Source organism: Cucumis sativus, chromosome 1, assembly GCF_000004075.3.
Source record: "Cucumis sativus cultivar 9930 chromosome 1, Cucumber_9930_V3, whole genome shotgun sequence".
NCBI lineage: Eukaryota > Viridiplantae > Streptophyta > Magnoliopsida > Cucurbitales > Cucurbitaceae > Cucumis > Cucumis sativus.
This window is the reverse complement of record NC_026655.2, coordinates 25,641,906-25,745,191: the sequence shown is the minus strand read 5'-3', so window position 1 is coordinate 25,745,191 and position 103,286 is coordinate 25,641,906. Positions and strand designations below refer to the sequence as shown.

The window sequence follows — 103,286 nt, the reverse complement described above, 5'->3', positions numbered from 1 at the left end:
AATTAAAGACTTAATAATGTAGTTGAAGATTGTGGATTAAATTTAGCAATGAAAACAAAAATATTTGTTGATGGGAGAGTGTACCCATCAAAAAGAGAAAAATAATTAATAATTAGAGTTTGTCTCCATTCTATTTTTTGTTTTTTTAAGTTATTTATTGTACTTTCAATATCCATTTAACAATTTAATCCAAACCCATATAGGAAATCTAATTAATTAATCACAATATAATGTGTGATTCTTTATTATTAACTATACTTTTTAAATTTAATTTACAAATACACACTTGCTTGTAATAAGTTTAGTGGAAAGTTGGATGTTAGGTCTTCTTTTGGTTCGTCATGGTCAAAATGCGTTGACTCACTATGTTGCAATAAAATTTTCGAGAAATCGAGAGACTTTAATTATTCTTTCTACTCCATTTTTTGAGTAGTTCACGTTGATTATGTCTCATGATACTACGGTGTAGTGTTAGGTTTTGATTGTTTTGTACTTTGTTCTACGAAAAAAATGTATATTGAGAAGTATTATTTGCTAAAGTTTAAAGACTAAATTATCGTTGCTCGAATATTGAAAGTTTAGAAATATAAATTTTAATCCTTAAATTATTTTCGATACAAGTTAAACTCACAATTTTTTTTGTAAGGAGTAAAATCTTCATCTTTTTCTAGAAAAATAAGCCAAAATTAGTTTATATATATATATATATATAACTTCTATAGTACTTACATAAAACGGGGTATGACGAAAGATTCTTTACAATTTCATTTTGCCTTTACTTGTTTTGATAATTCCTTATTTTACTCTTTGTTACAACTATTCGGGTCGAGATGGTCACATGTGCAGAGTGATGTAACTTTTTTGCGCATGGAAGTGATTTAAAGTATAGGGATGAACTATGAAACATCACGATCTAATGATAAAAACATATTTGAGCAAACAATCATGTATTTTACCCTATATCACAACTATTGAGATTATATGGAGTGGCTACATGATGAAGTGATATATCAACATATGTGATTGAGAACATTCAAATGATTTAATTGTGTACAAATATTTAAATCGATAATTACATGTCTCATAATTACCACCACTCTCGAACTAAAGTGGTTACACAATTAAGTAATGTATATTATCATTTCAATATATGGATGCGTGATTAGATAATATAGATAATGAAACGTTAGGTTTAATGTAAACATATATATTTAAATATATGACATTATTTAAATTAATTCCTATTTTATCTTTATAACAATGATTTAAATTTCTTTTCACACCATCTTTATTGAGGGAAAAAAATTAGGGTTTTTCAATCCTACCCTAAATTTGTAGGGAAATTGCCCTATTGTCAAAAAGTTGCATGAAAAACGTTTTGTGAGTTGACCCCATTTACTTCAAAAGAGAAAATTCCAAACCAAATATATATACATATGTAAAATTAGTAGAATAATATTTAAGGCATATTATTTCAAAATATTTGCATATACATTATTATGCCATATGTAACATATTTTTCAGGCAATTTATGGTCATATGTATATCATTTATTAAGCTCCCATTTTATAATTATTTTGTTTTTAGTTTTTAGTTTCTATTTTTAAAAAAATAATGACAGATTTTATCGATTAAATCAATTTTTTAAAAAAAGAGAGTTTGCATAAATAAAAAAAGAAAAAATAATAGAACCAATATCACCTCTATTTTCTAAATTGTAAATTACAAATTTAAAAGCAAATTACCATCAATTATCAGTCATATTTGTCAAATTTGCAATATAAAAAAAAAAAAAGGTGTTATGAGATGTTCTTTTCTAAATTTTTTTGTCATCTAATGTAATTTTCCTTTAAAAAATAAAATTCAAACGGTTTAGATCACATCTTTGTTCAGTTTAAAGTTTGAAAACATAGAATAAAATTCATACTGTCTACCAATCATGTCGTTAGCTAAGGCAACCTAATTAAAGGTTTATAGAAGCAACCATGTAATTTTCAAAGATAGAAAATCAAAACACAAATATTATCAGACAAAGACTAAAACCATCATTGTTAAACTCAAAAGAAATTATTGAATTAGGATTTTTTATAAAAAAAAAAATCTTGAAAGAAAGAAAAATAATTAATGAAGAAGAAAAAGAAAATCTTGGAATAATGATATGATCTCATATCTTGATTTGAATGTATCTACCATATCTATATATCTAATTACATGAATCAAAACATAAATCTTCCTTCAATATTATTCTTAAATGCCAAACCCTCTCTTTCCTTTTCATTTACAACAAAACCAAATCCAACCCCAAAGATTTTCCATTGTTTTATTCATCTCTTTTCACATTTATAATCAAACTTAATCACATCTCTAATGTCAATTTTTGGGTGAATTTTAATATTATAAGATTGAGAACTTAAACCTTCTCCTACGTCAAGAGAGATAATGCTTGTTTATTTTATATATATCTCAAAACAAAAATGAATATTCGATCGTCAGCTTCATTTTCAATTTCCATGAGTTTCATTTTTTTTAAGACAGACAAATTGGGTATTGACTTATAAACTAATGATACTAACTTACATTAATTGGAATCCTATTAGTTTAATATAATGCATGAGATCAGAATGAATGCAGTTAGCTAGTTTTGAAAATTAGCTTATACCTAATTAACCCTACTTTTGAAAATAGATTCCCAAATTAATTATTGTAGTGTATGAATGTTTCACTAAAAAGAGAATAATGTGATTTGTCTTCATGTACAATTATCCTAATAATCCATACATTAATTAACAACTATTCCCCTTAAATTAATGAAATTGGTGTTGATTTTCCAAAGTTTTATCCTAAAAGTGATCTAATTTTTTATTCTATCAAACCCCTCTCAACTACTTGATATTAAATGAGTTCACCCACCCCCATAAAATTATACCTTTTTGGACCAATATATGGGGAAGTTACAAATTAATTAGATTTGTCATATTGACTCAATTGCTCCCTAGCTATCAAAGGACTTCATTGGGGATAGCCAAACTCAAAGTCAAAGTCATCCTTAGGTATCAATTGTTTGTTTAAAAGATAATATTAATAACAATGAAAACATGATCTTTGAAAGAAAAAAAAAGCCTTGACATATATAATTAGGGTTTTGCAAAATCTTGGGAGGAAATCTAGAATGAAAGTGATCAAAGACCCATCAAATTAAAAGTGGTCCAAATTAAATCTTCAAGATGGGGTTTAGATTACATAGTTGAATTGTAAAACAAAATCCCAAGTCTTGTCTTTGTCTTTGTGTTTTTTAAAAACAAAGATATGCCATATTTCTTCTATATCACCTCTAGTCTACCTTTTTTTTTTTTTGTTAGGCAAAAGATTTTGATGCCAAATGTGACATGTGTTTTAAGCAAATTGGCAAACACAAAAGATTTTGTGTATGACTTAACCAGATATCTTTCTCCTCTCTTCTTTCCTAAGTAGAATAGAAAGATCGAGGAAATTGTGAAAATAATCTTCCATATGAAATAATAGATTTGTATGCATGAAATTGGTTTTCGATTTTATGTAACACATAGTATACAAATGGGGTAACAAAATCTAATCTAAAGATCTTGTCTCTTATTTTAGGTATCTTTCAAAATGTCACTACTTCCTCTATTATACTTAGTTCCATCTCTCCGTATCTATGCTATCTCTCTCATGGGATATTCATTTACAATTACTTGACACATTTCGTCTTCGGATATCATTATTGTTACCTCTCGATCGAACTTGATAACAAAACTTGTTCCTTATCTCTATACTCTCTCGTATATGTGATATTGTTTTTATATATTTTTAAGTTCTTAAGTTAGCTTGATACATCATTCATTTGAATTTGATTGTGATCTTGTTTTGATTACGATATGTTTAACTTTTTAGGTTTAGAAAAAGTTGATTTTCTTTGATATGTATGTAAGTCAAGGTAAACTCGAATTTTCTAAATCCGTGACCTAAATTGAGAAGAGGAAGTTAGATGTATGTCATGAGTTACCTATGGAAAAAGGGGTTGAAATGAAATTTGGGACCTATGGTTTCACTTTGACAGATAGGAAAAGTGATTGGTTTGTCCACACAAAACATATACTTTTATGGACACTTATGATCCATCTCTCGAACTTATTTCATTTTTCATGCATCTTATCATATATCATATCATGTATAGTAGCGTGTGAAAATGTTGTTTGGTAACCATTTTGATCCTGTTTAATAATCATTTTTTTTTTATTTTCTCATATAAAATTAAGTTTGTTTTTTCTTAATTTTTTTCTTAATATTTTTTTTAAAAAAATAGTACTTAAATGCTTAAATTTTAAAAACTAAAGGAAAATAGACTTAATTTTAATGGGTATAAATATTTAACTTCACTCATTATTGATTTAATTTATCGATTTGCAATTTTACTCAAACTACAAACATTCCCTTATTATAAACCTTACATTTCACTATTTCAAAAATTAAAGTCATTGCTAACAAAAAGTAGAATGAAAAACATTGTTATATAACTAAAAAAAAAACTTCTATAATCAACCTATATATGTTCGATCAAAATGTCAAAGATTTTTCAAATCTTTACCGGTCGACTTTCGAATATAATTTAATATTAGAAAATAATAATAATAATAATAAATCATATATGTAACATAGCTATATAGTACATTCTATAACTATGCATGATAAATTGTTTTATTTATCTTCCATTTTGACCCGTACAATAATATCCAAAAAAAAGATTCTCAATGTCCTTTTTGCTACACCAATTCAAGTAGGACTCATTGAAAACAAATATGATTTCTAAGTACTTTGGAGTAGTTGAAATGTTGACAAAAACAAACAAAATCTTTCCCTTGGAAATAATGTTATAAATGAAAATTGTAAGTGATTCAACCAATATAGAAACAAATAGTCCTATCCCTATTAATGACAATATATCAAAGTGGGTCTAAACAAAATAAGTGATAGACTTTTCTTTAACTTCAAACTAACACTCCTATCTAATTTCTTCCTCCTTCTACACAATGTATTTCTTTTTCTTTTTTTCCCAATTCGAATATTGTCTTAAACAGAGAAGTGAATATATATCTACTTGATAAAAGTCTAAAAGATTTGCATTAATATGAGTCACAACCTTTCTTCATCCATATTAATTATATTGATGTGTAAAAACGGTACTAAGGTAAATATGATATATAAACCGTTAATAATGGAAATGGTATAATAATGTAAACCCTAATTATACGGAGTTATTTAGAAGTTATCTTCAACGTGAATTATTGACATCAATGACTTAGGAAACGTTTTGAGATGTAGAGTAGATTATTGTAGTTCGTCATTGTTAATAACATGTGAGTTATAATAAACTATGTATTGTTATAATTTATGTTTGGTGTGCATGCAAGGTATTAAAGATTGTGTTAGAAACATAATATAATTTTTAGAAAGTATAATTATAATTGTTGGTTCTATCTATTTATGCAAATGATATGTTAGTGATAATTTAGAATATAAAAACAAAAAATATATTTTTATCATTTTATACAAAGTCTCATTCAAAGTTTAAATATTGATATCGACAAAAGTGGTGAAGATAAAAGTTTTAGAATTATTTTTAAATACGTACTTTTACAACGTGAGAAGAAGTTGGAGAATTAGACCATTATTGACATCAAGAAGTTGATAATACAAGTTTATGTCGGTAATTGACGTGTCACATTTTGTTGTGTTTTGTAGTCCTTTTTTTAATGTAATGAAAATATCAATTTAACCATTGTTGATGTTAAACTATTAGAAATGCGAAGAAGCGGATAATTCATTACATAAAAGGCAATATTATAGTTGTAACAATGAATAGATAACTTACAAAAATGGTAAAACATTGAAGATAGGTATATTGATGGTGAGACTAACAGTATTTATGACTATATAATATCAAATCAAAGATTGATTATATTAAGATTTTGTCAGTATATAATATCTACACACCTCTGATGGACAAGAAAATCCTACACAGAATCTCTTTGAGAATGTGTCAAATATACCTTCTAATGCTAAAAAACAAATAGAAATATTTACCAATGGATATTCTTTTCTTTTTCATTTTGGAAAATAAAAATTCTTATCTTTTTAGCTAGACATAATATTGTTTTTTAACAAGTGCTTTTCTACAAAACCAATCCATATTTTGGACTTTTATCCCAAAGGGGAAAAAAAAAGCATATTTTGGACCAATTTGTGTAGATATTATTCCTACCTCATGGAATCAAAATAATTACTCTTTTCAACTTGACTAATTAATGCACATTTTAATATTGTTTTTCTCTAATTAAAGCCACCATAATCCACTTCCACTTGGCGAAAACAGTTGATTTGAAATACAAGATTTTCTCTTTCTAAATCAATCAAAATCGTTTAGTTTGTTCTATTCGACGTTCAACATCAAACTTGGAATAGTATATTAATTTGGTCTTGTTAAGCAAAGCAAAGAAACTGTTAGTTCAAATTAATATTCTAGTACATAGTAGAATCATCTTACAGTTAATAGTATTTTTCCAATTGGAAGTATTGCCAAACTTTTTGAACTTAAAATGGAATCAATAAAAAAAAAATCATTAACTAAATAAATTAACAACTATATAAAATTTTCCTTTTAAGTGTATTCCCCTTCATATCTTCAAAAGCAAAAAAATAAAACCATATTGTTCCAACAATGAAATGGGCCGGCCTTTATCTATGATTGGGCTTCTTCTAGTGTTGGGGAGTCCATTAAATAATAGCCCACATTCATTTGACTTAATTGGGCCAACTAACCATTTGGTCTTTGTGTTGATGTAGTTGAGAAATGGGTGAACACAAAAATATCTCATACGATACAATTTAATATTATAGTAAAAATGCTATTCATCATAATTTCGTTACTTAAAATGGGAGGGTTCATTTACGTTGGGCCTAGGCCCAAATTCGGCTTTAAATGGGCCGGTCCGGCCCGGTCATCCATTTTTATCGTTCTTCTTTTGCACTCAGCTCCGTCTTCTCTGCTACCGTTCCGGTACCGGTGTTCATCATGTCTCCGCCAAGAATTCTTCTCTGCGGCGACGTTTTCGGCCGTCTCAACCAGCTTTACAAGCGTGTCGTCTCGGTGTTTCTTCTTCTTCTTCTCTCTCTTAGCAACGCGTGATCTGTTTTCTTATTCTGGTTCATTTTGTTTGCTAACCGGAGTGAGCTCATTTCTGCTACTGTAGGTTAACAAATCAGCCGGTCCGTTCGACGTGCTTCTTTGTGTTGGACAGTTTTTTCCGGACTCAACCGACCAGCTCGATGAGTTCATGGATTACGTTGAAGGTCGATCAGTAATCCCTCTTTCTACGTACTTCATTGGCGACTATGGCGTCGGTGCAGCTAAGGTTCTATTGGCTTCTTCTAAAGACTCAGCCAATCAAGGGTTTAAAATGGACGGTTTGAAGATTTGCGCGAATTTGCACTGGTTGAAAGGCAGTGGGAAGTTCACGCTACATGGTATCATTCAAATTTCTCTTACAAGGGTGTTATTTATTTAAGCATTCCACTGCACATTTAGAACAAAGATTTCAAGAACTGATACTGCTCGTTGCTAGTTTATTGATGTCCTTCCACATTTCGGGTTCCTGAATTTCCCTATTCGAGCTGAACTACAGCTCTGATCAGACATTGCACGTTTTTCTGTATCCAGACCGAATGTCCGTAGTTACTAAGAATTTACTAGAGCTCGGATTTATAGGTCCTTTATGTGGCATATTCGTCAATACATCTTGCTAGCGAAGGGAATTCCAAATAGTATCAATGTCTTCCCTTTTGAACAGAAGTTTTTTTTTTTTTTTCAGTAGGTGTTTAACCAATTGAAAGTAGAATGGCAAACGGAAGCTTGGTGCAATTTACAATTTGGATCATCAAAGCACTAAATGCTGTCTACAATCTTAATGATATATGTTGTCTTTGAACAAGTTGTACAGCTTTGATTTTCAATAACCGAACGATGTGCAACTTATTCACTTCTTCATTTGTTGATTGATTTTACATATGTAGGTTTATCTGTGGCATACTTATCTGGTAGATGTTCTTCAGATGGTCTTCCATTTGGAACATATACTCAAGATGATGTTGACGCGTTGCGAGCAATAGCTGAAGAACCTGGAGTTGTTGACTTGTTCCTCTCATATCCTTTTTTTATTATTATTCGTAGGGATTCAAATTTTTGCACAGATACTTGGGTTATACAAATGTTGAGGTACAATTCGGCATCTTCCTGTTGTAATATCATGAAATTTGTTTGTGAATATTTTCCCTATTAAATTTCAATGTCCTTAATTGATCACACAAATGAATGGCCAACTGAGGTTACAAATAGAGTACCAACATCAGATATCCCTCCTGGAGTCTCAGATCTCTCGGGAAGTGATGCTACCATCTCTGAATTAGTTGTGGAAATCAAACCTCGGTAAGTTAGATTGGAGATGACTAGATGTCTTAGCCTTTGTACCTAGTAAATTATCAATTGAATTTCATAACTTAGTCAATATGGGTGTTGAATTGAACTAATATGATATATTTAAAGTACTTCTACTTCAGTTGTCCATGCGCCTTGATAACTTCTTTAGAATACTTTTCTTGTCCACGTTGTCTTCCTATTTTTTCTCAACTGTTGTCCCTTTTTCTTTTTAATTAGGAAATTTTTTTTTTTTCAAAAAAGTTGTCAACCATCTAGGCTTGAGCGAATCATTCTAATAACTAGCACCCCTAAAGCCAGAGCTCGACAATGAGTTCCAAAGGAGAGACAACGGGATGTTCATTCTTGTTGTGAATATCCTTGCAATAACGATATAAAGACAAATGAGTTTAAAATTTGACAGCCTTGTAGTGAGCACGAGCCTTCTCGTTATCTGTCTTATAGATGATACTTAGTTTTCCCTTCTAATTCAATTTTCATAAATTTTGTATGCATCAATGTTATATTGTGCATGTGTGTGATTTTAAAGCCAAGATCTCTTTGTATAAAATGAAAGGATGCATAGGAATACAAAAACATCCCAATTGGAGCTCAACTAAAAGAGGAAGGGGGACTTCAATCGAGCCATCTAGTCATAACTAACGAATTGTTACAAAAATATTTACTCACGAGACCAAAAGAAAAGCATGAAATCTACCCTGGGATCACAGCTCTTCCACAAATTGTTCAACTCTAAAGTTTCTATTGTTTCAACTTTCTATCCCTCCAAATATTCCACTAAGTATCACAAAGTCAAGTAAACCAAGACTTGCTACCGTTTTCCCATGATTAAAAAAGAATTAGATCAAGAGGGCTAACCATTATGGGTCAGCCTAGTGGTAAAAAAGGAGACAGTCCCAATAACTAACTATGAGATCATGAGTTCAATATTGTGGAGTCAGACGGGTTGTAACAATATTGTGGAGCCTAGATAGGTATCTAGGAATTAATTTCTTGCGAGTTTTCTTAACACCCAAGTATTGTGGAGTCAGACGGGTTGTCCCGTGAGATTAGTCGAAGTGTGTGTAAGCTCATAGATAACAGACAAAAAGACCAAGAAAGGCTACAACATTATTAGTTTCCCAGTCAAATAGTTGAGACCATGGAAAATAGTAGAGTTTCTAAAAAAATGGGAGGATATAAGTCATAAAGGAGAATTTTGAGCTGGAGAAATAATAAAGACGAGGAAATAAACCACTAGGAGGGTTATCCCCAACTACTTGTCTTCTAAAAATAAGTACTTGTCCTGTCTCCCACTAGACAATGAAGAAATTGAAAAGGGAGCCCAACCAAAGTAGCTTTCCATGGATCTCTAGTAGTACCTCTCATAAACCCCTTAGGGAACCAAGCAAATGGATGGGTACGTTATTCTTTTGCAGTAACCTTATCCCACAAACTGTCAAACTTGCAAGGAAAGCACCACAATGACTTAACCAACAAGATTTCATTTCATGTCTTAAGATTCCCTATGCCCAAACCTCCAAGCTCCACTGGTTTAACTTTAGCCACATTTTGCACAGGTAGCCATGTGTAAACTCCTCTCGTCACATAAAATAGTACACAAAAGTCCATCTAGAGTTTTGCAAACTTCACAAGGATCTTGATTAATGATGTGAAATATATAGTGATACCACTAAGAACTAACTGGATCAGGGTTAAGTTTCCTCCACATAGTGAAGAAACTTCTCTTTTAAGAGAACGGACTCTTTTGAATCTTTTCGACTTCACAGTCCCACACAGGCTACTCCTGGGATTATTACCATGGGAAGACCCAAATAAGAAAGGAATGACCTCACCTCACAATCCACCCACGAAGCCCATCTCTCCAACTAGGAAGGGTCGCACTGAGGTTCCAATAACTAAGCATACGCCTCGTTAATTGTTAACCTAAGATAGATTCAAGGAAAATGCAGAATTTGGGTAAGATTGACTAAAGGCTCAACATTCTTCAAGAAAAATAAGATGATGTCATCAGCAAATGGGAGACGAGACAAAGATATATTATCTTCTCCCACCTAAAACCTCTCGTTCCACTCCTCTAAAGACAGTCCTACTCAGAATGTCCTTGAGCAAGAGGAAAATAAAATTTCAGTTGCTCGAGGGAGTCTTCTGTTTTAGCCACTGGTAAACATACATGTTGTTTTCTCTCAATTGCAATTTAGAGATCAAAATTTAATGGTTCAATTATTGCCACTATAGGAGTCCTTTTGTTTCAACAGTAGGTAATCTTATATCCAGGTCTTTTCAGTTGCCTAATAGAGTTTTAAGGATTTAAGTTTGTGTCTCAATTGGTGCCTTTGGTATGTTTCATGTTCTTATGAAAACTACAGAGCAGAAGTTTCCCTCTACATGCATAATATTGAATGTAGAACAGGCCTATACGTACAAACATACAATTATTTTGATAAAATATACTTCTTTTCCAGTTATCACATTGCAGGTACAAAAGGAGTGTTTTTTGCTCGAGAACCGTACTCTAATGTTGATGCTGTGCACGTGACTCGCTTTTTAGGTCTTGCTTCGGTAGGAAATAAAGAGAAACAGGTATGTTATGGTCTGGGCTCTCCCTCCCCAAGAGAACATAGTGTTCCATTTCTGATGCTTCACCTGCTTCTCAGAAATTTATTCATGCGATTTCTCCCATCCCATCGTCTACCATGTCTGCTGTTGAAATTAGTATGAAGCCTCCAAATACTACCTTATCTCCATACACACTCACTGAGCGGAAATCTGAAGCCTCAGACTCTGCAAAGAGGTCCAGCAATAGTGTTTCTGAATCACAATATTGGAGATATGAAGTGTCTCAGAAACGACAAAAATATGGAACCTCAGATACTAACAAGCTTTGTTTCAAGTTTACATCTTCTGGATCTTGTCCACGTGGAGAAAAATGCAACTTTCATCATGACATGGATGCAAGAGAGCAAAGCCAGAGAGGTGTTTGTTTTGATTTTCTGAATAAAGGAAAATGCGAAAGGGGTCCAGATTGCAATTTTAAACACAGCTTTCAGAATGAATTTGACAGCCACTCTGGGAAGAGGAGATCTGGAAATGCTGGAACCAATAGGTCTTTAATTCTTCATCTTGATTAATTTATTATCCCAACACACTGATGGATTATATGTTTTAAGCCTACTTATTTTCTATTCTATGATTGAGGTGCAGGTCTAAAGAATGCTGGTTTTGTTTATCAAGTCCCAATATAGAGTCACATCTTATAGTCAGTGTGGGTGAGAGTTTCTACTGTGCACTGGCCAAAGGTCCTCTTGTTCCGGATCACATATTGGTAATACCTGTAGAGCACTTTCCAAACACCCTCTCTCTAGGCCCAGATTATGAAACTGAAATCAACAGACTCCAAAATTGCCTCCGGAAGTATTTCAAGAGTCAAGGAAAGGAAGTTGTTTTCTTTGAGTGGGTTTCAAAGCGTAGCACTCATGCTAATCTTCAGGTAATTCTCTGCTCTATACATGCTATCCTTAGAACTTGAAAGTTGAAAGTTGATAGTATGATGGGTAACTTTTGCTTTTCTAACATATCAATTTTGTTTAAACTTTACCAACAAAAGCTTAGCTCAACCATCATTTGTATGATGAAGACCTAAAGGTCTGTAGTTCAAATCCCCCACCCCCATTACTCAAAAAGAAAAAAAATATATCTATTCCAACTTCAATCATGAATGAAATGAAAGGATAAGATGTTCATTAAATAGCTTTTGTCACTTGAGTACTTTTGATTTGAAAATGAGTAGCCAATTCATGATGGTGAATGAACATCTGGACTTTTGAAAACATAAACCGTTAGAATTAGTGGGCTTGGCCCAAGGAAGTATTTATCCTAATATCCTTTCCTTTTTTATCATAAGCTGTAACATATTTATCTTTCCTCCGGTATCTTTTGTTAATATGAGAAATTAATAAGAAAGTCAATCGTGGTTTTTCTACTGGTACTCGAGTTTCCATGTAACTCGGTGTCTACTTTACTTTACCGCTTTTAACATAAACTATGTATTAAAATCATGTATTCATAACTTCTAAAGAAACAATCAAATAAAATATGGTACTGTTTCCTTTTCCTATATAAATTTTATCATTTAGAGCAGTAATCTGGTCCATGGAGCATATTCTAATGAATAAGTTCTTTAAACTTAATCTTGGTGATTCACCCCAGCTAGTTGTGTTTTGATGTTAGGCTGTTCCTATTCCATCATCTAGAGCTCATGTGGTTCAGAACATATTTGATATGGCTGCTGAAAAGCTGGGCTTTAAGTTCGTGATCTCTAAATGTAAGTTAACATTGTTATTATTTTAATATCAAATTTCCAACTCTTTCTGGATTGGGCTTTATGGTTGATGTTGATGCTGTTCATTGTCTTGAGGTGGATTGCTTCCCTGCAACAAAATAATTCCAATAGTTGATGAATTTTTTGTCTTTCAAGATTCTTAATAAAATCGTTGAATCGCCATGTGAGGCATGTAATATTGATGTTTCTAGCATCTTTTCCTGATTGCAAATTGTTGTGCTGAAGTAACTTTCAATTTTATGTTGCCTCGTTTTATATTGTGATTTGTTTAGTAGAACATAAATTAGAAGATATTTTATGGTTTTCACCTCCCCTTTATTTTTTTGCTGCACTTGATTGCAGCAGCAGATGCGCCTAGTGAAGGAAGAAAATCATTGAGGACACAGTTTGATAGTGATCACAGTTTCTTCTATGCCGAACTTCCTGAATGTGTTACCTTATCGCATGTTATTGAGGAGAATGAGATATTTCCAGCCCAATTTGGACGAGAGGTTAGCTTAAATAAATTTCACAAATTCGTATAGTTTCATCCCTCCAATGTTTACCATAAAAAGAAAAAAAATATATACACTAATAAAATAAAAATGGACTAAATCAAAGATTTGGAAAATCTCATCATCACCAACAGCAACGAGACAGTGTTCCTTCGTCATAAAATGGATAGAACTTCTACAATTAAAATGGCTAAAAGAATGACCGAAAAGCCTTTTGCAGGTTCTAGCAGGCTTGCTTAACATGGCTGATAAAGCTGATTGGAGGAATTGCGCCCATTCTAAAGAAGAAGAAACAAAGATGGCTGAAGATTTCAAGATAAGATTTGAAAATTTTGATCCTAATAAGTGAGTTCTTAGTTGTATTTGGGAAATTCCTGTCATTGCCCTCATGCTTCCTAGCGACTCAAGATGCACCTCCTAAGGCTATTTTATTATCTCAAGGACATCTTGCAGAAGGTACACATTGAGTAAATTATTTGGATATTTGAACCTTTTTCCATCTTTTAGAGCGTAACAAACAGCCAGATGAAGATGATACGATGATGTCCTTTACCTGATAGCCAAGATTCTGTCACGCCAGTTGTTTCTGGATGCATTGGAGTGAAAAAAAAATGTGGTCTGTTACTGTTACATACCAGAGCTCGTAAAAGATGGCCCAGCTATCATAGGCACGTGTGACATGTCGCCAGCTGATCGGTACGAATACCTTTTCCCCATGCCTCTTACTCTTCGTACGATTCTTTTTCTTTAGAAATTTTTGTGTTGCTGTTGGAACTTTTTTCAGCGTAGCTAATTAGTTTACTTCAGCAATACCTCAGTATGTGAGAAGAGTAATATTAGTTGTATTAGATTATCGATGAAACAAGATAAGCCTGTTTAACTAACCTATTCTTTTGTTTTGCATACTATTGTTCTTAAAAACACTTCTATTGCACTTTTTAAACACGACCTGATTTTTTTTCATCATTGTAGAGCGTTTCTTACAATTTCCAAAAATCCAATTGGGGTCCATTCCATGAGGTTCTCAGCAATGGTTCAGGCTCCAACACTCAGTTCACGTCAATGAATTTATGAACCACTTTTGTTAGTCTGTGACTTTAGAGTCTAGATTGAGGTCCATTGAAGTTTGGGTTAGGTGAAGGTCATAGGTGAACGAGTGGACGAAATTGATGTGGCAAATTTTTGTATAAAATGGTATATTTTCAAATTTGAAATTCATGCGCTTTAATGAGGACAGTAACTAGGATGATTGTTATTAGGTAGAGATGTACATGAGTCGGTAGGTTGTTTTCAATTATGGGAAAACCAACATTGAAACTTGGTCGGTTGATCGGTCGGATGATTTTCCAGTCCAACTATTTTTCTAGTGAGATAACCATGAAAATGACAAAATGTTAGATAACAAACTAAAAATAGCAAATCTTCGTAGTAATAAAATTTATAGTAAAGTTAGTTGGAGAATTTTTCTTTGGACTTTCTTTATTCGGTTATACCCCTTTATAGAGGGCAATTTGTTTTTTTATCGATATAGTGTATTTGTATAGTTTGAAGAACAGAGTCGAATGCTACAGGTTCACGGATACAATATATATACAAATAATCTTTCGTTTTGAAAAATCTTAACTAAATATGATATTTTGAGATTTGATAAAATTGCATTATCGTTGTGGCATGGTATTAATTTATATTAGATTTTTGAATTCTTAGAATTTAAATAAATTAGTTAACCGTTTCAATTTTATTTCTTTTCATGGCTAAGATAATTTAGATTTTATAACATTTATTAAAATATCAATTAGAATTCTTTCAAAAGATGATGTTGCAAATATTAATTTAATATTTTTGGACTATTTGTATTCTACAACATTTTTAAAAATTTTAAATTTAAATATCTCCAAAAGTAAGTAACAATTTTAATTTAAAATTTTATTATTTTTTAAATTTGTGTTAATTACGATTATTCACTTATTTTATTAAAAATTTTATCATCTCCTAAACCGTGTTATTTGGTTGATATTCCTAAAATTATGGCAAACATAAATTTAATATTTTTAGATTATTTATATTTCAAAATATTTATAGAAAATTTGAATTTAAATACCTTCGAAATACATATTGTTAATAACAATTTAAATTTAAAATTTTATTATAATTAAAATTCATTTCAATAAGTTCAGTATGTCAAATATAAGTAAATTCTCTAGAATTGAAATACACAATTCTTCGAAGTTTTAAGTTACTTGTGATAACAAACAGATCTAATTTGTTCATAATAAAAATATATACATCTCATTGATAACAACATAATTAACCTATTTCACGTTGAGTTACAAATAGCCTGTAATTGGGATGCATAATTAACCTATTTCACGTTTTTTGGTAGAGGGATGATAGAGATGCTTTTCGGTGAATGAACGTAAATTTGTGTGGAACGGAATAATGCTTATCAGTGGAGCAACGAACGTAAATTAAAAAATTGCTAGGGTTTCAAAGTGGAGATTTGATGGCTTCAACGCTATTTTTAATGTTTGCACCGTTTGAATGTGATGTGAAATTGTTGCAGATATTGAGTGCAAATTTGATGGTGATGGTTTTTCTATTTGTTATGGGAAAAAATTAGAATTTTCATATGGTTTAATTAGTTAGGGAGTTTTTTTTTTTTTTGTTAATTACAATTTATTTGGAGTTTATTTCATTACTGTATTTACCATTAAAGCTTTTTAGTTAAGTAGGGCGAAATATAAGACCATGCACTGACGTTTTTTTAAATTTTTTTTATGTTTTTCTATTTTGTCAATTTAAAAATATTTTGTCATTTATTCAAAGCAAGACTCCTATTTTGTCATTCTTCTTATCAATCCTTTTTTATTTATAAAATATAAAAACTTAACTGACTGACTACAATTCTGCACTGATCTATCAATGCCATTTCATTCGGTCGACCGGTGAGATCGGTGAATTTGTTTACTATCAAAAGTGTAAAAAGAAAAGGAAATGGGACATTGATACTCAATTTTATGAAAGAGGTATTGGTAAAGATATTGAATGACATGCATTTGGTTAATAGCTAAAGTGGTGCACTTATTTCTTGGATGCCTTAGGAGTAAAAATAAAGGACCTCTTCATTGTCAGTCCAACTATTATACACCACGTGCACATGTCACCTTCTTATTCGTATGAATTTCTTTTCTATATCCCTCTTTTCTTTTACTTTTTCTTTTAAAAATTCCATTAATTATTGCTCTCGAACATATATGAAATATATTTTTGCTAGTTGAATTATGTCGTAGTTTTAAGATTAGTTTGATTCATTTATTTTTGCAAATATCTTCGTTCTTATAAAGAAGTTATCAATTGTATTACCTACTTATTATTATTCATGCTTCGGTTAAATTGTAAATTTAATCTTGAATTTTCATTGAATTTAGACTTTGAAAAGCGTTTAATAAGTACTTGTATTTTTAATTTCGTGTCAATTGAGTTTCTAAATTTTTAATTTTGTATCTAATGGATCTTCTCATACATATATGTCACTTATAGGTTTATGTTTTTTTTAATGCATGATAGTTTCTTGAACTTCCACTGTTGTGACTAACGAGTTTTTGAAATTTTTAATTATTTATTAAACATGACGATCGGCCTAATTAACACAAAGTAAAAGGTTTTGAATTCTCACCCTAGATATCGTTGAACCGAAAAGAAAAGAAAAGAAGTTGAGAATGTGTGATTGGAGAAATGAGGTTCCTTGGAGAGTGGATGAAGTTGAAGTTGAAGTTGAAATTATTCATTTGGGTTGCTTTCTTTTCCCTTCTTATGTCCCTTTTCAGCCTTAAGCAAAGTGAAACAATGCCATAGGGGTTAGGACAGCTTGAAACACAATAAAATTAAATAATTTAAAATAAACCCACTTTATAAAAAGGTTAGAATACCATTCTCGTTTCGTACATCATTCAATCTTAGTCCGCATTTTTAATTGTTTAGGTTTACTTTCGATAAATCTTAAAGTTAATTTTCGTCGAAATTGATTAAACAATAACAATAATTCTCATGCAAAGAATATGAATAGGTGGAGACTAAATTTAAGATAGAAAGAGTAATAGGAATGAAAATGAAAAATGAAGATTAAGAAGAGAAAAATATGTGCAGGTGGGTGATATTGAAACTTAGATGATGAATAGCATATTTGCACATGAGATTGGGAAGGAAGAAGGACAATGTGGAAAACGACCTTATGGGTTTCCTCATCAAACTTTATTTCACTTTTTCTATTTTTTTTCTCTTTTCTTTTCTTTTCACTATATAAATCTCTCTTTATTTATTTATATATATAGAGAGAGAGTATATCACTAAACTTTTTGAAAGGCCTAATGTCACAACTAAATTTTTCAATGGTTAAATGATGTTATTAAAAGCCATTAAGGATAATGGCGATTGCCCAAAAGTCATAGCAATGCTCAAGGTGAAGTGGTGAAGTGATAGGAGAGAGCATTAATAAGTTTTTAACGTTTGTTAAGGTCAACATACCTCACCCAAATTTATTTGTCTTTAATTAACTAGAACTTAAACCAAATAAAAAAAAGGTATGGAGGGATGGTTTTCAAGTTAGAATATTTCCAAATATTTGAGACGACGAGCATGGGAAGGTAAGACATGAACAATAAATTTAAATTGACAATTGACAAAAAGAAAGCTTGCATAGAGAATTAACAAAAATTTGAGCATCTAAACTTTCCTTCCAAAACATTTTAGGTAATTATGGAATCGATTTTATCTAATATCGGAGTTTATGTTAACTTAAAGAGCCTTAATTATGTCCTCATACATAGCGATAGTTTCTACATGCTCAACAAGACTAGTAACGAAAAGAAATCAGACTCTCTAATGACCTACATTTTTAACTAAAACGAATGGATGGTTCATGTTAACTCAATCCAACAGATCATATATCTTCCATCCAAATAATATTTGTTGAATTGTTTTTATAAAAAAAGAACTTAAAAAGGAAAAGAGAAGAGAGAAAGAAAAAGGTTGCTTGTAGAAGCCTCCTTGCATTAGAATATTGTGAATTAAAGATTGAATGTTTGAGTTCACATGTGGGCCTTATCTAACTTCTACCCTCTCCACCTAAACCCTAAATTATCAAAAATACCCATTTACTGCTTTATCTTTCCAGAGTAGTTTTGAAACGTTCACAAAAGGTCGAATATAATATTGCAAGTTTTTAAGTTATAAAGAAAAATATCAATTTCTACTCAAACTTTAGAAATGTTATCGATTTATAATTTAAACTAATAATCATGTTGTAGATAGCTCTATTACATTTTTATGTTAAACTTTCACAAGCGAATCAATTTAGATTTTTAGTCATAACTTTTTATCAACATTCTCCGATATTTACTTTAATCGTTCATTTTATAAAATCAACTTTTCAAGAAATGTAAGCACATTTCACTACGTGAATAATTTTCAAAAAGTAATTCGTTAATTGATTGATTAAATTTTCAAAGCTTAATTATTTCACATCATAAGTTTCATATATATATATATATATATATATATATATAGAGGACTCTACTCGTTAGTAGTCTAAATCCAATATTTTATAAGTTACCCTTCAATTTTCTTTGCTTTTTATAAATGTCCCTTTTTTTACTTTTCACAAAACTACTTTGACAATTATTTAATTTCCCCCAAGGGCTTCACTTAGAATGAGTGTTTGCCAAACAACCCTTTTTCTTTTTATTAATTTATTTACTCATCCTTCCACGTTTAGCCAACTAATATTAATTCTAAACCCAAAAACTATCTAATTAAAGATTCATCTAATTTACAATTAGTTAAATTCACTTTTCATTTGCCCATGTGATTACCTCTACTACTTCTCAACCACTCTCTAATTTAAAACTAAAACCCAATATTATATATATATGAATTCAAAATAATTTGAAAGTATCTAGAGACTTTCAAATCATAATATAATCAACTAAGATATTTACAAACAAAAATATAATAAAATTTTAAATTCAACATCATCGATAGACAATATTATTAACTATCAACGATAGGTTTAAAATTTTGCTATATTTTATAAATATTTTTAATTATTTTAACATTTTATAATAACTTTTTGAATTAAATTAAATTAGTAAATACTATTTTTATTGCATGCAACTAATAAAGGAAGTATTAATTAGTTTACACCCTCATGTAGTAAAGTAAAGTGTGGAAATTTTGTACTATATGTTTGACTTTGTGGGCTTAAAGTTTGGGATATTTTATAAGTGTACCTACACAATTTGTCGATGTTATGTTAATGTCTTAACTATTAGTAATCATTTTCTATTTTGATTCGACTATATTCATTTGGTTGGTATACAAATTTATGTTACACTTAAAAGGTCGATGATTTCATCATCTCGATACTATCGAAACATACAAAATGAAAGAAAGAGATTGAAGTGAGATGGGTGTGTTTTGGTTGGGGAGAAGGAATCCAATAATGAGTACTCTCTGTGTAACACAAACAATATAAAACAAACACATAGGGATTCTTAAATGTAAGTCTTAATGTCTCCTTATAACATATCTTCTTCTTTCTTTTTTTGTCCATTTTCCTTTCATTTCTCGCACATAATTGGGGACTTTCTTTTTCTTTTTTAAATATTATTACGTGTTTCTCAATTATCATTTTCATACTCTCTGCCAAAACAATTATCATTTTGTAGTTTTGTCCTTCTTTTATTATTCAACTCTCTCTATATTTTGTCACTCTTCTTGTATATATGTACTCTAATAGGTCCAAAGTTGATAGGTTATGATATGTGTTTCATCAATTTCACTGCATGATACTTTTTACGTGTAACTTATTAATTAGTTTTTGAGTTTTTACGACGTTTTTTTTCTTGGAATGCTTAAATGTTGGTTCGTGAGTTGATTTTAGTCAAATTTAAGTAGTGAGATGTTGAAATTGATGAAGCTCTATCATGCATGGCTATTTAAGCGCAAAATAATAACTCAACAATAATCTTATTAGAATTTTAGTTTAAATACTTTCTAGGTTTATGTATTTGGGTTAACATATGCTTTTAAATTGTCTAATTTTAAAATCTTAAATTTATTCTTTTCAAAAAAAGATTATCGAAACTTGTTAATAATACTTTACTTTTGTACAAGAAAAGGCATATTGCACATATATTTTCGATACTAAATGTTCGTTAATAAAAAAAAAAACAAACTAATTAACTAACCGTCCAACTGTATGGATAAAAGATGAAACAAAATTCGAAAATACAATTGAACTCAAGTAATATTCTAACCTAGATATTTAAAAAAACGAAAAGGATGGATATGGAAGTAAATAGATTTTTTGAAAAGTTGTAACATGTTTGGTTTAAGAAATGAATGAATAGGGTTGAAGAAGTAACCTAACTTTGCTAATATGAGAGAAGTCATAATGTGAATCAACTACTTTAGAAGGCAGTTAAATTAGTGTATAAATGATGATTAATAAATATTGTACTATGAAAAAGGAAAAGAAGAAAAAGGGGAAAAATGAAAATATTTTCTTTCTACATATCTATTTGAGTGAGGATGTTGACAATGAATAAACTTATAAGTCATTCATTTAAATTATTATGATGTTGAACCCTAAGCACCAATTTCTAAGATTCTTAAACAAAAAGTAGACAAAAAATATTCAATTTCATTAAATAATATTTTGGTCACTTTCCTTTGTCTTTTAGTTCACTGTATATAATATAGATATATATGTGTATATATATTTATTGTGGTTTTCTAAAAATAATAATAATAAATAATTTTATCCGTTCGGGTAACAAAAAAATCATTACACTCGATATCTTTACAAAGGTGTAAATATTTTGTCAATTTTTCTATATATATATATTAAAAACCATCGTTTATAAATAATAAAATATTAAAATTATTTATAAATGTGTTATACACGCTTATTTTGATCTATTATTTTAAACTTTGACTATACTTTTGGAACTTTCTTTTTTATATTTGTACTCTTGACAATGGTAACTTTACTTTAGTTCCTTTATTTTCTGTTTTTATATGGCTTCGTTTGATTAAAATTATTTTACCAAACATTTTATTCACGTTTTTTTTAATTTAGTAATAAATTTACATTCAACGGTTCAATTGCATGTTAAAATTGTGTTTAAACTCTTGAACATAGAGATCAAAATGGTCACTTTAAGAAAAAATTCACAGCAAAACTTGACGTTTTACAAGTACGAAAACGTAGATAATATTTTAACCTATTTTAAGAGAAGAAAGATCTTAACTTGTTTAACATAAATTTTGTACTATTGACCTAGTTCTATATGTTTTTAAAAAATAATCAATATAAATTAAAATTATAAGAAGAATGGAAAGTCAAAACGAGCATAGATATGTATTATCAGACTCGAGATTAGATATCTAATCCGTAAAAGTCCAGACTATGTCAAAAGAAAAAGAAAAACAGAACAAAACAAGAATAGTATTCAAACTTGTAAAGAATAAAATTATAGTGTAAGATATGGAAGGTAAAGAGTCAAAAATGAGTTCATAGAGAGTCACCATCTCTAAGAAAAATGGACAACATGAAAAGCACTGAAAACCAGGAAAAATCAGCAATCTTGATTATGAGAAAAACCCACAAATCAAATTAAAAAGAAAAAGAAAACAGTTGGTTCAATTCCCATTAACAAGGCCAGTGTCTTCCTTCTCAGTTGGATCCAAAAAGCTCCCATTATAATATTTCCTTCATTTTTTTCACTCACTGAATGATATATAAAGCGACTGTTACTTCAATCCCCTGTTTTAGATTCAAGATATTGGCTTCAATGTAAATATTTCCAAACAATTTTTTTACGGATTTTGGCTTTTTGGGTCAGTTTCTTTTGTTCATAGCTACTTCAAATCCATTTCGAAACGGATGTTTCGTTTTGTTTTTGGGTTGTTTTCACCAAACACAGCTCTGGGTTTTTTCATTACATTGCTTTCTTTTCACTGTTCTTCGTGGGTTTGTTCTTGCTTCAAGTTATAATTTCCCAATTTCAACTCTTTTTTTTTTTATTTCGTTTTCATCTGTTTCTTCCTCATTTGTCGATGTTGAATAAATAACTTTGTCGTCATTTGAGGAAGTGAGATTGGGTTTTTGAGTTTGTATGGGATGGAGGAGGTTCTGATTCTTCAGCTGGTGATTTTTTGTCTCTTCATTGGTGCTAATGCTTCTGAGCTTGGGGAAATTGCTGGTAAATTTCTTCATTAATTCACATTTGGAATTTTGATATCTGGGTACCTGAGATTTGAATGAACCGCTCAGCCATCTGATTTCATTGACTGATTTAGTGCTGTTGTTGTTGTCTCATGTGTAATTTCCTTAACTGGGTTTGAATGGTTTTGAGTTTTCTTCTATGTTAGTGCCTTGTTTTCAGTTGATATCTCTACTCAACCATTGAGATTCTGAGCTATTTGTTGTTCTTAGTTCATTGATTTGTTCTAAATTTGTGGTGGTATGGTTTGGCTAATTCTTATGTTAACAGGATTCAGAAACTCTCCACCCCCTTCAACTTTTTCTGCATTTCCTCCAGTTTTAGGATTCAGCAACATTAATGGACCAAGCTCAGTGCCTCAGCAAAACGGTAAGTCCATAAACTTGGTTACTTCTAAGCTGCTGTTTCTTGAACTTGCAATATAAACATTTTCATTCTGACAATGTAGAGTCAACTGTGCCACTACCGGTTATGTACCCACCAATTGCTTCAGGTCCTTTGCCTGATACAATCAAAGGGTCTATTCCGTCTGCTTCACCTCATGCTTCGACCGAGTCGCCACCATTTAATAGTATGCCTCAGCCACTTTTACCAGCTCAACCAAATGCTCCATCGATTTCACCAATTACACCAGAGCCAGAAGGTAAAGCGTCGTGAATGAATCTCCTCTGTCAATGGTGTCCTGTATTTTCCATGTGAAGTTGATTCATAATTTGCTTAACTATATTCCACAGGTTCAGCTGTATCATCTTCAAATTCTCCACATTATCCTCCAGCAAGTCCCTCGCCACATGAGCAAACAAATACTTCATCAAATGTAGCTCCAACCCCTGAGCCAATTTCTCCAGGTTCCACTTGCTCCATCTATTTATTCAAAGTTCTTACAACGTCCCCAAAAATTAGCTGATTGTTGGTTTGCCTTCCCTTTTACTATCTGAAATTTATTTTCCTTGTCTCCTCATATTTGAACCATTGCCATACCGACTTGCAATGGCAGCGAGCAAGTTGCCTAAGGACTCACCGGTTAGTCATCCGGTATTTCCTGTAAGACCTCCATCCATATTACCAGGTGAATATCTGTTCGTGCTCTTATCCCAATTTCTAGTTTCTTACAACACAGTAAGAATTTATACTAGGTGAATTCTTTAGTCCTAAAAGCTAGGAAAACAAACAATTTGATACCAGAGCATAGAAAAAGATAATTATCCTTGATAATTTAGTAAACTACTGAAGATTTTCTTCAAACTATGTAAGATAATCTGATTGTGGTCTGGATCTTAGTTAAAAACTTCATTGATCATGGAGTATTTTCATATCTTATATATATATAAACTAATCTACTTTGAAATTCTTTGTTTGGTTGGTCAAATTTGATGTTCCAGAGCCCAATATCTCTCCAGCAATAGCTATTTCCCCGAAAGCTGGTGACAAAAAGAGATTAGAAGCACCAGCAGCCACACCTTATAATACACTTCCCAAGTATATGTCGCCAGTGAATCATTCCTCAGAAGAAGGTACTACGAAAAAGTGTATTCCAGCTAAATTACTCCTGAAGAAAGAAACTTCCTCCATTGTGCTTACTTTCTTGTTCTTTTTTATGAAGCTCCTTCCAGTCACAATCATTCTCGCGACACTCAACCGCCGATCCTTCCACCACAAAAAGCTCCATTTCATAGAGTAAATCTTTCTCCAACTTCTCCTCCTTTGCCCTCCAATTATAAGCATCACAGAAGCAAGAATCATATCAGTCACGCACCTGCACCATCATATCCAATTTCCTCCCACACAACAAAAGCACCAGGTATTGGTTTAACCTGCATTTGGCCCATGTCACAACTATTTTCAGTCTTGGTATACCTGACATTAAAGGCAGTTGAATTTGTTTACTACCCCTTGGCTTAATATCATAGGTCCAGTTATTTCTACAGCACAACATTCACCAGGAAGAAGACACCATTCTCCACCCCCGAAATCAGGTACTTGATGTATAAATATCCTGAAAAAATTGTATAAAATCAAGAATGAGAAAATGACCAATGTGGATGCTACTTTCTTCCTTTGCAGAACCTTCGCCAATATCTCCTTTACATTATGCTCCGCCACCACTTGTGGTGCATGTTTCACCTTCTCCTTCACCACACCAAAAAATATCTGGGCATACTAGAAGTAAGAACATTGTTTAAATCGAATAAGTGTTCTTTCGCATAATTAACAATGTAAAAGACCTGACTTTCTTGTTTTTTCTTTCCATTTTCAGGACATTTTTATCCTCCTAAAGCTTCCCCATCGAAACCTTCGGCAAAAAGCCCGAAGATGTCACCAATTCATACTTTGCCTCCTCCACCTCCCAATGAAGGTATACATCTAAAATTCTTTCTCATCCAGATTACAGACAAAAGAAATTAGTATTCAAAAACACATTTGTTCAATTTTCTTTTGTAGATTGTTTGACTACCCAGTGCATCGAGCCATATACAAATACTCCCCCAGGATCTCCCTGCGGTTGTGTTTGGCCGATGCAAATTGGACTACGCCTTAGTGTTTCGCTATATACCTTCTTCCCTCTGGTCTCAGAGCTGGCAGCGGAAATTGCTGTTGGGGTGTTTGTAAAGCAAAGCCAAGTTCGCATCATTGGAGCCAATGCAGCTAACCAGCAACCGGATAAGACTGTTATTCTTATTGACTTAGTGCCACTCGGCGAAAAATTTGACAATACTACAGCCTTTTTGACTTATCAAAGGTTTTGGCATAAGAAGGTTTCAATCAAAGCTTCCTATTTTGGGAACTATGAAGTATTATATGTTCGATATCCAGGTTTACCTCAATCACCTCCTTCTGGAGACTCAGGAATAGAAAACGAGCCTTATTTCAGTAATAGTAACGACGCGAGGGCAGTAAAACCAATTGGTGTTGATGTGCAGAACAGACAGCACAAAAATAAGCTAAGTGGTGGTATAATTGCCATTGTTGCGCTATCAACTACTGTTGCCGTGGTCTTATGTGTTGCAACTGCTTGGATTTTACTCTTCAAACGAAATGATGGCCTTTGTCAGCCAAAACCAACTCCACATGTTTCATTATCCTCCCTCAATAAGCCATCAGGTAACTTGGATTGCCTATTTATGTTGCCCCTGGAAAAGGCGGATCTTTTGCAACATTATTTTATTGCATTTGTTAGCTTGTTGTTCTCAGTCCTCCTACATTTTCTAAGTTTAAGAATCTTGCAGGTGCTGGTGGATCAGTTATGGCAACCATGCCTAGTTCTGCCTCTTTGTCCATCGGATCTAGCATTGCCCCATATTCAGGATCAGCCAAGACATTCAGTGCCCCTGACATTGAGAGAGCCACCAATAATTTTGATCCTTCAAGAATATTGGGAGAGGGGGGCTTTGGACGTGTTTATAGAGGCATTCTCGAAGATGGTACGGAAGTAGCAGTCAAAGTTCTCAAGAGAGATGATCTTCAGGGTGGTCGAGAATTCTTGGCTGAAGTTGAAATGCTTAGTCGTCTCCACCATAGAAATTTGGTCAAGTTGATTGGAATATGTACCGAGGAACGTAGCCGCTCCCTAGTGTATGAACTTATTCCAAATGGCAGTGTGGAATCTCACTTGCATGGTAAGAAAATGACCTTCATTTGTTTTCTTGGTAGTTTAAGCAGCGTGATTGTATTGTAATGTACCAATGTGAAGCCAATACAATTCTCATATACCTCTGGTACTGTTTTGTTTTTCGTGATCTTTGCTATCAGGTGTTGATAAGGAAACTGCCCCACTTGATTGGGAATCCCGGGTCAAGATAGCACTCGGCGCTGCTAGGGGTTTATCCTATCTACATGAGGATTCAAGTCCTAGAGTCATACATCGAGACTTCAAATCCAGCAATATTTTGTTAGAACATGATTTTACACCAAAAGTTTCTGACTTTGGATTGGCAAGAACTGCAATGGATGAGGAAAGCAGACACATATCGACACGTGTCATGGGAACTTTCGGGTATTAAATTCCTACCATTTTGATGTTATTATAAGTTCTTTTAGATTTAACCCTACCACATACACTTGAGACCTAAGGATCCATGCTTTTCTATTACGCCTACAGGTTTTCTCAGCTTGAGCATATCAAAAAATTACAAATTTGAGTTTGAAATATTTCAATTTACAAAATGCTATTAAATTAAACTAGGCTAAGATTTTGACGTTTACCATAGACTTGAGAAGCAACTTTGGTGTACATAAGGTTGCTAGCATCCTTGGAATCATTAATAGACGTTTGAATATCTGCCTGAATTATGTATACTTGATTATCTTAAAATATTAGAGTAGAAGTTTGTTCTTGAGTTCAACTTGACATATCCTTACCAACATGTGGAAACAAAGAATACTGAGCCCCAATTTTTGTACAATAATAATGAGATTGTTATGCAATTTTTTCTGTTTGTTTTTGTATTTTATCCCTTCTCTTACTCGAGTTATACTCTCCCTGGTATACACAGATACGTAGCGCCAGAATATGCGATGACTGGTCATCTACTTGTGAAGAGTGATGTTTATAGCTATGGAGTTGTTCTTCTTGAGTTACTAACTGGGAGGAAACCAGTAGATATGTCGCAACCGCCTGGTGAAGAAAATCTGGTTTCTTGGGCGCGTCCTCTACTCACAAGCAAAGAAGGCCTAGATGTTATAATTGACAAATCAATAGATTCTAATGTTCCTTTTGAAAATATTGCTAAAGTAGCAGCAATTGCTTCAATGTGTGTGCAACCAGAGGTGTCACATCGACCTTTCATGGGTGAGGTAGTTCAAGCATTGAAACTAGTTTGCAACCAATGCAACACAACTCGAGAAACAAGCTCACATGCTGGTTCGAGCCCAGAGAGTTCAACTATCGATACAAATGATGATGAAGCATCAAGTTCAAGATACATGCTAGACTCTTTCCATAGTGAATATTTAGTACCTAACTCATTTCCAGGTCTAGATAGCATCGATACACATCTCTCAATTTCAGACCTGTTAAATACTTCGATCGGTAATGGGAAACAAGAATCTAGATCACTTGAAAGATGCTTCAGTTCTAGTCCTCATAGAATCGGAAAAGGTAAGAGAAATTTTTGGGAAAGAATGAGAAGATACTCGGGAAATAGCATAAGTGAACATGGTATGCCTACTAAAACATGGTCAGGTTCTACTTAACACATTAACACACACACCCTTCCATACCTTTTGATTTCGAAGCCGACTCCTTTCAATCCAATCCTCCCTAAGATGAACAACACATACTAATCTCGAATTCTCGACTAAACTGGCTTACAAAATAGCTTGGCAGTGCTACTTGCAACAACTTGTTGAGATTGTGGAGCAAAAGTTTAATAATTCGAGTGATGAATTGGGGCGTACATCATTAGAGTGAAGAGTTGTCCTCTTGAGTTCTTTTTTTCTTTTTTTCTTGTTCGAATTTTTCAGAAGTTGGTGTTGCAGAATAAATCATTAGAGTGAAGAGAATACTGTAAATTTCGAAGTTGTTTTTTTTTCTTTCTATTCTTGGCTTTTTCAATCAATCAATCAGTATATAGAACACTTTGCATCAAAGGCAAACTATTAGCATTGCCTCAACCCTGGAATCTAATCTTTTTTTCAAATGTGTAATTTATGATCCTAAATATTACTTTCTTACACATTTCACCTTTCTCGAGTGTTTAATTTAAAAAATAAATTGTTTTTTTTAAAAAAATCATAATATTTAACTAGCTCAAGTATACTTTAACCTATTTAGTATTGAGTTCAAATAAAAACAAGCTTTCTAGAAATCATTTTTTCCTTACATCAATCTAAACAAACACAACGCTTAAAACCTTCGTTTAAATTTTACTTGATGGGTAAGGATTCAAAAACAAAAATGGACCAAATTTTAAAAGTACACCTTAAATTAATATTTTTTAATATATATTTTGATACAAGCTAGTTATTGCTAGCCTGTTGAAAAAATTTAAAGGATAAACATTAGAGAATTCAAAATAAGAAAAAGAGAACATGTTATAATGACCCATTGCATTCCCACAAAGCTTAATTTTGATTATTGAACTTCAAACATGGATATGCAATTAACAATTCCATGCTGAATTCAAAGAATAATAATTAACAGATGGGATATGGTTTCAAATTTTACCTGATAAACTGAATAAGTACCAATGAAGAAGAATGATACAAGTCACACAGACACCTCGTCCTACTCAAATTTATGATAAAATTCAAACAAAATAAATATCAAAATGCAAAAAATGAACAATGAGATGAGAGATTTGGAGATATATATATTATATATTAAGATTCAAATCAATGGAAGCTCAAAATTCGATTTTGTAGCACAACTCGGAATCACAGAATCACAACTCAACTTATGAACTCAAAAGCATATGCAAAGAAAAAATGTTGCTGTAGAGTCGAATTTTCCATTATCGAGTGCTAGTTTTGTAGAAATATAAAGGAGTTGCTAAATAAGTTGGATCAAGCAATAATAAGAAATGCTCGATTCCCAAACAAAAGTTTGAATCCTCTAACCTGATATTATACCCATACATGTTGAACTCAAAAAGGTAATCGAAATGCAGAATAATAAACATGTTTAAGGCCAAATTCCAAGAATTCATGCTACAAGTAATCCAGGGAAAGAGCATTCAATTTGAAGGTGCGACAATGGATCACATTCATTCTACGACTATAAACTCTATAAATGGTAGAGAGAGAGGGTGAGAGGGAGAGAGGGAGAGAGAGAGAGAGAGAGCCTATGCCGAATATTTGTAGTAGTTGCACACAATAAAAAGAAAAGAATGGAGCAAGAAGATAGGACTAGAATTTGAAACCTAATACTACAAACACAACATCTACAATAACTTGTCTGAACAGAAGAAACACATGGGTAGAATACTTTACGAAGCTCTCAAGGCTTTGCAGCACATTCAATTACATGAGATTTGAATTTTTCAAGCTCGGCTAACACCTCTTCTTCTGGCCGATAAATTAGGTCACTCATGCGCCAAATCTGCAATTTCACGAGAAAATTAGCACCCCTCCAACCCCAAAACCTAAAATAAAAACCAATCGCGTGTACTGTAGGCAACCTAGAGAAATAAAGGTGGCTTACTCTCTTTTTTAGTATTCACTTGTATTCTTTCATTTATTCACAATGAAAGTGTTAGGTACTAGATATTCAGTTCGTGTTGTTAGGTACTAGATATTCAATTCACTTGGATAGATATTGAGTTACTAGTAGTTATTGTATAATGATGATTATTACTTGTCATAAATAGAGGGAGAGTAGGTGAGTGAGTGGGAGGTTGTTGTGTGGATTGATCTAGGCTTGGGGGAGAGTACTAGAGGAAGGTTCCAAGTGCCTTATACTTTGGTTTATCTTGTATTTCTTTATAGTTATATTTCATGATATTCAGATCCTGTTCTTGTTAGGAAGTATCCTAACAGAAAGAGTTAATAAGCTCACAACCCTTGTACTTGCTTAAAGGGTGTAAAGTCTTCTGGTTTGCTAACTTATCTCTTCATTTCCCATATTCAGAAACCATACAAATCTATTTATCTTGAGAGAGAGAGAGAGAAAGGGAGAAAGGTAGACCTGCAATGTCCCTCCTCCACCAGTCGTATCACAATCATCAGACACACTCACAACAGTCCATGGATCAGCTGCATTCCAATGGAAGTCAACAACTTTATCCCTGGATGAAGCCAGAAGGTCAGATCAGATGGGAAGGACGATCTAATAAAGATCAAATTTCCATCACACTACAAATACATAATACTAGCCCCAAATGCAAACTTTAAAACCAAAAAGAAAAAAAAAGTCCCAGTCTTTTTTCATTTTCATGCATATCAACTATCAAGAAAGGAAACAAAACAAAACCTGTGCCCAGCATGCTGGAAAAATAAACCGGGAGGAGCAGCAGGCGTTCTTGTAGCTCGCTCTGTCTTTTTACCAACCTGGAATATATATTATATATGTGCTGAGATCACAACGAACATTATGATCTATACTAAAAAAACCAATAAAAATCCGAAGACAAATTAGATAGATGTCGTAAAAGTTACTGGAATCAGACCTCTAAGCTAAAGACGAAAAGAAATTCATAGTTCAATATAGAATTATCCTGACTTCCAGCGTTGAACTGAACCCTAGGTATTCTACAAGCGAGATCATGAAGAATAAAACATGGTTTAAATCTTAAAATACTATACCTTATCATAATCCCAAATATTTAACAGCCCATCTTCTGCTGAACTTCCAAAGACAGATGATTTATCTGGGGACCACTGAACAAAAATACACGAACCATATCGTACAGTCAATACATCTTACAACTAACGCCAAGAGCATTTTCAAATAAAGAGTGGTAATGAGACAAGCAAATATAGTGTAGTGCCCATTTGAACCTCTTTCTAAGTGCTTAAAAAAGTGTTTCTAAGTGAAAGAAGAAAAGTATTTTTAAGCACTTGGAAGGAAATCCAAACAATCCCATAATTAAACTACTTAAAAAACAAAAAGAATACCTGAACACAAAGAACTGCTGCTTTGTGGCCCTCAAATTTATAGATTGGTGAGCCAACTCCATTAGAAGTGAGATTCCGACGATCAAACAAACGAATAGAATTGTCTGCTGACCTGAAGAGAAATTTGTGCCAAATGTAATCATGTATTCCACTGCAATATCTATAAGATGATGAAACTGTAAGACCCCCAATTATCCATACTTATAGGAGGAAGGGTAGAAAAGTAACTGCACAGGGAATTATTATGGAGAAATGATTGGAAGGACGTTCTGAGTGGTAGGGCCCACTGGGCTGAGGAATATGTGAGTCTATAAATAGGATTATTAGGTTGGAGTAGCTAGGGTATTTTTATCTTTTAGGAGGTAGGGCTACAGCAGCCACCAGGGTCTCTTAAAACCAAGAGGCTGGTATGATCTTTTCTGCATTTTTCCTTGTTGTTTCTTGTTATTTCTTTTCATCTTGTGAATCTGGATCATTTGGCTTTATATATAAATAAAGTAAACCAGAGTACCGCCTCTGTTTAAGCCATTTATACAGTCCTTTCGGTCTAAATTATTGTTAGTATCCTAACAGAAACCAAACCAAATACAACACAAAATCTAATCTAATTAAGTAGGAGAAAATATCAGTAAGACCATCGTGCTACTTATTATTTCTTCTCACTCCCCATCTCTGTATATTTTTCTCTTTTTTATATAAATATATAAGACAATTTTCCATAAACATTAGTAAGTGAAAGAAAAAAAAAAGGTACTAAAATTTACCCTGTTATTATAAGATTATCATCATGGGGATTCCAATCAACACAATGAAGATCAGCATTATGTGCCTTTTCGACCTGTCAACCAGAAAGAAGTACTAGAATGAATAAAAGAATTTCCAAAAATATGCGCTCTGATTATAAAAACATCAAAGGCGGAATTAAATTGTTGGATATCCATTTCATCTTGCAGGGTAAATCTCCTACACAATACTTGAAAGTTGAAATGAACAAAACAAAACAATCACTACTACAAACAAACACCATGGAAATCTCAGCCTATTACCATAACAAACAAAAAATATTACTCATAATGGGAGAATGATAAGTTTCAACATCCAAATTATCTGACAAGGATAACCCCTTGTTACAGAGAAAATTAAACAAGAGAAGTACGACCTTGACAGCAGGGCTTGAGCCAGTACGGGCATCCCATAATATTAGGCAAGAATCATCTCCCACACTGCAAAACTCCTGTGCACTAAAGAAGGCAAGACCGGGAAGTTGCTGGTTAAACTTGGCAAAGAAATCACTAAAAATTGAATTCCATCCACTCAAGTGAAATAAAAACAGACGTACATGAACATGAAGACACAAAGTTAAATACTCTTTTCATTTTTCATGATGGGTGTTAAGAAACAACTTCATGGATGGTGCGACTTGAATTAATTCATGGAGGTGCGACTAGAATTTATTCATGGATGGTGCAACATGAATTTATAAAAAGGGGAAGACCTCAATATAAAGATTACAAGAGACCTCTTCATCTAGGTAGAAGGGAACTATACCTAAAGTGAAAAGAGATTCTTTATACCAAGTCACAACCAAATTAAAGCATCAAAAAAAATTATTATGGGTGCGATCTTTAACTTGGAAGATTAAAAAATAAGAAGTTTTATTGAAGTTCTTTTTAAAACTATTTTCAGTGTTGTGAAGAGAGTATACTGTAAACATTATTCTCTAATCAATAGTTTATACATAGCATAATCAAGAGCACTTCTTTTAACTGCAAACCAATCCTCATCCGCCATGCAAAACTCTACCCTTCAAAACCTCTCATCTTGGTCAAACCAAATAAACCAGCCCCAACTAGAAATTAACCGTTCTACTCTACATGCTAATCAAAGTATCTTTTTGAATAAAAACGGTTTTATATTCCATGTCCATACATCCATGTATAGATAATGCACACAATAAAATAGTGAATAACTTGTAATTCAGAACTAAGATATTACTTGGATGGACAGAAGGTCACATCTTCAACGGTATCCTCGTGGCCATGGTAAACTCCTCGTGGCCCAATAGAAGGGCCATCAGAAGCTTTATCATTTGCCTCTCCAGGCTTCTTTATGATAGATCCTCCAGATCCTGGTGATTTTGAAGCACCAGCATCTGTGGCAGAAGTTGTTATGTGGTCCTGGATACTCCATAAAACAACTAATTTGTCCTTCCCTGCCATAAGATTAAATAGCATATAAGAAACAGAACCCCACAAACGAGAATCCAAACCATAAGATAGTCATAAAATCCACTACAGCAAAAAAAGAAGAAGAAGAAGATAGGTTTCGTAAAAGATAACAAAAGTAATTTGACATCTACATCTGAAACAGTGGTAGAGTTGAGCATAACTTTCCAGATTGAATTTAATTAGCAGGACCAATTTAAGGATAGAAAAAGATTGGAAGGCTTTCAACCTCCAGAGAGAACATAAGGTTCAGTGGGGCACATTGCTAGAGCAAACTCGGCATTTTCTTGATGACCAGTAAGGATCTGCAAATTGACAGCAAGTTAACACAAGATTACGAAACAAGCAAGTTTAGAATGTTCATGTTACAAACACCAGAAGAATTTATCTTTTGCCCAGGTTAAAAGCTGTTAAGACATGCCAATTACACCTAAGAAGTCTTGCAGACTTATCAATGACCTGTCACAGTCTAAAAGTATAGAATGTTTGAGTCTCTTCATGTTTCTCTTAAAACCATACATATATATATTTAGAACTTAAATGAGAGTGATAAAACAATGTTGTATAAAGAACATCTTCTATCATAACAGCTATTCTCAAAAAACATCCTAATGATGCAGAGCCAAAAAAATTAGTTTCGTTTTAATGCAAGACATACTCCAACATCAGTGTTATGTATTCCAACAAGGTTGTAATCAGAGGATAGATATAGAAACATCCAACAGATATATACACCAGAGTTTTAAGATATAGCAACAAGAATAGGACAACATAGAACAAGTTGGCAATTTGAGTTTTTAACAGAATTACCAAATCTGGGCGAGAATTTGTGGCCCCAAGGACGGCATGACGGTTAGGTTGTGCCTCAACATCCCAAATGAGGACCTGGATGTTGAATACCAAAGAGACTTAGACCAATATTTGTTGAATGTACCGAAGACATAAATTTTCCAATTGGAATACAGCCAGAGTTAAAATTAACAGCACATACATCTGGACTATCAGTGTGTGTGGCAACAATTCGAGAATTCTGGGGAAGTTCCCTAATTCTGTTAACCTGGGAAAATATACAACAAAGACCATTAGAAAAAGATCAATTCTAAAAGAACACTCTTCATTTTACATCATTTTCAACTTCCAACCAAACGACAACTATCCCGAAAAAATATATAATTTTCGTGATTGAGAAGAAAGACCTTCAAACGGGAAAAAATAATGTAAGAATAACCACATGATAATATAGAGGGAATGCGTGAAGAGATTAACCAGCTTATATGAAGATGAACTTCACTATATCTAATGTTTTCATATGTTTCATACTCCATTGTTTGAGAAGTTGCAAAGACATACCTCACCAGGGTGTATGATAGTCTTGTACTTCTTCACAAATGGTGAGCGTGCTTCTTCGTTGAACTGAAAATATAATAACACATGATACATGAATTGAGTGGCAAAAAAAAAAATGTCCATAGAGCTTTTAAGCTTTGAAATTGACCGAACACCTGAGAAATGTGCTCTGCAGCTGCAACTCTAGGCTTCACAACTTCACAATTTGCAATAACCAGTGTATTTGGAACACTACCATCAGTCTGATAACAAAGAATGAAAAGAAAAAACAAAAAGTAAACAAAATTTTAAAAAACAATCTTCAACGTGATATAGCATAGAGAAATAAACAATCCTCAGCCGCAATTCAGCATATTTACATAGAGAAATAAACAATGCAGCCATTTCAACAAATCACTACGGTACTCACCTGTTCAGAAAGATAAAGTCGCTGTCGATTCTTATACGTCGCTTGCTCAAGCTGAGGACCCCACCTAGACCCAGAAAATCGTCAAACTCAAATCAAAGAAACACCATATACCCAACCCCCATCCCCACCAACTAGCTGTAGAAGAGAATGAAAGATAACATAAAAACCAATAAACACAATGCAACATGATAATTAACAAAAAACAACATAACCCACTCAATTTCACAAGCTCAAATTCACAAAAAACGCGACAAATAGTAAAAACCCTAAAAAAACAAAAGACGACAGATCCAACAATCCAAAGAAAAACAACAAGAGAAGTAAAATAAAGAGCAAAGAGAAAACCCTAGAGGCGAGAAAAGAAGCTACATTACAGTAAAAAGCATAAGAAAGAAAGAAAGAAAGAAAGAAAGAAAGAAAGAGTTGAAGTAAGCAAAGTACCGGCAAGAGAGAGAAGGCCAAACGAGATTATGGTTAGCAAACCAGTCATAGAGAACAGGAACAAGAGACTTCCACTGAGTATAACGCTCATCAACGGAAGGTTGTTGTTGAGCTTTCATCTTCTTAGTTAGTTGTTCGTCCTTTTTCTCGTCCTTGGGCTTGGGTTTTCGGCCTCTGGTTTCCTTCTTCTTGACAACAGGTGTCTGCTGCTGGGGCGGCGGCGGTGGCTGCTGCTGTTGAGGAGGTGGTTGTTGTTGTTGTTGTTGTTGCGGCTGAGAAGAGTCCATGGCTCACTGGAGTGGAGGTTGAGTCAGCGACTTTGGGTCTCTCTCTTCGGCTTAAGGAGACCCCACCGTAGGCTTGAAGAATTGAGGTTTGCAGTGATAAACTTTACGACACCAAAATATATTTTGGAAATGGATGAATGATGATGATGATGGTCGTACCAATATCTACGGTTCATGATGGTGACACATGTCGTAATCTCGTTAACTTGAAGCCATCCGTTTCTTCTCCTTTTTTCGGATCCAATTAATTTGGATACTCATACACAAAAATAAAACACTATTTCTTATCATTGTTTTTCAATCTTGTAATTTAAAATTTTATCTGTTACATTCATAAATAATTGATAAAGTCCATCATCCATTAAAAAAATTATTTTTGTTTTGTTCTATTTAAAGGTTTTAGTGAAACTTTTTTTCGTATATTGAAATGTTTAGAAATATTAAAAATTAATTTTTTAAACTAAATTATGCATTGTGTAAGTTGTTATATAATATAGACTTGTTTTTAAATATTACAAAATTAACCAAGATATTTAAAAGGATGTAATTACCAATATATTACTATCGTATATGAAAATTAATTTTTTTCATTTCTATAATCTTTTTAGTAATTTTATCTTTTAAAAAAATTACTCCAAATTATAAAATAATATTTCGCTAAATAACCTTAATAGATGAATTAAATATTTTATTTTAAAGAACAAAATTTTAAAAATATTAAAATATAGTGGATAAATATTTAATTAGTTTATAAGTGCAGTGTTAAACATATTATTATAATACAATTCCTCAACCCATAATTTAAATGAAAAATTACATCAAATGATAAAAAAAACAAACATTCAGAAAAAAGTATCTCATAGCACTTTTTTTTTCGTATTGCAAATATGACAACACCTCTATTTTGCATATTGCAAATATGACAACATCTTTAATTTGTGTTTTTTATTTTGTTAATAAACTCATAACTCTTTTGACCAATAGATAATCTCAAAAGATCTTTTACAAATTTTGTTTTGTAATCAAGGTGGTCGGGTTTAACCCAACCCGCAAAGAAGATTAGGTTAAACCCGAACTCAATGTGCAGGGTAGATAACTTCTTAAGGAAATAATGGAAGGATGTTAGTGAAAAATTGGAAATGATCACAACACCATTAAGGCCGGTGGTTGTAAACCAAACCAATCACCATTGGCTATTAAGGGAGACCTCAATCAAGAAAGGAAAGAATAAATAAATAAACAAATCCAGTATTCGAAGTATTAGATTACTGATTGATTAAAAAAAACGCATGAAATGTGAATAGAGAATAAAAAGAGAGAACAACAAGAAGAGTTCACCCTGTTTTTTAAAACAATCTTATCTATATATATTGTCATGGAGACTCTGGGTGACATTGAGATCTTCCAAAATATTGAAAAGAGAGGTAAAAAGAGCTTATAAGAGTTGTTTGTTTGAAGGCATCAACTATAATAGTATTGTGTACAATATTTACAACATACAATTAAATATAGCGATAAACAATTAAATATAGCGATTTCTATTTATCGTTCATATTCTCTTTTTATCTTTCTTACCATACTATTTCCTAACCAAACAAAAATAACTTCCACCCTAAATACAAAGTATTAAGACTTAAACTAAGATAATAGTTACATCCTGAATACAAACTATTATAACTTAGACTAAAATAGTTTGCACCCTAAACCCTAACTATTGTAATCCACACGACGATCCAAAAGCAATCATAACGTGGCTACATAAGGGCTTGATCAAATCAAGATTCCCATTTTGATTAAGAAAGATCATAGGTCTTTTGGGAAGGATTTATGAAATACCAAAGCCCACCAAAGGTAAGATGATAATAAGCTGATTTCTACATAATTGTAGAGAGACATGATTCTATTTTTAGCAAAAAGCTGATTTCTCAGCACTACCCATTTCTCAACCCTACAAAATTCCTTCAAACATATTGCATTTTATGAGTATAATGCTCAATAAAAATTAAAAAATGTTCAATCCTCATTGTTAAAAAAGAGCACCGTCTTTAGGAAGTAGTTCTATTCCCAGCATCATACACGTAGAACTGACTCGCTACATAAGAACACATTCTCAAGATGTGCTTTCAATAGGTTAGACATAAACACCAGAAGCAAGCAACAAGAACAAGGATCCAAAACCCTGCAATAGACGACGACAACGTAAAACCCGTAAATATATAACATCAGGCTTCATGATTAAGTCTAGCAATATAACTAACAAGAGATGTACAATAATAGTCAATGTGAAAGTATGGAGTCCATGAAAAAGAATTGCATTGAGGATAAGAAAGATCTGTACCAAGAAAATGGAGGCAATTGTTCCTCGAGTGAGTTCCTTGGCCAGACTACGGTTTTTCCTGGAAGATGTAGCTTCATAGCTGCAAATGATATTCATTGCCGTTAGAACGACCTCAAACCACAAGACTTCCTAAGCAGTGGTTTAAATAGCCAACCCAGGCACACGCTTCGGTTCAACGGGCAAGTCTTAGCGCCTCAAGTAACACAAAGCAAACAATACTCCATATAAAGCATCAGAGATATATACAATAGATTTAACCCTAAATGTGGCAGGATAATCATCAACTTCAAACCCGATTATCGAATTGAATAATTTTTTCTCGACATAGATATCATCTTCAATATAGAGCTAATTTAAGCATTGGTGTAGCAAGAAATTCACCAACTTCAACAACAGGCAATAGCAGCTGAATCATATCATAGTAAAAAGGCCACATCCTCAATGGAAACCATATGGAAAATTATAATCGTAACTCGTAAGAGACTCGCCACTCAACTAAAGGTCTGAAAATTGACTTCCAATTATATGTAAAAATCTGTCACTACAAAATGATCAATGAGGCTCACCGCTCAAAGAGGCTGATAATAACCCTAGCAGTAGTTGCAGATCAAGAGGCAGACGCCCAATGAAATACATTAAGGACAAATTTGAAAACTAAATGGATGAACGTCAACACATTCGAATATAAATTTCACAGCATGAATGGTACAAAAAGATACTTAATTTGATCGAGAAATTTCCGCAATCCCTCACTTCCAAGTCCAAATATTAAAGCAATCCATTGCAATTAAAGTGAATTAAGCAAGCAAAAACTCCCTAATCTACTTGTATAGAGGCAGCAAGAGAGAAAACCTATCATTTGGCGCAGAATAATTAAGATTGGCCAGATTTCATTTCGACAGAACAGATCCGATCAAACTTACATGAAAAACGAAGCGGTAACGATGAGGCCAACAGAGATCATCAAGACGGCAAGGGTTGGGTACCAAGCTTCAGGAACGGGACTGGTAACAGGTTTCGGAGCCTGTAAAAGCATGATCCATGAATTTACAAAATGCAAAATGGTGAAGACAATGAAATTCAAAAAGCAGATTTGGATCGAATTCAAATTCACTCACCATGAAATCCGGTGGAGGCGAAGAAAAATTGATTCCAAAGAGATCTCTCTAGTTGTATCGACACAAGGGGAATTGAAGACTGAAGTCGCGCCCAGACGGAAGAACTTGGGAATGGAGTATTTTAGGGTTATTTTTGCTGAAACGAAAAAAAAGCCCAATTTTACTTTACCCTTTTTTTAGCAATGTTATTTATCCAATTTTATAAAATAATGGAGGATTGCCCTTTGTTATATGCACAACCAACTTTGTTATATGCACAAAGACCATGTTAGTTACGTATATTGTGTATCGTAAATTTAGTGAGCGTGAAAATTAAGAACGTGTGACGTTAGCATTTTCACACACTACGACTCTTCTTTCTTCCTTTGTGTTTGTACACCTCCTTTCCTTGCGCTCAGTGTCATGTTCAACTAGTTCAATACAATAGTGCTCTTACACGCCATAATTTCCACATGTTATTGTTTACGACTTTGAAGCTTTAGTAATAATGTGAGGTAAAGCATGGATAATAGAACTTGTTGTTAGTACATTCTTAGTAATGACGTGAGGATTAGAAAAATCCAAGAAATGGGTGGATGGCAAAGGGAGCAAAGACCAAGAAGAGAAAGAGAGTTGGGCATAGCATACTTTATCATACCCAAGTAAACTATAGTGAACTTTCGAGTTTGTGTTCGTTTGATCTCGATGATTTAAAAAATTATCTAAAACTTGTTGTCAGAGCTTAGTTAAGTGTAGGGGATCGTGATTGTGTATTTACTTGATTTCTACCGTTTGAATTTTGTTTAAATTTAGTCAATACACTTCCACATTTTTAATTTTAGTTCATATACTTTAAATAAATTATAAATTTAGTCACTGTTGCTTGTTTATTGGTCAAATTTCAAAAGCTTTTTATTGTTTATTGACATTTCACTAAAGTTTTGAAAACATATTCACATAATTTATTTTATTCGATGCATGAAATATTTTAAAAGACTAAATTTAAATAAGTTAGTTGCAAACTTAGCCATTAAAGGTAAAATAATTAAGTATATAACAACATTTTTTAAAAATTAAAAATATAACAAAATTTGTCAAATTTTATAAATGATAGAAGTCTATCACCGATAGACCATGTTGTAAATATTGGTCTATCATTGATAGATCATACAAATCTATCAATGATAATTTTGCTATATTTACAATTTTTTTAAATGTTGATATATCCTTAATTATTATTTCTAAAATGATCATCAATTATAATTACCCAATTTAAATTTATTGAACCACAAATACTACCATTAAACATATGAAAGTACACACTAAAATCATACTTCAAAATAAATGTACTAAAATGTTACTTTATTTTTTTTTAGTTCGATGACTTGTGGAGTTTGCGAGATTCAAACTCCTAACTTCGTGATACAATTTGTGATGCTCAAGTTAACACTTATTTTATTGTATTCAAAAATTATATAATCGTATAAAAGATATATTTACATAAAGTCATAGACCTCCAAATTAAACAGATCAAAGCTTTGACCCAAGAATATCATATATTTCTATGTATATTAACAAACTTCATCACTGTGTGTACATTTAGTATAGATTCCATCATTAGTTGCAAGGCAGCCTCTCAATAGAAAGCTTCGTGATAATATCACCATCAGAATGCAGTCCTCTTAACCAAAGAAATCCCTTGAGGATTCCCACCAATTTCTTCCAAAATTATCAATAAGTTGCCATTTGGACTTAACCAATCGCGGGGAATGTGATACCTGAGATTTTGAAATGTTTATCAATGGTGATAGCTAGAGAAAAAACTTTGAGGGCATGCTTAGTTAGGAATGAATTTAAAATGGTAAAAATGATAATTGAATGTAAAACTTTAAAAGTAAACCTTCAATGATTAAGGATATGCTTTTAGAGCGATTTGACTTACCATTTCTGAGAGGGTCCACCACAATTCCACAAGCATTTCTTCTCAGTAAAGAATCCAGTATAACTGCATTTGTTACACTTGCCCCTTGCAATATATCCAGGAAAATAGCGGCCAATGCTCCGACCGTTAACCCATATTTGACCTTTACTCATGCTGCTCATGTCTAAAGCCAATGGTTCATTACCAGCCGGGGTATTGAAAGTGGTCTGCGGATTCCACGGGTGAAGTTTTCACAATAAAAAAAGATGTAGAAATTAAAGGATGCTAGTTTGAAATTCGCTCACCTTGTACCATGTGAGGGGTTGCTTTTGAAATGAGCCTTTCATCCATTGCACAGAATTACTTCCTTTAACAGAATAAAGATTCAAGATTTCTCCTCTCAAACCAACCTGCTCAGGAACATTGTAATTGAGATTCTGTAGCTTCTAAAAGCATTACTACTGTTTTTCAAGAATACAGAAAAGAAAAAACAGAAAGTGAAAGCTCCGGTACATCGATTTGGTAATGTACCTTGTAAGACCATTTATATTTAGACATGTCTCGAGTGCCCTCGTTCAGACCCTTCAACGTGACAGGGCCTAAAACTCCAGCATTCCAAGTATCAAAATGCAGGCCAACATTCTGACATAAAACAAATGAAAAGGTAAGTCGATTACATAATCAATAATAAGAAATATGGTAACATAGAAACTAACCGGAAATCAATAATAAGAAATATAGTAACGAAGAAACTAACCGGAAGACCGACAGTAACACTCAGCATGGAAAGCTTGTTAACTCCTTGCTTTAGATTAACATATTTACTGAAAGTTATTCTGGGATCCTCCAAACTCCCATATACACTTCCTACATTCAGAAAATAATATTGCTACGATCTTAGAATCATTTAGCTAATGCTCGGAAGTTCTTTAAGTTAAAAATGTGTGTGTTTAAATGTACCAGATAGTTGGCCATTTATGAAAACATGCAAAATATGGCCTGCCGAATTGACTGTGAGAAGGGGCCATTGTCCGCTCTTTAGAAAGCCTTCAGTCGAATCAATCCTTATACTAAGAAAGATAAACGTGGGACAGAGTAAGATATAACAACATTTTATGCTCAAAAGATGGTGAAAATTCATTAAGTATAGAGGACTTACTCTGTCATGTACCACAAATAATCTGTTGTGTCCCAGGTGACGCTTACTTGCTCCACTAACCCATCCTTGGTTGTTGTATCCTTAGCATAAGCAGAGGCAGGTTCTTCTTTGTACGAAAGCCACCAAAATGAACTAATTGGCGTCATTTTTGCCTGGTAACTTTTAACCCCAATCTGTAAAGATCCCTTGCATCAAACTTCATCTTTTCAACATAGAAAAGATATTCAAATAACGCCACTTTGGCTTATTAAGAATTTCAAAGGTTTCATAAGCCTATGTTTAATCATTTTGTTTCTTTAACAATCATTTTCAGACGCAACACGTAATTCTCGACAACCATATAACCATAAGAAGATTTGGAATAAATAATTTTGGATCTCGCCTTACTCTTGCAGTGTTGAAAGTTACAGTTTTGCAATCAGGAAGGATGCTGATCGACCATGGTGGTAGATCGTATGGGTGATTCCAAAAGTTGACCCTTACAAAAGCTGATGTATCATAATTTGCTAGGAAAGCAGCACATGCCCCTGAACTTGACTTGAAGACACGAGCCTTCAATAATCATTGAAAAAATCAAATTAGACTGTCTTTCAAAGAAAAATGCAATTGTTCATAGATATTCTTTCAAAACCCACCTCTTGATTTTTCCCAAGCCATGTACTGGTAGGATCTGCTGATACTAAAGCAGGTTCGCACAACTTGATGGCTTTGTGCAAATCTCTTAGATGTCCCCATTTCGGTTCCCTTAATAGGCCTGTCAAAACCACAAAAAATTATCAGAGTAATAGAAGCATCTAATAACCTATTTTTAGAAGCTACTATTTCAGTATTTCTAAAGCATACCATATTCATCTATTGGAGCATCAAAGTCGTAGCTAGTGGTAACGAAAAGACCAGATGTTCGGCCAAAGTTAGTTCCTCCATGGTACTGCCATATGAGAAAATTTTAACAGATTTACAGATGTGAGATAATTCCATTCATCAGTTAACCTTTACTGAACACTCAATAGCTCATTACCATATAATAATTGACGAGAGAACCACCATTCTGTATGAATCTTGCGACTGAAAAGGCCACATCTTCAGGTGGTCTGTAAGGAGTTGGACCACCAAATGCAGTGTACCTTGAATATTACACAAATGAGAAGAATGTCAATTCTAAAGGACCTCTGGTGACATGCAAGTGATCTAATCCCTCAAAAGTCAATTTCTTTTTTCTCGGACTTTAGCCAATACAGAGGATAAATCACATACCAACCGCTCCAGTTTTCTGTCCATATTTTGGGTTTATAAATCTGGTTTGGTTTGAAATTTTCGCAGTAAAACCCATTGCAGGTGTCAATCTGAGAGACATAACCACCATGAAGACAAAAGTTTTAAAAGGGAGAATATAGAAAATGACAAAGAAAGCTTATCTACAAAATCCACAATTCTACTGGTTTAGTTCAATAAAATAAAAATTATACTTAAAAAAGAAGACAAGCATTTATGCTGAAGAAACCATAGAATTTTAACTGATCCAGAGACAAAGTCAAAACTTCAAAGAATTCCCAAAAAGAATAGAAATAGGGGAAAACAGAAGATTGTATTTCATTTTCGCCTTCAAAGGATTTAAGACATTGAGAAATACAGCAAATGACAAATTCACATAGTGATTGAAATAAGCAAGAGAAACATATAAAAAAAGACAAGTATGGGTCCAAGTGTATCAAATTTTTTTTTTCTAGTCTCTTTCATTCCATCAATAGTTTGAACGAGTCAGAAACAACCCCAATACATGTTCCTCAGCAAAGAGACATCCGCAAAAGGAAAATAAATCCACAACAGAAAGAGATTAGAATGGCTTACCAAAGGGTCAGGAGCATCCTCTTGCTTGCACATCACCCATGGGACTCCAGTTTTAAGACCTACCGCCATTTGAGCAGCCCATTTGGTATAAGATTTCCCTGGGGCACCTATTTCCCATTCCACTGGTCCATATTCATTCTCAATCTGTCATGCCAAACATTGAGACAAACAATGTAAAGTGTATCACTGTTAATGTGTTTTTATTGAATGATAAATATGCAGGAAACCCATTCTGAATATGAGCAAAGATTTTTCTTCACATGTTTGGAAGTTACCTGAGACAAAATAATGGGTCCTCCCTGGGTGTGAAATAACTTCTCCCACTTCATCATATCAACAATCTTATAAACGAATTTTTGCATAGCCGCCTTTATTAAAGAAAATTAGATCAGTTTTTTAAGAGTAAATAGGCCATAAAATTATTTGCTTCGGGAGAGTCCATGGACATTTCAGCATTTTCTAACCTTGAAAGGTGCATTGTCTGTCCTAAAGGCAATGCCAGGAACAAACTTTAGCCAAATAGGAAATCCACTGAATTAGTGACATTAAAAATGGGAGGGAAATCAGAACAGAGCCACATGAAAATAATTTATATATAAGATAAGATTCTGGTAGTATCAATTTATTTTACCCATAGTTCCATTCTGCACAGACATACGGACCGATCCGGAGATGAACATATAAGCCTGCTTGCTGCACCAGCTTTATAAACCTCACCAAGTCGTATCTTTCCTCAAAGTAATACTGTACATTTGCACATCAAAATATCAAAAATACTAAAACAAAAGAATTCAGAAAGCAAAGACAAAATGTTTTCCCATGCTACCTTGCCAGGAGAAGGTTCATGGCCATTCCAGAAAACATATGTCTCTATAATATCCAACCCTCCATCTTTAGCCTTCTGTATGAGGTCCGGCCACATCTACAACCACCACAAAAACCCAAGAAAAAGTTTTAGAAAGAGATAATATAAAGCACCAGCGATTCACCGTGGATGTATCTAAACCTGGGGTGTGCTTCTTGGGTAATGAATAGAGCCAGAAATCAAAATTCTTCTCCGACCATTAATGATGATGGCTTTATGGTCATAAGTCACGGAGCCTATTGTAGAACAAACCCATGTAAGCAGACACAAAAACAGCAGCACAGTCTTTGGCATTCTGAAAATTTTGCAAGCCAGCCCCTCTGGTCCTCAACAGCAACTTGTTTTGTAGCTCGCTCTCGTGCAGAGATAATATATGTTTTCAGTGAGAGGCAACAGAAGCGAGCGCATGGATTTCTTATTCTTCTTTCTACCCCTCCCTTGCCCTTGTTTAAAATGGGCAGATAGAGAATGTGAGAGGCAGATGCAAGACCACTGAAGGAATGGTGAGTTCCGCTGCAAGAGCAAGGTGCTTTTTATAAGCATTTAACAAAGAGACAAAAGAAAAGGACAATGTCATCGACTACTTTTAGAAAACTGCCTCTGCCTCTGCCTCTACCTCTACCTCTGTCCTATTTTCAAGCCAAACATTTTGGCATTTTTTAAGGTTTTATTCAACTGCATCTAAATTTTGGATTAGATAACTAAGCCCTGAATTTTAAACGTAATTAGGATTCATACCTATAAACAAATTTGTGTCTTTTTTTAATTATAAGAATAATGGTAAGAGTTTTAATTTTTTTTCTTTTAATTTCTATTATCATACATGCGTACATGTGTGTGCGCGCGTGCCTACATATAACAATGTTGGTTTGTCTTCCAAAAAAAATGCAAGTATGTGAACACACTTATAACTCCTTGTAATAAAACAATATAAATAATCAAGTTTTAATTCAAAGTCTAAAAAGATTAGTTATGTATATAGAGTCAAATTGTGTTCTGTAATATATTAGAAAGATAATTTTGGTTCAGTCTAGCATTGTTCTTCTTCGCTTTCTTTTTTCAACTTCTTTTTATTATATGCCAGATGTACAAGCTTGTATTGGGTTTGACTGAGCTATTTTTAAATTTCATTCTATTTTTTATAATATTTTTGGATAAAAGGATATGATAAGGATGCCAAGGAGATAATTTTAAGAGTGCTATATTTATCTTAGAATATTTCTTATAACAATTTTGTAACTATCTTTTTCTAAAAATAAGAATTTTGAAAGCATATTTCACAAAAAGGATAAGGCAACAACCTAATGTCGAGGAAGAGGATGCCCCCTCCTAAAGAAAGTACTTGCACAACTTTACCAATTATGTAAATTCAACAATCATATACGTAGGGAAGTTAAGCTTGCAAATCATAAAACTTTGTAACTAATTTTTAAAAACTAGGCTTATTTACTGATAACTTTTCTCATGTTGCAACTAATCTACCGTTTTCCTTAAAAAATTTAAAACTTCCTCCTCAAAAGAAATAGACAAGTGAAATTTTAGAAACCAAAAGGTAATCACGAAATCATTATTAAACAAGAAATCAGAAGATTTGGAAATTTTGAAAAGGACATAAATATTTCCGAATGTGAATTTCAAGTAATGAAGGTAATATAAGAGAAAAAGAAAAATTATTTGCTTAAGCAATACAATTACTTGCTTGTAAAGAGAACAATTTTGCGAAAATGACACTTACTTGACGATGCTAAATCAAGAAGCCTTTACATCAAACAAGAGTTAAAACCTAACAACATGAACTATATTCAGTTATTTCAATACCTAACACTATCCTGTCAAATTTGCCCATTAGTTAATTAGTTATGGAACCAAATTAATTCATATCTGTTTTAACATTCATTGCACAGAAGTCAATGGGCAAACACGAACATTTCACCGGTGAGAAAATCTGATATGATAAGATAAATCTACAGAGAGATCCATACCAAGAAGACAAAGGCAGGTGCTCCTCCAGTAAGTCCCTTGGCCAGACTACGGATTTTTCTAGAAGACGTCTCTTCATAGCTGCAAATGATATTCACTGTGGTTAGCATGACCCTTTCCATGAGAAGATGAAAGTTGGATTTTATCTATTGAAATGACACTCACATGACGTCTGAAAACAGCCATTGCATTAGATGATTGCACTAAAATTTGATCTAATCGAACTTCAAACTGAATTTATCAATAGTTTTCCATGATACGAATCATCATCTAAACAGAGACAGATTATAACCATAGCCTACAATCGAAACATCTGTGTTTTCATTGTTGCAATTACATTCGTTCTAGCATCCTGTCACAACCTTTAAGTCAAGGATGACAAAACATAGAAACTTCAGATCTTCAAGCTACCTTTTAAATCTACTACTAGAAAGACCATTGTTGTCCATATTACTGATTACTTTCCTTCAGTCAAAGAAGAAATGATTGTTCACTCATTGTTCCAATCACAGTCCAAGTCAAGTATAGGAGATTCAGAAATGTAGGATATCCAAACCCTTTCAATGGCAGGAGGTCCACCAACTACAATGGTGGAAGCTGATGCATAACATAGTCAAATGGTCTCATTTACAACAAAAGGAGAGAAAAAATTTAACACCACCATTATCAATGACTCCTTACCATTATGCATTTTCCCGAGCATTTCAATACAGGATGAAAAAAAATGAACAGGTGGAATTGGGTAAAAAAATATTTGAAGAAAACTAGAACAAATTTCTTCATTTTTCTTTTCAAATAAAATTTTGAAAAATATTGCGAGAAGAAATTCAGGACAGAGAGCAACTTCACTACTTCTAGACCAAGTAACAGGTGAAAGAAAATATCCTCAACAATGAACAAAGGACCTGTCCAAGAGTCAACCTTCCTATTCCTAGAGTTTTGGATTAACCCCCTTGCTCAATATTAAAGGTGGAATGCTCCTATAACTGGAGGACTTCTATTGAACAAGCGTACAGAGGACTCTTCTTTACTGATGGTCAAGTTGACCCTCTTTTGCTGGAAGGTAGAACACAGATTTGAATTATGAAAACGAGTTCCACCCTAAGTTTCATTAAAAACATGGAGCCTCCTAGAAAAGAGCTTGGGGCTTTGCAACACACTCGTATCCAATCTCTCGTGGCTTTCCATTTTCATCAATGGTAGCACAGTGAAAAGATCTTTCAATACTGCCTCTTAATAACCATTAAATATAGATTTGAATCTTCATGCCCTAATAATATTAATTACATTGTGGCAGTCTTTCCAATGTATCTCTTCATCCATTTTGGGCACAACTCTCGACATGTTTTTTGATTCACCCAAAAGACCTCGTGCCATTGAAAATAGTTCTCTTCACTTACATACCATATATCATCCTTGTTCTAGCCAACGTGGTACTTCGACCACACTCCAACATCTCTTCAATCAATTCTTAATGTAGTAACACAAAACGTGTGAAAAAAACGAAAATGAGGATGATATTTGATCGAATGAATAAAGTTGCATATAATCTCCTCCCAAACCAAACAATGGGTTATCTTCTAATTGGTATCACAGTAATCAAAGGGAATTAAGGCAGAAAAAAACGCCAGAAAGTAAATAGTAAAAGCATACAGACTCTGATCAACTTGAATAAAACGAAAAGGAATGCAAATTCATCATTTGACACTGAAAAACTAACATAACCCAGATTTCATTAAGCTAAAAAGCGAAAATTCCGATCGAACTTACATAGAAGAGGAAGCGGCAACAATGAGGCCATAGAGGCGATCATTGAGACCCCAGTTGGGAAGGAAGAGTTGAGAAGGTGACTGGTAACAGGTTTGGGCGCCTGCAGAAGCCATGGTCAACGAAGTTACAAAATGCGAAATGGGAAAATCATTGAAATCAAAAGAAAAATGTTGGCAAAGAAATTCAATCTGAACTCACCATCAAATGCAGTGAGGAGCAAAGAGATGGTTTCGAGTGGAATTGAAGAATGGAATGGAGAGCTTTGGAGAAGCTTTGGAGACTGTGAAGCTGAGCTGAAATGTGAATGACAATGACTTGGACCGATTTTGACTATGAAGTTGTAGTTTTTTATTTTTGACCTACTCGTTTCTTAAATTTGAAAATTAGACCTTCAATGAACTCTTTAGTAACTATTAATTCAACTTTCAAACTTTGATAAATGTATAATAAATCCAATGGGAGAATTAAAAAAAAATAATAGGATTGTTTTTAAAGAGAATAATTATTGTAAATAGTAACATTGTAAAAAATATTTTCAAAATGTATCATAATTTTATATTATATCAATGATAGATACAGACTTCTATCGATGTCTATAGGGGACATGATAGAAACCAATAGAAGTCTACCTATATTAGTGATAGAATATAAAATTTTGTTATATTTTAAAATTTTTTTTATATTTTAAAAATTTTGTGATTCACCTTGCTACAATTTAAAATTTTTAATTATAGCAAAATGAATCAAAATATTTATAAATTTTTATAATATAATTTTATCAAATTTTGTTATATTTAGTAAAAATTTAGAGCAATTTTGCTCTTTCAAACTATTTCGAAAAAGTATATTTTCTTTTCATAATTAGTTTTTGGACCTTTTCAGGTAAATTGCCAAAATTAAAAAAATTGTGTGTAAATTATTTTTTGAGTTAAAGATATATTTTGTTATTTGTGTAAAGATTTTGTGGTTATTTTATTACTATTGGAAAGTACCTCTTTTTATAATTTAGTCACATAAGTTTTAAATTATTATATTTTTAATCAAGTTTAGATTTTAGTTTAAATTTAGTTTCTAAATTTGAAATGTTGCAATTTATATCATTAATGTTCCAATTTTGTTTTAACCCAATCTTTAATGATTTTCTTTTCTAAATACTCTTTTTTTTTCATGAAAGTGGTAAAAGATACTAATTAATTTAAAAGAATTTTAATTAAACTTCACTATTTTTCTCAAACCTAAACTAACTTTAATATAGATTGATCTTCAAACATATTAACTGAAAAAACATATCATTTAAAAAAAATATAGAAATGATTGATGAAATTTATATCTATAAAAACTAAATCGAAACACCAACATAAATATAGTTCAATCGTAAAATGAAATATATATTAAACCAAAATGTTAAGAGATTTGAATCAACTTGTCCACGCACTAAACTAAAAATAATAATAATAAAGTCGTTGGTCAACATGAGCATAACTTAATAGTTGTGGCATCTAAAAAATCAAATTATGAACAACATTAACATATTTTCATTTAATTAATTAAGACATATATTTTGTCGACAATTTCACACGCATATATATATTAAGTGTGTAGATACATATATATATATATTCACGTGGTTGCAGGGTTTGGGATTGTGGTGGGTGTGAGAAGCTTGGGAGGTGGTTCCGATTCAGGTTAAAAGAAGCTTTCCAAATCATAAGCTTAAAGTGCAGTGAGGATGTAGAACTTCCATAAGAGGAAGTTATCATCGTTGAGCTTCACCAAATGTTTGATTAATAGTGAAGATGCTTCAGAGCTCTTAACACTGAGTAGAAAGATTCTTCATGAAGATGAGGAGTTTCATAGATAGTTTTTTTATTTTTTGGAGAAGATCTGCATAAATAATCGGTAAAAGAAGGTGATATGTAGAAGATATACAAATGAAGACGATCGAGCAAAATAAAAGATAAAGGAAGAAGATAGTCTGCTGATGCCGAAAGGAAATGAAAGAAGTCGGGGTAAGAAGTTGATTAGACTATCATGACTCTAATACCAAAATAAGAAATGAAAAGGGATGATGAAGTTTGACAATACAAAACCTTGGCTTTCATTTATCATATTTTGGTACTCTACAAATCACAAATCACAAATCACAAATATTTAAAGAGAAACAGAGGTAAAAAAAACTCTTGCCTACACTCGCACATAAAATAATTTCTCACATAACCACCTGTTTCTCAAACAAATATTTGAGCCATTGCCAAGAAAAATAGAAAAAAATAAAGCAAACAAATATTAAATGGGCTTGAATCCGTGGGCTATCTTAACAACAGCCTCAAAAGAAAGCCTCACGATGATATCACCATCAAGTCCTCTTAACCAAAGAAATCCCGTCAGGACTCCCACCAATTTCTTCAAAAATTACCAATAAGTTGTCACTTGGACTTAACCAATCGCGGGGAATGTGATACCTGAAATTTTGAAATGTTTATCAATGGTGATAGCCAGAAAATAAAGTTATCTATAATCATTCAAAATCAATTTTGATAAAATGATAATTGTATGTAGAAGTCTAAAAGTAAACCTTCAATTGATTTTGAATTATTAAAGATATGTTTTAGAGTGATTTTACCAGACATGTACTAAATCAGTGTGCAATGGTAATTAATTTTACCATTTCTGAGAGGGTTCACCACAGTTCCCCAAGCATTTCTTCTCAGTAAACAATCCAGCATAACTGCATTTGTCACACTTGCCGTTTGCAATATATCCAGGAAAATAGCGGCCAATGCTCTGACCGTTAATCCATATTTGACCTTTACTCATGCTGCTCATATCTAAACCCAATGGTTCGTTACCAGCTGGAGTCTTGAAAGTGGTCTGCGGATTCGAAAGGTGGAGTTTTTTCACCATATAAAAATATGTAGAAATTAAAGGATGTTAGTTTGAACTTATCTCACCTTGTACCATGTGAGGGGTTGCTTTTGAGTCAATGAGCCTTTCGTCCATTGCACAGAATTACTTCCTTTATCAGAATAAAGATTCAAGCTCTCTCCACTCAAACCAACCTGCTCATGAACACTGTAATTGAGATTCTCTAGCTTCTAAAAGCATTATTACTGTTCTTCAAGCATATAGAGAAAAAAAAACAGAAAGTGAAAGCTGAGGGTACATCGATTTGGTAATGTACCTTGTAAGACCATTTATATTTAGACATGTCTCGAGTGCCCTCATTCAGACCCTCCAACGTGACAGGGCCTAAAACACCAGCATTCCAAGTATCAAAATGCAGGCCAACATTCTGACATAAAACAAATGGAAAGATAAGTCTATTGCATAATCAGCAATAAGAAATATAGAAACGAAGAAACTAACCGGAAGACCGACAGTAACACTCAGCATGGAAAGCTTGTTAACTCCTTGCTTTAGATCAACATTTTTACTGAAAGTTATTGCGGGATCCTCCAAACTCCCATATACACTTCCTACATTCAGAAAATAATATTGCTACGTTCTTAGAATCGTTTAGCTAACGCTTGGAAGTTCTTTAAGTTAAAAATACGTGTGTTTAAAATGTACCAGATAGTTGGCCATTTATGAAAACATGCAAAAGATGGCCTGCCGAATTGACGGAGAGAAGTGGCCATTTTCCGCTCTTCAGAAAGCCTTCAGTGGAATCAATACTTATACTAATAAAGATAAACATGGGACAGAGTAAGATATAACAACATTTTAGGCTCAAAAGATGGTGAAAATTCATTAAGTATGGAGTTCTTACTCTTGCATGTACCACAAATAATCTGTTGTGTCCCAGGTGATGCTTACTTGCTCCACTAACCCAGCCTTGGTTGTTGTATCCTTAGCATAAGCAGAGGCAGGTTCCTCTTTGTACGACAGCCACCCAAATGAACTAATTGGCATCATTTTTGCCTGGTAACTTTTAACCCCAACCTGTAAAGATCCCTTGCATCAAACTTCATCTTTCCAAAATAGAAAAGATATCCAAATAATGCCACCTTGGCTTATCAATAGTTTCAAATGTTTTCCATAAGCTATGTTTTCTCATTTTGTTTCTTTAACAATCTTTTCCAGAGGCAATATGTAATTCTCGACAACCATATAACCATAAGAAGATTTGGAATAAATAATATTGGATCTCGTCTTACTTGTGCAGTGTTGAAAGTAACAGTTTTGCAATCAGGAAGGATGCTGATCGACCATGGCGGTAGATCGTATGGGTTATTCCAAAAGTTGACCTTAACAGAAGCTGATGTATCATAATTTGCAAGGAAAGCAGCACATGCGGAACTTGACTTGAAAACACGAGCCTTCAATAATCATTGAAAAAAATCAAATTAGACAGTCTTTCAAAGAAAAATGCAATTGTTCATAGATATTCTTTCAACAGCTACCTCTTGATTTTTCCCAAGCCATGTAATGGTAGGATCTGCTGAAACTAAAGCAGGTTCGCACGACTTGATGGCTTTGTGCAAATCTCTTAGATGTCCCCATTTCGGTTCCCTTATTAGGCCTGTTAAATCCACAAAGGATTATCAGAGTAACAGAAGCATCTAATAACCTATTTTTAGAAGCTACTATTTTAGTCTTTCTAAAGCATACCGTATTCATCTATTGGAGCATCAAAGTCGTAGCTAGTGGCAATGAAAAGACCAGATGTTCGACCGAAGTTAGTTCCTCCATGGTACTGGCATGTGAAAATTGTAACAGATTTACGGATGTAATATAATTCCCATTGATCAGGCAACCTTTACTGAACATTCAATAAGTCATTACCACATAATAATTGACGAGAGAGCCATTATTCTGTATGAATCTTGCGACTGAAAAAGCCACATCTTCAGGTGGCCTGTAAGGAGTTGGACCACCAAATGCAGTGTACCTTGAATATTACACAAATGAGAAGAATGTCAATTCTAAAGGACCTCTGGTGACATGCAAGTGATCTAATCACTCAAAAGTCAATTTCTTTTTTCTCGGACTTCAGCCAATACAGAGGATAAGTCACTTACCAACCGCTCCAGTTTTCTGTCCATATTTTAGGTTTATAAATCTGGTTTGGTTTGAAATTTTCGCAGTAAAACCCATTGCAGGTGTCAATCTGGGAGACATAACCACCATGAAGACAAAAATTTTAAGAGAGGAGAACATAGAAAATGACAAAAAAAGCTTACCTACAAGATCCAGATTCTACTGGTTTAGTTCATTAAAATAAAAATTGTACTTAAAAAGGAAGACAAGCATTTATGCAGAAGAATCCTTAGGATTTTAAATGATCTAGAGACAGTCAAAACTTCAAAGAATTCTCAGAAAGAATAGATATAGGGGGAAAAGGAAGATTGTATTTCATTTTCACCTTCAAAGGATTTAGGACATTGAGAAATACAGAAAATGACACATTCACATAGTGATTGAAATAAGCAAGTGAAACATATAAAAAAAGACAAGTTTGAGACCAAGTGTATAACGGGAAAATCCACCAATTGAGACGGGCAAAGCAAAGAAGGTAAAGTCGTTAACATTGAAGTACCACAAAGAATGAGGTTCACAGAAACAAAAAACAAACAAACTCGGGAACTCAAAAAAGAACAGCAATTTTTTTTCTAGTCTCTTTCATGCAATCCACAGTTTGAACGAGTCAGAAAACAACCCTAATACATGTTCCTCAGTGAAAAGACATCCGCAAAAGGAAAATAAACCCACAACAGAAAGGGATTAGAATGGCTTACCAAAGGGTCAGGAGCATCCTCTTGCTTGCACATCACCCATGGGACTCCAGTTTTAAGATCTACCGCCATTTGAGCAAACCATTTGGTGTAAGATTTACCTGGGGCACCTATTTGCCATTCCACTGGTCCATATTCATTCTCAATCTGTCACACCAAACATTGAGACAAACAATGTAAAATGTATCACTGTTAATGTGTTTTTATTGAACGATTAATTTGCAGGAAACCCAGTTCTGAATATGAGCAAAGATTTTTGTTCATATCTTTGGAAGTTACCTGAGACAAAATAATGGGTCCTCCCTGGGTGTGATATAACTTCTCCAACTTCATCATATCGACAATCTTAGTAACAAATTTTTGCATGGCCGCCTTTGTTAAAGAAAATTAGATCAGTTTTTTAAGTATAAATAGATCATAAAATTATTTGCTTCGAGAGAGTCCATGGACATTTCAGCATTTTCTAACCTTGAAAGGTTCATTGTCAGTCCTAAAGGCGATGCCAGGAACAAACTTTAGCCAAATAGGAAATCCACTGAATTTTTGAAATTAAAAATAGGGGGGAAATCAGAACAGAGCCACATGAAAACAATTTATATATAAGATAGGATTCAGGTAATATCAATTTATTTTACCCATAGTTCCATTCCGCACAGACATACGGACCGATCCGGAGATGAACATATAAGCCTGCTTTCTGCACCAGCTTTATAAACCCCACCAAATCGTATCTTTCCTCAAAGTAATACTGTACATTTGCACATCAAATTTTAAAAAGTACTAAAACAAAAAATCTCAGAAAGCAAAAACAAAAAGTCTTCCCATGTTACCTTGCCTTCAGAAGGTTCGTGGCCATTCCAGAATACATATGTCTCTATAATATCCAACCCTCCATCTTTTGCCTTCTGTATTAGGTCCGGCCACATCTACAACCACCACAAAAACCCAAGCAAAAGTTTTAGAAAGAGATAAATATAAAGCACCAGTGATTCACCGTGGATGTATCTAAACCTGGGGTGTGCTTCTTGGGTAATGAATAGAGCCAGAAATCAAAATTCTTCTCTGATCATTAATGATGATGGCTTTCTCGTCATAAGTCACGGCGCCTATTGTAGAACCAACCCACGTAAGCAGACTCAAAAACAGCAGCACAGTCTTTGGCATTCTGAAAATTTTGCAAGCTATCCCCTCTGGTCCTCAACAGCAACTTGCTTTGTATCTCAATCTCATGCAGAGATAATATATGTTTTCAGTGAGAGGCAACAGAAGCCAGGGCACGGATTTCTTCTTCTTCTTTCTATTCCTCTCTTGCTCTTGTTTAAAATGGGCAGATAGAGAATGTGAGAAGCAAATGCAAGAACATTGAAGGAATGGTGAGTTCCGCTGCAAGAACAAGGTGCTTTATAAGCATTTAACACAGAGAGAAAGAAGAAGAGGACTATGTCATTGTCTTCTTTTAGAAAACTGCCTCTGTCTCTGCCTCTATCCTACTATTTTCAAGCCAAACCTTTTGGCATTTTTTCAGGATTTGTTCAACTGGATCTAAAATTTGGATTAGATAACTAGGCCCTGAATTTTAAACGTAATTTGGATTCATTCCATCTTCACTTCACAAGAATACATACAAAATTTGTGTTTTTTTTTTAATTATAAGAATACCGGTAAGAGTTTTAATTTTAAATTTTTATTTTAATTTATTTTTTATCATACATGCGTACATGTGTGTGTGTGTGCATGCGCCTAGATATAACAATGTAGGTTTGTCTTTTAAAAAAAATGTAGGTACGTGAACACACTTGTGGCTCCTTAAAATAAAACAATATGCATATTTAAGGAAAATCCCTCTGGACTTACAATTTTAGTACAATGCATAAATAATCAAGTTTTAATTAGAGTCAAGTTGTGTTCGGTAATATATTAGAAAGATAATTTTGGTTCAGTCTAGAATTGTTCCTATTCACTTTCTTTTTTCAACTTCTTTTCGTTATATGCCTTATGCCAAATGTTCAAGCTTGTTTTGGGTTTGACTGAGCTATTTTTAAATTTTATTCTATTTTTTGTAATACTTTTGAATAAATAAATACGGTAAGGATATCAAGGAGATAACTTTAGGAGTGCTATATTTAACTTAGAATATTTCTTGTAGTAATTTTGTAACTATCTTTTTTTAAAATAAGAATTTTGAAAGCATATTTCACAAAAATGATAAGGCGACAATCTAGGGTCGGGGCAGAGGTTGCCCCCTCCTAAAGAAAGTAATTGCATAGATTTACCAATTATGTAAATTCAACAATCATATACGTAGGGTAATTAAGCTTGCAAATCATAAAAAATTGTAACTAATTTTAAAAAAGATAACTTTTCTCATGTTGTAACTAATCTACCCTTTCCCTAAAAATTTTAAGACTTCCTCCTCAAAAGAAATAGACAAGTGAAATTTTAGAAACTAAAAAGTAATCACGAAATCATTATTAAACAAGAAATCAGAAGATTTGGAAATTTTGAAAAGCACAAAATACTTCCGAATGTGAATTTCCAGTAATAAAGGTAATATAAGACAAAAAGAAAATTGTTTGCTTAAGTAATACAATTCCTTGCTTGAGGAGAGAACAAGTTTGCGAAAATTACACATACTTGGCAATACTAAATCAAAAAGCCTTTACATCCAACAAGAGTTAAAACCTAAGAACATGAACTATATTCAGTTATTTCAATACCGAACACTATCCTGTCAAATTTGCCCATTAATTAATTAGTTATGGCATCAAATTAATTCATATCTGTTTTAACATTCATTGCACAGAAGTCAATGGGCAAACAAGAACATTTCACCGGTGAGAAATCTGATATGATAAGAGAAATCTACAGAGAGATCCATACCAAGAAGACAAAGGCAGGTGCTCCTCCAGTAAGTCCCTTGGCCAGACTACGGATTTTTCTAGAATACGCCTCTTCATAACTGCAAATGATATTCACTGTGGTTAGCGTGACCGTTCCCATGAGAAGATGAAAGTTGGATTTTATCTATTGAAATGACACTAACATGAAATCTGAAAACAGCCATTGTATTAGATGATTGCACTGAAATTTGATCTAATCAAACTTCAAACCGAATTTATCAATAGTTTTTCATGACACTAATCATCATCTAAACAGAGACAGATTATAACCGTAGCCTACAATGGAAACATCTTTGTTTTCATTGTTGCAATTACATTCGTTCTAGCATACTGTCACAACCTTTAAGTCAAGGATTACAAAAAATAGAAACTTCAGATCTTCAAGCTACCTTTTAAATCTACTACTAGAAAGAACATTGTTGTCCATATTACTGATTACTTTCCTTCAGTCAAAGAAGAAATGATTGTTCACTCATTGTTCCAATCACAGTCCAAGTCAAGTATAGGAGATTCAGAAATGTAGGATATCCAAACCCTTTCAATGGCAGGAGGTCCACCAACTACAAGGGTGGAAGCTGATGCATGACATAGTCAAATGGTCTCATTTACAACAAAAGGAGAGAAAAAATTTAACACCACCATTATCAGTGACTCCTTACCATTATGCATTTTCCCGAGCATTTCAATACAGGATGAAAAAAAATGAACAGGATGGAATTGGCTAAAAAAATATTTGAAGAAAACTAGAACAAATTTCTTCATTTTTCTTTTCAAATAAAATTTTGAAAAGTATTGCAAGAAGAAATTCAGGACAGAGAGCAACTTCACTATTTCTAGAACAAGTAACAAGTGAAAGAAAATATCCTCAACAATGAACAAATTTCCTGTCCAAGAGTCAACCTTCCTATAGTTTTGGATTAACCCCCTTGCTCAATATTAAAGGTGGAATGCTCCTAAAACTGGAGGACTTCTATTGAACAAGCGTACAGAGCACTCTTCTTTACTGATGGTCAAGTTGACCCTCTTTTGCTGGAAGGTAGAACACAGATTTGAATTATGAAAAGTAGTTCCGCCCTAAGTTTCATTAAAAACATGGAGCCTCCTAGAAAAAAAGCTTGTGGCTTTGCAAGACACTCATATTCAATTTCTCGTGGCTTTCCATTTTCATCATGAATGGTAGCACAGTGAAAAGATTATTCAATCCCGCCTCTTAATAACCATTAAATATAGATTCGATAATCTTCATGCCCTAGTAATATTAATTCCATTGTGGCAGTCTTTCCAATATATCTCTACAATGGTGCAATATTATCCATTTTGGGCATAAATCTCGACATGTTTTTTGTTTCACCCAAAATACCTCTAGTTCTCTTCACTTACATACCATATATCATCCTGGTTCTAGCCAACGTGGTACTTCGATAACACTCCAACATCTCATCAAACAATTCTCAATGTAGTAACTCAAAACGTGTGAAAAAAACAAACATGAGGATGATATTTGATCGTTAATGGATAAAGTTGCATATAATCTCCTCCCAAACCAAACAATGGATTATCTTCTAATGGTTTCACAGTAATTAAAGCGAATTAAGCCAGCAACAAACGCCAGAAAGTAAACAGTGAAAGCATATAGACTCTGATCAACTTGAATAGAACGAAAAGGATGGAAAATCCATCATTTGACAGTGAAAAACTAACATAACCCAGATTTCATTAAGCTACAAAGCGACAATTCCAATCGAACTTACATAGAAGAGGAAGCGGCAACAATGAGGCCATAGAGGCGATCATTGAGACCCCAGTTGGGAAGGAAGATTTGATAAGTTGAATGGTTACAGGTTTGGGCGCCTGCAGAAGCCATGATCAATGAAGTTACAAAATGCGAAATGGGAAAGTCATCGAAATCAAAAGAAAAATGTTGGCAAAGCAATTCAAACTCAACTCACCATCAAATGCAGTGAGGAGCAAAGAGACGGTTTTGAGTGGAATTGAAGAATGGAATGGAGAGCTTGGAGCTTTGGAGAAGCTTTGGAGACTGTGAAGCTGAGCTGAAATGTGAATGTCAATGACATGGACCGATTTTGACTATGAAGTTGTAGTTTTTGACTTTTGACCTACTCTTTTTTTTTAATTTGAAAATTAGACCTTCCATGAACTCTTTGGTTAATATTGAACTTCTCAAACTTTTATATAAACAATTGATACAAAAATGTATAATAAATGGGATGTGAGTTCTCCTACCATGTCAATGCTAGGATAGAAAGTGATATCTATCTATCATTAATTACATCTAAAATATTGCTATATTTTGATTGTTTTAATATAAAAAATGGAACCAAAATATTTATAATATTTAAAAATACAATTTTGTAAGTGTCTCATGAAATTGTGTTATTTGAAATAATTTCAGGAAAGTATCTTTTCTTCTGGTAATTAGCTTTTGGAAGAAAAAATATTTACACACAAAAGTAAATTCTCTCTGCAAATTATTTTTTCACTTGATATTTTGTCATTTGTATAAATATTTTGTGATTTTATTTGGAAAAACCTCTTTCAAAATGTTACCATTTGTATTTTGAGTTTTGTTTCAATTCCGTCTAACTATTTCTTTTAAGATTTATATTTTTAATTTCAATTTTATACTAAATACTTATTATTTCAAGGATCATTTTTAAAAGTATCAAAATAAATTAAAATATTTACCGATTATAGCAAAATTTTAGATTTTATCAATGATAAAAATTGACTTCTATCGTTACTGGTAATTGATAGAAGCATATCAGTAGCTATCAATGTTTATCATTGATAAAATCTAAAATTTTTACTATATGTTATAAATATTTTGTCAAAATTGATATTTTTGATAATTTTCCTTTTTTTTATAGGTGATTAGATAATAATTAATTTAAAAGAACTTTAATTAAGTTTCACTATTTTACTCAAACCTAATATTTAATGTAGATTAGTCTTCTAACATAGTGACTAAAAACGATGATAAAAGCTTCTTTGTAATCTAAGGAAAACATGTCATTTTCAAAAATAAATAAATAAAATAAATGATTTGTGAAATTTTATAAATAAAAATTAAATCCAAACATCAAGTAAAATATAGTTCAATCATAAAAAGAATTATATAATCAACCAAAATGTTAAGAGGTTTGAATCTCCTTCTCTATCGATTGAACTAAAAATAATAATAGTAAAGTCGGTGGTCAATACGAGCATAACTGAATTGTTGAAGCATCTAGAAAAATTAAATTAGAGACAACATGAACATACTTTTATTAAATTGATTAAGACATATATACTTTTCGTTTTTCTGAAGTCGTATACCCCAAGTGGTCTTATAGATCAGAATATTGGTTCTCAAACATTACATACAATTAGGGGATTAAATTGAAATTATGTCTAATAGAATACTTTGAAAAATACCAAAAATGTCGTCGTCAATACACTATTAAGTACAAGATTGTTTTTCTTAAATCGTATACCCAAATCTAAACGATCTTTTTTTATTTTTTTATAAAAATTCTTTATACACGACTGTCTAGAACATTTATAGATGTGGTCTAGAATGTGGTAGCTAATAAGGTCTTGAAGTTAATAGCATGAGTATGATCAAACCTCAAAAAGTAATATGGAATGAAATCACAACTAGATGATTTGAACCTATGGATCACTTTATTAATAAATGAATGATATTATTATTGATAAAAGTTGGAGAATGAAACAAACAGCCCCAACCACAAAAGTATTTAATTCACAAATGGAGATCTGTGTAATAAGTAGCTATGAATAACAGTCGATCCTCCAAAAATCTGAAGCCCGATTGAAAGGTCATCTTCAAATTATGAAATGCACAGATTCAACCTTGAAATACAACATAGATACATGGAATCTGAAAAATTGAACATATCTTCTTCTTTAGGGTGCATCAGCAGCAACCCCATGATGATTTAAAATTCATAACACAACTTAAATAAACACTTCACTCCGAGTCATTCAGAATGGGAACAATAAGTGGCTTCATTTGTGCAAGATATACAATTGCCCACCTAGATTCAAACAAATGCAAAGAAAAAACATCAACAGTCATTACACATTATACATATTTAGTGTTTAGTAATAAAATAATAGATACTGTGGCAAGAGTAGCTCAGTTTATAGATTCAATAACAGGTTTCAAAAAGAGATCGTGGCGTTAAAGATATACTATCCGAAAGGATACTCCATAACAGACATAGAGACTATTCTTCAACAAAATGTCTGGAAAAATCATGGGTGAAAACTGAACCTAGAGGCTTATTGATGCTAGGCTGGATCATTTCACAATGAGAAGCCTATATTCTATAATTGTACATTCTGGTTAGATGGAGATGAAAAAAAACAAAAAATGGTAGCCAGTCAATTTTAGATGGAATCCAGTACAATAACAAGGATTTTGTAAGTTTCTCTGACTGAAACTTCATCAAAGATTTGAACATTTCAGTAAAGAGGCATTTGAAGGTCCATTGTCAATAGAAAATATTGCGCACAACCATATCCAACGCGATCGACCAATAGACATTTCATAAATAAAAAGTTAAGACACAAAAAACTTACATCATCCAGCAGCATATTGTTGCAGTAATGATCAAAGTAAGATGAAACCTGCATTCAAGAATAGCAAATTAGCCAATGCAAAATTATAAAACTACTTCGAAAAATTACGCAAATGCCAAGGGGTTAATGGTTAAAAAATAACATAACCATTCAATTGTTGAATGGCTAAGAGGTCTTCAAATGAGTATCAAGATACCAAGGAAGTCAGATGCATGAACAAAAGTCTTTCCTAATTTTTGTTGTTAACCGTTAAGTGCCTGACGAAGCAAGCAAATATAACCTTTTTAAGGAATTGAACATAATTTAGACCGCTATAAGACTTAATGAGAGGCTTTCATCTCTCATATAACACTGTTCCAAGGGTGAGTATTGATGTGGCTGAAAAGACTAGCAACCAGAGAGAGGCTAGAAAAACAAGCATTAACAATGTTTTAGTAAGTACATTTTAAGTTCTGATCAGTATTCAAACCACAAAAAAACTTTATCATTAAGCTTACCAATGGCATACCCTCAACACCAAGATAGAAAACATTTGTATACTTAAACCAAGAACAACATAGTTCGACAAGATAAATTCCAATCAATCATTTTCCAAAATGACGTTACGTTTCCTCAACTAAAGTAACAACATTTTATAGAAATCCTGACATCCTTCATTGACTACCAAGCGTCTTCAAATTTCACATCTTTTTGTCAATATTGTTCCATCCTACTCAATCTCCCATACATCTTCCCTAATTTTGTACATTCCTATGTTAAATCATAGAATCTCATATTACAATATCAATAGCGCTTGATAATACCAGCTTAGACACAAATACAAGCGCCTAAATCTTCAGTATGAAAAAATGGCAGTCATTGGATAAATACCAAAAAGAAAAAAAGAAGGAATAAATGTCTAAATTCCAACAACACAAGGATTAGGGTACAGTACAACCTAATCAAAATGATTATGGGCAACAGAACTTAACAAAGTTGCATAGAATATGAAAATCGAAAATAGTTATAAGCAAAAACGAATAGTTTGTGACCGAGTTAAATGATGTATCGGATGAACTAATTTCCTCTAGATCCACAACCCAAGACAAGTATGAAATTAGAGAAAGAGAATCGATAAAGAACAAGGGAGTTTACAAATTAGTTGAAGCGCCTCTATTACAGCAAATTAGGGTGCAAAAACAAGCGATGACTCCAATCACGGAGAAAATCAGGGATGTGATCAAGAATCCCATTGTTAATCCCCTCTGTTCGACCTAGACCGCGCAATCGAAAGATCAAAACCTCCGGAATCAAAAGAAGAACAGGCAAATTAAGATGTGGATTGAATTAAGCAAAAAGAAGTAGGGGAAGAGAAGAATCTGAAAAAAGGGGATTCGTTTGATTACCCAGAAACAAGATAAAAATTTCTAATTAACCAAAAAGATAAAGTTTGAATAACCAAAGTAAGAAATTTCATAATCATGTGAAAAGGAAAACACAATATAATTTGTCACTCGACTAATTTATGATTATTACTTTAGTAATTAGACTTCCTGTGATAATTAATTTGGTTTTTCATCTTAATTGTGATTATTGAACATGTTAATTGTGATTATTAAAAAAATTAATTAGATGGAAGGTAAGCTTAGTTCTCAAACATGAAAATCGACAAATTATCAAATGATATATTAGAGAACGTTTGGAAAAATGTTGAATTATGGATGAAGGGTTAGAGTTACGATCAACTTACTATTATGATACTATGTGTTTGAAAAAAGGGTTTTAGGGTTACGATAGAGATGTTTGAGATAAGAGTTACGTACGTTGTGTTAATGAATTTTTTTAAAAAATTCGTATTCTAATTTAAATACACAAATTTTATATATTTAATTTATCAAATTGTCTTATTTTTGTAAAATATTTTTTAGTAATTTTTTTAAATGAGAAGTCCATTTTTATGTAATCCTTGTGTGCCAATAAATTATTTTCTAAAAGAAATTTTGTATTCTAAAATTAATTTTCACCATTAAATTGATTTTTTTTAAAAAAAAATCTTATACATTTAAAGTTCACTTACGTTTTAAAATATTTGTTATATAGTTTGTAGGTTATCTAAGAATTCAAACGTTATTTAATTTGATTTTGTCGTGAATTTTTACAAAATTAATAAAATTTATTTTTCTAGAAATTCATTTAACTCAAATTTATAAGAAATAGTTTAGATATAGATAAATAATTGGTTTTAAAATAAAATATTTGAAAAGATGAAAATCAAATAAAAGACATGAAATAATAAAATTTTAAAAAAGTTAAATACGACCGCTAAATACGTAGACTACTTGCAATTAATATCTAATTAAAATTAATTTCATAAATAAAATAAATTAAAAAACAATATTTTTTTAAAGATTATTAAATTAATTAAAAACAAATGTCGTTTGATAAATAAATGAAATAATAAAACTACGAGTAAGTTTAAAAGGTTTAGGGCTATGAAAAGTTAAAGAGGGATATGATAAGCCTAAAACAACGGTTATGATAACCTTCCTCCAAACAAGAGTTAGATTACTCTAACTCAATCCCACATATATAACCCTTGGGCCAAACAACCCCAAAGTTTTTATATCACATTCATATATTTTAACTATTTAACTTATATTTTAATATATTATGTATTTGAGAAGTTTTTCAAATATAGAAAAATGAATCAAAATAATTACTCGATAGAGCATCATTTTAGATTCTATCAGTAGACAAACACAATAGAAATCTATTTAAATAGTAAGAGAAGCTTGTTGATGTCAATCTTCATAAATTCTAAAATTTAGTTATATTTCATCAATTTCGGAAATATATGTATTAATAAAGGTGCAAATACATTGGAATTGTGCTTTTCTAATTTAGCTGGGTGTTGCAAAATTGGACACTGAAAGGCCATAGCATATTTTCTTTGATTGATAACTTTAATGACTAAGAGGATGCCTTTGCAAAATGCCTAACCTTGATTGAGACATTCACGTTATGATCACTTTTGGATTCACTTTTGCAAAAAGTGTAATCATATTTTGTACTTTTCTTCAACATTTGTATTGTATTCATACATTACAACTTCGACCAATGATCGAATTCATTACATAAGCTCCCAAATAAATAAATTTGGGTCTAAATCCGGGATCAAAGTTTTGAACCCAAGAATGGATTTTCTTTCTATATACATAGCAATCTTTTTTCACTATCTACAGTGGTATAAAAATGGTGTTTGATTTTGGTATTCTTCTCCATTTATTCTCTGGCCAATTCGATCACTATGTGTGTACGTTCAGTCCGAGATGCAGAGTTACTAGCCCGAGTTTGGCGAGTGGTTCAAGCAACTCGAGATGAACTATATAATTTGTGGAATCTATGTGTATATAGTAAAACTAGAAAGAAATACGAGGCATGGCTGAGCTTAGCTGTAGGCAGCCTCAATATGGATTTTTTTTTTTTTTTTTTTGTGTAATCATGATCTCTTAACCAAAGAGATACCATCAGGATTGCCACCCCATTCTTCGAAAATCACTAAGATATTCCCGCTCGGTTTCAACCAAGCTCGAGGAACGTGGTACCTGAAATTTCAAAAGTTTTATCATAAGAAACGAGTACGAATGGCAGATAGACAACTTATAAATTAGTATGTAGGGGTTAAGTCCTTTTACCATCTTTGTGAGGGCTCTCCACAGCTAAAATGACATTTCTTCTCAGTAAAAATTCCACCATAGTAGCATTTGCCACAACTACCTCGTGCAGTATATGCAGGCCAATGACGTCCGATGCTCTCACCGTTAATCCATACTTGACCTTTACCCATGCTGCCCATATCTAAAGCTAACGGTTCGTTGCCTCCCGGAGCATTGAAAGTCGTCTGCATATACAGTTTATAACAGAAGCTTGCATTATATTAGGATCGAAATGGTCTTTGTCAATGGAGAAATGTAGATATTTAAGAACGTTCATTTGAATTTCTCTCACCTTGTACCATGTGAGGGGTTGTTTTTGAGACACCAATGAGCCTGTCATCCATTCAACAGAGCTACTTCCACTAACAGTATGAAGATTCAAGGCTTCTCCTTTCAAGCCAACCTACTCATGAGTAATTAATGTAATTTAGATTCTCTAGCTTCTAAAAACTTTCATATTATTGCCACCACATTGAATGGATACATTGGTGTAGTAATGTACCTTGTAAGACCATTTATATCCAGACATGTCTCTTGTACCCTCGTTTAGACCCTTCAACGTGACAGGACCTAAGATGCCAGCATTCCAAGTCTCAAAATGAACGCCAACATTCTGACATCAAGCAAGCGGGGAAACGTAAATCAAATTTGAATCTATGATAACTTTAAAGAAAAGCCTGAAATAAGAAACCAAAGCAACTAACCGGGAGACCGACAGCAACACTCAACATTGAAAGCTTGTTAACTCCTGGCCTTAAGTTAACATATTTGCTGAATGTTAATTTGGGATTATCCAACCCCCCATATACAGTTCCTATATTCAGAATATAATAACATTATGATGTTAGAATTAGAATCATTTAGTTGATGCTAGAAGGATATGTAAGGAGAAAAAACACGTTTATTGTCATGTACCAGATAGTTGGCCATTTATGAACACATGCAAAGCATGCCCTGCTGAAAAGATGGTGAGAAGAGGCCATTGTCCACTTTTTAAGAAGCCTTCATTCGAGTCGATCCTTATACTGAGCAAGATAAACATGAGGTAGAGTAAGATATAGTTGATTTATTACAATATTTTTTGATAAAATGTTCGACAGAGAGCAGAACTGTGGGGTGGAGAATTTCTTACTCTGTCATATACCACAAATAATCTGTTGCATCCCTGGTGATACTTATTTGCTCTACTAACCCAGCCATGGTGGTTGTATCATCAGCATACGCAGAAGCAGTTTCTTCATTGTATGAATGCCATGAAAATGAACTAATTGGCGTCATCTTAGGCCAATAGGATGGAGCATTGACCTGTAAAGAATTATCTCGTTAAATGTCATTGTTTCAAAGAAAAAAAATAGAACAGCACATTTCGAACATTTTGAAGAGGTTAAAAGTTTCCTATCCATCAGCATATGTATTTTGTCATTCTGTTTCTTTAAACAATTATAATATATAATACTTTATAAACCATTTAAGCATACGTAGGTTAGATCTAAGCAGTTTGAATATTGTCTTACTTTTGCAGTGTTGAAAACGACAGTTTTGCAGTCAGGAAGGATGCTGACGGACCAAGGTGGCAGGTCATATGGATGATTTCCAAAGGTGACTCTTACAGAAGTTGATGGATCATAGTTTGCTAGAAAAGCAGCGCACTCCCCTGATCTTGTGTTGTAGACATGAGCCTTAAATAATCATAAAAACAGTTGAATTTAGACCATCTTGAAAAGAAGAATGCACCTATAGTTGGATAATTTTTCATTAGCTAAATCATGTTACTACCTCTTGCTTGCTTCCTAACGATGACACCGTAGGATCTACCGATACTAAAGCAGGTTCACATAACTTGATGGCTTTGTGCAGATCTCTCAGATGACCCCATTTTGGTTGTCTTATTAGGCCTACCATATCCAAGAAAAATTATGAGAGTAAAGAAGATATCAGAGAATCTAATGGAAATATATGAATCTATGATACCATACTCTGTTCTTTTTTCCTCCTTTTCTTTTAAGGTATTTTGAGAATATACTTTTGGAAGCAACTATAATCACATGCTTACCATATTCATCGATCGGAGCATCATAATCATAGCTTGTAGCAATGAAAGGTCCACCGGCAGTTCGGCCAAAGTTAGTTCCTCCATGGTACTAACATGAGAGAAAATTGTGAAAGAGTTAAGGATATGATATCATTTCCATTGATCAACCAAACTTATGAGACGATCTCGATAGCTCTTTACCATATAATAATTAATGAGAGAACCACGATTCTGAATGAATCTTGCAACAGCATAAGCCAAGTCTTCAACTGGTCTATAAGGAACTGGGCCTCCAAACTCAGTGAACCTTGAATATTTCACGAATGAGAAGCATGTCAATTCTAATATTTTAAAAGTCAGAATTTCTTTGTCAAAATTTGGCGAATTCAAGCTGAATAAGTTACTTACCAACCAGTCCAGGCTTCTGTCCACATTTTGGGTTTATAAGCCTTGTTTGGTTCAAAGTTCTCACAGTAAAATCCATTGCAGGTGTCAATCTGAAGCAGAACCAAGCAAGTAGAAGCTTAGAGAGGAGAATATGGAAGGTGCAAGAAAAGTTTATTTTCAAGAATCTAATGGGTTTTTAATTAAAGTCAATACTTAAAAGAAGACTTCTATAAGAATGGATAGCATTTTAAGTTTTTAACTTGTCTAGAAACAAACAAAACAAAAACTTGAAAAGACTATTCTAGAAAGAGTAAAATATAAGGGGAAAAGAGAAGAATATTTCCTTTTCACCTTCAAAGGGTTTAAGACTGAGAATCAAGAAAAGGACAAATTCACATAGAGATTTAAAAAGAGTCACAAAATAAGAGTTTTCTATCAGAAGGCAAAGCATGGCCTCAAGTCATAAAGGGTAAACCTACAAATTAGGGGGAAAAAACAATCAAGATCAAGAACCGTTAAATGTTGAAATCCCACCAAAAAGAGAGGTTCACACACCACATTAAATATACGACTAATGGACTCATAAAAGAATAGCATCAAAGTTCTGTACTCCCTATTTTTCCATCCACAGTTCGAATAAGTCGCACAAACAACCTAGTACATGCTCCTCAACAACAAGGGAATCCCAAGAAGGGAAAAGAAACCCGTGACAGAAAGGGATCAAAGTAGCTTACCATAGGGTCAGGGGCATCCTCTTGTTTGCACATCACCCATGGTACTCCAGTGTCAAGACCTAACGCCATTTGAGCAGCCCATTTGGTGTAAGATTTACCAGGGGCACCTATTTCCCACTCCACTGGTCCGTATTCATTCTCAATCTAACACCCCAAAACATTACAAAATGAGAAAATTTTGAAAAATAACCTAAATACAAACTGTAAAATTCGTCACTGTAAATTTGTTTTAACTGAATGATCAATTTGCAATAAACCCAGTTTTGAAACCAAGAAAAGCCTCTTGTTTATGTGTTTGTTGGATGTTACCTGAGAAAGAATAATGGGTCCTCCTTGGCTATGATATAACTTCTCCCCCTTCATCATACTGACAATCTTCGCAGTGAATTTTTGCATAGCCGCCTTCATTAAAGACCATTAAATCCATTACTCAAGAGTAAACAGTACACAACTCATAAATTTATTTGTTTCGACATAGAAATAGAGAAGAAGAATAACTGAGAAATGCCCATGGACATTCCAGAACTTTTCCTTACCTTGAAGGGTCCATTGTCAGTCCTAAAGGCAATCCCAGGAACATACTTTAACCAAACAGGAAATCCACTGAATCAATTAAATAAAGTAAAGATAAATTAATCAGAAACAGACCCACATGAAGACAAATTATTAACAAAGATTCCAGTAAATATCCATCATAATAGTTTTTACCCAAAGTTCCATTCTGCACAAACATATGGACCAATCCTTAGATGAACATATAAACCTGCTTGTTGAACCAGCTTCACAAATCTCACCAATTCATATCTATCTTCAAAATAATACTGAAAATTTTCAAAACAAAAGACCAAAAGAATCAGCACAATCCAATCCCAGAAAAACCCAAATGCCAAAAACAAAATTATTCTCCATTTTACCTGTCCAGGAGAAGGTTCATGGCCATTCCAGAACACATATGTCTCAATAACATCCAACCCTCCATCTTTAGCCTTCTGAATAAGGTCTGGCCACATCTATAACAACCAAAAGAAAAAGACCCAAAAACAAAAAAATGATTAGAAAGAGAAATAGAAACAAGCCCGTGATTCACATTGGAAGTATTCGAACCTGAGGAGTGCTTCTTGGGTAATGAATGGAACCAGAAATCAAAATTCTTCTCTTGCCATCGATGACTAAGGCTTTGTGATCATAAGTTACAGAAGCCATTACAGAAGAACAAACCCACAAAACCAAACCCAAAAACACTACCATAATCTTTGACATTTTCAACATATTCCGAGTTCTCAACACAAATTTGTGTTAACATTCAAGAGGGTTAGTCTCTTTTCAGTTTGTTTTGCCTTCTGTGTATTGGAATGATTCTTTTGAGGAAGAAAACAGAGAGAAACAGAATGGGGAATGAAAATGTAAGAAATTTGATGGAATATAGAGTGCCTATGGTGCAAGAGAGAGCTCCTTTTTAAGCATTTGTAGCATAAGAAAGAGAAGGGTGGGGGCCATTTTTACTGTCTTTTTGAGGAAATGCTTCTGCTTCTGCCATTTTCAAACTACCCTTTAGCAAATTGGTTTTTTTTTTTTTTTTCTTAAGAAGTAATTCTACTAGATTTAAATTTTGGATTAAATAAATTATTATTATGGGATCTTGCCTGAAAATTGTATTGGCTTTTTAAATTAATTTATTATACTATCATTTCATATGAATATGGATAGCTAAGTGTGAAGAACAATAGACTTGTGGTGAAGCGCTTGGAATATAATAATTTGTAAATTTGAGGAACAAAAAAAGTGTATGGACTTTGCACTTTATAGTTTTGGCATGTTTCAATTTTTATTCAAAAAAAAAAAAAAAACTTTGGCAACCTTCCTTAATCCGATCATCTTTGTTAAGTTTGATAGTTGAATTATTTGCTCCAAAATTGTACGTTTCTAGATTTGAAAATATTTAAACTTTAATCTTTTGAATAATTGAAGACATATTTGGGATCAACTACAACATAAATGATATCAAACGGATATATTAATTTTGTTTTGTATTGTTCAAATTCAATTTTTGTATGTGCTTCTCGAGAATGTGTAGCCATACTTAATTTTCTAGAGGACAATTTTTCTTCAAAATCTGGAATATGATAAATGCCAAAGTTAAATGGTTCTTAAAACAAATTCCAAAGTAAGTAAGTGAAAAAAATCAAAATCAAACTATATACTCATTAATGATCTTGATCTCTTTTTTTCCCCTAAGAGAGTGAACAACAAAAGTAACTTTGTAATATTTAATTGATATTTTATCCCCTAATGACCATTATAATTTTATTTTAATTCAACACCTTTTTCTTAACAAAGTGAAGTTGTAGCCAATTTTTCAAGGATTTATATATAGATAATAAATATGACAAGGATCTGACTTTATTGTAACAAATATGTGCATTTTCCTCATTTTACTTTTTATAAATATCTATCTATATATATTCAATTTATTTAATTTGTTTTAAAATATAACAAGTTCATTAACTTTTTTTTTTTATCTTCTCATTTGGCTTTAATTAAAAAAAAATTATCTGTTATATTACTTAAAATAAAATTTTCCATTTTTAATTATAATATTTTTTTAGATTTTATGGATGATATTTATTATCTAATAAATTGGCCTATTAGCTCAGTTGGTTAGAGCGTCGTGCTAATAACGCGAAGGTCGCAGGTTCGAAACCTGCATGGGCCATTTTTATTTTTAATTTTTTTAATCTCTCTCCTATTATCTAATATATTTTTTAAAAAAATCTTAACATTAATTTGGGGTAAAAAAACAACTTAATAAAGGAAATGCTTCTTTAATTACTTAAACAATATATTCTCTTTAAAAAATCCCAACATTAATTTCGTGTAAAAAAAGTAATTTAATAAAGGAAATGCTTCTTTAATTAAGTAATCAAATTACTTTATTGGAAGAAAAAAACAATTTAAAGAAAATGACACACAACCACGTCATTAAATCAATTTCCCACTACAAAATCCAACCTTCACAACATTTAATCAAATTATTAATTACTCACTTAATTTCAAATTAATTATCTTTAAATTTTATATCTTCATTGATGTTTTACTCGAGACATTAATTATTAATTAAGAAAAGTTTCAAAAATTCTTATGTTATACCCCATTTCAAATTTATGTTAAACTATATATATATTTGTTTGAATCATTTTGAGTTATAATTTACTTAACTCAACAATCTTTTTCAGGTTGACTAATATTAATTGATTATTACTTACATAAGAAATTATATTATATTGTTAATATAATAAATAACTCATAAAAAGTTAACCAAACAAGAGACGTTGACTCGAAATTTTTTAAAATTATATCGAATTGAAACCACGGTTCAAGATAATTAATTTTTAATTTTTAGAGAAATATCACTTTCTACTATAACATCTTACCTCAATTCTAACTCTAAACTTATAATTTTGGTCGAACTACATGAATTAATATTACAATTTTAACCTTAAACTTTAGAAAATGTTTTGAATCTAACCTTCTATCAATTTATCATTTCAAATTTTGTTATTTTTTTTCTGACATGCTTTCAATTGAGAATAAAAAAAACAACATTAGAGTTAAATTTATAAATTGAAAAAAATAGTCACCCAAATTACATAAACTAAACAAGGTTAAATTCATAACACTTGATCTAAGTTCATACCCAACTCCAATAAAAGTAAAAGTTTAGAATTCAAATAATACAAAATTGAAAAATATGAAATCAATTTTTATAATCTATAAATTAAAATATTATTTTTTTTTCAAATTTAATTTAATTTAATTTTTAAAGTGAACCAAAAATTCAAAATGTATTTGGTATATAAGATAATAAGATAATAAGATAAGGAGTAAAGGGCCATCACTAAAATTCAGCGGATAAGGCAAATTGGTGCTTTGTCAGCATGACCATATGACGTGGCTGCTTTTTTGCTTTGACTTGAAAGGTTATCAAGTTCAATTTAGAGCTTACCAATCACACACGTGGCAATCATGGATTGCTAAAGTTTATAACTAATGCACGAGTGGTTTAGTATGAACAAATTGAATGGCTACAAAATTAAAATACGAAATCTCTAATTTTAAGTTTTGAATAATTAAGGCATGCTAGATGAGTATTAATTACTTGATTATTGACTATTCAATACTATTTAATTAGTACTAAATTGTAGGTTAGTTAAATAACTTAATTTAATATTTTTTATAGCTTCAATTTTAAAAGTTTTCTAAACCAAAAAAATTACTTCTGTAATAATTTGAATTTTGAAAATAAAATATGTTTTGTATCCTTTTTTTTTTAAGTGAAAAAGTTTACGTGAAAACAAAAATAATTTTCTTAAAATGTTTTTTCTTTACAGTTTTAGAAATTAAATAAAGTACTAATAGATAATTTTTTTAAAAAAGTTGAACGACAGTTTTTTTTAAAAAAAATAAAAACAAAATTTAAATATTATCAATTGATAATTAGAACTTATATTTTATTTGATGGAAGCCATTTAAAATTTTTTGTTTTGATTTATTTGTTGCTTGAGCTTATTATAATTCAAAATTTTTACCACTTTATTTTATTTCAATCAAACTTATAATTATATATTTGAATTTTCCCCATATGCAATAATGATTCAGTTATATTTATTTTTTTCATAATTAGTAAGATGGATAGATCTACCAACTCATCAATACGAAGATAATTTATAAGATTTACTAAACCATATATGTGATTGAATTCGAGACCATTTAATTCATAACAACAAAAGTAATATCAACCCTTAAACTATCAGTACAAAATTAACCACCTAATCTAGATTATTCGATTTTATTTTTGATAATAATAAAACTACACAGTGAAAGTATCATTTTAATAACATATATTTTATGTTTTGTTCGATCATTTTAGTGCCTTGTAATTTAATCATAGTTTTTAAACTAAATTATTTGAAATTAATTTTCGATAGTTGAATGTAAATACTTTTTTTTCAAAAAATTAATAATAATAAACTAATAGTATATACTATTTTTAACCTTTAGTGTGAAGGAAGCTAATTTAAAAGGAAAGAAAAATAGAAAATATGGATGAAAATTGAACCTTAACCAAAAATAATGATGAAATGATAAATATATTCCTTGAAGCATAATATAGGAATAATGAGAAGAAGAATAATTAGAATCATAAGAAAGAAAACAATAAAGAAATGAACAAATTATGGTATTGGTGGGAAATTGATTAGTGGTATATGGACAATAATGGATGTGAAAGAAATTAGAATTTAATTTTTGCAATGAATTTGGTGAGGATTTTAATTAATAATATAGTTTCCAGCAAATATTTGTTATGATTTGTCAACATAAAATAAACATAAAGTCAAGTTTATGATACTTTTGATTTTCCATTATGACGGTTGTTAGGCCCTTTTTAAGACCATTTTTATTTGCTTCTTCCCTAGGGGCCGCCCCTATAATAATGTAATCTCAACCATTCTAATTTTACATCAAATCACGTTTTAGCCACCGTATATATATACACCGTACATCAAAATAGACTATTATTTATATCTACATATATCCTAATTTTTCTATGTATGATAAATATTTTCAAAATTTTTGTTATTTAAAATAGTTTATCTTTTTTTTTTTTTTGTAAAAAATTGATAATCATTATACCTTTGATTTTTTAATTATAAAAATTGAGTCAATATTAGATGCCTAAATTGTAACAATTTTAAGTTTGAGAATCTAATTTTAATACATACCTAAATTTGAGGGCCTAATTTTTTAATTGATTAATTGAAGGTGTAATTATAAATTTTTAATTACCACCATATATTAGAATAGTTTTTTGCCATTTGTGAAAAATGTTAATAGATTGCATTTTATATTTTAACAAATTAAAGATAAACAAACGACGTTACTAAATTTAAGATTTATTAAAATTACACAGAGTTAAAATATATAGATTACAAATAAAAATCAAATGCTCGCATTCTCTAACAGAGCATGTGTGTGCACGTACAATAGTCTAATATAATAGCTTTAGGTTGAGTACTTTATATGATTTTAATGACCCAGTAGAACGTAACAAACCAACGTCAACTAAACAAAAATATAAATCATTGTTTAAAAATAGATACGTAACTAAAGTCCACTGAACTTAAGAACAATAATAATTAGATGACAACAACTTATTTTAGAAGCAACACTAAAATAACATATAATTTATCAATTGAGACGTTGCGTCATTAGTAAGTTAACACTATAGAAATAGAATTGAAATATAAGCATCACTCCAATCACTATAATACAAGTAGTAATAGTCAACATATAAACCATAATAATAACATAAAAAGTTTGTACGATGTCATTTTTTTTCGTCGCATAGTTTTTTCTTCAACGTTACAACAAATAACATATAATAAAAGAATGGAGGGCATTGCATCATAGTGATCATTGAAAACAGTGTATCCCTAATTCATTATATGTCAAACTATAAATGTGAAACCCTAGCTACTAAAAGAATATTTAAATGTGAAATTATAGGTTATCTATCAATTTCCCAATTAATGGTGTAATTAAATAGGGAAATGAGAACATATGAATTAGGAATGAGTTAGAAGCATAATGAATTGGGAAAATAATTACATTCTCAAATGTAATAAATGAGACTTAATTAGTCAAAATTAGTTCATCTCTAATTTAATGAGAGTAATTTTTGTTGTTATTATTATATTGTTTAATGTACACATCGGTATCATACACATCACCCACTCACACCTAACACCTTTGCACAAATATCAATACATTTCTCTAAGATGTAGTTTGATTTTTTCTTTTTAAGGTTAAGTTATACCAAATATTCATGAATTAGGTAGATAATTTAAACTTTAGATTATGAAACGAAAAATAAGGGGAAATATTGTTTTGTGATGTATTAATCAAGAGTTTTAGTTACAACTTTTTTTAAAGTCGTCTATCCAATTATTCAGGATTCACTAACGAGATGTATTTAGCCTATATCTACGAGTAGAAAGAGAGTAAATATTATTATAGGAGTGAATGTTTCTAAACATAATATATAGTGTCATTAAGTTAGAGAGTTTATATATTGCTTCTCTAAACCCTAGGGTCAAAATCGTAAATGTCTACAACGGTTTCTTCGTACTAGACTGTTTGTAGTACATAAAAAAATCAAGACATTCCAACGATGATATTTAATTTGAAGAAATCAAATTGATTGACTTATAAAAATTTAAAGGTTTAACTATTGCAAGTTATAAGTTTCATACAATATATATATACAATGATGGAACAAAACTTAGATGAGATGGTAAGTTGATACATCACTAAAGTTCTTTCTTCGAAAAGTTGATATAGTTGTTTAGTCTAAAGTTATAATTAATTAATACAAGTTTGAATGATAGTTACCTAATTTTCTAGCATAACATTAACTTAAAGTTTTATTTTAACATTTAAACTTTGGAAATATTATATTATTAATCAGGGTGTTCATGTGTAGAGTGATTATGAAAATTTAAAGACATGTATTTTGCATAAAATTGTATATAAAAACTTATTAATTAGAAGTGGCATACTTTTTTAAACCAAAATAGATTTTGCTTGATATGTATCAATGGATCCTTAAAGACCCGATGTAAGAGTACGAAAAAGAATGGTAGCAATGATTTTAATGCTAAAACATAAATTGAAATGTTGTCACATCTTCTTGAAAAACTTTGTAAAATATGATAGACGAAATACATCATTGTGGGTTGCTTCTTTCTTTGGCTTCTTACATCAACAATCGGTGTTTGTGAAGAGCAATTAATTGATTCAAACGGGGGATCTCAATCACTATCGTATGAACTTGAAAAGAAATACTAAGAATTCATTGTCATGTTGTCCAAATTTACAAATTAATTAAGAAGTTGCATTAACTTGAAATCAAGCTTCATTTAATTAACGAAGACTTTAAGCTTACTTCAAACGTAATTTCATTTAAGATTGGAGAACAAATAATTTTAGATTCAGTGTGACTTCATTTTTTTAGTTATGAGTGTATTTTTTTTGTTGTTATATTTTACATAAGGGTTGATTATATATATATATATATGGTCATAGAGATGAAATGTTAACTACTCTATAAATGTAACCTCGAATGGAGGGCTTTATTTTGAGGCTTTATAATGTCATTTGTTGAAAAAGAGAGATTTGGAAATATGTAGTAAAAGAGTGTTTGAGCTATAAGTTTTCTATCCAATTTTATGGAGCTTAGATTTCATGTTTAGAGTCAATCAAGCTTGATTTTATTCATTGTACTTGTGGGAGTGATTCAAAGATTAAAGGTTGATGGGAGCCACTGGTTTTGTACGATCCCTAGTTTGTTTGATCATCTAAGTATTATGATATATATCCAATCAATTTTAAGGGGTCAAGAGAACATCTTGATTTGAGTTTTTTTTAGTAATAAATCTAAAGGTTTTGTTCCTCAACAAGGTTGTCCGATCCAATCCTCGAAAGCTACTTATCACTTGGTATCAAAGCTTATGTGTTACTTATCCATAATAAAATATTTTTAAGAAAATCACATCAGAATTGAAAGCGAGCAAAATGATGGGTGATCAAAATTACACATTGGCGTAGACAACTCTAATCGAAATCAACATCAAAAGAGGGTCAATTCTTATGACAAGCCTCTTAAGTCGTTGTAACCTAGTCTCTCTTCGAGTGGAATTCCTTTGACTTTTTTTTTCTCTGAAAAGATACAAAATAACACGTGTTGCCTAAAAGAAAATATTATTAAGGTAAATATACCGTGCTAACAAATAATATATAAAGTACTTAAAGTATTAGTTTGACAAATATTACTCATTTACAAAGTAAAGTTTTAGGGCAAAATGCACTTTGGTCCATCTATTTGGTCCTTCAAGTTTCAAACCAGACACTAATTTAGTTCTAATGTTTGCCTCGAAACACTCACTAAACTATATCATATATCGACATATATATATATATTAATTGGTCCCTTAACAAAACTTTATCAATTTGCAACAATTGGTCAATGAGAAATTATAAGGGACAATAATGTTGAGATGTTAGATGCTATAACTAAGGATGTAAGACGTTATTGGTGATGGGGTTGTCATCAATATCTTCATATCACTAAAGTCAAACTTAGAAGAAGGAGAAGTATTTTGTTTTATTTATTTTGGACAAAACTAAGTCCTACTAGCATTCATACTTGATGAACAAGAATAAAAATTACATTCAAAAATATAAAATTAGATAAACAAAAGTTTATCTAAACATTTAACATAAGTTCTAATTTAATTTTTCTTAATTCGTTTAAATATTTTATTTGAATTAAAACTTATTTTCGAATTTGGGTGAAACTTCAATTAAGTAAACATATATATAGAATTTGAATTTTGGTGGAGAAAGGTTGTTAATTATATAGTTTAGGCTATATAATTAATTAAAAAATGGGTAATTATAGATTGAAAAAAGAGGATGAAGTTAATTAGGGAAGAGAGTGATGATTTAGATAAATATATATGAAGTATTATTAGTTTTATTGTTATTTTGTTATATGATTTATGCATTAATTTTGTACGAAAAGACAAAACCTATTCATCTTCTTCGCCAAGGTACGTACTCGGTTGTCGACTCTCTCTCCTTCGGTTCTTCTTTGTTGTTCTTCAACGTTGCTTTCTTCTTCGTCCAAATCTTCTTGATGACTTCATCTCCCTTTCTCTAGCATATGCAAACCCGATCTATTTATGTATCTCTATGAGTTCCAGCTTAGATGTGACCATAAGTTGCATAAGAACTAGCTAGTACTACAACTTAACATCACAATCCTCTTAACAAACGCTAGATCGATCATCGTATTTGAGAAGATTATTTCTTCTACTTATTCACGTTTGATGAACGTCTTCAAACACAACTAAATAATTCGTTTAATATTACCCATGTTTAAGGTAATTGCGGTCAATATATAGATATATAAAAATCAACTTGCTGTTTGTCGTAATGAATGCACTTAATTAAATAATCCCCTAACAATATTTTTATTACTTTCTTTAGGTTAAAAATCAAATAGTAAAAGGTCAAACCAAAAGCATCACCCTTTATAACACAATTAATTTAGTGTCTTAATATGCATTAATGTAATCCACATTGACTTCTTTTGGATGAGTTGTTTGTTCAAATCTTTCCGATTGTCCTCAACATAACATCCTCTAAAAAAAATCAATAAACCTTTGATAATTATAATTACAATAATGATCATCCCAACGATGCATTGTTATTATTATGATTATGATGTGCAAATTAATATATTGCAATACATTAAAACATTATTGGAAAATCTCCATAATTAAGAAAATCCCGGATTTTCCCTTAATTAAAAAAAAAAAGATTTTCCACCCCCATTTTTTAATTCTCTTTTCTTAATATTAATTTTATGGTTTATTTATTATTTGTGTGTGAACTTAGAGAAATTCTTACATTAGCATCCAGCAAACTAAATGGACCCACCCCATTATCTATATTATAATAATAAAAATAACGGATTTCTCTACGTTCGGTAGATCCACGATACTTCGTTTTAGTTTTAGAAAAAATGTAATATGTTCTATCTTAAAAGACAAGTACTTTAAATATTCGAGGATTGAAATGAGTGAATTCGTTGTGTTCAGATCTACCATACAAATTGTCCGTTTGAATAATTTATGAATTATCTATATAATAATAATAATGATAAAATGATTATTATTATTTCAATTTTAGGTTTACGTAATTTCTTGGAAGGCAACGGTGTTGAGGTTTGAAATGACATATTTTATTTAACAAAATAATAATAAATAATAAAACAGCTAATTTCAAAGAGATTAATCCAAATAATACTTAGCTTGGCTTCACCATTTAATTTAATTTAATAAATTATAATAATAATGATTATGATATGTCACCACCACCAATTATTTAATTTAAGCCTTACAATTTTCAAATTTCCCAAATCAATCATTATTTTATTCACACTTCATTTCATCCAATCATCCCATTAATAAAACTTAATCTTTATCTATCTATCAATCTATCATAGAGTTTTGGCTTAAAATTTAAAACAAGTAATCTCATAATTTATGATACCAAAAAAAAAAAAAAATTGTTAAACGCGAAAGGAAATTGATCGAACCAAGAAAAAAAGATAAAACAATTGTATAAATCCTTATCGATCGGACTAAATAACAAAATACATCATTTCTTATCGAAAAGAAAAGGAATCTAAATTCATAAATATCCAAGTTTATGAATAGGGCTAGGGAAAGGATATATGGATTTTCTTAATCAAAGTAGGCCATATATATTATATTTTTGTTACAACATATTAGTATGATTTATGATATAAAGTTAGGAAGTAAAGGCTAAGGTCCTGTCTTCCATTTCTTGAAGCATCCGTGGATTATTCTTTGTTATCTAGAAGTTTATTTATTTTTTACTTTAAATAATAATAATAATAAATAACTTTGAAAAATGTATTGTTTATAAAAACACATACACAGATAGATATAGTATACATTATTTTTGTCGATGCATGAATCATATGGTCCAAGCTTACCTAATGAAATAAAGTCATAATTACATGCATTAAATAATTGGAATTCCAAATTCGTTTTTACTTGAAATATAAATATAAAATAGTTTTCCAATCACCAAAAAATGGGAAAAAGAAAGAAAGAAAAGAAAAATGGTTTTAGAAAAAGTGGAACACAAAAGGACCACACGGTTACCTTACCTTAGGTTGTAATAATATTATATGATTAACATTTGATACTACACGCAACTTGTTACCTCCATAATTATCCTTCCTTCTAACACACATCTCATTCTTTTTTCTTTTTTCTTTTTTTAAATTCACATCTCATAATTTCTTTATACAAAGAGATTAGTGTATAGTTTTTTTTTAATTGAGAAAAATTATTTCTAATGTTACGTTTATACTAATGATTTTTCAATAAGTCCAATAAACAAAAATATTTATAAAATATAACTAATAGAAGTCAAACAATGTCTATCCGTATCTACCGACAATAATTATGAAATTTCACTATATTTTATAAATATTTATATAATAAATGTCAATAGTTACTTATAGAACTAAAATTTTACTAAAGTATTCTGTAAGTCATTTTTAGATTATTCTTCCTTGCTTTTTTTATCCTTTTTAAGAATTTGATCCAAAATTCAACCCTTTAATTGATGATAATAAATTAAGAGAAAATAGATTAATTTTCAAAAATAAAAAACTAGAAATATATGAAATAGGCTTAAATTATTTAGGAAGGTAACAATAATTGAATGGAAAACAATCTCACATAATTTGAACTAAATCAAACCTTTAAAAGTGTAAAGTAAAAAATAATGGAGTTAGTAATCTAACTTGTGTTATTTTAAATGAATAGAGTAAATTAAAACAAAACCTTAGAGGAAGTGTTAGCATGAATTAATTAATTATTAATGTGGACTCAAATTAGGTAGAAGAAATTGAAGTTATAACAAACCTTCTCTAAGTTTAGTTATAAGGTTTCTTAGTGGACCATTTTTCTTTAAACCAAATTAGTGTCCAAAAACATCTTCCTCACTATCCATTTTTTTTTCAATTTTAAAATATAAGTAAATGAAAATGTATAATAATAATAAGACAAATCACGAGAAATTAAACAACCATATTTACTTTCTAGTGGGCGGATCCATAAATTTTGCTAACGAGACTTTATAATTTAGTAAAAATAACATGAAAACATGTAAAGAGGTTGTGTCGTTGAACAATTTTACCATTAGTATACTAAATTCACCAGTGGTATTACGTTGCAATTATACAATCAAACTTATAAAAGTATTAAAATTTGACCTTTAAACTTGTCAAAGTTATAATTGTTATTATTATTTAGAAATCCAATTTCGACAACTTGTGTAAGTTTGAGAGTCCAATTGAACGCTCGAGTACTATCGACCTATTCTTACAATTGAAAGTTTGCTGATAGATTTTGCAATTTAACCTAACTGTTGATAATGATGTGAATAGAACACCAATGTTTGAAATAGGGAAAGGGGTTGAAGAAATTAGGGTTTACTTTTGGAGACATGAAGTGAAGAGTTAGTTTATCAACTGCCAACTTCTTACCAAACTGTTATAATTATATGATATATATTCCTTCAAGAATAAGTTGTCCCATAACAAAAGCCAAGTCCAATCTGCCCTAAAAATGGAGGTTTTGGTTTCATTGGGTTTGGTTCAACTCCCTCTCTTAAAAGCTATTGTACTCAATTTTCTGTTGAAAAATTGGGTTCTTTAATATAATTTTGACCTAGAGAAAAGAAAAAAATTAAGGCAATTTAAGAGATGCCTTTCAAAACAAAAATAACTTATTTATTAACTCGACTCTTGCTTGCTTAGATTTAGGCTTTCATATTTATATTTGAAATTTGGAAAGATAATAATCTCGATAATTATTTAACATGTTGTTTTTGAAACATTGTTTTCATAATTTTCACTTTATTTAAAAGCTTTATCAATTTAGTAGCTAGACAACGATTCTTATAGTATATTAATGTGAAAACACGGCTTGGAAAAATTACTCTTTAAAAAGATATATTTTTTTTTCTTGAAACAATTATTTTTTAAAACATAAATCAAAATAGAGTTACTCGTCCAAATTCTTGTTTGATTCCAAACTTTTTTTAAATATTTCTTTATATGGGCTTAGTTAATTTTTTAAAAAGAATAATTACCCATCACTATTTTTTTCTAAGAAAAAAGTTACAAGAACATTAATGCATTAAATAGTTAATTAACCTAAATTATTTCTTTAAATATGTTTGATAATTCATCAAGGATGTTCCAACTAACACCACTTAAATCTTATTAATAATATATATATATATTTCTCTTCTCTTTTATGAAATTCAATATTTGATGATACAAAACTTGATTCTTTTTCCATCACCTAGCTTGTTCCAACTTTATATTAACATTTTCTTTTGCATTGTCACATCAAACCTTCTTCCCCCATATACAAAAATGGGTTTTCCTAAAACAAAAAAGGTAAATAATAAAAATAATAAATAAATACACAAATGGAGATTAATTATTAATTATAAGAAGAAGAAAAAAACCCAAGTTGACAAATTGTACAATATCTTTTCTTGAAAAGCCAAAATTATTCTTTTCTTTATTCTTTCTATCGATACAGTGAATCGGTTATACCGTTGAGTTATATTTCAATTTAGTTCTTATTGTCTCATATTTCATTCCATCATACAAATAAGAGAACCTAAATTTTAAAGTATAAAAATAGATATTATTTCAAAGATATATATATATATATATATTAATTTGAAGGGGAATGAGAATTGAATGAGAAGGGACCTACTCGTGTCGTTGTTTTAGTGGAGCCATATGTCAATGGGCAATTGATTACAAAATGAAAGGAGCTATCATGTTGCTTTCCAAAAACATATAAGAAAATTTTGGATACCTTCCTTTTTAATTGATATGTAGTAATGGATAAGAAGGAAAAAAACATTTCTATGTCATTCCAACTCATGCAACTTAAAAAAAATAGGTGAAATTTATTTTCTAAATCAAAGTTTGTGACTACGTTGATGTGATGCTACCAATATATAATAATGTTATGATATATCCTTTAATGATCTTCGTGATTGAGGACACGATTGAGAATATGTTTAGAATCGATTGTGAAGTGAAACGATGAACATCTTTAAAAAGTACAAAAATTATGATTCACATTTATTCGATGATCATATATTAAGTAGGTCAACAAAAATTGGGTGTATTTTTAACTACACTTATCATTCGATGATCACCTTCTCCAACTACACGACAGAAAAAAAAAAACAAAGAGAGCTGTGATTGAACAACTGAACGCGAGTTGCACAAAGATGAGTCCAGCTAAATCTATACATCCACAATTCTTCTTCTTATTATTAAGTATAGAGGCACACCCACAATGATATGACGTCGGTTTCATTGGATGGCCATCTGTAACAAATCTACGTGTTGTGACTCTTCTTTCAATTTATGTAGAACTATATGGATAATGATATGTTTGAAAACTTTACATTACTTTTCTTTTTGAAAAAAGTTGAGTTCTATATTTTTCTCAAATGGATATAGTTAGTTTGATCAATATGGTGAGGTACGTTATGTGTCACTTTCCACACGTAACCAATGTATTTAGATAAACATTATCCTCTCTCATTGCTTTTTGTTAGTAGTTTAATTACTATATGATTAAAGCTTTGTCTCTAATTATTTTTTTCATGTTTATATGCTTTGATAACTTCGAGATCATAAAATATATTTAATAAGTTATTGAACTTTTCTAAAATATACCTTACAAAAGTTTCATTACATAACTATTTTGCCTTTTATTTTAACAGTTGAAAATTAAGCTTACGAAACTCCTCTCACGTACGTGTCTATATTTTTAACCTAAGTTAACTTTGAAAAACTAAAAAATATAGGTCTTGTTTGGTAACTATTTGGTTTTTAAAATTAAACTTATAAACACTACTTTTACCTTCAAATGTCCAATTTATTTGTTATAATTTACAACTTATTTTTAGAGGTTTAAAAAACCGAGCAACCAAGAATTAACGATTGTAGTTAAGAAAATGCAAATGATCGTAAAAATTTGAGAGGAAATATGATTAATTTTCAAAAAAAAATTTAGAACTAATTTTTTTAAAATAAAAAATTGAAAAGTATTTTCAATGATATAAAACGCTTTTAGATGTTAGTATAATATTGGAGGAAAAATACAAATAGTCCCTCGTGTGTTTACCATTTTTTTCAATATGACTTTGACGGTAATCTTATTTTAACATTCAACGTTTCCTATCATGTATATGACTTGCAGTTGACGAATGTTTCTTTACTTGTTTAGTAAATGAGATGATGAAAGCTCCGTTTGAGATTAGGAGTTAATGAAAGATATTGATTGAAAACTTTATTATATTAAAAAAAATGTTAGTTGATTGATACAGTGATCCATGTATATGTCCTTTTCGATTTCTAATTAATTTATTCTTTTTATAGACCTAATTTTTTCCTTTTGTTTTCTTAGAAAATGAAATCCTACATGATTATTCATTACATCAACCAACATAGGTGAAACGAATCAACCAAGGGTTAAGGAAACCAAAGAAGAGAAGGAGCTTTTCTCTTCCAATATCTTAGTCGTCAGAGAGTGAATCTGGACATTATTAAATCGAATGTCAAACGTTAGATAAAAGAAGCGTCACCTGACTCGTATGCACATAAGACTTAACCTCCTGGAAGAAAATAGAAAATATATTAATTAAAACACTTTTAGATGTTAGAATAATATCGAAGGAAACACTACAACAATTAATGGTATATGTTTATCTTTTTTTTAATGTACGTTTGAATTAATCTTATTTTAGCAATCAACGTTTCGAAGATGTCTATAATTTTGTCGTTGATAAATGATTCTTTACTCATTTAGTAAATGAGATGGATGAAAGCTCAATTCAATTAGGAGTAATAAAAGATAGTAATTGAAACTTTATTATCTTGAAAAATTTGTAAATGTATTCCTAATGGATAGGATATTGGTTGATTGATATGGTGAGTCACGTATGTCTTTTTAAAGTCCCAATTGTTTCTTTATCCTTTTTGTTATTTTAGGCAAATGACTACATGATTACATCACAACCCAAGTGAAACAAATTGTTCAAAACTATGGAAAATAAAGAAGAAGAAATATTCCTCATGCAATGCTTAAAACGCGGAACATAGGTAAGGAAGTACGTCGTCCATCTCATACATATAAGACTTAGCCTCTAGATGAAAAAAGAAATCTATAACAATAATACGAAGCAACTAAAAGTTAGTCATGGTAAAATATTCATATGTCGGTTAAGTTTCAATACATTCTAGCTTGAATTAAAAATTTTAGAACGACTAATGCAAACACTTTGTATCTCTTATTTGGATTACAATTGCAAACCAACCCTGATTATTATAGTAAATATTTGAAGTAAAAATAATTATGTGGTGGAAAATCAAATCTCCAAAATCTAAAAATATCATTTCAATAATCAAAACAATTCACAAGCAGAATAATTTTAGCCCACCAAAATTCTTCCTTGTTGATGTTGGAATCTAAAGCCCATTGGGCTTAGGTTTCAAGGCCCAGCTCAATACCCATGCCTTAGCTCTCACGTTTGATTGTGGCCCATCATTAAATATTATTTTATTTTCTAAATTTTTTTAAAAATATTTGAAGAAATATATATATTATGTATTAAGTTTGAGTCTTCCACTCTAAATGATGGGTGAGTTTTTGTTTGTTTGTTTTTCTTTTTTTAATATTTAGGGTCAGAGAATCGAATCTTTGACTTTGAGGTTAACAATATAAGTTTTAGATTAATCTATCTATACTTGTGTTAGATTTTCTGTCTAGTGAATCTCTCTACTCACATACTCATATAAAGTGTGAAAAAATGTAAAAAAGCCGATATAAAACGCACAATTCCTGTCATTGAAAGTGATATGTACTTGTCACATCCATTTGTCAAATAATTAATTAAACATATTCATTACGGATCTTCAATTATTTATGTTTAGGAAGCTTCATTAGTCATAATACATTATTCATACTTAAATGATGTCTTCATCCTTCTCATTAGTTAGATGATCCGTGAAGAAATATTAGTCATAGTGAAGAAAAGGGTAAATAACACCCAAATAGACTATGAAATTTATTCGTTATCGTTATCCTAAAGCTTGCTATATTCTTACTTCAATACTTTGACTTACACACTAAAACTTATGTCATTGAAATTCTATTTTGTCTCGTAAGTCAAGCGTATCTCCAAGTCTCACACTTGAATTCTCTTTTCTCAATTTGTGAATCAACAATTAATGATGGTTTGAACCACAATACTTGGGATGGTAAGTAAGTTCACCATTCACTAATCTATGAAACCATTGACACGTATATACTTACTCATATCATCTTAGATAAACAAAATCATATACATACCAAGTACATCCTTACACGAGATGATGTATAGTTTATCCATAAACTTGATTGGTTTTTAAATTATCTTTATCACCTAGTTATGTTATAGAAGTTGACCACTAACTATTATTGAGGCAATAAGACAACCCTTATCTAAAGTATGATTGTTGAGAGTGACATGTAATAATAATAATAATAATGTATGTCTCATAAGAAAATCCTATGGACCAATCTCATAGGAGCTTGTCTATGGTGCATAGGGGTTGAACGCAATAAAAGAACCCTTAAAGATGACGAGAAGCCTCCAGATCACGGGAAGACATACATACTAAATCTTGTATTTTTTTTAGCACTAGATCAAATCTCTTTTATAATTATAATATAACTTGTATAACTCTCAATTGAATGACTTTCCTCTAGCCTATCCTATTATCCGGCAGATCGATCTTTGTACTCTTTGACCTTGTGCGTTATGTTAATAATTAATGATATCCTTTTGGAACAGAACGTGATGAAGGTGCTAAGAATATGTTGATCTAGACGTTGATATATCCTACTGCTTTTACGACATCAATTTCATTAAGAACACAGTATATATCATCATATCGATGAACTAAGTACGTATCCATATGAATAAATACCCAATTGCATTTTTAGTTATTAAGTTTCAATCCTCATTTACACCCAAATGAGTTTTCATCTAACTCATTTAATAGGCAAGTAAGGAAGGCATTTATGAAAAGCAAATGGACGACCGTGATGATTGGTATGTATGTTTTAAATGCCTATATATAAAAAGTAAGCCTTAAAGGAGGAAAATGAGTGAGCAATTGGAAACACTTTTCTCACACCTATATATACATCAATGAGTCCTATTACATATGAACATTTTTTTCAATATCATCTAACAATCTATCTTACAAATGTGTTTCGGTCCTTAAGCTACACGTTATGCGTAAGTTTTGAGTTCACGTTCAAATTGTAAGTTTTAAGTTCAGTTTCAATTTAGTTTTTAAGTTTTTGAAATGGTATAATTTTATTCTTGAGATTTGAGTTTTATGACAATTTAGATCAATTACTAAAAGTGAATATTTAGTGAAAAATCTGATGTTATTAAAAGCTTAAATCTTGAAACCTAAAACTTAAAACTTGAGCCTCAAAAGTAAAATTACAATATTTTGAAACTTATATGAAACATATTGAAACAAAACTCAAAATGTAAAAAGAACTAAATGCGTAAAAAACTAAAACCTAAAATTTAAAAACGAAAAGATCATTTCCATTGTTTTAAAAAATATTCTGAAAAGTACCTAAAATAAAATAACATGTTAAGGTAAGAAATCAATTTTCCACCTCTCAAACTCGTTGGTTTCTATAGAAAATATTTTATTATTATCATTATTTAAAATTTAAATTTTAAAGGATTTTTTTAGTGATAAGTAACTTTTAAAGTTATTAAAAAATATATATACATGGAAACTTAAATTCACACGCGAGGCATTTAGTTCACGAGATTATACCATATACGTAGTAACACACAAATATTTGAACTATATGCAAATATTTCGTTTCTAACGTACTCTCAAATTTATATGCTATCCAAAAATAACACGAGTAATAAATAAATAAAAAAAAAACTAAAACTTTCGTTATTATAACATCACATCAACATAATCAATATGCAAAGAAAAAATTTGAAGACTGTTTTAGGTTGCATGAGTTGGAATGACATGGAAATGCCTTCTCCTTCTTATCCATTACTACATACCAATCGATCCAAAGGAAGTGTTCTATCAATATTTTGTTATGTTTTGAAAGCAACATGACAACTCCTCCAATTAATCAATTGCCAATTTGACATGTGGCTCCACTCATTTAACGACACATGGGGCCCCTCTTTTTTCATTCACTATTATCACCATGTCCTTACCCTTAAAACTTAAGAATCTTCAAAATATGCATTAAAATCACTGAAAATATGGTTTCATGTTGTAATTATCGTCAGATCTTTTAGTGGTTGAGAAGATTTAGGTTTAAAAACCGTTTGGGAACACCTTTTCACATTTAGAAATACTTATTTAAACACTTAAAAAGTCGATGTAAACATGCTCAAGTCATGTTGTTGTAGAATAATGTGTGGTAATTGTATTTTTAGAAAAATCAATTGGGTGAAGTAAAATAGTATTTGATATTCCACAACCGTTGAAAGTATACATACAGTGTGAGAAGACCCCAATGATATCAATGTCAAAAAGTATGTCATGAATATAGCGTTTATAAAATTCAATTGAAACTACGTACTGCATGAGTACCAATATTGACCGAAATGATACCAACAGGAGGATATTGGATCACACTTTGCTCCATCTAAATAAAAATGTTTTAAATAATGTAGATACAATATAGAGTTTCATCCCTTCACGGAGATGTTATTATCTCAATGAATATTTTAATCATAGGGTGTAATTAAAATATAATATGATAGATATAAATTTCAAACATATGGTCCCATGTATATTTTAATGGTGGGGTGTGATTAAATACATTAGTATATATATATATATATGCTAATACTCGAGCTCTTATACTAAATTTTGTTTATTAATCTATTTATTATAATTTAATCCTTCACTTTTTATTTTGTAACAATATTTTCCTTTAAACTCGATCAATTACAAAGACAACAACTACCCATTATCTCCTAAACTATATCCATAGTCTTCTCAAATATATGATATTATTTAGTTAAAGATAAACTTTGGGATAAAAAACTTATATCCATGACATGATCATATCCTTCCATTGCACTAACAATAATTTCTTGTTTACTTGTTGAGTCTAATATTAAACTTCAAAAAGACTAGAATTGTTTTTTAACCAAATTTGAATCCAATACAGTTACCTAAAAAATGTGCCAATTTGCAAGATGGTAGTTGAAAAATGATATGGACAGGCATTTTACTCAAGAAGTCAGTGAAATGGCCCCACACTTCTCTTTCTCATGCTTCAAATGGCAGCTCTCTCTTGCAGCACAGCTTCTCAATATTCCATCAAAATCCTTACATTTCCCTTACCCATTCTGTTTCTCTCTGTTTTCTTCCTCAAAAGAATTATTCAAATACATAGAAAGGCAAAAAAGAAAAGAAAAAAGAAACCAACCCTTTTGAATGTTAACACAAATTTGTGGTGTGAACTGGGAAAATGTTGAAAATGTCAAAGATTATGGTAGTGTTTTTGGGTTTGTTTTTGTGGGTTTGTTCTTCTGTAATGGCTTCTGTAACTTATGATCACAAAGCCATAATCATCAATGGCCGAAGAAGGATTTTGATTTCTGGTTCTATTCATTACCCAAGAAGCATTCCTCAGGTTCGAATACTTCCAATGTGAATCACGGGTTTGTTTCTATTTCTCTTTCTAATCACTTTTTGTTTTTGGTTTTTTTTTTCCTTTCTTTTGGTTCTTATAGATGTGGCCAGACCTTATTCAGAAGGCTAAAGATGGAGGGTTGGATGTTATTGAGACATATGTGTTCTGGAATGGCCATGAACCTTCTCCTGGTCAGGTAAAATGGAGATTAATTTTGTTTTTGGCATTTGGGTTTTTCTGGGGTTGGATTATACTGATTCTTTTGGTCTTTTGTTTTGTAAATGTTCAGTATAATTTTGAAGATAGATATGATTTGGTGAGATTTGTGAAGCTGGTTCATCAAGCAGGTTTATATGTTCATCTAAGGATTGGTCCATATGTTTGTGCAGAATGGAACTTTGGGTAAAACTATTATAATGGATATTTACTGGAATCTCTGTTAATAATTTGTCTTCATGTGGGGCTTTTCTGATTAATTTATCTTAACTTTACTTTCATTGATTCAGTGGATTTCCTGTTTGGTTAAAGTATGTTCCTGGAATTGCCTTCAGGACAGACAATGGACCCTTTAAGGTAGGAAAAGTTTCTGAAAGGTCCATCATCATTTATTAGTCATTCCTCATCTCTATTCCAACCCTTGTTTTCTTGATCTACAATATAGTTTTTAGCCTAAATAGTAAATTTTGTCATTATGATTTGGAGAAAATTAAAATTCAATCTCTATAATTTTAAAAGTTCGAAATTAACTGTTATGATTTGATAAAAACCTTGTAAATAGGACTGAATCTTAACTTTCTCCCAGCACCAAATTGTAAAATTTAGCCTACATTTTATGTCAGTTTAGACTATTTTATTCACACAATAGGTAATGGTTTTAATTGTCTTTGATAAAGGCGGCTATGCAAAAGTTCACTGAGAAGATTGTCGGTCTGATGAAGGGAGAGAAGTTGTATGAAAGCCAAGGAGGACCCATTATTCTGTCGCAGGTAAAATATCCAAGAAGCATATTGACTATTCATTGAAACAAAGTTTGCAGAGATGAATTTTGAAGTTTCTATATAGTTATTTGGTAATGTTTTGAGATGTCAGATTGAGAATGAATATGGACCAGTGGAGTGGGAAATAGGTGCCCCTGGTAAATCTTACACCAAATGGGCTGCTCAAATGGCATTAGGTCTTAACACTGGAGTACCATGGGTGATGTGCAAACAAGATGATGCCCCTGACCCTGTGGTAATCTACTTTGATCCCTTTCTGCCACGGGTTTCTTTTATGTTTCCGGGTTGACCTCGGCATCGAGGAAAATGTATTAGGTTGTTTGTGCAGACTTGTTTTGAACTGTCAATCGAAAAATAGATAGGAAAAACAAAACATTTAATATTTTTACTAAATTTTTTTTAATGAATACCATACTTTATTTGTTCACACTATGAATCTATCTTCGAAATAGATCCCATCTTGAGTTTAGTGGATCCTACTTTATTTTAAAAATAAAATCATGCTAATGTGTCATACAATAAATAGTAAAATTTTCTATACTACCTTAGTATAGTGGTATAGAAGATTTAGATTCTTCCAACTACCTCTACTTATTGTGTTTCACATCAGCTTTAAAAAGCTTTTAAAAATATAGTGAAACCTTTTGACATCGCTGTAGGGTCCATAGATATTGATGGAGGCAAATTATAATGTGAGCATAAAAAAAATAAAAAAAATAGAGTACTAAAATTTTCTCATAATAAAGGTATAGAGTATACAAAATTTCCCTAATTCCCTTATGAAGTATTTAGTATACATTTAATGTGAGACGTGAACCTCTTTTATAGGTGGGATTTCAACATTTAACGGTTCTTGTTTTATTTTTGCCTTAATTAGTGGGTTTTTCTTTTATTCATTTGAAGTCATGCTTCCCTTCTTATAAGTTATATCTTGTTTGGGGCATTTTTTGTTTAATAATTTTGTGAATTTGTCCTTTTTCTTCATTCTCAGATTTTTGAATAAAAATCCTTTGAATGTGAAAAAGGAAATATTCTTTTCCCCCCTTGTATTTTACTCTTTCTGGAGTTGTCCTTGCAAGTTCCTTTTTTGTTTTGTTTCTTTCTTTCTTATAAACTACTTTTGGAAATTAATAGATTCTTGAGGACAAACTTTTCTCATAACTTCTATATATTTTCCTCTGTAAAATTTGTATCAACTTGGTTCTGCTTCAGATTGACACGTGCAATGGATTTTACTGTGAAAACTTCAAACCAAACAAAGTTTACAAACCCAAAATGTGGACAGAAGCCTGGACTGGTTGGTAAGTAACTTAACCTACCTGTATTCGCCAAATTGTGGCAAAAAAAATCTGCTTCTTAAGTAATTTAGATTACATGCTTATTCATTTGTGAAATATTCAAGGTTCACTGAGTTTGGTGGCCCAGCTCCTTATCGGCCAGTTGAAGACATGGCCTATTCTGTTGCAAGATTCATACAAAATGGTGGTTCTTTCATTAATTATTATATGGTAATGAGCTATCAAGACTGTTTCATAAAGCTTAGTTAGTCAATGGAAATGATATCACATTCTTAACTCTTTCCATGTTTTCTCTTATCTCAGTACCATGGAGGAACTAACTTTGGCCGAACTGCTGGCGGACCGTTTATCGCCACTAGCTATGACTACGATGCCCCCATTGATGAGTATGGTACGCATGTGGTAGTTGTAGCTTCGAATGCATATTCTCAAAAGAAATGACAGAAAAAGAAGAGAGTACAAAGTAGATTCTCATATACTTATTAGAATCACAAATATTTTCATTACTCTAATACTCTTTAGTATATGGTAGGTCTACTAAGGGAACCAAAATGGAGTCATCTTAGAGATCTTCATAAAGCCATCAAGTTGTGCGAACCCGCTCTTGTATCGGTAGATCCTACTGTGTCGTATTTAGGAAGCAACCAAGAGGTAGTATAACGATCTAGCTGCTGAAAGTTTTTCCAACTATAGATGCATTTTTCTTTGCAAGACCATCTAATTTGACTTGTTTGATGATTATTTAAGGCTCATGTCTTCAAGACAAGATCAGGGTCATGTGCTGCATTTCTAGCAAACTATGATGCATCATCTTCTGCAACAGTCACCTTTGGAAATAATCAATATGACTTGCCACCTTGGTCTGTTAGCATCCTTCCCGACTGCAAATCTGTCATTTTCAACACTGCAAAAGTAAGAAAAGATTCAAATCACTTAGACAAAACCTTCTTATGTTCATATGGTTATGCTAATGTGACCTTCAAAACTATTCAAAACCTGAAGTTTAATTGTTTGAATATCTTTTCTTTGGTTAAAAGGATGAAAAATTTGATGAGACAACTTTTACAGGTCGGAGCTCCAACGTCACAGCCTAAGATGACGCCGGTTAGTTCTTTTTCATGGCTTTCATACAATGAAGAAACTGCCTCTGCATATACTGAGGATACAACCACCATGGCTGGCTTAGTGGAGCAAATTAGTGTAACCAGGGATTCAACCGATTATTTGTGGTACATGACAGAGTAAGAACTCCATCACCTGTCATAGTTTTACACCTTGTATTGAAAAATGTTTTAAAAAAAACTCATTTAGATCTTACTCTCTCCCATGTTTTTCTTTTTCAGTATAAGGATCGATCCGAACGAAGGCTTCCTGAAAAGTGGACAATGGCCTCTTCTCACAGTTTTTTCAGCAGGCCATGCTTTGCATGTGTTCATTAATGGCCAACTATCTGGTACATGAAATTTTTTATATTTTTCCTTTAAATTTCTTTCAAGCATTAACTAAATGATTCTAACACCACAATGTTATTGTATTCTGAATGTAGGAACTACGTATGGGGGGTCAGAGAATTACAAATTAACATTCAGTAAATACGTTAACCTAAGGGCAGGAATTAACAAGCTTTCTATACTAAGTGTTGCTGTCGGTCTCCCGGTTAGTTTCTTCCATTTCTGTTGAGGATCTCACAATATTAATATTAATATTTATAATATAAGTTAGATGAGCTACTCCCCTAAATTGATTCTAAATTTGACTTATATTTTTGTATGTCCAATGTCAGAATGGTGGCCTGCATTATGAGACTTGGAATACTGGCGTTTTAGGTCCTGTCACATTGAAGGGACTGAATGAGGATACAAGAGACATGTCTGGATATAAATGGTCTTACAAGGTACATTACAAAACCAATGTGTCCTCGTTTTCATTTTCGTCTATGTATTTAGGTTCGTTCTATGTGATGGCAATATTACTAATGTTTTTAGAAGCTATAGAATCTAAATTAAGTTACTACTGGGTAGATTGGCTTGAAAGGAGAAGCATTGAATCTCCATTCTGTTAGTGGAAGTAGTTCTGTTGAATGGGTGACAGGCTCATTGGTGGCTCAAAAACAACCCCTCACATGGTACAAGGTGAGAATTGTTCTATAGCTTCTCTATTGACAAGGTCTTTTTTTATCTCAAACATAATTCGAGGTTCTATTATATACTGAATCTGCAGACAACTTTCGATTCACCAAAAGGCAACGAACCGTTAGCTTTAGATATGAGCAGCATGGGTAAAGGTCAAATATGGATAAACGGTCAGAGCATTGGGCGTCATTGGCCTGCTTATACGGCAAAAGGTAGCTGTGGCAAATGCAACTATGGTGGAATCTTTAATGAGAAGAAATGTCATTCAAACTGTGGAGAGCCATCACAGAGATGGTAAAAAAGAGCTGTCCCCTATACATTGATTTTACAAGTTATAATTTGTGTGTTCTTGATGATAAAGCTTTTCAAATGTCAGGTATCATGTTCCTCGCGCTTGGTTGAAATCCAGTGGGAATGTGTTGGTGATTTTTGAAGAATGGGGTGGTAATCCTGAGGGGATCTCTTTGGTTAAGAGATCCATTTCCTAACAACACACAAAGAAACTTTTCCATTGGAGGCTAACAGATCAGCTCAACCATGTCTCTCATATTTCTCTCTTGTTTTAGTAAATACACACAGAATTATGAAAGTATAAGGATTGAACTTCCACTTCAAATTTGCAAGTGAACAAGTGGAGAAGAATAAAAGGAAATCAAACACCATTTTTATGGCAATTGTAGATAGGGGAAGAAGTTTGTTGTGTATGTAGGAAATAAATGTATTTTTGGGTTCAAAACTTTGATCCCATATTTATTTATTTGTGAGGTTTGTAATGATCCAAATTATTGGTGGAGAGGAATATACAAATACCAACATCATCATTCTACTTTACTTTTAAACAGGAATAATGGATTCTAAGTGACACCCTAATGTATTTCATATGAATGCTCTTTGCTCAAGATGGTTGTGATTTATTTATCGATTAATTAATTTATTACTTCAATATGGTACGAATATAATACCAATGAATCAAACTTACTATGACATTGTTGTTATGTGTTAGTGAATGCTTATCTTTAATGTAATTACACTTTGTTATTTTTTACACCGTTCATCAACTAATTAAATATAGCAATATTTTAAAGAATTTGTAGATATAATAAAGTGTATTAATGATAATAGGTTAAGTTTATCACTATGTGGTCTATCACCAATACATTATATATGTGTTTCAATGAATGAAGTCTATTACCTATTTACTTTTTTTAAAGATTGTTGTACAATTAATTATTATCTTTAAAATTACTATTTGTTACTATTTCTCTTAATTCATATCTCTACCTTTCTTTGTCATAAATTTACACGTGTAATCCTTAAAAAGATGGTAATGATTTCATCTATATTCAATAAAACACTTTACACCACAAGTAGTTTGGTCGAATGTTTCTTGGTTTATTAAAACAACATTTTGGTTTTTATATTCTTAATATTAGCATTTAAATTATTTACGAGCAATTCATCTCAAAATTTTGAAATTAAAAAGAAAACACATTAATTTATTTGTCGTAAACTAGGTCAGAAATCTTAATATACCATCAATCAATCGATTGAATGATATTAAATATGAGTTTGTCCGTCTCTCTCTATCAATCACATGATATGAAGTAGAGAGAGAAAGATGGAGAGAAAAGCAAAATATGAAGAGAGAGAGATGGGGCCAAGTTTAGAAAGAGAAAAAGATAAAGGAAACAAAGAAAATATTTGGAAGAAAGTGAGATAATGTAAAGTTTGGAGGAATAGAGTCATTTTCATGTCTTTCCCTCCAACCATACACACAACCAATGTGAGTGATTAATAATCCCCAAACGTAGCATTATTCTCTATCATTAATATTCTCTTCTTTTTTTTCTTTTTATTTTATTTACGCATTATAAATTAAATCTTTTTTTTTCGTTCTTATATTTAGATTTCGAGTATAATTTCTGGTAACTCGATCGTATGAAGAAAGAATCATTTTAAGATTATAATAACTATCTCTTTTTTACTTCCGTGTTTATTATTTTTTTCAAACTAAAATAATTTAAATCTTAAACACGTACTATTATAGTCCAACTATGTAAATTTAAGACTATAATAATCAGCTCTTTCTTCAAATGTTTACTGAGTTTTTAGGTATTGCACTATTTTTCCTATAACATTTGAGTTTAATTTTTATTTAACTATCTACTATTCAAAATATTACATAATTTAACTTTTATCTTTGAATTTTAAGTTTAGTTGTTATTTGCTTCTCAAATTATAACCTTTTAAACTATTTCGAGCAAATTGAAAATTAAATTTAAAATTTAAAGGCAAAAGCTAAAAAAAAAACTTTCAATTTCATCTCGTTAATAACATAGATTTTGGTCGCATTTACCAAACTGTAATGAAAATTTGTGTGACCGTAATAAAATTTTATTGGTTGGTCATTTGTAATGAGCTTGAATCACAAATGTAATTAGTTTATTGTTTTTTTTTATCATATTTACTTAAAATTGTTAATTTTCTAAAATTTATTGTTATTGCTACCTTTATCTCTGGCTTTGAGAGTCAAGCAGTAATGGTAACAGTAATAATAAATATGTTAAAATTAATCATTTTTAACTGAAATAGAAGTAATAACGGTAGTTGTAACGGTAAAGGTAAAGATACAATAATGTAATTTTCAATTAACACAACTAGATTGGACATTCTCAATTGGTTAATCAATTTGGGCTTTTATTTACAAATTTGCAAGTGTGCCCAAGAGATGTTAAGTGAACACAAATAAATTAAACAACATTAAAGGTAATAAGATGGGACTCGCATTCTTATTATCATTAATATATTAACTCTTCATTAGGGTAAACGTGACCTTAGTTCAATATTCAAATGTTCTACTATCGGTTTAATTTTCACTAATTCACTCCCTAATTTTTAAAACAAATAATGTTGAAGTCTTTGTAAGCTCAATAATTTCAATCGCGTCACGCTATTCATAAATTGACCATAGCTCAACAAACAACAATGTGAGTTGAGGATCAAGTGTTGTGTGATTGAAATCTTTTTATTGTTGAGAATTCTACGTTGGAAAAACCAATAGGTATTGCAGTACTCCTTATGCGCAACCCAGTGCGCCAAATTATTTTGATTGAGACGAACATGAGAAAATGAAACAACGCCCAACTTTTTGCCTCTATTCTTAGTCTCTCGAGAAAAAATAAAAACTTGAAAAAGAATATATCAATAACAACATCATCGTCCAACACTTCTTCAAATTAAACATTAAAATGGTAACATATCGGAAAAAAAAAAAAGGAAACATTTTGATAAGTTTTGGGACATTTATTTAATTATTATTTTGACAAAATATTTACACTAACAATTTCAAAAACAGAAAAAACCTATCACAGTACAATAAAAAATACAAAAATGTTTCTGTCAACACACGATTAATTTGACACTCACGCATTTTTTCAAGATTCTTTTGTAGACGATCATTTAGATTTGACTATTTGTTTATACACCATCGTTTAGATTTGACTATTGCTGGTACATGATCGTCGTCCAAAATAACATTTTATTTGTTATATCTGATACACGATCTTGAACAACAAAATAACATTTTGAAGAAAAAAATTGCAGAAGAAGAGAAAAAGACGATGAAAAAAAAGAAGATAGAGATAAAAACAAACTTAAAATATTTTTCCGATTTTATTAATTTTTGATTTTGTTATATGCTATTTTGATGTTTGGTTAAATTTATGAAAAATTTTCTTAATAAAAAAAATAAAAGGGTTATATGAGATATATATATATATATATAAATTTGGATTTTTATTTATGATGCGTAGGACTTCCCCATGTTCCATACTCTTCCCTTTGTCTCACGTTTCAAGACAAAATGCGGCCTCACGCTCTCCATTTTCTTCCTCCCACTTGTCCTTTCAAACCTCTTTCTCTCTTTTCTTTCTTCTTCTCTCTCTAAACTTTCACCATTTTCGTTTTCACGGTAGATACAGTAAAAATAAACCAAAATAGTTACAAAATATATCAAAATTAATTAAACAGATAGTTTGTTTGATGTAATTTTAATATTTTACAAGTTTAACTATGGAGATATTTTTTGTCATTTAGTTATGATTGGTGAACGTGGCATTAGGGCTCATTAGTGGTCTATCTAAAATCTTGCCCTTAGGTTGTTTGATAGTTTATGGATGAATTTGAATTTTAGCTTTTTAAAGTTTTCTTTCAAGATAATTAGTTAATTAGGAGGTTGTTATTTATTATCTTTTGCAATTTATATGTTCAGTTGCATGTCAGTAACATTTAAATAAGATTGATCGTTTTATCTTCGTAAAGTGTTCGACTCTTAATTACACAAAAAACTTATTCTTTATCTCGAGAATTTTAATCTTAAAGCAATTCACATTAGTGAGACTATGTCTCTCTTTTATTATTAGGTCAATCCATTATAGTTTATTATTTTTAATTTTATTACACAAACTCAAACCTACATATAATTATTCCTATATTTGCTAAAATTAAAGTAAAAGCAAAAGGAGATTTTTTTTTTTTTGAAAGTTGAAGGATGGAAATATATAATAATTTAAACATTGATATATATGAATGAAATTTAAAAAGCAAAAAAAATGGATGGCAAAGGAGTGGGGATGAGTATGGAAATAGCTTATGTGTAGCATTAAATGCTCTTTTCCCCAAAATCTCTAACGTTCTTTCAACTTTATTACTATATATTCCAATATTCATATAAAATGTCAAAAACATTCTTGTCATAACCCACAACTCACTATTCACTTCTCATGCTTAGTTCTAATTTTCTATTTTTTTTTTCCATCAAAATGAAAATTCTTTTTCATGACTTATAAATATAAATTTTTTGTGTATAATATATATTTTGAGTTAGGAAGTTGGAAGATGTTTTCATTTGGATCATGAATTCACGACATGTTTGAGAGTACACAAATAATTGTTAATTTTGTCGGATTTAGAATCTCACTGAAATATTATTTTAATAAAGTATATGAAATTATTCGTTCGAGCATAGTTAAGTAAATAATATCATATAAAAGTTTATTCTTCGACCTCTAATTGATCTCGAGGATATACATAGAATATCAAATTTAAAAGTATAACGGCACTAGATTTATTTTATATGATTGGGTATATGTCTACGGAAAGTAAGTGATTTTGAAAAAATCATTTCTAAAATCCATAATTTATTTTAATTTTTTGGTTAAAAACCAAAAAACATTTCCTATTTGTTACTTCAAAGTTTTGTTCATATTATAATTCCATAAATCTTAATTAGTCCCTTGTTGATTTTTATTTATTTTTTAAAAAGTTTTGAAATCAATATTCACATATCATATAATTCCCTTACTTGAAAATCATTATTATTATTTAGCCAATTTTATTAAAAAATGATTTTTGAGAATAAAGCGTTATAATTAAGATTTAACTTATCGAAACAACATGGACCAAAGACTAAAATTAAATAAACAGATCAAACAAAACGAAAAGTGTATTTTAACCTAAATTCTTTTATAAGTGGTTGTATAGGATATTTTGACAATTAATGTATGATATATATTGTACCATTTATGGTTACACAACTAGCTAGCATCTCTCATATATTATTCTAGTTTCATTGAAAATAATATCTTCATGATAGTCACCTCACATGTTGAATATATTATCTACTTTATAAAATTTAATTTCTTTTTTCCATCTACCAACGTCCATGAATTCTTAGGAACTCCGAATTATATATGCCACTTTAATACAAAATAAATGAAAAAAATTTTAAACTACTTTTAATATAGTAAAATATAGCAAAATTTTATACTATATCAATTATAGACACTATAGACATATACAAATAAACTTCTATTAGTAACAAATATGAAATTTTGTTATATTTTGTAAATATATATTTTAGTTCATTTAATTATATTTGAAAATTTCACGTATGATTTGTATAATGTAGTACAATTTACTTCGTATATATTTTGATAAAATTGAACAAATTTTAAAATGATATTTTAACATTTTAATAACTATTTTATATTAGACTTTATATATATTTTCCTCTCCATGTTCTTTTTCTCCATTGTGACACATGTTCTTTTTGAGTAAACTTTTCTTTAAAAGTACAAATTAAAGGAAGAAAACAAATATTAACCAATAGATAAAAACCCTAGCTTCCATACTAGTTAAGTTAGTGTTCTCTCATGTATTCAAACAAATCTTCATATATAGTTACCATAGTAGTGATCTCAATGCCCAAGTTTAGGAAGAGATACATAGATAAATTGAAATCAGATCTGAGTGGAAGAAATTAGGAGAATATAAAATCATGCATAGTTAAAAACAGTGTTTATAGGCTTTAATTTGCAAAAAAAAAAAAAAAAAAAAAAGGCTACCAAACGTGAGCTTATTTCCTTTTTGGTTTTCTAAAATTAAGTATTAATACTTTTTAAAATTTTAAGTTTGTTGTTTGATACATTTTACGAATGTTTTAAAAATTTGTTTAAAAATTCGAGAGAAATTTTGAAACATAACAAATATATATAGTTCTTAGAAACTTAGCTTTTTTTTGTTTTTGGAACTTTGGTGCTCTTAGCTTACACTTAAGACAAGCATATGCAAATTATTGAGACATAATTTTTAAAAATCAAAAATAAAAAACGAAATAGTGTTACCAAACATAGTCAAAATAAGAAATGATATTTATTACAATGAGAGTGCATGTATAAACGTACTAAATGTACATACAAAAATAATTAGGTTCTCTTTAACCTTGAAAGATTATAAACTATTCATTATTTAACACTATTCTCTATTTAGACACCCACAATCGTTTAAAACCTAAAAAATTCGATATTTGGATTATTATTTGTAGGGTTTCGGTTTCGGGTTTCGGATTTCATATTTAGGGTTTTAGTTATTTAAAAAGGGGAAATATGGATGTGTGTTCCTTAGCCATCCAAATATTTTTTTTGGGTACAATAAAGGGAATTGAGAATTTTCTCTCTCTCTCTCTCTCTCTTTTTTTATAATTCACACACACACATATATATAAGTTGTAGAGAAGAAAGGGAAGAGATAGGGTTTTTGTTAGTGAAATGGGGTCTGTGTAGCAGAATATCACTCATTTAAATTTTTGGTGTTTGTCTTTCTTTAAGTTTTGTTTGTTTCTTTGTCTTTGAAAGGCACGTGAATGTCTCATTTATTAACCCTAGGCCCATTTTCCCCTCTGCCCCTTCCTGCTCTCCCTTTTTCTCTCCTTTTATAAGTATTTTCACCATTATTACATCTCTTGATTCTTCAACCTCTTTTTCTTCTTCTTCTTCTTCTTTCTAACTGATTTTTCTTTGATCATCTTCTTCTCTTCATTATGGCTCCTCCTTATCGGGACTCGTTTCCCTCCGATCACGACGATCTTGATCTTCACTACTCGTCTTCTCATCACCTCTTTTTCCCTATCCTCACCCCTCAGGCTTCTTCTTCTTCTTCCTCCTCTCTTTCTTTCACTGCCCTCGATCATTCCATGATCTCCGACGATCCTCTAGCTCGCTCGATAGAGCTCAAACATGAGGTATGTTTAAATTCTATCACTTGACTGTTTTTCCCTCTAACAGTGTAGTGCAGTTCAGTGAAACAAGACCTTATATGAGAGAACTATATTACAAGAGAAGCAAGTTTAATTAATTGTTGACTAAATTAAACTACCTTGTTATCTTTTTATAATATATAAGAATCAAGTTAAAAGGAAATCTCTGTTTTTATTAGAATGTTTTAAATTTGTTATATGCGGTCGAGATGATCAAAGAAGAAAGTCTCTATTATTTCTCTCTAATAATCTAATCTTTCAGTTTATACGTGGATGTAACTAATAACACTACCTAATTCTCTATGTCGATTGATTTTTGTTGTTTACATTTTTTTTCCATCTCAAACTTGTGTGTTGTAATGATTAATTTAATTGTTTTTTTGGCTTTGATAGGGTGGCGTGATTATGGGTTGTAACAATGATCAAAGTATTGGAAATCATGAAGATCATATGGAAGAAACTGGACTAAGGTTTACAATTTGGAAGCAGATTGATAAGAGAGAAACTTCAAGCTGTTGTGAGAATAATAACAATGATAGTACTCACAATGATTCGGTGAAGTGGTCTTCTTCTTCCTCCTCCTCCAAGATCAAATTCATGATAAATTCTAACCAAACTGAGACGACTCTCACCCGAACAATCGAAAGCGGTCGAAATGTCCAAGATCTCAACAACTCACCGTCACCGTCTTCATTTGAACAAACGAACAAACGAACAAGCACGACGACACTACATGACGGGGGTGCCATAATCAGAACCTGTTCCGATTGTAACACCACAAAAACTCCCCTTTGGAGAAGCGGCCCTAGAGGTCCTAAGGTAATAATTCATGATTAAATT

General features: G+C 31.4%; 9 protein-coding genes, 1 long non-coding RNA gene and 1 other non-coding gene across 16 annotated transcripts in view; 5 read left to right on the top strand and 6 right to left on the bottom strand.

Moving 5' to 3' along the window:
• Positions 1-7,020: 7,020 nt before the first annotated feature.
• Positions 7,021-14,751, top strand: LOC101211878 (zinc finger CCCH domain-containing protein 64). 5 transcript variants are annotated; one of them, XR_004219163.1, is made up of 11 exons: positions 7,021-7,165; positions 7,269-7,542; positions 8,089-8,218; positions 8,381-8,500; positions 10,975-11,092; positions 11,167-11,615; positions 11,714-11,999; positions 12,740-12,833; positions 13,194-13,342; positions 13,566-14,041; positions 14,318-14,751. XR_004219163.1 is itself a non-coding variant. In XM_031889838.1 (10 exons), exons 1-10 carry the CDS (start codon positions 7,091-7,093, stop codon positions 13,692-13,694), a joined length of 1,785 nt encoding a protein of 594 aa, XP_031745698.1. In that variant the 5' UTR covers positions 7,021-7,090; the 3' UTR covers positions 13,695-14,311. The 5 variants fall into 5 exon arrangements, 3 of the variants coding, with proteins under 3 accessions (XP_031745698.1, XP_004135717.1, XP_011659983.1); XR_970208.2 differs by lacking the exon at positions 14,318-14,751 and having other exon boundaries at positions 13,566-13,801; positions 13,906-14,311; XM_031889838.1 differs by lacking the exon at positions 14,318-14,751 and having other exon boundaries at positions 8,128-8,218; positions 13,566-14,311.
• Positions 14,752-21,903: 7,152 nt separating this feature from the next.
• On the top strand, positions 21,904-28,278 carry LOC101218980 (receptor-like serine/threonine-protein kinase ALE2). Its single transcript, XM_004135773.3, has 14 exons — positions 21,904-22,611; positions 22,903-23,001; positions 23,081-23,275; positions 23,367-23,480; positions 23,630-23,701; positions 24,015-24,146; positions 24,236-24,433; positions 24,543-24,608; positions 24,697-24,798; positions 24,890-24,988; positions 25,075-25,734; positions 25,860-26,249; positions 26,383-26,626; positions 27,126-28,278. The coding sequence occupies exons 1-14, from the start codon at positions 22,530-22,532 to the stop codon at positions 27,823-27,825; spliced, it is 3,153 nt and encodes a 1,050-aa protein (XP_004135821.1). The 5' UTR covers positions 21,904-22,529; the 3' UTR covers positions 27,826-28,278.
• A 948-nt stretch (positions 28,279-29,226) lies between these two features.
• On the bottom strand, positions 29,227-36,005 carry LOC101211643 (WD-40 repeat-containing protein MSI4). The gene is made up of 15 exons (XM_004135668.3): positions 35,608-36,005; positions 35,167-35,230; positions 34,913-34,999; positions 34,761-34,823; positions 34,402-34,467; positions 34,221-34,295; positions 33,640-33,715; positions 33,181-33,397; positions 32,345-32,426; positions 31,950-32,023; positions 31,186-31,297; positions 30,874-30,948; positions 30,542-30,618; positions 30,257-30,356; positions 29,227-29,671 (listed from the first exon to the last, which is right to left on the bottom strand). The coding sequence occupies exons 1-15, from the start codon at positions 35,892-35,894 to the stop codon at positions 29,570-29,572; spliced, it is 1,557 nt and encodes a 518-aa protein (XP_004135716.2). The 5' UTR covers positions 35,895-36,005; the 3' UTR covers positions 29,227-29,569.
• A 1,713-nt stretch (positions 36,006-37,718) lies between these two features.
• LOC101211393 (transmembrane protein 258) lies at positions 37,719-39,512 on the bottom strand. Its single transcript, XM_004135667.3, has 4 exons — positions 39,351-39,512; positions 39,156-39,256; positions 38,233-38,311; positions 37,719-38,073 (listed from the first exon to the last, which is right to left on the bottom strand). Exons 1-4 carry the CDS (start codon positions 39,351-39,353, stop codon positions 38,026-38,028), a joined length of 231 nt encoding a protein of 76 aa, XP_004135715.1. The 5' UTR covers positions 39,354-39,512; the 3' UTR covers positions 37,719-38,025.
• Positions 39,513-40,761: 1,249 nt separating this feature from the next.
• Positions 40,762-49,157, bottom strand: LOC101218751 (beta-galactosidase). Its single transcript, XM_031880419.1, has 21 exons — positions 49,071-49,157; positions 48,873-48,972; positions 47,105-47,183; positions 45,264-45,635; positions 45,084-45,179; positions 44,889-45,001; positions 44,722-44,788; positions 44,533-44,625; positions 44,258-44,401; positions 43,664-43,752; positions 43,428-43,533; positions 43,253-43,337; positions 43,045-43,163; positions 42,797-42,961; positions 42,410-42,582; positions 42,211-42,320; positions 42,008-42,117; positions 41,782-41,892; positions 41,556-41,660; positions 41,272-41,477; positions 40,762-41,107 (listed from the first exon to the last, which is right to left on the bottom strand). Exons 4-21 carry the CDS (start codon positions 45,414-45,416, stop codon positions 40,996-40,998), a joined length of 2,157 nt encoding a protein of 718 aa, XP_031736279.1. The 5' UTR covers positions 45,417-45,635; positions 47,105-47,183; positions 48,873-48,972; positions 49,071-49,157; the 3' UTR covers positions 40,762-40,995.
• A 1,781-nt stretch (positions 49,158-50,938) lies between these two features.
• Positions 50,939-59,612, bottom strand: LOC101208721 (beta-galactosidase). 2 transcript variants are annotated; one of them, XM_011661680.2, is made up of 21 exons: positions 59,457-59,611; positions 59,259-59,358; positions 57,488-57,566; positions 55,619-55,990; positions 55,438-55,533; positions 55,243-55,355; positions 55,076-55,142; positions 54,887-54,979; positions 54,611-54,754; positions 53,894-53,982; positions 53,658-53,763; positions 53,484-53,568; positions 53,276-53,394; positions 53,030-53,191; positions 52,642-52,814; positions 52,443-52,552; positions 52,239-52,348; positions 52,054-52,164; positions 51,824-51,931; positions 51,538-51,743; positions 50,939-51,334 (listed from the first exon to the last, which is right to left on the bottom strand). In XM_011661680.2, the coding sequence occupies exons 4-21, from the start codon at positions 55,769-55,771 to the stop codon at positions 51,229-51,231; spliced, it is 2,151 nt and encodes a 716-aa protein (XP_011659982.2). In that variant the 5' UTR covers positions 55,772-55,990; positions 57,488-57,566; positions 59,259-59,358; positions 59,457-59,611; the 3' UTR covers positions 50,939-51,228. The 2 variants fall into 2 exon arrangements, with proteins under 2 accessions (XP_011659982.2, XP_031744312.1); XM_031888452.1 differs by lacking the exons at positions 50,939-51,334; positions 51,538-51,743 and having other exon boundaries at positions 52,054-52,121; positions 59,457-59,612.
• A 1,582-nt stretch (positions 59,613-61,194) lies between these two features.
• Positions 61,195-63,608, bottom strand: LOC101210894. Its single transcript, XR_004214207.1, has 3 exons — positions 63,247-63,608; positions 62,113-62,160; positions 61,195-61,565 (listed from the first exon to the last, which is right to left on the bottom strand). It is a non-coding gene; the product is annotated as a V-type proton ATPase subunit e1 (long non-coding RNA).
• A 1,462-nt stretch (positions 63,609-65,070) lies between these two features.
• Positions 65,071-70,491, bottom strand: LOC101210653 (beta-galactosidase). The gene is made up of 18 exons (XM_004135664.3): positions 70,065-70,491; positions 69,875-69,970; positions 69,669-69,781; positions 69,497-69,563; positions 69,270-69,362; positions 68,961-69,104; positions 68,248-68,336; positions 68,041-68,146; positions 67,861-67,948; positions 67,584-67,702; positions 67,322-67,486; positions 66,940-67,112; positions 66,723-66,832; positions 66,512-66,621; positions 66,310-66,420; positions 66,100-66,210; positions 65,787-65,992; positions 65,071-65,696 (listed from the first exon to the last, which is right to left on the bottom strand). The coding sequence occupies exons 1-18, from the start codon at positions 70,227-70,229 to the stop codon at positions 65,591-65,593; spliced, it is 2,172 nt and encodes a 723-aa protein (XP_004135712.1). The 5' UTR covers positions 70,230-70,491; the 3' UTR covers positions 65,071-65,590.
• Positions 70,492-71,599: 1,108 nt separating this feature from the next.
• TRNAI-AAU lies at positions 71,600-71,673 on the top strand. The gene has a single exon. It is a non-coding gene; the product is annotated as a tRNA-Ile (tRNA).
• Positions 71,674-90,085: 18,412 nt separating this feature from the next.
• Positions 90,086-95,751, top strand: LOC101218515 (beta-galactosidase). The gene is made up of 18 exons (XM_011661678.2): positions 90,086-90,424; positions 90,525-90,620; positions 90,714-90,826; positions 90,931-90,997; positions 91,318-91,410; positions 91,514-91,657; positions 92,635-92,723; positions 92,825-92,930; positions 93,024-93,111; positions 93,253-93,371; positions 93,468-93,632; positions 93,789-93,961; positions 94,064-94,173; positions 94,267-94,376; positions 94,504-94,614; positions 94,742-94,852; positions 94,941-95,146; positions 95,229-95,751. The coding sequence occupies exons 1-18, from the start codon at positions 90,260-90,262 to the stop codon at positions 95,338-95,340; spliced, it is 2,178 nt and encodes a 725-aa protein (XP_011659980.2). The 5' UTR covers positions 90,086-90,259; the 3' UTR covers positions 95,341-95,751.
• A 6,382-nt stretch (positions 95,752-102,133) lies between these two features.
• LOC101218275 (putative GATA transcription factor 22) overlaps positions 102,134-103,286 on the top strand; it is a 2,402-nt gene continuing 1,249 nt past the window's right edge. Inside the window, exons 1-2 of the mRNA XM_004135770.3 lie at positions 102,134-102,431; positions 102,840-103,265. Coding sequence (XP_004135818.1) covers positions 102,231-102,431; positions 102,840-103,265 — 627 coding nt within the window. The 5' untranslated portion in view covers positions 102,134-102,230. The remainder of the gene's footprint in view (positions 102,432-102,839; positions 103,266-103,286) is intronic.

What these genes read in the sequence shown, in the direction of transcription:
- LOC101211393 (XM_004135667.3), bottom strand. An exon ending in GTTACCGCTTCGTTTTTCAT is followed by an intron (nt 38,312 to 39,155) that starts GTAAGTTTGATC and finishes TATCATTTGCAG; the next exon opens with CTATGAAGCTACATCTTCCA. An exon ending in CAATTGCCTCCATTTTCTTG is followed by an intron (nt 38,074 to 38,232) that starts GTACAGATCTTT and finishes CGTCTATTGCAG; the next exon opens with GGTTTTGGATCCTTGTTCTT.
- LOC101208721 (XM_011661680.2), bottom strand. Translation starts at nt 55,771, where the DNA reads ATGCCAAAGACTGTGCTGCTGTTTTTGAGTCTGCTTACGTGGGTTGGT. An exon ending in GACCCATTATTTTGTCTCAG is followed by an intron (nt 54,755 to 54,886) that starts GTAACTTCCAAA and finishes TTGGTGTGACAG; the next exon opens with ATTGAGAATGAATATGGACC. An exon ending in GGTGAACCCTCTCAGAAATG is followed by an intron (nt 51,335 to 51,537) that starts GTAAAATTAATT and finishes TCAAAATTTCAG; the next exon opens with GTATCACATTCCCCGCGATT.
- LOC101218980 (XM_004135773.3), top strand. Translation starts at nt 22,530, where the DNA reads ATGGAGGAGGTTCTGATTCTTCAGCTGGTGATTTTTTGTCTCTTCATT. An exon ending in CCCTGAGCCAATTTCTCCAG is followed by an intron (nt 23,481 to 23,629) that starts GTTCCACTTGCT and finishes TTGCAATGGCAG; the next exon opens with CGAGCAAGTTGCCTAAGGAC. An exon ending in TTCTCCACCCCCGAAATCAG is followed by an intron (nt 24,609 to 24,696) that starts GTACTTGATGTA and finishes CTTCCTTTGCAG; the next exon opens with AACCTTCGCCAATATCTCCT.
- LOC101218751 (XM_031880419.1), bottom strand. Translation starts at nt 45,416, where the DNA reads ATGCCAAAGACTGTGCTGCTGTTTTTGTGTCTGCTTACATGGGTTTGT. An exon ending in GACCCATTATTTTGTCTCAG is followed by an intron (nt 44,402 to 44,532) that starts GTAACTTCCAAA and finishes TTGGCATGACAG; the next exon opens with ATTGAGAATGAATATGGACC. An exon ending in GTGTTACTGTCGGTCTTCCG is followed by an intron (nt 41,893 to 42,007) that starts GTTAGTTTCTTC and finishes GTTTTATGTCAG; the next exon opens with AATGTTGGCCTGCATTTTGA.
- LOC101218515 (XM_011661678.2), top strand. Translation starts at nt 90,260, where the DNA reads ATGTTGAAAATGTCAAAGATTATGGTAGTGTTTTTGGGTTTGTTTTTG. An exon ending in ATTTAGGAAGCAACCAAGAG is followed by an intron (nt 93,372 to 93,467) that starts GTAGTATAACGA and finishes TGATTATTTAAG; the next exon opens with GCTCATGTCTTCAAGACAAG. An exon ending in GATATAAATGGTCTTACAAG is followed by an intron (nt 94,615 to 94,741) that starts GTACATTACAAA and finishes ACTACTGGGTAG; the next exon opens with ATTGGCTTGAAAGGAGAAGC.
- LOC101211643 (XM_004135668.3), bottom strand. Translation starts at nt 35,894, where the DNA reads ATGGACTCTTCTCAGCCGCAACAACAACAACAACAACAACCACCTCCT. An exon ending in GCTCAAGCCCTGCTGTCAAG is followed by an intron (nt 32,024 to 32,344) that starts GTCGTACTTCTC and finishes TCTGGTTGACAG; the next exon opens with GTCGAAAAGGCACATAATGC. An exon ending in TTCCAGCATGCTGGGCACAG is followed by an intron (nt 30,357 to 30,541) that starts GTTTTGTTTTGT and finishes GGCTTCATCCAG; the next exon opens with GGATAAAGTTGTTGACTTCC.
- LOC101210653 (XM_004135664.3), bottom strand. Translation starts at nt 70,229, where the DNA reads ATGTTGAAAATGTCAAAGATTATGGTAGTGTTTTTGGGTTTGGTTTTG. An exon ending in TGCTCCGATCGATGAATATG is followed by an intron (nt 67,703 to 67,860) that starts GTAAGCATGTGA and finishes TGGATATGGTAG; the next exon opens with GCCTAATAAGACAACCAAAA. An exon ending in TCGTTTTCAACACTGCAAAA is followed by an intron (nt 67,113 to 67,321) that starts GTAAGACAATAT and finishes AATTCTTTACAG; the next exon opens with GTCAATGCTCCATCCTATTG.
- LOC101211878 (XM_011661681.2), top strand. Translation starts at nt 7,091, where the DNA reads ATGTCTCCGCCAAGAATTCTTCTCTGCGGCGACGTTTTCGGCCGTCTC. An exon ending in GTTGTGGAAATCAAACCTCG is followed by an intron (nt 8,501 to 10,974) that starts GTAAGTTAGATT and finishes CTTCTTTTCCAG; the next exon opens with TTATCACATTGCAGGTACAA. An exon ending in GCACTCATGCTAATCTTCAG is followed by an intron (nt 12,000 to 12,739) that starts GTAATTCTCTGC and finishes TTTTGATGTTAG; the next exon opens with GCTGTTCCTATTCCATCATC.